We start from the raw sequence: 134,406 nt of genomic DNA on the forward strand, positions 1-134,406 counted from the left end.
AACATCTTTCCAATTTTTTATCAATGTTTCATAGTTGACCTCCTTCAGTAAATTATTTCTGAGTATTATATTCTTTTTGATGAGACCATTTTCTTAATTTCACTTCCTGTTAGTTAGTTGTTAGTGTATAGAAACACTACTGATTTTTTATATTGATTTTGTATTCTGAAACTTTACTGAATTCATTTATTAGTTCTAACAGTTTTTTGGTGGAGTCCTTGGGTTTTCTATATGTAATATTATGTCATCCACGAATTGAGACAATTTTACTTCTTGCCTTTTTATTTTGCTGCCTTTAATTTCTTTTTTCTTGCCTAATTGCTCTGGCTAGGACTTCCAGTACTATGTTAAATAAAAGTGGTAAGAATGGGCATCTTTGTTTTGCTCCTGATCTTAGAAGACAAACTTTTAGCTCTTCACTATAGAGTACTGTTAGCTGTGGGTTTGTCATGCTGATGAAATTTTTTATCATAAAATGATGCTGAATTTTGTCAAATGCTTTTTTGCATCTATTTAGCTGATATGATTTTTATCCTTCATTTTGCTAATATGGTGTATCACATTTATTGATTTGTATATGTTGAACCATCCTTACATCCTAGTAATAAATCCCACTCAATCAAGTTGTATGTACTATTGAATTTGGTTTGCTAATATTTTATTGAGAATTTTTGCCTCTATGTTCATCAGAGATATTAGCCTATAATCTTTTCTGGTAGTGTCTTTTTTTGCTTTGGTATCAGGGTAATTCTGGTTTCATAAAAGAAGTTTGGAAGTATTCCCTCCTCTTCAGTCTTAGAAGAGTTGAAGAAGGATTGGTATTAATTTTCTTTCAATGTCTGGTTGAATTCACTAGTGAAATCATTTCATCATGGGCTTTTCTTTGTTGAGAGGTTTTTTGATTACTGATTCAATTTCCTTACTAATGATTTGTCTGTTCAGATTTCTCTTCTTTGTGCTTCAATATTGATAGGTCGTATGCTTCTAATTACTTGCCCACTTCTTGTAGGTTATTTGTTTTGTTAGATTATAATTGTTCACATTAGTTTCTTATGACCCTTAGTAACTGTTATCAGTTTTAATATCTCATCTTTCATTTCTGATTTTGAGCCTGTTCTTTTTTTCTTAGTCTAACTAAAGGTTTGTCGATATTTTATCTTTCAAAAAACCATCTCATAATTTCTTTGATATTTTCCACTGTCTTCTTGTTTCTCTTTCATTTATTTCTGCTCCAATTATTTCCTTCCTTCTATTAATTCTGGACTCTGTTCTTTTTCTTGAGATGTAAAGTTACATTGTTTATTTAAAATCTTTCTTTTTTCCTTGGGGCACCTGGCTGGTTCAGTCAGTAGACTATCTGACTATTGATTTCTGGATCATGAGTTCAAGCTCCACATTGGGCATGAAGCCTCCTAAAAAAAAAAAAATCTTTTTTTTCTTAATGTAGGCATTTATCATTGTAAACTTCCCCCTTAGAACTGCTTTTGCTGTACCCCATAATTTTGATATGCTGTGTTTCCATTTTCATTTGTTTCATGATTTATTAATTTCCTTTTTAATCGCTTCTTTTACCCACTGATTGTTCAGGAGTATGTTATTAAATTTCCACACATTTGCAAATTTTTTACTTTTCCTCTTGTTATTATTTCCTCTTGATAACTAGTTTCATACCAGCATAGTCAGAAAAGATATTTGGTCCTCTTATATTTGCTAAGGCTTCTTGGAGAATGTTCTATGTACACTTCAGAATAATGTGTATTCTGCTGTTGTATGGAATGTCCTGTGTATGTCTGCTAGGTCCATCTAGTCAAATATGGATTGAACGTTCCATGTGTGTCTATTTGGTCCAACTAATCAAATATGAGGTTTATCCCCGTGCTCCTTATTGATCTTCTGTCCAGATAGCCTATCAACCATTGAAAGCAAGAAAGTTAAGTCCCCTACTATTTTTTTCATCAATGAGAAATGTTACTGAGGGTGGGACTAAAGTTTACGGAAAGTAAACCATAAAAAGACAAATCCAAAAAGAACCTTAGAGAGTGTTTAGCCCATAGCCCTCATTTTACAGACAGGGAAACTAATGCTTAGAGAAAAAAAGAAATTTTTTTGGATCACCAAGTCAAATACAGCTTGGTTCAAATTCATGCAACATGTATTTATTCTATGCTCGCTCTATGTAAGGCAGATCCTATGCTCGGTATTGGAGGTACAATGCAAAACAAGGGAGACATAGACTCTGACTTCATTTTTTTTTTTAACTGAAATATAATTGGGGCACCTGGGTTGCTCAGTCAGTTGAGTATGTGACTCCTGATTTCAGCTCAGGTCATGATCTTGGGGTTATGAGATCGAGCCTTGCCTTGGTCTCCATGTTCAGTGGGGAGTCTGCTTCTTTCTCCTTCTCCCTCTGTCCCTCCCCCAATTCATACTCTCTAAATACTTATGTAAATCTTAAAAATAGATATATAAGAAGGCAAAAATATGTATATTTGATATACATTATATGTATTATTATATTTATATATTATATGTAAATATAATATATATCCCAAATTTAAATCCCCAAATTTAATATAATAAAATATATTATAATATATTAATATTATATTGCTATAGATAATATAAAAATAAATACACACATACATATTATTGACATATAACATTTTATGAGTTTCAGGTGACAACATGATGATTTGATGTATGTATATATTGCAAAATAATCACCACAATAAGTCTAGTTAACATCCATCACAGTACATAGTTACAATTTTCTCGTGATGAGAACTTTTAAGATACACTCTCTAAGACTTTTTTTTAAAAGATTTCATTTATTTACTTGACAGAGAGAGAGTGCACAAGCAAGGGGAGCAGCAGGCAGAGGGGAAAGGATAAGCAGGCTCCCTAGGGGAGCTCGATGTGGGGCTGGATCCCAGGACCCTGGGATCATGACTTAAGCCAAAGGTAATGCTTAACCAACTGAGCCACCCAGGCACCCCAACTCTCTAACACTTTAAAAGTTTCAAATACACAGAACAATATACAGCTTGTTAGTTTGGTGCATTCCACTTATTAATGTTTTGCTTCTATTAGCTTTATATCTGATGTCAAATCTAAAAAATTATTTTCCAAGACTACTGTTAAGTTGCTTACTGCTTATGTTTTCTTCTAGGAGTTTCATGGTTTCAGGTTTATAGTCAAGCCTGTAATCTATTTTGAGTTGATTTATGTGTGTGGTATAAGATAAGGGTCTATTTTCATTCTTTTGCATGTGGCGGTCCAGTCTCCCCAACAACATTTATAGAAGAAACTGTCCTATCCCCATTGTATTTTCTTGGTTCCTTTGTCATAAATTAGTTGCCCATCTATGTATAAATCCCCTACTATTATTGTATTGCTGTCTATTTCTCCTTTCAGATCTGTTAATATTTATCGGTGTTCTGATGTTGGGTGTATAAATATTTATAATTGTTATATCATTTTGATGAATTGATCCCTTTATTTTTACATAACGACCTTCTTTGTCTGTTGTTTAAGTTTCTGACTGAAATCTATTTTGTCATATAAGCATAGCAATCCATGCTTGCTTTTGGTTCCACTTACATGGAATATCTTGTTCCATCCCTTCACTTTCAGTCTATGTATGCCCTTAATACTGATGTAAGTTTCTTGTGGGCACATAGTTGGGTCTTGTTTGTTTTTCCATTTAGCCACTCTGTGTCTTCTCATTGATGAATTTAGTCCATCTACATTTAAAATAATTATTGATAAAAGTGGATTCCCTATTGCCATTTTGTTAATTGTTCCTGCTTGTCTTATACTTCCTTTGTTCCTTTCTTCTCTTGCTCCCTTCCTTTGTGGTTTGGTGATTTTCTGTAGTGCTATGCTTAGATTCCTTTATCTTTTGTGTATGTAACTACTATAGGTCTTTTGCTTTGTGGTTGCCACAAGACTCACATAAAACATTTTATAGTTACAGCAGTCTATATTAATTTGATAGCAACTAACTTAACTTCGAACACATACTAATCCTCTATATTTTTATTCTCTCTCCCACCAACATTGTTTTTGATGTCACAATTTACATCTTTTTACCTTATGTATCCAGTAACAGATTACTATAACTATAGTTATTTTTTTTTAAAGATGTTATTTATTTATTTTAGAGAGAGATCACAAGTAGGCAGAGAGCGGGGGGGGGGGGTAAGCAGGCTCCCCACTGAGCAGAGAGTCCGATGTGGGGCTCGATCCCTGAGATCATGACCCAAGCTGAAGGCAGAGGCTTAACCCCTTGAGCCACCCAGGCACCCTATAATTATAGTAATTTTTAATACTTTTGTCTTATAGCCTTCTTACTAGATTTAAAGGTGATTTACCTACCACCATTACCTTTGAGCACTCTGAATTTAAATATATATTTACCTCACAAATTTTATTATTTTGTATTTTTACTTTCATTTATTTCAAAGTGCTCCTTAATTTCCTATTTTATTTCATCATTGACCCATTAGTTATCTAGGAGTGTGTTATTTAGTTTACAAATATTTGGGGATTTTCCACACATCATTCTTTTACTGACTTCTATTTTAGTTCCACTGCGGTCAGAAAACATACTTTGCATAGTTCTAATCTGTTTAAATGTAAGACTTTTTTAAGTACCTAGAATATGGTCTAACTTAGTAAATGTTCCATTACACACTTGAAGAAATGTGCATTCAATTTATTTAGGCTGAGTGATCTATAAATATCAATTATACTAAATAAATAAACATAAATAAATATTGATTATATCAAGTGGTTTCACAGTGTTAAATCTGATTTCCTTTCTACTTATTCTATCAATTACTGAGAAATGGGTGTTGAAATTCCCAGATACAATTACTAAATATAATTTTGCATTTGTTCTCTTTTCCTTTCAGTACTATCAGCTTTTGTTTCATGTACTTTTTATTTATATGACTAGATGCATTAATATATAGATTAGGTTTCTTGATGAATTATTTTGAAATGATCCTTTTTATCCTCTGTAACATTCTCTGATCTATTTTTAAATAATCTCTACACCCAATGTGGGGCTCAAACTTAGAACCCCCAAGATCAAGAGTCACACACTCTACTGACTGAGCCAGCCAGGTGCCCTGTAAAATTCTCTGATCTAAAACCTATTTTGTCTGATATTAATATACCACCCCAGATGTCTTTTGATAATATTAGCAGGGTATATCTTTTTCTATCCATTAACTTTTAACGTACTTGGGTTTCTAGATCTAAAGTATGTTTACTGAGGACAATATAAAGTTGGGTTTTGCATTTTTATCCAACTTGACAGAACTCAACTTTTTTGTTTACTCTCTTAGAGATAACTATTTTTTGTTGATTGATATACACTGTCTTGAAACCCTTTGTTTTACACATTTTTGTCCTTGTTGTTTTTAAGGTGGTAGGGTAAACCTTATTTATATAACTTCCATCTTAGGTGGAAGCAGAAGTCTTAATGCTTCACTCTTAATGTTATAGCACCTGCAACCTTCTTCAAAGGAATATTCTTGGGTTACAAGAGCCACTTCTCGCAGAGAGGTGAAAGTACCTAGAAGTTTATAAATCCCTGGAGTACCCAGAAGCTGGTAACTTGTTCGGGGTATGAAAGCCTAGTTCCTCTGCTTTCAGGTGAGATAAACTCTTTCTTTGTGATTTACGCTCTGGAGCTCCCTGGGACTAGGCTGATGTTGAAATCATAGCCTGGCTTTTTGTATTCTCCTTTCTTGTCTTGCCTCCCTGACTACCTTACTGATTTCATACTATCACACATCTCTAATTAATCACTTGGACCTGAATCCACATCTCAGGGTTAGCCTTTGGAGAACACAACCTAAAATTAGCTTGTATTTTTTAAATTGCTTTTCTGTAAAATGTCTCCTTGATTGGTCTATTTTTCTTTTGCTCCGTTTTTTGAATTGTTCATTTTTTCAAAAGAAATTTAGAATAAAAGTGTGGAACTGAATAAATATTTAGAATATATCCAGGGCACCTGGGTGGCTCAGGTTAAGCGTGACTCAATCTCAGCTCAGGTCTTAGATCTCAGGGTTATGAGTTCAAGCCCTGTGCCTACTTAAAAAGGGGGCCCTGGTGGCTCAGTCAGCCTGATTCTTGATTTTGGCTCAGGTCATGATCTTAGGTTTGTGAAATCAAGCCCCAAGTCAGTTTCCATGCTCAGTGTGGAGTCCGCTTGAGATTCTCTCTCTCTCTTCCTCTCCTTCAATTCCTCCCTTCACTCTCGCATTTTCTCTCTCTCTCTCTCTCTCTCTCAAATAAATAAATAAATAAAATGTTTGGTTTTTTTTTTTTTTAAAGAATATATGCAATTAAACTCCCTCAGCTAATAAATGAAGTAACCCAGGTTCAGGATGGTAAATAACTAATTCATGTTTACATAAGAGTAACAGAGGCAAGCTCAAAATCAGGTTTCTTCATGTGGGCTTATACGGGTGAAACATGCTTTTAATTTTACAGTGATCAAATTTTACTAGCTATTGGATAGTATGTTGCAAACCCTTCCTTATGAATACTGCCAGATATAAATGTTTGTGCAAACTTTTTCTGCAGGTGCAAGTTTATACTTGTACAGTTTGATCACCTTCCTCATTTTATGGTCTTTGAACATTAACCCTTGGTTAATGGTGAAGCAAGTGAACACGTGCATTTTTTAAAAATGTTTTCAATTTAAATGTTATACCCAAAACCAGTCATACTCACATCTCCTTCCCTCCTATCCTCTCCCTCACTCTCTCCTCCCTTCCTAATCTTCCCTTCTTTTCCTTAGTCATAGCACTTCAGATTTGAAGTAAAAATCACAGAGTCTTCAATACTTTACTGGCACATAGCAATCTACATGATACTGTGGTTTTGGGACTGATATCTCCATTTCCATGCTTCTGGATTCTGTGATCTCATCTTTCTTAATTTTCTCTTATTTGTAGCACATCAATAGCTTCTTAATTTTCGTTTCTAGTAGATTTCCTCAACTTCATCTTCTAATGCCTATAGACTATTTCTACTATCATATTTTTACTTTCCAACATCTCCTTTTTTATTCTAGATAGCCTTCTGTCCTTGTTTTAAGTCATCAGTATCTTATTTCTTTGAAGATAGTAATATAGTAGTTTCTAAAAAATTATCATTCTGCTCCCAACATTGACTGTTTTCTGTAAATTCATTTTATCTATTGGTTTCTTTTTATCTCTTTCATGCTACATGCTCTCTGTATCTTAAAATGAGGAACAAAAATGCTGATTTACAACTCTGTGTGCCTAGATAGTATTTATTAATTTATATCAGGGTGATGTTGACTATTTGTCTTAACATTAGGGTAGGGTTTCTCATTGTTGGCACTACTGACATTTGGGATCAGATCATTATTTTGGGGGAAAGGGCAAGGAAGGATGTAATGCAGTGCATTGTTAAGATATTTAGTAGCATCCATGGCCCCTACTCACTAGATGCCAGTAGCACACCTCTTCCCCACTTCCCCCAGTTGTGGGGTTTTTTTTTTTTTTTATTATTTTATTAATTTGACAGAGAGAAATCACAACCAGGCAGAGAGGCAGGCAGAGAGAGAGGAGGAAGCAGGTTCCCTGCAGAGCAGAGAGCCCGATGCGGGGCTCGATCCCAGGACCCTGGGATCATGACCTGAGCCAAAGGCAGAGGCTTTAACCCACTGAGCCACCCAGGTGCCCCCCCCCCCCAGTTGTTTATAATAAAAAGTTCTCTAGACATTGCCAAATGTCCTCTGGGGGCACAATCATCCCTGGTTAATAACTACTACATTATGGTAATGAGAGGTTTGAGAGTTTCTTGTGATAAACTCTCCAGTTTTCTGCTTCCTGAGTGAGAAGTACAACCCTGGTTGCTAGCATTCAGAAGCTTACCAGAAGACTGGACCTACATATCTCACCACTCAATACAGAGACCTTGACTTAATCTCTGCCGTAGGCAGAATAATGGTCTCTCAAAGATGTCCACATCCTTAACTCGGGAACTTGTAAATATTTTATGTTATGTGGCAGAATTAAATTTGCAGATGAAATTAAAGTTGATAATCAGTTGACCTTAAAATGAGAAGCTCACCCATTTGGGTGGATAACATGGTTGGATTTAAAGGTGGAAGGCCAAAGAGTCAATGTCAGAAAGATGTAGCATGAGTGACTGACCATTGCTGGCTTTAAAGATGGAAGGGGGCCATAAGCAAAGAAATGCAAACAGCCTCTAGAAGCTGGAAAAGACAAGAAAACAAATTCTCTCCTAGCTTTCAAAAAGGAGACTGACACCCTGACTTCAGCCCATTGAGACCCATTTTGGACTTCCAACCTCCAGAACTATAAGATAATAAATTTGTGCCCATTTAAACCACTTAATTTGTGGTAATTTTTTATAGTAGCCATAGGAAATGAACACAATCACATTGCTTTCAGTTTGGTACTTTATCATCACTCTCCCCTCTGCTTAATATCCTCAAGACCAGAACCAACTTGGGACAATCTCTCTCATGATAAATCAATAACTCCCACTGATCTTCTCTTAAGGTGAAGAACAGGCAGTTTCCAGGCATCTGGATTAGGAAAGGGACTTAGGGAGCAAACCGCTCCTTAAGCAGATTTTTAACCAATCCTTCCATTTCAAGCCCTCACCCCCCACCAAGTGCCCAAGAATATTTAGAGGTATCTTGTGCCTTTAATCCCCAACATTACTTAGAATTCTGTAGCAGAGATAAAGTTGCTTTTATTATTACAAATACATTCCTCTTTCTCTGTTCCACTAAATCAATCACCACTCATCTCATTCCTTCTTCCAAAATTTATGGACATCTCTTTTCTGCTATGTTTCTCATTCTTTTTGATCCTTAAGAGCTCATGCTATTGGTTCTTTACTGCCATTTGAGTAGGACTTTCAAAAAATAATGGAAATAGGGCGCCTGGGTTAAGCATCTGCCTGAGGCTCTGGTCATGATTCTAGGAACCTGGGATCTAGTCCCATATCAGGCTCCCTGCTCAGCAGGAAGCCTGGTTCTCCCTTTCCCTCTGCCTGCCGCTCCCCCTGCTTGTGCGTGCTCTCTTTCTCTCTCTCTGTGTCAAATAAATAAAATCTTTAAAATATAATAATAATAGAGGAGAGCCTGGGTGGCTCAGTGGGTTACGCCTCTGCCTTTGGCTCAGGTCTTGATCTTGGGGTCCTGGAATCGAGCCCTGTATTGGGCTGTATGCTCAGCATGGAGCCTGTTTCCCTCTCCCCCTCTGCCTGCCTGTCTAACTACTTGTGGTCTCTCTCTTTCTCTGTCAAATAAATAAATAAAATCTTTTAAAAAAATAATAGAAATAAACATTCACATGTTTAACTACCATATTTAACAAGTTTTACTTTTAGCTGACATTTTATGGGGCCTTTACTGATTTGGGATAATACCTCACATGAATTACAGTAGTTGAAGCTTTCAATAACTCTAGAGGGTAGGTACTATTATTTTCATTCACATTTTATAAGTAAAACAGATGTTTAATTCACGTGACAAAACTAATTTAATGGAACAAAACTGGGATGGAAACCAACCAAGTCTTTCCGACTCCCAAAGTCCATTTTCCTAACCAATTAAGCAATCCTGTTAATTTATACACATTTCACTCTAGAGCATGGGTCAGCAAACTATAGCCTACTCATCAAATCCAGCCTATCACCTGTTTTTATAAAGTTTTATTGGAATATAGCCACACCCATTATTTGACTATGGTTTATGTCTGCATTTGTGTTATAATGTCAGAGGTGAATAGTTGAAACAGAGACAATCTGTCCCACGATCCCTAGATATTTATTCTTTGATCATTTGTGGAAAAACTTGCTGAAAATAACCTTATTACAAGTTTTGAGGTCATGGTGTCCTCCGGTACTTTTAAAGCTTTTATTACTGTATCAAATCAAAAACATTCTTTTTATTGTTCCCTCAACCTTCTGTTATCCTGCAGATAGCAATCTTTGGTCATGGTTAAAAAAGAAAGTCTCTAAACCAATCTCCTTTGTGAAGTCTTTCCCATACTCAATCATACTTGCTCCCTTTTCTGTGCTCCTACCTCAATTATTATAATTATAGTACTTAATGCAGTTTCATTCACATAATAGTTACCAGTTGTGATTCCTTAGGATCTAGCAAGTGCTGGGCCTGAGTAGATATTTACTTAATAAGCATTTACTAAATGCTTTCTAAGTGTCAGTGTTCTAGACACTGGTGATATAAAAGTAAATATGGCAACTTTTAATATAGAAGAGAGACTGAGAGGGGTGCCTGGGTGGCTCAGTGGATTAAGCCGCTGCCTTCGGCTCAGGTCATGATCTCAGGGTCTGGATAGAGCCCAGCATCATCGGGCTTTCTGCTCAGTGGGGAGCCTGCTTCCCTTCCTCTTTCTCTGCCTGCCTCTCTGCCTACTTGTGATCTCTGTCTGTCAAATAAATAAATAAAATCTTAAAAAAAAAAAAAGAAAAAGAGAGACTGAGCATGGATTCTGGGCCCATGGTCCCTGTAACAGTGGCAGCAGATCACCAGAGTGCTGAGGTACATTCAGGCCTATGGAATCAGAATCTCCAGAGGTAAGGCCCAGTGATCTGTTCATAATCAGCACCTCAGTTGATACTTAAGTAGGAAAGTTTGAGAATCACTGCATCAGTAGATAAGAAAGGCTGTTTCTAAATGAGCAAATATTATGAGAAGAACAAGTCTCAGTTGATCCCTCTTAATACAACCAATTTCTGTCAAAATATGATTATCTGTTGTTTATTTCTTCCTTCCAAAAGATTACTAGGCATACTTAACTGAGAACTTGGACCTTGCTCCCCTCTCTTACTAAACTTCTCTGTTATACATTGTAACCCTATACCTGGCACAGTTCCTGGCACATAGTAGGTATCAATGATGTGTTCAACTGTTGAACATCCAAAGTTAAACCCTTCAAGGTATCCTAGCCTGAAGAAGTAGAAGTTTTTCCAGCTTTAGACTGAAATGATATGAGGATCATTTGAGTACAAGGAAGATAACATACCCAGGCAAACATCTGATCAACCTATACCTTGTTTTCCTCCCTCTAGAAATTCTTCCTTCTAGTTCTCAGGGCCACTACCTTTGTGGGGAATATGAACCTCCCTCTCAAGGCTAAGCTAGACCAAGCAGACCAAGCGGACTAGTGGAAGAGGTCAGGCGTTATGGATTCTTCTTCATTGTAGATAATCTCTTTCTAGAGGCTTTAATCTGCAGAAAGCCCTAGAGTACATTTTAAAAAGGATTACCTACCTCTGAGGCTGATAGATACTCAAGTATCTCCAATGAGAGGTTTATAACAATGGACTTTTGCTATGCCTGACATAGATCTATCCCTCCCACTAGAACTCTGAATTATTTTGCTAGAGGCTACAACATTCTGAGTAGTTTGTCCGGAGTTGATGGGAGGTGGGGATAACTCACCCATACAAGCTTAGCAGAGCTGAGCCGCTGCAGCTTGTTGGGCTAGCCTTTGATGCAGACTGGTTGGACAGGTTCTGGGTCTACAGAAGAACCGGTTTGACTGGCCTGTTATGCCAACATATTCTGGTTTGATTCCATGTTCCACAGACGGTAGAAACCTGCCCAGCCAGTTAAATGAAAGGCATATTAGGTTATCCATTGCACACTGTATATAGCTTAGATGCAGCAGGACTCTTCCACATAGCAGTAGTGCCTAGCAAACTCTAGCGTGGCCCAGAGAGGCGGCTTCCTCTGATTTACGGTTAAAGTTCGTAGCTTCAGAAGTCAGACGTGAAACACCTTACACTTTTGACCCAGAGCAGAGAGTTTCTAAATAAATTGAAAGGTAAGTTAACATGTTTTTTAAATTCCTCAATTTTCTATGCACTTTTTGAAGGTTAAATTAAGAAATGTTTAAACAGATATCTATTTTTAATATGATAATACCTGGATTATACCTTTTCTGTAAAGTTGGTTAGATATTGTTTCATGATACATGTAAGTTCATTGATTTGTTTAGATAAAGATTATTTGATATATAATACACTAGACTTTTGCTACACTTTTCTGTAAGTTGGGCATGGCTATAGTCATGAAGAAAGCTGGGTTGAATAATTTTGCTAAATATATTCACCTATTAATGATTCATCTTAAGCCATCTACTTCTTTGATAATATACTATTATGTTTTATAGCCTGTTGCTATATGGTAACAATTTTATATTGTAAATCTAATTGTGAATATGATAATAATTGCCTTTTTAAGGCATAAAAAAAGAGTGTTGGCCTGCCTGGTGATCCTAAGTACATTACAGGAACAATTCACAGTAAGAATTGGGGAGTGTGAAAAACAAAGATTGTGGAATCTGGTAACTGATTAACTATTGGAGCTCAAAAGTACTCGCTGAGCTGAATAGAAAGGAATGAAGACAGGTTTTGTCATGCCTATTAGGTCTGAAAAACTTTTTAAGTTAAAGAATATTTGGATCTTCCCTTTATATTATATTTTTAAATAATTATTTTACCCCTCTCTTCCACTGATGCAATTAATTTATTTTTAAGTAGTTTGTGTCATTTAAAATCAAAGTTACCAATCCCTTTATATTTATTTTGGTTACCAAACTCCCCTCTTCGTTATTAATATTGGATTGAATTAAATGCACATATCTTCCGGGCATCAATTAACATAGCAGCTGACATATGAATTTATCTGGGAATTAAAATAACTTTTTAAAACAGAATCATACTGAATACTTTCCTGTCAAGAGCTATTTGTAGGTCATTTTAATATGACTTTGTTTTAAACTGAGCAAGACTAATGCATCTTTCTCATTGTCCCTAGGGTCCTCACTTTGTCATGATGTTCAAACTCAAAGGCTCTAAGAGTTTCTTTAGGATGTTATTAAAGAATTTTTTTTTTTTTAAGTGAGAAATAATGTTCAGATGAGATATCCTTCTGCAGGGAAGGTTTGGATACTTTTCAGTCCCACTCAAAGGCAATTCTGCACAAAACTTCTGAAAATTCAGCTAAACTTCTAAAAAGCTAGGTAATGTTGAATCTGCATAAGGAATATGCTGATTCAGCAAACTGAAAGCAATTTTATTCAGCATAAACTGTATTCTGACTATTTTAGGGAGGAATCTGGATCAAAATTTTCCATTGGTTGAATGCTTCTCTTTTCAATTAGTTTTTGGGCAAGATACAGATATATGTCATTAGAGTATACTTTGTGTTTCTGGTAAGTATGTTATACATATTAATTTAAAAAATTTTAAACTATAGTGTGTTTAAAATACAGAGTTTACTGTTTAAAGATAAATTTAAGTGAGGATTCCAATTTATTTAGTGAGCATCTTTTATATTTATGGTTTTGAGGAAAGCCATTTAGAAACTAGATATATATTTCATATAAAATCTGTGGGTAAAATTTCAAGCCTAAGTGCACTCCGGAGAAGGATTCTACAGCTTTCATAAAATAGAATTTTCAGTTTCAAATATATGAAAGTCCTATTAAATACAACCTTTGTGTATTTCCTGTAAATTGACCCCTTTAAAATACTGATGCATTGTGATGTTTTGTTAAGATTAAGGATATGTGGATTTATAAATCAAATTAGGAAGCTGTAAGTGTATGTGTGTATATTTTATATAGCCCTACATTATCTCAGGGTCTGGGTCAAAAAGTTTTCTACTCATCTAAAAATCTCTTTATTCTTTAAATGAAGTCACAGATGCATTCCTTTGTCCTTATTCCTAGCCACTCAGTTTCACACAATGACTCTTTTTGTCAACAACGCTAGCTTTCTTTTTTTTTTTTTAATTTTCATTTTATTTTTTTCAGTGTAACAGTATTCATTCTTTTTGCACAACACCCAGTGCTCCATGCAAAACGTGCCCTCCCCATTACCCACCACCTGTTCCCCCAACCTCCCACCCCTGACCCTTCAAAACCCTCAGGTTGCCCCAACCTCCCACCCCTGACCCTTCAAAACCCTCAGGTTGTTTTTCAGAGTACATAGTCTCTTATGGTTCGCCTCCCCTCCCTCAACGCTAGCTTTCTTAACAACTGCTTAACCTCTTTCCTTCCTGAATTCTTCGTATGTTTCCTACAAAAAGCACTTAGAATCATGAAATTTTTAAGCTTGAAGAACTCTTAAAGAATAATTCATGCAGAAGCACCTAGGTGGCTTAGTCAGTTAAGCATCTGACGCTTGATCTCAGCTCAGGTCTTGATCTTAGGGCCATGAGTTCAAGCCCTACATTGGGCTCCTCACTGGGTCAGGAACTTACTTGAAAATAAATAAGTAAATAATGCATCCAAGTCCTCATTTTTCAGTTGAATAAAAAACCCCAAATGTAGTTAAATCACTACTCTTCACTCTAAAGGTGGAGCTGGGACCAGAAGACCCCAGTTTTCAGAATACCAGCCCAAACTAATATTTTTCACTATCCTACACTGAGTCATCTGAATATTACATGAAATCTAATCTACATTTTCTAAAAGAATTGTAAAAAGGTAAAATAATGGTATGTTATGAGTCTCTGCTGACTCATAAACAATAAAAATGCTTGTTTTCTTAGTACATATCCTTAGGATATAGTTTAGGATTTGCCTAAGAAGTTAGTACTTCTAAAATTTGGTTAGAAGAGCTCAGTCGGTAAGTGTCTGCCCTTCAGCTCAGGTCATGCTCTCAGGGTCCTGGGACTGAGCCCCACACTGGGCTCTCTGCTCAATGGCAAGTCTGCTCCCTCTGTGATCTCTCTGGCTCTCACTCCCTCTCAAATAAATACATAAAACCCAAAAAATAAAATAAAATTTGGTTAGAATTGGCAAGAAAGTTTCAACAAGGTTATAAAGACCAGAATTGCAAATTCAAAACCCATTTTAGAGGTAATAGAACATGCTTTTTAAGGGGTAAGATTCTTAATACAGTGCTTTGCACACAAGTTCTCGAAAAATGTTTTAAATGTTTTTAACTTAAGAAATTCCAATGAAATGGGGCCACAGAAACCTTGAGAACCAAAGGCTCAAAAATTCCACTTCTGATTCCTAGAACTAAAGTTAATTCTCCTAATCCCTTATTTTTTCACAGGTAAATTTCTACCTGGAGGATGCTTAACTTTGGTAAATTCAGTTCAGCCCAAATGGACTCTAAAAAATAATCACTTCATTTGTTTCTCATTTTTAAAATCAAGAGAAGGGGCGCCTGGGTGGCTCAGTGGGTTAAGCCTCTGCCTTCGGCTCAGGTCATGATCCCAGGGTTCTGGGATCGAGCCCCGCATCGGGCTCTCTGTTCGGCAGGGAGCCTGCCTCTCTGCCTGCTTGTGATCTCTCTGTCAAATAAATGAATAAAATCTTTAAAAAAAAAAAAAATCAAGAGAAAAGGAAGTACACTGGAAAACATGAGCTTTTGAGTCAGACTAAGATGAATTTGAATACTGGCTGTTACAAACTAGCTTACCCTTGGGAATTAACTCTGAATTCTCTTTCCTCTGTCTGTAAGTTAAGGAAGCTAATACCATTCTCTCAGTTGTTGTTGGTAGGATTAAATGAGATACTGTGCCTAAAACACCTAGCATAGCCACTAGAACATGGTAGGTGCAACAAATGTCAATATCCTTCCCATCTCTTTAAAAGAACATATAATAAATTTCAGCAAATGGCTTAAGTGAGAGAAGTCAAAACTTAGCTTGGAATACATATTTTATTTTTGTCAGAAAAATAACAACTAAATTAGCAAACTCAGAGGTCTCAAGGAGGAAAGCCTTCTCCCGCACTATGGTGCTTCTAGCCAGACTCAGAATCAAACTGACATAAGACAGATTAACAGGGGAAAATCAAACTTAATAGTTGTTTGGGGAATCCACATGGACATGAAATTCCAAAGACAATGAGACAACATGAAACTTATATGAGCAAGGAGAGGGGTAGAGTCTGATGATAGAAAGATGAGGAAGACCATTCCCAAGAAGGTGAAAGGAGGTGTTTGGAAAAATAAAGGTTGTCTTATTATGCAGATAGGCTCCTTAGATAAAGGAGAATCTCTCTTTTTTCTTTTTTTTTTAAGTGGGCTCCTCACCTAATGTGTGGTTTGAACTCACAACCCTGAGATCAAGAGTTGCATGATCTATTGACTGTGCCAGCCAAGAACCCCTAAAATTTCAAATTTTAATCATCTATACCAAAGGAAGGAACTATAGCAGGGATAGTACAAATTATACCTTACTTGTGCCTCACATCTAGGTTTTTCAAAGACAGTTCATATCTATTTGTATCTATTATTTTATATGACATCAGATTAGTTGGCCAAAGATTTCTATATGCTCTAAGGCTTGTGTTCTTTCTAGTATTAATTGAGCTATTTCTTCAGGGCTCTAGAATATGTGTGTTCCTCCAAAAGATTCTCTTCCAAATTAAATTTATTGTAGCATTAAATTATATTTTATTCTCTTGATAATAAATAATGATAGGGAGATTGAGTCCAAAATGTTTGGTATAAGAAGTAGGATGGACTAGGATTTAACATTTCCTAAAAGTAATACTAAGTAAGGGATAAATTAAGAGATGAAACCAATGAGCAAAGTTCACACATGAGATATTATGAAATGTTATATCGTAGGTCAAAAAGGAGTTCAGAATAGCTTGACAAAACATTCTAAGAACTTGCCTAACTAAAGTTGGGTCAAGGGGGTACCTGGTTGGCTCAGCTGGAAGATCATGTAACTCTTGATCTTGGGGTCATGAGTTCAAGCCCCACGCTGAGTGTAGAGATTACTAAAAAAAACCAAAAACACTTAAAAATAAATAAACAAAGTTGGGTTGATGACACATCTCCCAGGGTGTAAATAAAAAGCAGGAAATAGATTATGAATTGATGTTAGAACCAACAAATAGATCCGCTTACAACACAAACTGATCTTAGTGAGCTCTTGCAATCAACTTTAATTTCCTGAGAAATTAAATTTTTAAAAAAAGATTTATTTATTTATTTGAAAGAAAGAAGGTACACATGCACAGGCATGAGCAGTGGGAAGAGGCAGAAGGAAAGAATGCCAAGCAGACTCCCTGCTGAGCACAGAGCCTAACAGAGGGGCTGGATCTCATGACCCTGAGATCTGGACCCCAAGATCACCACCAGAGACAAAACCAAGAGTCAGACACTTAGTGACTACGCCAGCCAGAAGCCCCAAATTGTTTTTCTCTTAAAGTAAAAAGCTTGTATGTATATGGTATACCTAAAGACAAAAATACCACTTCAACAATGTAGCCCAGTAATTATATAACATTCTTATTAAAACTATTTTATTAGATACATAAACAATTTAGTTTTATTTGACTACTCATTAAATTAGTATTCAATTTGCCTATTTATTTTCATGCTTTTTGAATGGATATTACCATAAACAATTGAAAAGAAGACAGGGAGTAACATAAATTTAAATTTAAAATATATTTTTGAAATATTTCTTTAAGGGGCGCCTGGTTGACTCAGTCAGTAGAGAATGCAACTCTTAATCTTGGGGTCGTGAGTTTAAGCCCCACATTGGGCATAGAGCCTGCTTTAAAAAAAAGATAATTATTTTAAATATCTGCATAAAATAGCTAATTTGGATAAATAGGCACTAACAATCAAACTTGCTATGGATCAAAGACTAACTAGGAAATAGAAAATGTTATAGCTCATTCTTTTTTTTTTTTTTTTTTTTTTAAAGATTTTATTTATTTATTTGACAGAGAGAGATCACAAGTAGGCAGAGAGGCAGGAGGAAGCAGGCTCCCTGTGGAGCAGAGAGCCCGATGCGGGGCTCGATCCCAGGACCCTGAGATCATGACCCGAGCCGACCCGAGCCGAAGGCAGCGGCTTAATCCACTGAGCCACCCAGGCGCCCCTGTTATAGCTCATTCTTAAAGACATACAGACTTAAAAGTAATCAGAAAACTATTGCCTTAGAAGTTATATATTACTGACAAAGTGAAAATATAACTTGCATGGCAAATTTTTAGTTTCAAAGTTCTATTTTAAGTCTATTCCCTATTGCCTATCACAAGTACAGTTAACTTAGATTAGGAATGAGAAACACTTTCCTCCAACATGAAAACATTTTAAATCTAAAGAATTTCTAAATGAATCTTGAAACATTAAGAAATACAGTATCAGTAACTTTACACAGCTTGCAGTACAACATATACTGACATGGAACAATATTATAGAACTCTGTGATGTAGATGTCCATAAAAAAAAATCTACATTTAATATATACAGGTCTAAATTTGGAGGGCAAGGTCTCCTAACTGAAAGTAGATGGTAAAATCAGTCACATCTCTAAAAACATAAATATTGTAACCAATTTTCAATAATACAATAATTACTGAATGGTAAATACCATCTACATAGCATTTTAGTGAGCTGTTAAATTCTGTTCTAGTCAGTTTCCCAGCAATTAACAAAATTTAAAACAAACATATGTTGCTCAGGAATAAGTATACTATTTTTTTTTAAATTTTATTTATTTATATGACAGAAAGATCACAAGTAGGCAGAGAGGCAGGCAGAGGGAGAGGGGGAAGCAGGCTCCCTGCTGAGCAGAGACCCCGATGTGGGGCTCGATCCCAGGACCTTGGGATCATGACCTGAGCCAAAGGCAGAGGCTTTAACCCACTGAGCCACCCAGGTGCCCAAGTATACTATTTTTTAACTATAATATCGAACTAGCCACTAGGACCTGGATACAGGCCATTCAGCAAGAAAACTGTTCAGTCCAATCCAGCATGATAATATCAGTCTGTTCTTATACAGCTTTGCTTGTTAAGATGTGACTGTTTACATCTTTGAGATGAATGGCATGTTGTTCTAGTTCCATCAATAAATGTAAATTAAACACATCTAGCATAAATTAAATTCTCAGCATTCATTGGTACCATAACAAACCACACGTTTATACTAATGTAATGTAATTACTAATGTAAGCCAAGTAAGTACTACCAAATCAAATTTCTACAGAAGAGCACAGTGACTCTGAAATTAAAATTGGGTTATCTTTTTAATCTCACTTCCCAGTCTGCGGTTTATTAGCTCCATTTATTAGAACATGTGATTAATGGTATCCTGATACTAATTCAGTCCCTGTGGAGTAAATTGGCTTTCATTTATTGCATAGTCACAGATTATCCTCAGTGGTATTATCACTGTAATAACTTATCAATGCTTCTCAAAGTGTAGTCTGTGGACCATCTGACTCACTTGGAGGATGATTATTAAAAATACAGATTCCTAAAATCTATTCTAGACATATCCCATTAGAATCTCTGGTGGGTGGATCCTATGAATCTACATATTTACATATTTTCCAGATTATTCTAATGTCCAGTAAAGTTTTAAAAGTGGCAAGAAAAGATTCTCCCAGGACCCTTAGGAGCCATGAAGCTGCCTTAGGCTTGCCTGCCAAAAGATGAGAAAGAGGTAGTTAAGAGTTGCCTCATAGGTTGCTAATTTCCTCACATTTTCAGGGAGTGCGTCTGATTCTAAAGGCCTCAGAGAAGCCCCAGGTGAAGGGCTCTCAGGTTTCACCTTCATGAATCTGGTTGCCATTGAAATGGTTAAAGCAAGCGGGGTCCAAAAGGTGTCCAGTACCTCACTATTATAGGACAAACAGGATCACACTGCTTTTTCCTTAATTGACCAACATAATTTTAACTAATACACTATGAAACTAAAATGGATTTTCCGAGAAATGAGTAAAGCAATTTCAGAGGCAAGTGAGGAACTTTAGCCTATTTTTGTCTGATGTATTTGATCCATTCCCACAAAACCTGAGATGCACTGAAACTTGATCTTTTGTGAGAAAGGCATTTTCTAATAAACTACATTTCATTTCCTGAATTTGGCTGCCAATTTTTAAAGGGCCAGACAGCACCAAATGAACAATTAGTATGTACTCTGTAAATAGTTTTATGTCCAGTATTGATCTACATTAGTCTACATTGCTAAAATTATAGTAAAAATAGATTGACTACACTGGACCCTCAAGTAACACTTCTCATCACAGCGAAATACAGAATTTTGAATAGTAGAAGTTTGTGTTGGACTATGTCCAAGTGGGTCTGGTTACAAGAACTAATTCATTATAACCTTTATGTGATCTTGGAGCATGGCTCTGAAGAATACATTAGAGAAAGGCTCTAGTCAAGTAGATTAAAAACAAAACTGAAATAGCCAGTTATGTGCTTTACTTAAGTAAATATCATATTTGTTGCATAATAAAAACTTAGTTTAGAGAAAATGAGGAAGAAATAGGTATAAATAAAAAAGAAATCTAATTAAAAGTATATCTTCCATTTAACTTGAATTATGTTAAAATCAAATATCTGAGTTTTTAAAAACAACCCTCTTTTAGGGGCACCTGGGTGGCTCAGTGGGTTAAGCCTCTGCCTTCAGCTCAGGTCATGATCTCAGGGTCCTGGGATCGAGCCCCACATTGGGCTCTCTGCTCAGCGGGGAGCCTGCTTCCTCCTCTCTCTGCCTGCCTCCCTGCCTACTCTGTCAAATAAATAAATAAAATCTTAAAAAAAAAAAAAAAGTGCTTTCTACTGTAAAAGTTCACTTTAAAAAAAACAAAACCCTCTTTTAGAGTGGTTAAATCAGCTAATGAATTCATAAGGGTGAAATAGATAAACTGGATTGAAAAGGGCATAGAATAAAAAAAGGCGAGGACACATACTGTTGAACAAAGGCCATTAAGAAGAGATATTATTTTCAGAAAGAGTTATCAAATATACTCAGATCTTTACTAAATTAGCTCAGATCACAATCAACTTAATGCCAACACCCCCTTTCTTGCACCTGAAACAGAGTAGATCATAAATCTGTTAGGTAAATAATTTCTTACAACCACAAATTTATAAAATACATGAAGGAATTAGTTTCCCCTTTCTATACAGTTTTGCAGTTGGGCTAGATGATTTTTAAAGTCCCTTGGAATATAACAGAAATGACACCAATATAATAATTCTACCTGACTTATTTAAACTTAATTACATGAATCAAATAAGATATCTAAAAGCATTTACATTATAAATTAATCCCTTCTACAATTATAAATGTCTCAATTTCCATAACAATTCAACAATTTCACCATGATTACTTCAGCAATTGAAGAGATCTCTCTGATCAGCTGTACTTCTTAAATCTATTAACCACAATTTCTTACACTATTTAGATACATCTATAATTATTCAATCCCATCAACAATCTTGTATGTAAAATACCCAAAGTATGTATTACCTTCTTATTACTGATAAACTGAGGCAAAAAGAAATTAAATTACTTATTCAGTAGGATTATTATTAAGAATTAGAATTCATTCAGCAAATTAGGTGGAGATGTTGATTTCTCACTGTCAACCTCTACAAATACATTATATACTTACAGTTTCCAGAACTCACAATGATTCCCCATAGCAGAACCTTTGCACATGCCTTCTGCCTTGAAAGCCATCTACCACTCTGCTCCCAATAGGCAAGTTGCTTCAAACTTGTATGACATCTTCCTTAAAAAATTTCACATATAGGGGTGTCTGGGTGGCTCAGTCAGTTAAGCATCTGTCTTTGGCTCAGGTCATGATCTCAGGGTCCTGGGATCGAGCCCCACATCCGGCTCCCTGCTCACACTTCTCCTTTGCGCCTCCCCCTGCTCATGCTCTCTCTATCCAATAAATAAATAAAATATTTTAAAAAATAGAAATTTCATATATATTCTTTTATAATAATCCCTTTGGACACAGTAAGTATAAGTATACTCATTTTTCGGTTGGGGAAATAAGATTTGTCTAGGAAACATGCAAATTAACAGAGATAGAGCTAGAGTTTAAATCTTAAATCCTGGGTCCTGACTCCAGCTCAGGACTTGCACAAAACTATAGGCCGGGAATATGTCTGTATGCCATCATCAATGAGGAACATAGTTTTTTGGAGCACTCCCTGCTCTGGTCCCTTCTGAGATAAAAACATGATTCAAGACCCCTCCATCACTTTAATTTTAAACTTCCAACATGGAAGAAACTAAAACTTAGGGCTGGAAAAGCTACTGCAAACACTTTTAATAACTCCATTAAGCCAATTTATGGCGTACCTCGGTGGCTCAGTGGGTTAAGCCTCTGCTTTCAATTCAGGTCATGATCTCAGGGTCCCTGGATTGAGCCCGTGTCAGGCTCTCTGCTCAGTGGGAAGCCTGCTTCTCCCTCTCTCTTTGCCTGCCTCTCTGCCTACTTGTGATCTCTCTGTCAAATGAATAAATAAAATCTTAAAAAAAAAAGTCAATTTATATTCATCTCTCAAATGTCCACCATTATAAGACACATAAAAGAATGCATATGCCATAATTTCCACTAAGTATAATTATTAATGCAGAAAGTCTACAAAATGAACTGAAATTCATCCATATAATAGGTGCCTCACTTCAACCCTGAATGAGACAGCCCAATTTATTTTCCTTTTCTAAATTATGAGACAAATTACTATCAAATTTTAAAGTCCTTTTAGTGACCTCATATATAAGTTTCTGAAATAAATAGAAAGATGTACCAAGACTGCAAATGAGCCTGTAGGTAATACTCTTTTTGAGGGTTGCCTGGGTGGCTTAGTGGGTTAAGTCTCTGCCTTCAACTCAGGTCATGATCTCAGGGTCCTGGGATCAAGCCCCACATGGAGCTCTCTGCTCCGCAGGGAACCTGCTTCCCCCTCCCTGTCTGCCTGCCTCTCTGCCTACTTGTGATCTCTCTCTCTGTCAAATAAATAAATAAATCTTTAAAAAATAATTTTTTGATAGGTATAATTATTGATCAAAATTCAGAAACTTTATTTGGTTATTTTCTCAAAAATAGTTTTTAAGTTAAAAAAATAGAAAAGCACAGAATAAGCTTTATGTAGATTTTATTATTCAAAAATAATATGGTATATTGAAAAGAGCATAGATACAGGATTAATGGCCAGAAAACTGGGTTTGGTGTTTTGGGTCAACTTACCTACTAGTTTGTACATACAGTGTTAGTCAAACCACCTAATTTCTCAACCTCTGTGAAAAGATAAAAACTGTAACTGTTCTACCTTTATGACACAGTTATTTTTTAGGTTCGAAGAGAAGATACATAGGATAAGTACTTTGTATCTTACTATAGCTAATTGTTTTGAATCCATTTTCTATCAGTATTAAACCACTTCTCAACTCATAGGGAATTTCACAGTAGTATTGATTAAGTCAAAAATTACAATCCTTTTATGGCTTATATTATCTATACCAAAATATTCTTTAAAAACAATTTAGATTGGTTTGTACATAGTTGTGAAGGAAATACTCTTTGACTACAAAGAGTCATATAAATCTTCCCTTTTTTATTAGTTTATATTTCAAATACCTTAAAGCTTCTGAACATATGATTTATAACCCAAACCAGGATATTTTTTAGAGTAAACAGGAGCCCTATTAATAATTAAACCAGAATAATAGATATTAACCAGACCTATTGCTAGTAAGCCAGGGGTATGGTCACTTTATTATTTTTTTTTTTAAGATTTCATTTATTTACTTGACAGAGAGTGAGAGATCACAAGTAGCCTGAGAGGCTGGAAGAGAGAGAGGGGGAAGCAGGCTCCCTGCTGAGCAGAGAGCCTGATGCAGGGCTCCATCTCAGGACCCTGGGATCACGACCTGAGCCGAAGGGAGAGGCTTAACCCACTGAGCCACCCAGGCCCTCCAAGTCACTTTAAAGAAGCATATTAGAGGGGCGCCTGGGTGGCTCAGTCGTTAAGCGTCTGCCTTTGGCTTGGGTCATGATCCTAGCATCGAAGCCTGCTTCTCCTTCTCCCACTCCCCTTGCTTGTGTTCCCTCTCTCGCTGTTATCTCTCTGTCAAATAAATAAATAAAATCTTTAAAAATATGTATTAGGTTTGTCTTAGTATCCCAAATAACCCACATAAATAGTTATTAAGTGTGTGAGGTAAATTAAACATAATTTAATTTCTAATACTTCTGACTATAACTTAAGAAAAATTGATAAAGTATTGGCCAAAACTGAAGGTCTTCTCTAAACTAAATTTTGAATGTAAAACATTTTTGGAAAGGTAACTATCAAAGCTTCCTTAAACCTAGATTGACATATGGATTAGGAAAAGCAAAAAGCTGATATTTTAAACAAAGTCTATTTTTCTCCAACATAGTTAGAATAGAGAAAAATTGAGAAACAAAGTCTGCCAGTGTGTTTGAAAACATACCTGTAATTTGTGAGGCATGAGCATATTAAAGATCACAACTATTTGTCAGGACTGAATAAATTGATGGAAAAAACAGCATATAAGATGCAAATCATTTTTTTAAAAAGTGGACAAAGCAATAAATATTAAATGTGTTTGCTCTTGTGAACCTACTAAGGAATGCTTTAATTAATAGAGCCCAACTGTCAGTGATTTATTCCTATAGTTAATCCTTCATAATACTTCCCATTTACATTACTGTATATAAATATTGTTCCCACAGCTTCCATCATGGTAGCATATGTATACAGAATGCAAGTATAGTACTAGATTTACTGGATAAAAAGGGAAATATTAGTTTTTTACATGATTCTCAAAATAAAATCCACTTTTCTATTCTACAGTCTTAGTGATCACTCTTAAATTCTTTTATCATCACCACAGCAGTTAAGCTCTAAAGTTCTTATAAGCCAGTGTTAGGATATAAGACATAAGGGCTAACTAACAAAATTCCTGGGCTTCATAGACCTATATGCATAGGTATGAAATATTACCAAGGAGCCACTATATTATAAAATCATTGACCTGGAAGAAGAGAAGTCCTTTTCCATTCACAAAAAGTCATCTGCTGTAACAGATCATTAGCATTCTTGATCAGCCTGCCATCAGTTTAAACCTAGGCACCTAACCAAGCATAGAGCGTATCATGTAGTATATAGAAATCTTTATTAAGTATAAAGAGATAGTTCCTAAATTGGACAAATTATATATCTAATAAAACTATGCCCATGACTGATGCGAAATGAAGTAGCTAAGTGAATGATATTTAAAAACACAAACAAAAAAATTACTTTGTTTATAAAGAGAAATGAAGAAGGTATACGGAGCCATAGTAAAAATCAAAACAAACCTTCTGATATCTAAGTTGGAAGTTGGCCAGACTACATGAGGCTAATTTTTCTAATTGGAAAGCAATGTACAATCTTTAATGTTCATTGTAAGTGCCTTAATGACCATTTAAGACTGCCAGAATAAAAACTGTAATACTGACATCTTTTGTAGAATGTTAAATACATTTCTTAAAACAATTATAAAACTGCTCAACCCAACTGGAATCTTGCCACCATCAATTCAAATCATAAACAAAACATTTGGCACTTGGGGCAAGATCAACAACTGATATATACTCTTACTCCCAAACAACACTTAGTATTTATTGTAAATAACTTAAAAAACTAAATCAAGTGTTCAAGTTGACACAAATGCTGACAGTTAACATAATTTTCTTTTGTCTCAAAACTTCTTTTCCTTCTTATCTCTCAGTCTTTTGTCTTGTCCTTGAAGTAGTTCTAACTGTAGACAGCCCACCCCAGTTTACTAGTATTGTGTGCTCATATTACAGGACGGGTATTATGTACAGGATGGTTTTATGTAAATAATCATAATGAGTTTAATCACTCTTAAATTTTTTGCCTGGGGATACAGGCCCTCAACGCTGAGTGGGAGGAGAGGAATGGGATGATGTGGGGAGTGAGAAAGAGATGAGAAATGCCCAGCACAAACAGCAGAAATAGCCTCAGTCTAGGAATCGGTTTTCTGTGTCCTAGTCCTAGTTCCTGGTTCTTCAGCTAAACCATGTAACTTCACTTGTTCATTCAACATTCGTTTGTTCATTATATAAACTATGTTAGGTCTGTGCTGCCCAATATAGTAATCACTAGACACGTGTGGCTTTGAGCACTTGAAACGCAGCTAATCCAAATTGAGTTGTGCTGTACTCATGAATAATTTTTTATATTGATCACATTTGGGCAATGGAGAGTCACTAAGTGTTTTAAGCAAGGAAATAATGGTTTAGATTTCTAGCAGCTGTGTGGAGACCTCGTTAAGGCAAGGAAGCCTGGAAGCAAGGAGGCTATAGTCTATGTAAGAAATATCAGGGCTGCGGCGCCTGGGTGGCTCAGTGGGTTAAGCCGCTGCCTTCGGCTCAGGTCAGGATCTCAGGGTCCTGGGACTGAGTCCCACATCGGGCTCTCTGCTCAGCGGGGAACCTGCTTTCCTCTCTCTCTGCCTGATTCTCTGCTTACTTGTAATCTCTGTCTGTGAAGTAAATAAAAATAAAATCTTTAAAAAAACAAAAAGAAATATCAGGGCTGGGGTGCTTGGGTGGCTCAGTGGGTTAAGCCTCCGCCTTCGGCTCAGGTCATGATCTCGGGGTCCTGGGATCGAGCCCTGCATTGGGCTTTCTGCTCCGCAGAGAGCCTGCTTCCCCACCCCCTGCCTACTGCTCTGCCTACTTGTGATCCCTCTCTCTCTCTCTCTCTCTCGCTCTCTCTGTTAAAGATATAAATAAAATCTTAAAAAAAAAACAAAAAGCAAAGAAATATCAGGGCCAAAACAAGGGCATAAGGGAATGGAAAGGAAAGCACTAATTCAAAACTATTATTCAGGAGATAACCCCAATATAGAGATTTACTTGTCCTGACTCCATGGAAAAGGGTTTGATTTTATTCTAAGGTGATGGGAAGCCCCTGGGATGTTTTTGGGAGGGCAACATCTTGCTCTGACTTCGCTTTTTGTTTGTTTGTTTGTTTGTTTTAAGATTTTATTTGAGAGAGAGAGAGAGAGAGAAAGCGCGCGACGCGCGGGCGCAAGCCAAGTGAGACGCGGGTGGAGAAGCATACTCCCCACTGAGCAGGAAGCCCCACACAGCTCCATCCCAGGACCCTGAGATCATGACCTGAGCCACCTAGGTGCCCCTGACTTTAGGGGGTTTTGTTTTGTTAAAGATTTTATTTATTTCTTTGACAGAGAGAGACAGAGCAAGTGAGGGAACACAAGCAGGAGGAGTCTGAGAGGGAGAAGCAAGCTTCCCGCTGAGCAAGAAGCCCAATTGCCAGGCTCCATCCCAGGACTCTGGTATCATGACCTGAGCCAAAGGCAGACACTTCACAACTAAGCCACCCAGTCTCCCCTATTTTAAGAATTAATTGATGCCCTGCATGAGATTTGAAACCACATAATTTTAGTGATATCAGTCTAACCTGCTATGTGATTTTCCCTCCGCAACCCTTAGCTACCCAACTGTAGAGTTAAGCAGATTGTACAATCAACAAAAAGTTTCAGTTTTAAAATGATGTTAGTTAGATGATTTTAAAATTCCAAAATTCTACAGTTCTAAGAATCCTAGAGCTATTACAGCAACCACACAATTTTTCTTACTGTGGTTAAATGTACAAATGTACATAATATAAAATTCACCATTTTAATTATTTCACCACACAATTTTTAAGCCAAGCACCCTAACCAGGGGACTCTATTGAGTTACAGGTATGATAGGACATTAAAATTCCAGCCCTCAAGGCGGCATTGCTGATGGGGTGTGGTGGGGGGTGAGGAGGTAGAGTTCCAACTTCTGCTGTCTCTGGATGGAAGAAGCCTTATCTTTTTACTACAATATGTAATACAAATATTCATTTTCCAAGTATTGGAAAAGTTTGGGAACACTGTTCAAAGCCATGAAGTTTTCTCACATATCTTTAGGACCTTATAATTTAATCTACCATGTGGGCCTTAAAGCTCCCATTGGGAGAGAATATCTATGAGTATGCCCACCATTTCTACTGCCAAAATGACCATCATAAAATCTCACATGGAGAATCTAAGAATTTTGAATGGATTCAAAGATTTTTCTCCACTTACATAAAAAATAGTAATCCCTTTACGAATGTTCAGTTTATTCATTTATCCACATAGTACTCACTTTATGGGAGGCACTGAGTTAGTTTGTGGCGGTAAAATGGTGAACAACAACAAAACAAACAAAAAAGGTCAACAAGACATGGTTTTGACCTCAAAAAAGTTAGTCTGTGAGGAGAGAGAATTAATTAAATAATTAAAACCAGTAAGTACAAGATTGGAAGGTATATAATGCTATAAGAGGATTTAATAGAAAAGACTATTAAAACAAGATAAAAAGATAGTAAGTAGCTAGGCAAAGGGCAGGGGTAGGTTTGGTTCATAATTCCAAACAGAAGCAAAGGCATGGAAAGACCTAGTGGACACTACAAAGTCAGTGAGGCCTGGAGACACAGTAAAGGCTGTTCAAAGGGACTATCTTAAGAGTAACAATAAGCCACTGAAGGATATAAGCAGGCATTATTAGATTTATTTTTCAGAAAGTTCACAGTAGCTATAGTCTAAAGAAGTCTCAAAGTTAGTAAAATTTAAGGTGGGAGGAGGAAAAAATACTAATTTCCATTTTTTCTCAACCTTTTAAAAAATGTCTTTGTAGGTCGTGCATTAGCTCAGAAGTCCTAATAAGGGGTAGCTTTTTTCTGAGCCCCTTCTGTGTATCTAAACAGTGTACTAAGCAGTTTACATGTACTAACTCATTTACTCTTCATAACCCTATGTGGTTGGTACTATTATCCTCATTTTACAGGTAAGAAAAAGAGACAGAGAGGTTAAGAAATCAGTCTAAGGTCATTTGATAAGGAAGTATTAGAGCAGGATTCAAAACCAGAAAGTCGGTCTCCAGAGCCTGACTTAACCATTAGGTACACACCGTTTTTCAACAATACATGTATACAATTTATTTTCTCCTTTTTTTTTTTTTTAAGTAAGCTCTATGCCCAGCATGGAGCTTGAACTCACAACCTCAAGATCAAGAATTGCTTACTGTACCAATTGAGCCAATCAGGCACCCTTATTTTTTTTTTAATGCATACAATTTAAATTTTAAATATATGCATGATTTGAGAATACTCAAATATTTTCTGAACACCAGTGATGAGAAAGGTTTAGGTAGGGTTTTTGGTTGGGTGGATATAGGAAATAGGCTACCAGAGTAGATAAGAGAAAGTGGTATTTCGGAATATGGTGGTGGTGAAGGAAAGAAGGGGATTAATGTGGAATCTATCTGGTAAGTAAAACTGAAAGGACTTGGTGATAGATTGGATATGGTAAGAATTAAAGGGGAAAAAGGTGTCAAGGCTGATTCTTCGGATCCTGACTTGTATAAATGCATTGGACAGTGGAGCCTTAGCAGAGGCCAGAGGAACAGGTTAGGTTTTCTGTTCTCAGTGTTTCTTTGGACAAGTACACTGCTATTTCAATATACTGTTAAATGACAAACTAATTACAAGTTCTTTCCACTTATAACAAAACTTTGTTTCCCTTTTACATATTCATACAAGCAATTATGCCTGTGTTATAATAGAAATAACAATCAATTTTTTTACCCATTTTCTTTAAAAGTATAATGAATGAAGTCATAAAATTTGGAAGCGAATGACAGTAACTATAACAGTGTAATGAAGATTCAGCAACCCTCTCCCCTAAAGAAACCAATGTTCCTATAACATTGTTAGAATGGTACAGAAACATTCCGTTGGGTGCAGTTCCAAGGAGTAGTAGGCTCTGATGTTCATCCCTTAACACTGGGACTGAGTGGAAAAATTATCTTCACAGTTTGCACTTATGATTTCCTAAATACCACTTAACTTTTAAAAGTTCATAGTACTCTCCTGTCTTTTTACAAGAATTACAGAAAAGTACTCAACTGGTTTAAAAGATTCTGTGGTTTTAGCTTATTCTGTTTATTTTTAACTTCATTTGTAGAACTGCTAATGCTAAAACGCTTCTTTTAGAAATCAAAACAAGAAAACATACTAACGTTGTGAACGTTACAAACAGCCACGGGAAGGATTTATTTTTTAAAACTTTAAATTACCTAATGGGTTGTTGTTCCAACAAAAACGCTGGTCATTCTGATTCCGTCTCATTTCAGGGTGTCTTCAGGAACTTTCCACTTAACCTCAGCAAAATACGCATCGTTTTGCTACACGGCCTCACCACCCCATGCTGTCCGGCGGGTCACATCACTAAACTGCAGGTAATAGCTACCAGGCAGAAACTACGTTAGCTTGATCCGTGTCCATTCCCCCATCAGTTAGTTTTAACTTCCAATGCGGTACTGGCCGCTCATACACGCTTTCCTGAAATGTGCTAAAGTCAGACACACCAAGGGCTTGAAGTTCCCCAGACAGAAAAGTTTGCGCTTTCTCCAGGGCATCTCAACAAAAATGCTGTGGCGGCCGCGAGCTCCTGGAGCCGCTCCCGATCGTGCCGAGGCTGGCGCTCCACTCTCCAGTCACGGCCCTCGGATTGGGGGCCACGCCAGCCACCACGCTCCTCCGCTACAGGAGCGCCGGGGAACCGCCTCTCTTCGCGGCGGGAGGAGGGGCATGACGTGGCGGGAACTCCCGCGTGACGTCGAGCGCGCTCCAAGGGGGGCGGGTCTGGGCGCCTCCCAACCCGGCCGGTGGCCCTCGGGCCCTCCCCCAACCCCAGAAAGCGCGGGCAGCCCTCAAGGGCCGGCTTTCCCGGAGGGGGGTTGGCAGTCTTCCCCTCAGACTGAGGGGAAGAAAAACAAGCCGCTGCCCCTTCACAGCCCCGACGCTGTGCCTGCTTCCGTGCTGCGGTTTTCGAGAATCTCTGAGGCAATCTTGGAAGCCGTGAGTAGAGAGGAAACTCCTTTCCCCAATCCTGAGCGGGGGTCGTAGCGGCTACTTCCGGTCTCGAGCTGCCGGCCGAACTTAGGCGTTTGGCCCCCAAGTTGTGGTAAGCCCTCAGGGAACACACTAGGGCCCGGCTAAACTCGGTTGGAGGTGAGTCGGAGGGAGGCGAGCTTGCGCTCCCTGGGCTTCTTCCGTCTCCCGCGCGGGCTGAGGACTCACCTACCGGGGCCGAGTTCGCCCCGCGCATGCGCTGGGGGGCGCGGTGCGCGCTTTCCGCTCCCTTAGCGCCTCGGGCTTTTGGAACCTTTGGGTGACCGTGGCGCGCGGGAGGGGCTGGTGACTACGGGTCCTAGGACGGGATCCTCTCGACCTCTGTCTGATTGGCTTGTAAGAGGACCAGCCCAAGCCCCTATTCGGTTATCTCGGGCACCTGTGTGAGAATATGTGTGGTGGGTGGAAAGAAGTATTTTAAGGAGCACGTTCCCTGTAGTGGTCTGCACTGCTGCAGGATACACAGAAATGTATTAAAGTATGACAGACCTTTGAGCCCGGGATGCACCTGGAGACACAAGTGCATGTTTCTGCGAAATTTAGGTACATCATCCTGCATCGATAACGGTTCAAGCCAAAAGAGAGATTCTGACAAAAGTGCTGGGCGTGCAGCATAGGTTGGAGAGGATTTTGAGAGCCAGAATTTGCAAGTTCAGTGTTACGTTGGTAAATTGTTTTTATGTGGGAAAAATTTTTTTTCTTAAGATTTTATTTACTTATTTGACAGAGACCCAGCGAGAGAAGGAACACAAGCAGGGGGAGTGGGTGAGGGAGAAGCAGGCTCCTCCAAGGGCAGGAAGCCCGACATGGGGCTCGATTCCAGGACCCTGGGATCATAACCTGAGTTGAAGGCAGGCGCTTAACGACTGAGCCACCCAGATGCCCCTGAAGATATATTTTAAAATGCTTGTTTTACACGGTTGATTTTAAGCAGTTTAATACAATGCAATTTTAAATTCTTCATTAAAGTAATTAAAACTTTGTTTTAAACTATTACTTAATGGAAGTAAATATTTTTCTTGGGCTATTTTGTGGTTAATTAGCATCCCTGGCGCCCCTCCCCTCACCTCCTTACCTTTGCCCTCCATAGCGTGGGACCTAATTGTATGAACTTGGGCGAGTCATTTAATCTCTTAAACCTGTTTCTCTAAAAGGAAATTAATAACAGTAACTGTTCTATAGAGTTCTCCAGATGAAGTTTTTAAAAATGGCTATGAAACAGCACGGTATCTGTTATATAGTAAACAACAAATGGTGACTTTTGTTGACAATAGGCTTATTATCTTTTAGGGTTAAGAAATAGTAGAAGTCCGGCCTCTTTGGAAATAAAGCTGTATTAATTCATGCACCCAACCCCTCTTTTAAAAACCTTATTATGGAAATAATAAATGTACACAAGAAAGAGACTAGAATTACGAACTCTGTCACAGACTCATCCATTATCCTCTTCCAGTAATTGTCAAAGCAACCCTTCTTGTTTCATCTCTTTACCCAACATTTTTTGTTTGTTTTACCTGGAATATTTGAAGGCAAATACAGAACAGGTGAATTTACCTGTAAACATATCAGTATGTATCTCTTTAAGAGCTAAGGATTTTTTTTAATATGAGCACATTTTAATACTCAAGACAATTAAAAATCATTCTCTTAACATTATCTAAAATCTAGTACATGTTCAGTTTTCACTGATTGTCTCAAAAAAAACCTAAATAACAATTTTTAAAAAGCTTCATAAAAGTATATTTTTACAGTATTTCTCTAGTGCTTTTCAAAGTGACTTCAGTCATAATCTTGCTCCTTTAGAAATGTCATTGCTGGGGCAACTGGGTGGCATAGTTGGTTAAGCATAGGACTCTTGATTTCAGAGTTGTGAGTTCAAGCCCCACATTAAGCACGGAGCCTGCTTTTTAAAAAAAAAAAAAAAAGGCATTGCTTATTTTAGCCTCATTATCAGAGACCTTGAGAAATGGTTTTAAGAGACACTTACATCAATTTGGGTACATTAAATGGTAAGGCATTGGCTAAAGAGCCATATGTGAGATATAGTAGACTTGTTAATCATTTGACTTTTAAGTAGTAGCTAGTTAATGGTTTCACCTTAAGGACGCATATTAAAAAATTTATGAATCCACTTGAACTTCTTAGTATCCTGTTGCTTCCTTTGGGGGCTACCCAAGTAATAATCATTTCACCTCTACTCTCAGAGGGGCACAAAATGGCCTTACACTTTTTGCCTTGTTACTAGACATTTCTGTATTCATAGATCTTTGCTGTGCCTATTGCTCACGTATTTCTTTTGTTATGAGAAAGGTATTCAAATCTTCAATCACCTTTCTTGCTCTAAGATTTGTGCTTCTACGAATATTTAAGTCTAAGTCAAGAGTATTTCAGAATGTTTTCCAGTTTTTGTTGCACTCCATATCAAAAGTTCAACAAAGGAATAAATTATTTTAGAATGGTGAATCAATGAATACTGAGTGTGAATGACTGCAAACTTCTCAATAGCAGAATCATCTCAAGTAAGTTCTTTCTAGGAAGAATAAGAGGAAATTTGCCTGAAAATTTAGCTTAACTAAGGACCAAATAACTGAAATCAGGGTTCTCACCATAATCATCTTCACTTCCCATCCCCCAAATTCTCAACGTGGTTGGTTGTAGGTAAATAAGTAAAACTTGAGAAGAGCTGACTGACTTCAAATTACATACATATAAATGCAAAATTCATTTATGTTGCAATCTATCGTTTCAGGTATTTCAACTGTCAAAGACAACTTCATACCTATATAATGTAACAGAAAAAGGTCAGAAAACATTAGGCGAATAGAAGTGTGGTGCATATTAAGCAAGATGAACATCTCTGGAAGCAATTGTGGAAGCCCTAGTTCTGTAGATATATCTAATGACTTTAAGGAACTTTGGACAAAACTAAAAGAGTATCATGATAAAGAAGTACAAGGTAAAATCTTTTTTTCAAATACTTATAGCAGTATTCTATTGAGATTAATAGTGATAACTAACTGTGACAGTTCAGAGATCTCATTTTTAAAGGACCTTTATTGTAATTTTTTGAGATTAGTTATGGCTAAATTGTTGCTTTATAACTAAGACAACTACTATAGGATGTAGTACCTGCACAATATATAGTTATTTACTTATGGTAATATGTGTGGTGTCATGGAAAGGGCATAGAGATTGTTGATTGAAGACCTGGATTTGAATTCTAAATTCATTTACCTATTTGCTGTATGATCTCAGCCAAGTTATGTAACCTCTAAACTTAATTTTTTTCTGTAAGATTATTTCCAAGATTCTTTATAGACTTTGAAATACTACTTAAGTTCTTCTTCAAGCCTTTGGGAATCTTTGCTACCAAGCACTGAGATAAAAAAGTGAATGGTAGTTTGCCTTCAAAGAGCCTGTAGTCTAATAGAGGAGTCATGTAAACAGGTAATTACAGTATAATGACATAAGAGCAAAAGTGTTTATATGAAGTGCAATGAGTATACGGAGGATTCAGCTATTATGGTTGGAATAAGTATATAAATATGATTTGTGATTGTGTTAAAATGTACTCCATGTAAAAGAATTTTCTATTAAAAGGTAAACTCAAGGTTTGATACTAATATCTTTCTAGTTCTGCGACTTTAACATAAAACATTTTCCCCATGTAGGGGAAATGCTTAGTTTTACATTTGTTTCTTGCTGCAACTATAGGTTTAATACTACAGTGCTTTACAGCTTTCACATTACACTGGGGTGCCATTAAAACACGATCCACCTAAATCTATAGTATGTGGGTCTGTATTGGAACTTTCCTGTGGTAAATGTTGTTTCTGGCAGAACCTCATCATAATGGACTCATCATGAATTAATGGACCCCAGAAGTATTCTTGCATGCCGCAGTGTACTCAGGAGACACTTATTCAAGGGATGCACTTACCATATGCCACAATTTGTGAATAAGAATGAGTCATATATAGTTATAGTTCTTTTTTTTTTTTTAAGATTTTATTTATTTATTTGACAGCAGAGATCACAAGTAGGCAGAGAGGAGGAAGCAGGCTCCCCGCGAACCAGAGAGCCTGATGGGGGGCTCGATCCCAGGACCCTGGGATCATGACCTGAGCTGAAGGCAGAGGCTTTAACCCACTGAGCCACCCAGGTGCCCCTATAGTTAGAGTTCTAAGAAATTTTGTAGTGTACCATGTTATCTGGGAACATACAAGAAGAATGGGGGTGCATGTGAGATTTATTGTCAGACTGGACTTTACAACTTAATTAAGTCTGATTAGCCAGACAAAGAAGATGGTAGGAGGAAAGGAGGGAATGTTTTAAGGAAAGAGAACAGCATGTGGAAAAGTTTGGCAGTTAACAGCCTGATTTTATCTTTTTTTTTTTTTTTTAAGATTTTATTTGTTTATTTGAGAGTGAGAGAGAATGAGAGAGAGAACATGAGAAGGGGGAGGGTCAGGGGAAGGAGCAGACTCCCCACGGAGCAGGGAGCCCCGTGCAGGACTCATCCTAGGATTCCACGATCATGACCTGAGCCATGACCTGAGCCGAAGGCAGTTACTTAACCAGCTGAGCCACCCAGGCTCCTAACAGCCTGATTTTAATCAAGGAACTGTAGACAGGTTGGTATAGCTCACAGATGGAATGAGGCAGGAGGTGGGATTTTATTGGGCAGGTGGATAGGAGTTGATGCTAGAAAGGGAGATAGGCTCAGATTATGTAAAACATTACTATGCTGAAGAGATTGTTATCATGCATTGTCTTTAGGATTTAGTCTAAATTTTCATCTTAAGTGTCTCCTCCTCTTGCTTGGGAGTAGTGCCATGTTCAGAAAGAAGTCATGTGATGTACTTATTAAGTCTATGAGTTCTGGATGAGGGCTGCTCTCTGAGATGCCATTTGAAAGCCATCTCACCACTCAAAGGTGGTGAGCTTGTGCAAGTTATTTAACTTTATAGTGCATCAGATTCCTTATCTATAAAATAAAGATACTATTAATAGCTACTTAATACTGCATTAAATAGTTTCATACATGTAAAGCATTTGGGAGAGTTTCCGGCACACAGTAAGCAATATATGTGTTAGCGATCATGTGTTAGATATTAGAATGCTATCCTTCTGAAGCAGCACCATTATATTATCAATGCCTGCTGTGGACCATCCCAGCTAGTAACAGTAAGATACTATAAAACAGTTGTAACAGAGGTTTCACATACTGATTCCATTTATTTTCCTCTTTATGATTTTTTAAACTGTTAATTTCTGGAAACAAACAAAAAGGATAGCCAAAGTAAACATGAGGAAATGTAAATGCTTAAGAGATCTTAGAAAATTCTTATCTTCTATCTCTTTTTGGCAAGGGGGAGAATGGGGACACTTAAGAAAAAATTGTTAAGAAATATACATAATTTTTCATCTTAACCATTTTCAGGTGTACAGTTCATTGGTATTACATACATTCATAATGTTATGCAACCATCGCCACATCCATTTCCAGAGCTCTTCATCTTGTAAAATTGAAATTTTATACCTATGAAACAATAACTCCCCATTTACCTGCCTCCAGCACTGGCAACCATGATTCCAGTTTCTATCTCTGATTTTGACTACTCTAAGTACCTCATAAAAGTGGAATCATGCAGGGGCGCCTGGGTGGCTCAGTGGGGTGAAGCCTCTGCCTTCGGCTTGGGTCATGATCCTGGGGTCCTGGGATCGAGCCCCGCGTCGGGCTCTCTGCTCCATGGGGAGCCTTCTTCCTTCTCTCTCTCTGCCTGCCTCTCTGCCTAGTTGTGATTTCTCTCTGTCAAATAAATAAAATCTTAAAAAAAAAAAGTGGAATCATACAATATTTGTCTTTTTGTGACTGGCTCATTTCACTTAGCATAATTTCTTCAAGATTCATCCATATTGTAGCATCAGGATTTTTTTTCTTTTTTAAGACTAAATAATATTCTATTATATATACCACATTTTGCTTATCAATCCATTATTGGACATTAGAGTTGGTTCCATCTTTTGGCTGTGAATAAATAATTCCATCTTTTTGGCTGTGACTGATATTGCTCTGAACATGGATGTACAAGTAGTCTCTTCAAAACCCTGCTTTCAACTCTTTTGGGTATCTACCTAGAAGTGGTAATTATATCTTTAATTTTACATTACCATACTCGGGCGCCTGAGTGGCTCTGTCAGTTAAGTATCTTCCTTCGGCTCAGGTCATGATCCCAGGGTCCTGGGATGGATCCCCAAGTAGGACTCCCTGCTCAGTGGGGAGTCTGCTTCTCCCTCTACCCTCACCCCCTGCCTGAGATCTCTGTCTCTCTCACTGTCTCTCTCAAAAAAAATAAAATCTTTTTAAAAATAAAAGTAAATAAATTACCATACTCTTTTCCATACCAGAATTTTACATTACCACTAGTAATGCATGAGGATTACAATTTCTCCACATTCTCACCAATACTTGTTATTTTCTGTTTATCTCTCTCCTTTTTTTGGGGGGGGGGTGGATAGAAGTAGCTATCCTAGTGGATGTAACGTGATTAGTGATGTTCAACATTTTTTTCATGTGCTTATTGGCCATTTGTGTAACATTGGAAAGATCTGTCTATTCAAGTCCTTTGCCTATGTTTTAATCCGTTTTGGTTTTTGTTATTGAGTTGTAGAAGTTCTTTATATAGTTGGGATAGTAATCTTTTTTTTCAAGATGTATTTATTTGAGAGAAAGAGAATGTGCCAGGGGAGGGACAGAGGGAAAGGAAGAGAGAAAATCTCAAGCACCCTCCCCATTAAGTACAGAACAAGTTGCAGGGCTCAGTCTCAGGACCTTGAGATTATGACCTGAGCCAAAATAGGAGTTGGGACGCTTAAGCAACTGGCCCACCCTGGTGCCCCTGGATATTAACTGTTATCAGATATATAATTTGCAGCTATTTTCTCCCATTCTGTGGGTTGCTTTTTCACTCTGTTAAATGTGTGTCCCTTAATGCACAGAACTTTTAAATTTTGATATAGTCCAATTTGTCTATTTTTTTCTTTTGTTGTGTGTACTTTTGGTGTCTTGTCCAAGACGTTGGATCCAAGATATTGGATCCAAGACATCCAAAATCATTGCCAAATCCCATTTTATTTAGCCTTTACCCTGTTTTCTTCTAAGCATTGTATAGTTTTACCTCTTATATTTAAATCTTTCATCCATTTTCAGTTATATTTTGTATACGATGTAAGGGTGAAACTTCATTCTTCTATATGTGGATATCCAGTATTCCCAACACCATTTGTTGGAAAGACAGTTTCCCCTTAAATGGTCTTGGCACCATTGTCAAAAACCGTTTGATCATATTGGGCTCTCTGTTTTATTCCATTGGCCTCTACATCTGTCTTTATGTCAGTATTACACTGTTTTGAATACTGGAACTTTTAGTAAGTTTTGAAATCAGGAAGTATGTGATCTCCAGTTTTGTTCTTTTTCAAGATTGTTTCGGCTGTTTGGAGTCCCTTGAAATTCCATATGGATTTGGGATGGATTTTTCTATTTCTGCAAAAATTCTTATTGGGATTTTGATAGGGATTAAACTGAATCTGTAGATCTTTTTAAGTAGTCTTTTTAACATCTTAACAGTATTATGTTTTCTAGTCTATGAACATGCTGTGTTTTTCAATTTATTTATGTCTTCTAATTTCTTTAACTAATATTTTGTAGTATTCTGTGTATAAATCTTTCATCCCCTTAGTAAAGTCTGTTTCTGAGTATTTTATTCTTTCTGATGCTGCTATAAATGGAATTGTTTTCTTCATTTTCTTCTTTTAAAGTTTGTTTGTTTGGGTTTTTTATTTTTTTATTTTTGTTCTTTTGGTTTATTTTTTAAGTAATCTCTACACCCAACCTGGGGCTCAAACTAACGAACCTAATGACATCAAGTGTCGCATGCTCTTCCAACTGACCCAGCCAGGCACCCCTCATTTCCTTTTCTTTGTTTGTTGTTAGCTTACAAAAACACTACTGATTTCTGCATATTGATTTTGTTTCTTGCAACTTTGCCTAAAGTATTATAGTTTTTTAATTTTTATTTACTTATTATTTTATCTATTTGGCAGAGAGAGTGGGAGAAAGCACAAGCAGGGGGAGCGGAAGGCAGAGGGAGAAGCGGACTCTGCTGAGCAGGGAGCCCGACATGGGGCTTGATCCTACGAGCCTGGGATCATGACCTGAACCAAAGCCAGCCGCTTAACCGACTGAGCCACCCAGGCACCCTAATTATAGTTTGGGTTTTTTTGTTGTTTTTTTTTTTAATTTCCTAGCTGAAGTAAACAGTAGAAGTTCTTTAATTTTTTTTTTTTTTTTTTTTTTTTATGAGAGGTTGGATTTCAAGTACCTCTATCATCCATGTATCCCTTACTGCTCCATTGGGCTCATTCTTTGATAGATTATTCTGTTACATTAAAGCCTGCTCTCGGCATATAGGATTGCTGATGCAGTTAGGGAATAATTTCATTAGAAATCCAGGCATCAATTTACTTATTGTTTTATCTATTTTTTTTTAAGCTTAAGCTTTTCCTAAAAACACCGAAACAGAGAGTAAAAAAGTTAGCCCCCTAACACAAACTGGTAACTACTTTTATAATCTTTTTTTTTTAAGATTTTATTTTTTTGAGTGAACACAAGGGGGAGGGAGGAGACAGGAGAAGGAGAAGCAGACTTCCCGCTGAGCAGGGAGTCCACCGAGAAGCTTGATCCCAGGACCCTGGGATCATGACCCGAGCCAAAGGGAGACACTTAACTGGCTGAGCCACAGAGGCACCTCCTTATAATCTTTTGTGTTTGTGTTCTCTTAAGTTCTTTTCTAATTTAAAATTTAAGTCTTTTGTTCTTTTCTTCTGTTTTGTATAGGAAATATTACATATATACAAAAGTAAAGAAAATTATGTAATGAACTCCCATATACTCATCACTCAGCTTGAATTATCAGTAAATGGCCAGTCTTATTTTACCTGTATTCCAGGTCCTTCTTATTCCTCTTTCAGTTATTTTGGAGTCTCTGACATAATTCATTTATTATTACTTTAGTATGTATTTTCAGTAGGCTTTAACCAAATAAATCCATTACCACACTAACACAAGCAGGGGGACCGGAAGGCAGAGGGAGAAGCAGACTCCGGTGAGGAGGGAGCCCATTGCGGGACTTTGTTCACGCTAACAAGACAAATTATTAACATCTAATACCTATTAGATGATAGAATTCAAATTTCCACAATTCTCTGAAATGTCTTTATAGTTAGTTGTTTGCTCAAGTCTTTATGTTAGACATCTCTGTTATATTTGATTACTATATATGTTAATTTTTAATAAAATTTTAGTTTGTTTCTCTTATGAGATTAAACATCTTTATGTTTAAGGGTAATTTATATTTCTTTTTTATGAACTGTTACATACTTTATTGCATGTATTTTCTAAGATTGTTGTCCTTTCTCCTCTCAATTTCTGTGAGCTGTTTGTTGACTAAGGCAGATTAATTCACTTCAAGTATTTGAAAAACTGGAAATTCAAATTTGTTTTTAATAATAAAGATCTAATTTTAAAGTGACCTATGCTCATGGTCCTATGTCCAAGGATAAATATGAATATTTTACATTAATTCTGCTCTTCATTTGACTATACTGTTTTCCCCAAAAAAATCTAGTGTAAGACATTGAGGAATAATTCTGAGTTTGTTTAATATAGACTGCCATTCATTCAGTGAGAAGTAATTGGATTATATGCTAGGAATGATAGCAGTTGCTGAGGATACAACAGTCAAGAAGACACAGTGGGTGTGGGGAGCTTTGTATTTTTTTTTAAATTTTATTTATTTATTTGACAGAGATCAGAAATAGGCAGAGAGGCAGGCAGAGAGAGAGGAGGGGGGGAAGCAGGCTCGCTGCTGAGCAGAGAGCCCCATGTGGGGCTAAATCCTAGGACCCTGGGATCATGACCTGAGCTGAAGGCAGAGGTTTTAACCTACTGAGCCATCCAGGCGCCTCCATTTATGTTTTTAGGAAAATATTTATACAATGTCATTATATAATGAAATGATAGCAAAAATAAGCTAGATATTGGTAACACTAATAGGAACAATGTAATCTGCTATAGGCACTACTTTTAAAACTGGGAAGGAAGAAACAAAGTCTCCCAATTTCTGTTGAAAAACAGGAATATCCTCTTTTTGGTTTATCATACAGTGACTATATAAGGTTTGCCAATAAGAACATGGGGTTATCACTAAGAATAGCTTCAAGTTTATTCTAGGAATGTCACTGCTGCATGTTATAAAATTTATTCTTTGTGACCCGGAAGTGAAGCTAATACAATATTTTGAAATATTTTAAATAGGACCAGAGATAACTTGAGTTGCTAGGTAGGGACAGAGAGTTGGTATTTTTGAAGGAGAGTTAGCATTCTGCCATCTTCAAGCAGAAGGTTTAAGTTCTTTATCCTTCAAATAATTACTTTCTGTTGTTTTATAAGTGGTTTGAAGAAGATCATTAAGTTTTTATTAGGCAGAGTCCCTATCTTACTCATCTTTACATTCCTGTAGGTAAAAGTGCTTGGTACATGGTAAAAAATTAATAAATGGTATCCTAATGAATTCCATAGTTTATAGCTTGGTCAATGGAATATTTTCTTGAACATCAGTATTTTAAATCCCGTAATATATGAAAATATTTTATATCTGTTTATAATCCTGAAATACTTTACTACCTATATACTTTAAAATTTCTCTGTTCAGGTAATACCGTAGAAAGTTGGGAAAGGAAAAATAAATCACCATTCTACAAGAACAACATCTGTGCTTTTTTGTTCATTCTTTCCTAGCTTTAAAAAAAATGTGTGTAGCTTATTGTATTGTGATCAACGTACATAGTGTTTTATATCTGGCTTATTTTTGTTATTTCATTATTTAAACTCTACTTGCTTTTTGTTGTGCAGAACTTCAGAATTTTTATATATGCCCATTTATATATCCACATTTAAAATTGGGCTAGTTTTATTTGTAGGCTTTTGATTTAACCAAGGATTAAATATTTGGCAGTGTTCTTCTTCATGTTCCTCAGTATTTCAAGGTCTTCAGGAGACCCCTATTTAATGATGAGGAAGAGTCAAGATAAATAAGACACTTTTTAATCAGAAACAGCATGCCATATTCATCAGATTATAGAACATGTAAAACTTACAAATATTACTTGGCGGGTAATTCTTTAAAATTGTGTACTCATAGCTATGCTTTAATACTCATCGCACTCTCAGAAGAGGGAGTTAGTTTGTATACAGTGAAAATGTTAAGAGAGAAATACAGCAGTTTTTACTATACTTAGCTAACATCTGTGTTCTTTATGAATGGTAGGTATTAGATAATATATGTGAACTGATGAAGATAATTTCTGGTACATTTTAATACTGGATTGATCAAGGTACTTTTTCCATTTCAAATTCATTTATGGATTCTTAAAGGTATAAATGAAGGCATAAATAAATTAAAAAATTAATATGTTATTTTAAAATGTTTGGATTCAGACAAGGCAAATTTGCTGAAAGCAGACTTTTTAAAGCACAGTTCTTTGTCAATGTATTCCACATAGTTCCATATAAAATTAGATCTTCCAACTGTGTGATAACATCAAAGACATGCCTGAAGGGTACTAAATTTTTTTTTAAAGTGGGAGATCCACTTGGAGAAACCAGTATAAGAGGCTATTTGAAAGACATCAAACATGGACTTGTCTGGACTTTGCTGGTTTTGAAGTATATATAGGAATCAAAATTGACTCATTACTTTTAAACCTTTGTGTCAGTTTAAAAAAAGAGAGAAAAGAAATGTTCTGAATGGTGATACTTGAAATATAAAATTTTTACTTAGATATCTAAAGAAGTCTACCCACCCATAGAAACTTAATGCATCTGAATACCCCCACTGTATTGAGATTTTTTTTTGCTTCATTTGACCAAAACATAATAAAATGATAGCTAAAACATGCCATATACAAGACAATTTGTACACTGATCACAAGAATATATTAAGCTGCATGTATTTCTTTTAAAACGGCATGAATAAAGTCTTTCAACTTCTATTGAATAGCAATATTCAAATGAGACCTTTTTGTTGGAAAATTCTGGAGACATTTGTGACTGAGTTATTATATCTTTTATCTTTAGTACCCTTTCATGACTGTTCACTCTAGTGTCTTACATTCCTTTTGTGACAAATGCTGCTAGACCTCAGAATGCAAATGGTCTCTTATTCATGCCATGTTCTACCATCAGCATCTCATCTAATGATGTTTTGGTAAATTGTGATGATCAGTTTCTTAAAAAAGTAGGCATATTTTCAGGACAAAATTAGAAACCCTTTGAAGAAATAGGAAAATATAGGGGCGCCTGACTGACTCAGTCAGAAGAGCATGCACCTCTTGATCTCGTGAGTTTGAGCCCCATGTTCTGTGTAGAGAATACTAAAAAAAAATAAGGTAGTAAACTAAAAAAAAAAAAAAAAGGAAGAAGAAATAGGAAACTATAGAGGTTCTAGTACAATAGGATAAATACTTCTTGATTAAGTTTTGGACTATTTCATTTATTTCCTCAGATGTCTCATCAAAAATTCCTAAGGTAACATTCATACTAAGACCATCTAAATTAACATTGAAAGGAATTGCATGCAGTTTTGGTCCGTAACATCAGTGTCATTCTCATTGTTAAGAATACTATCAGCAACTCTCACATCTATTATTTTTCCATTAGTATTAACATGTATAAGTTTAGTGGAGTGCACAAAAAGTAATTTATCCATTTTGAGATAATTAAATCTTTATTTAAAGGATTGATTATTTATTTATTTGGCAGAGAGAGAGAGTGTTTAAGCAGGGGGAGCAGCAGGCAGAGGGAGAAGCAGGCTCCCTGCTGAGCAAGAACCCCCCCCCCCCCACCACTCTCCCCATGCAGGGCTGGATCCCAGGATGCCAGATCTTTTTTTTTTTTTTCAAGATTTTTAATTTTTTTTTTATTTTTTAAAGATTTTATTTATTTATTTGGCAGAGAGAGAGATCACAAGTAGGCAGAGAGAAAGGGGGAAGCAGGCTCCCTGCTGAGCAGAGAGCCCGATCCGGGACTCAATTCCAGGACCCTGAGATCATGACCTGAACCAAAGGCAGAGGCTTAACCCACTGAGCCACCCAGGTGCCCCTTCAGATTTTTTTAAAAATTTATTTATGACAGAGAGAGAGAGTGAGAGAAAGAACACAAGCACAAGGGAGCTGGAGAGGGAGAAGCAGGCTCCTCACTGTGCAGGGAGCCAATATGGGGCTCGATCTCAGGACGCTGGGATCATGACCTGAGCCGAAGGCAGACGTTTAATGTCTGAGCCACCCAGGCGCCCCAAGGACCCGGGATCTTGACCTGAGCTGAAGGCAGATGCTTACCGCCTGAGCCACCCAGTCATCCTTGAGATAATTAAATCCTAAGAGCAAACTAAGCATCTTATAAAATCAAGAGTTTTCACTTTGGTATTGAAATAATTTATTAGGTCCTTGCGGAAATACTAGTGATTATGTATTTTGGTAGAAATTAAATTACTTGAGCTATGCACATAAAGCCACTATTTGTCAAGTAAGTTGTTATTAGGCTTATTCAAAACCATAGTAACCTGTTTTAAAGTGATAGTATGTATACTATATATGGGTTGTTCTGCATAGAGAACTAAAATAAGTAAAAAAAAAATTAACAGTGATTTTTTTTGTTTAAAATTCTTGCCTCATTTCTAAATTCTTACTTAAATTTGTTTCATATGTTAGAACTACACATATAGGCTCTTAATTGTTTCATTTCCTCCAGTATTCATGTGTTCACCAGTGTAGGGTTAATTTGCAGTTCAAGTGCTTAGTCTTGTGAATGCTGTTTCCTCAGTAGGTATCTCAGGTTGCCAGTGTTACAATCCCAAATACTTTACTGAACAGACTACCTGTTCATACAGGAGCTGCATTGTTGTATAGCCTCATTCCTTCCGATGGGTGTGGAGCAGGATTAAAGCACACTTTATAGGGGTTCTAATTGTAGATGCCTAATTGACTTGATGAATAGCAAATGCTAAAATTTAAACACACACACATACACATACAACATAAACCTGTTTCAGGGCTGATCTGCATGACAGAACAAATGCCTCACAGGTGTTGAATGCTAACAAGATAAAAGAGTACTCTTTCCATATTTCTCAAGAATTTTCTTTTGATGTTTATATGGATTTTCTATCTCATTGTTCCTTTTCCTTAAAATGGTCATGGCAAGAATCCATTTCATGTTTGGCTGCACTGAATTTTAGAAGTCAGCTAAAATTAAAAATAAGAAAATCTATCAATAAGTAAATTTTCACACAGTTTGGGAAGGAAAGAGAGTGAAAAACTGCTGATTTTAGTCTTTAGCCTGGTCAGGTCATAAGTTCTTTTTTTAATTCTTCAGGAATGATTTGATGCTTTACTAAGTACCTTTAAGTTCTCAGGAGTTTGTCATTACCTGAATTTGACAGACGGAAAAGATTTTTTTTTTAAAAAGATACCAGTTTTAATTCTTGACATTAAAAGAAATATTTTCCTTTATTATGTTTTGTATTTTAACAGTTTTACAATTCTTAGGGAAGATCTTTTTCCATAATTTTTTTTAGCTTTTTAGTTGGAGCTTATTTTAGGTTTATATGAACTCATAGGAAATAATACAAAGAACTGTCCTATACTCTTTACCCAGTTTCCCACAATGGTAGCATATTTTATAGCTGAAGTACCATAGCACAACCAAGAAATGGACATTGGTACAATTTATCAACCTTATTCAGATTCCTCTAATTCTATATGCACTTACTTGTATATGTGTACACGGTATTTTGTTGTTTTTTTTTTAATATTTTATTTATTTGACAGAGAGAAATCACAACTAGGCAGAGAGGCAGGCAGAGAGAGAGGAGGAAGCAGGCTCCCTGCAGAGCAGAGAGCCCGATGTGGGGCTCCATCCCAGGACCCTGGGATCATGACCTAAGCCAAAGGCAGAGGCTTAACCCACTGAGCCACCCAGGTGCCCTACATGGTGTTTTCTATGCAGTTCACGTAGATTCCTGTGACTACCACCAAAGATCCCTCACAACAGTTTCTTAAGTTCCTGACCCCATTTCTCCCACCCCAACCCCTCCAATTTATGGCTACCCATAATCTATTCTTTATAACTTTTTCCTTTCAGGAATGTTATGTAAGTAGAATCACTTTGGACGTACTCTTTGATATTAGCTTTTTTTCAGCCAACGTAATTTCTTTGGAAACCATCCAAGTTGTTGCATGTATCAATAGTTCATTCCTTTTTATCGATGAATAGTGCATGTGCTATGAGTATGCACCAGTTTTTTTTTTTTCTTTTTAACAGTTCACTTGTTGAAGGATATTTGGGTTGTTTCTAGTTTTTGGCTATTATAAATAAAGCTGCTGTGAACATTTGATTATAACTTTTTTTTACTATAACTTTTTTCATAATACTTGTTTATTCAAATTTTAGGCTGTGAAAATAGGGGTAAAATTGTATCATATCAGTTGGACATTTCCTAGAGGTGAAACTTGAGAAATAGGGCCAAAGTCTAACACAAAAAAATTGTCCGGGCCTTCATTTTTCTATAATATCTAGATTTCGTAGCAGCATATCATTACTATTTGGTGTAATAAGAAGAGGTGACTTTCCCTTCAGTATTTATATGACTTTTAGACTCATCCCTAGTCAGCACCATGGAGGGGGATTGGTGGGAGAAATGTATAAGTTTTTGAAAACTCTTATTTGTCTAAATTATGTTGTTCAAAAGCTTGTCCTAAATTAAACAGATAATAAAAGTCCTGTTCTTGAAAATGACAAATTTATTAATGTTACTACATATATTACATGGAAAGCTTTTTGAAATGTATGGCTTATTAGAATCCATAAACTACCAAAGGCAAATACTAAACCTTTGATTTTTTCAAAAATTAGTCAATTAATACCTATTTATTGGGGACTAACTCTACCCCAAATAAAAGAAATTCTTGAGTAGATATAGAACTTAAAAACTCGCTAAGCAGTATTTTTAAAAGTAAATAAAACATCCACAATTGGGAAAATTGTAGAATAGTAAAAAAGATGGATAAAGGAATCAGAAAAAGTAATACAGAAACTTTTTCCTCCCCTTGTGATAATCATATTGCAGAAAATAGAGGTCATAGAGAAAATAGAAAACCAAATAGTTTAGTGTTGCTAAATCGACATTCTTTTTACTTAATGATCTTAGTAACTGTATTATTTTAAAAAACAAGTGTTATATTTTCCTTAAACATATGCCTATTTTAAGCAGTTTATATTGCTATAAATTGCTCAGTATTCTTTGTGACTATGAGTTTCCCTATGGTTTGAATCCAAGAAATAAGATCTCAATGAAAGAGTCCTATTACATATTTCTAAATTGCTTTCCATAAGAATTGTATCAATTTGTAACATTTCCAGCAAAGTATAGGAATATAGTTTTATAATACTTTTTTAATCAACATACTGGGTATTACAATCTTCATAATTTTTTTTAAAGATTTTATTTATTTATTTGACAGAGAGAAAGATCACAAGTAGGCAGAGAGGCAGGCAGAGAGAGAGGGAGGAAGGGAAGCAGGCTCCCTGTTGAGCAGAGATCCCAATGAGGGGCTCGATCCCAGGACTTTGAGACCATGACCTGAGCTGAAGGCAGAGGCTTTAACCCACTGAGCCACCCAGGCGCCCCACAATCTTCATGATTTTGCTAAGTAATTGTTTTGTTTTGAATTTATAGTTAGTTGCTAGTGATGCTGAATAGATTTTCATATTTGTTTAATGACTGTTTTTCTCCTTTTGTTAATTATTGTTTCTAAAAATTAAAAATGTTTACCCTATTTTGTCCATATCCTTCCTTGCAGTTTAAGTGCCCTTCAGCCTTTCTTCATTAGAACTACATGAATCCCAAAGGCAGTGGTCTTCTCTTATGTTCCGTGTCAGACTCAATTAGAATTAAAAATACATATAACAGCTATCTTGCATGTCCTTTGTTAAGTACTTTAGCATTAGCAATTTTGCTCTTCGTCCAAGACTTCCTGCCATAATCTATTTTAATCCCAGAAGACTTGAGCCTACATAAGCACGGTTGCTGTTAGCAAATGCATAGGCTGTGTCAGAACATAGATCTCCATTTATAGTGAACCTCTAATTATATGCTTGCCCCTGCTGTTATAAAGGAAGTAACTCACTTTAGGTGGAGGAAATTTTATTCTACTTAGCTGTCACAGACTAAAAGTAGTAATGTTGCTGATATACTTTTGTGACCTCAGGGTACAAGTAAGGGAAATACACTCTCCAAACTAGTGGGACCTGACTCATTATTCAGAGCCCAGAGTCGAGTGACTTAATAGTGTAGCATTAGACTCATAAACTCAGATCAACTGCTTTAGAGATGGTAAATGTAAAAGTAAAATACTGTGGTTTTTTTTCTTTTTTAGGTTTGCAAGTAAAAGTAAACAAACTCAAAAAGGAACGAATTTTGTAAGTATTAGTGTATAACAATGATTTCCTATGTTAAAGTAATTGATACTGATGTCCTTTTTGGCCTCAATGTCTTATTTATAAGAAATTAGCTTTACAGCGTGGACCTTAGATAGTTGACAACAAGTTTTTCAGAATTCTAAGGTAAAAAGACTAACTTAATTTGGAGTATATCCTTAGTTAATATTTGCTTCATTTATATTTTAATATAATTTTTATATGTGCACACATATAAATGGGTGTGTGTATAAATATATATATATATATATAAATTTTTTCCATAAGGTATTTATTAAGATGAGACCTGGTCTGTATAATCATTTTGATCTGTCAGTAGCATTCTTTTCTCAACTGTGATTAACACCTAGAATTTAAGATACTACAAGAGGGAAGCAGAATATTCTGGGATTTCTGAACTGTATAAGAAATGGGTACAAATGAGACCCTTTTATTTAATCAGTTTGAAATTACCAGAGGTTCCCCTGAATTGTTTTAGTTATTAAGCCTAGAATCAGATCTGAATTTCTAAGTCAGAAGCAGTTTTTATTCATGGTTCCCTAGAGCTTCTACATTCAGTAATCTGAAACAGATGGCATCATAGAATATTATTGCTCATAACAAAAATTGGTATCATTGTGACTAATACAGCATTTGCTCTGTGGTATATGCATACCAATGGGCCTCAGTTACTTCATATTCCTAGAGCTCCCAAGGCTCTAACCAAAAGCTGGAGTTAACAACCACCCATCAAAACACACCCAGTTGTTTTTTTCCATTATAATCTGAAAATGAAATTTGGGAAGTTTTCTTTCACACCTAGAAAATCGTGTACGGGAAATGACTTAGATTCAGAAATATAAAATCATAAATTTTTAAAACGGGGTTTTTTGAAGAGTGATTTTATGATGCTATTTAATTAGCAATATTTTTAAATGCTTTGTATTATTGAGAGTATACATATTCCTGCCTTATGGTTGTCATTTTAAATATCTTAACCCAGAATAATCCCTTTCTCTGTTTCTTATGTTTAGTTCCCACAACTGAGAGATGTTTCTTGACTTACAGAGGAAATTAAGCCTTTCCTGAATAGTAAACTTAGGGTGTGTATCTTATTAGTTAGGATTTTGCAAAGTTCTCCAGGTATCTCCCCGTGAGATACTTACTAATTACAAAGGGCAAAATTATAATATTATAGCAGAGAAACCAGGCAGAATTCATCTCAGTTAAACTATCAAAGTTAACTAGAAATCATATATGTCAGTCTTATTTACCTCCTGATTTGATGCACTAAGAAAAGCACAACATTACTCCTGTTGTACTCTTACCAAAAATGCATAGCCCATATTTTGTCATGGGGAAATATGGAAAAACCCAAGTTGAAGGACAAAATAACTGGCCTTTACTTTTCAAGATGTCAGGATTCTGAAAGACAAAGAAAGATGGACAGACTATCACAGATGGAAGGAGAATAACATTAAATGCAATGTGGGGTCCTGGATTAGATCCTGGAACAGAAAAATGACATTAGAGGGACAATTGGAAAAATTTGAGTGAAGTCTGTAGAATAGTTAATAGTATTCTATCGATGTTAATTTCTTGATCTTCATAGTTGTATTATGGCTATGCAAGATGTAAAATTTTAAGAAGTGGAGTGATATACAGATACTCTATTCTATGTTTATAACTTGTTTATAGTAAGTCTGAAATTATTTTAAGATGAAACATTAAAAAAATTGAAAAAAAAATTAACATTCATCCCGAGTCTAGAGAAATCAACTTCTCTTCAAGCAACTGTTGGATATTCAAGAAATTCAGTATTCTTTAGCAAGGAATGAGAAGGAAATGGCTGTTAGATAGGCAATCAAAAACGTCACTAGTAGGGGCGCCTGGGTGGCTCAGTGGGTTAAAGCCTCTGCCTTCTGCTCAGGTCATGATCCCAGGGTCCTGGGATCGAGCCCCACGTCGGGCTTTCTGCTCAGCAGGGAGCCTGCTTCCCTTCCTCTCTCTGCCTGCCTCTCTATCTACTTATGATCTCTGTCTGTCAAATAAATAAATAAAATCTTAAAAAAAAAAAAAAGTCACTAGTTAGACTAATCCTACTCCTCCAGAGCTGCCTGCGCACCTCTTGAGGCATGATTTCCTTTTATGGCACAAATTACCTTTTGTTTCTGTGAGCAATACGGATTTCAAAAACTCTGCAGCTTTTTAGCGTATTTTAATTAGTAACAGTTTATGTATGTTAGAATTATCTACATAGTTGCAGAAGAAAACTCTGTATGTAAGTTCTTCCCATGATAAGAGTTATGCCAAAAATACATTGAAACTGTGTCAGTTAATTGAGGAAAACAGGATTATTTTCTTGATTAATAAGTAAAATTTCTCTTTTTTAATTCACTTGAAATCAAAAAGGTGAAACATTATTGTTTTACTTAGGAATAAATATACTTCTTTTCTTTTCTTTCCTTTTTTTAAGATTTTATTTATTTATTTGACAGACAGAGATTACAAATAGACAGAGAGGCAGGCAGAGAGAGGAAGGGAAGCAGGCTCCCTGCTAAGCAGAGAGCCCAATGTGGGGCTGGATTCCAGGACCCTGGGATCCTGACCTGAGCCGAAGGCAGAGGCTTTAACCCACTGAGCCACCCAGGCGCCCCAGTACACTTCTTTTCAGTGATGAAAATATTTTTAATCATTTGAGATTAAAAATTATGAAGTGTACTTATTCTGTCGTTTTCATCTCCATTTTTATTTATAGCCCAACTAATGTTGGTTGCTACAAACGTTGCTAATCACAAATAAGTACCATACCAAACTTATTCCCTCTGGCTCTTTTTTTTTTTTTTTTTTTTTTTTTTTTTTTTGAGAGAGAGTGCAGGCAGTGCACGAGCAGGGAGTGGGGCAGAGGGAGAGAGAGCATCTTAAGCAGGTTCTACCTCAGAGTGGAGCCCATCTCTGAGCTCCATCTCACCACCCTGAGATCAAGACCTAGCCGAAATTGAGTGAGATGCTTAACTGACTGAGCCACCCAGGCGCCCCACTTCTGCTTTTCTACTATGAAACATGTAATGTTTCATAGTTGATTAGTAGTTAGACAATGAGTTCTTTATATTGTGCCTTGGTTCCTTGTTGATTAATGATCTTCTTTATGCTGGATTAACAACCATTGATTAGAATGACATCCTTTAATCACAATGTTGGTCACTTTTAAGAAGCAGTACTGAGGGACGCCTGGGTGGCTCATTCAGTTAAGCATCTGCCTTCAGCTCAGGTCATGAGCTCAGGGTCCTGGGATTGAGTCAGGCATTGAAGCCCTGTGTCAGGCTCTCTGCTCAGTGGGGAGCCTGCTACTCCTTTTCCCTCTGGTGCCCGCCCTGCTTGTGCTCTCTCTCTCTGTCAAATAAATAAACAAAATCTTAAAAAATCTTTAACAAAAAATAAGAAGCAGTACTGAAACAAGTTTGCTATTTGACTGCATGTTTCAAACTTCATTCACTACATGTTTTTAAAGGAACTTAAATTTTATTAAAATGGAGTCTTCATGTAGGTCTAGTGATTCTATTTTCTACAATATTACTATTTTAAATGATAGATTTATAACTACAAAGTAATATTTCCTCTTAGCTTGAATCAGAATATTTCCCTGAAGTTGAGTCATGACACATAATTAGAAACAATCTAGATTTGCTTATCACAAATATACTTTTTTATTACAGACATTTTACACAGAATATATTTCATTATACCTATAACCAACCTATAATACAGTTTACCAATTGGTAACCTATATTACCAATCACTACATGAGAAACTTATTAAATTTGTAAATGACTGCCAAATTTTACTTTCTCGAAGATCATCTATAACACTTGTGATTTTTTTTAAGATTTTATTTATTTATTTATTTATTTATTTATTTATTTGAGAGAGATAATGAGCAGGGGGAGAGGCAGAGGGAGAGGGAGAAGCAGACTCCCCTCTGAGCAGGGAACCCAATGTGGAACTAGATCCCAGGATCCCGCTATCATGACCTGAGCCAAAGACAGATGCTTAACTGAGCTACCCATGTGCCCCACGCTTTTGAATTTTAGAGTGGAAACCCAGCTGGTTTTTCAGTAGCTGATAATAATGCCTTACTTCACTTGTAGTTTACAGAGTCATTTGATCCTCTTAGCAGCCTTATATATATTGTAATTGCTTTGTACCTATGTACATCAGGTAGCTTGGGGTTGTAGATTTTGGAATCATAGGTAAGTAACTGAATTCCCTTTACTTTTATTGTGTATATTACCATAATCCCTCTCTGTCAGTATGTTTTATAGTATACAGTTTGGTGTAAGAATGATCAGGATGTCTTGTTTCCATGTTGTTAGAATAGCTGTATTTATAAGATAAGGATTTCCTATCCTTAGAAGAGGAATTAATAACTATACCATATTTTGTCCATCACTTAGTTATTTCAGACCCGTGTTTAGATGATAGTTGTCTCTACACATGTTAATGCTTTTCTCTTACACAAATTCATTTATAAAATTAAACATGTAAAAGCATTAACAAGTGAATATTATGAGATTGTTTAGAAAAGTTATACTTAAGCTGTGTCTGATTGTTTTTACCTGCTTGTGAACATGGACTACATCTGTTTTTGCCAATGTGTATCCGTTATTACCAACAGATGGACTGTCTTAATGGCCAGTCAGTGAATCTGATCATCCTATTTTTTTGCCATTCTTTTTTTTTTTTTTAATTTTTATTTATTTAACAGACAGAGATCACAAGTAGGCAGAGCAGCAGGCAGAGAGAGGGGGAAGCAGGCTCCCCGCTGAGCAGAGAGCCTGATGCGGGGCTCGATCCCAGAACCTGGGATTATGACCTGAGCCGAAGGCAGAGGCTTAACCCACTGAGCCACCCAGGTGCCCCTGTTTGCCATTCTTTAAAGAAAACTAGTAACTACTTAAATTTCCTCTGAGGAAATATAAAGATAACATTTACCATATTCAGCCATCCAGCTTTATAATAGTCAAGATAATTCCCTTTTTAGCTGCCAAGAAATTTAAAAATTCTAAAGTATAAACTACCCACCTACAAATAAACCCTTCTAAATTTTTTTTTTTAAGATTTTATTTATTTGAGAGGGAGCCTGAGTAGGGGAAAGGGACAGAGGCAGAGGGAGAAACAGGCCCAGTCTGACCAAGGGCTCAATCCGAGGACCCTGGGATTATGACTTGAGCTAAAGGTAGACGCTTAATCAACTGAACCACTTATGTGCCCCTGAAATTATTTTGAAATGAAGAAATTTTAAAGATTACAAAGAAAAAAAATCCTGTAGTTGTGCAGGGCTATTTTCATACTTTTAATACCTTATAACAAAGTTTATGGAGCATATAACCTGAACACATATAATTTTCTTCATTCATAGTACTACCTATGTCTCTTACTACAGTGCTTCTCTACCCCTCCAGTATATCACATTGATTTTAAAGTAATGAGAAGACTGGCATATGCAGTATGTGGGCATGGTATCTATCATTTTATAGTTACATTTTCATATACAAGGTTTATCCACTTTTACATGCCATTTATTATTTACATGCCATTTATTTAAAATGTGCATTTTAAATGCACTTAAATTAAGTGCAATTAAAATGTGCCTGGGTGGCTCAGTCAGTTGGATGTCTGCCTTTGGCTCTGGTCATGATCCCGGAGTCCTGGAATCGAGCCCTGTGTCTGGCTCCCCACTTGATGGAGAGCCTGTTTCTCCCTCTGTCCCCCAGCCCATTCATTGCTCTCTCTCTCTCAAATAAATAAATAAAACTTTTAAAAAAATAAATAAAATGTTAATTTACCTCTGAAAGACAGAAGGCTACCTACTAGGAAAATGATACTGAGACTCCAGTAAAATGCTGCCTGTGGGGTCACCTGGATGGCTCAGTCATTAAGAGTGTGCCTTGGACTCAGGTCATGATCCCAGGGTCCTGGGATTGACCCATATATTGGGCTTCCTGCTCAGCCCCTCTCCCCGTCCTTGTGTTCCCTCTCTTGCTGTCTCTCAGTCAAATAAATAAATAAAATCTTTTAAAAAAAAAAAAAACTGCTTATGGGATAGATACATCGAGATTATCTTAATTAGGTAAGGGAGATTAGTTATTTATTTTTGTTTTGTTTTTTAAAGATTTTATTTATTAGAGAGAATGAGCTGGGGGGTGGGAGGAGGGGAAAAGCAGACTCCCCACTGAGTAAGGAGCCTGATTCAGGGCTCCATCCCAGGACCCTGGGATCATGACCTGAGCCCAAGGCAGATGTTTAACTGACTAAGCCACCCAGGCACCTGAGGTTGGTTATTTGTATAGTAGTAACCAGCTTCCTTTGGTTGAGGTCCAAGGTAGACCTATCTTACAATATATTTCACTCTTAAATTTTTTGAAAGTGCATGACTGGTTTTTCTACCATTTAGAATTCATCAATTTGCTTTCTTAAGGGATTTGTTAAGTTATTCATGTAATTAGTAGAATCCTGTTATGTTTACCACTGAGTTGACATGAATTTTTTTTTTAATTTTTTAATTTTTTATTAACATATAATGTATTTTTAGCCCCAGGGGTACAGGTCTGTGAATCGCCAGGTTTACACACTTCACAGCACTCACCATAGCACATACCCTCCCCAATGTCCATAACCCAACCACCCCCTCCCCCCAGGACATGAATATTTTTTTTTAAGATTTTTTTAAATTTATTTGGCAGAGAGAGAGACAGCGAGAGGGGGAGTACAAGCAGGGGGAGTGGGAGAGGGAGAACAGGCCTCCCGCTGAGCAGGGAGTCCGATGTGGGGCTGGATCCCAGGATCCTGGGATCATGACCTGAGCTGAAGGCAGACACTTAAGGACTGAGCCACCCAGGTGTCCCGAATATTTTTTTAATTGAGGTTAGTTTTAATTTAAACTTAGGCCATAAGTCTATTTGGTTTTAAAACAGATGCTATTATGTTCTGAATCATTCTAAATAGACAGAAATAGAATATGTATATGTAGGAAAATCAAATATCACATTACTATTACAAAGTTTTCTCTTTTGTTCATAATTTAAAAAAAAAATCTTGCTATGACCTTTTCATTCCTTTAGGGGAAAAGAGTGTAATTCTTCAGCATATGATCTGGAATGTAATATTTGATTGCTATATTTTTATGATACAGGTTATTTAGATTAAATAATAAATTCAAATGGGTGCTGGCAGCTAACAATCTGTTAACTTAGAAAATGTGTTCACTTTTCCCCCAAATTTAGATAAATTCTTAGTTTGGTTATATTTGTTTGCAAAGTAGGATCAGTGAAATCTTGGTACTACCTCTGAATTAAATACATTTTCTAGAAGTATTAATAAACAATTTTTTAAAAAGATTTTATTTATTTATTTGACAGAGAGAGAGAGAGATCACAAGTAGGCAGAGAGGCAGGCAGAGAGAGAGGGGGAAGCAGGCTTCTCGCTGAGCAGAGAGTCCAGTGCGGGGCTCGATCCCAGAACCCTAAGACCATGACCTGAGCCGAAGGCACTTAACCCACTGAGCCACCGAGGCGTCCCAAAAATCTTTTTTTTTTTTTTTTATTTATTATTTATTTGACAGACAAAAATCACAAGTAGGCAGAGAAGCAGGCAGAGAGAGAGGGGGGAAGCAGGCTCCCCGCCAAGCAGAGAGCCCGATGTGGGGCTCGATCCCAGGACCCTGAGACCATGACCTGAGCTGAAGGCAGAGGCTTTAACCACTGAGCCACCCAGGCGCCCCCAAAAATCTTTTGTTAATTGAGTGGGAAACAGCCAAATTAATGAGCTTCAGCTATCACTATATTATATCCAAAATTTCAGATGTCTGCATAACACTACCAGAACTATATGCAGTAGACTGTTACTCTTTCTCTTTGATGTATTGATTTTTCCTTTTTCATTTAATATGAATTATTCAACCAGAATATATAAAGTACCCTCTATATTGGGTATCTGACATTTTTACTTAGTTATTTGACTCTGTTTTGCTGCCAGTTATATTACATTCTAGCCATTTTGATACAGTCATTTTGACATCTACTTGTTGTAGTGGACTGGTTGTCATCTGATATTTTAGACCCTTGAGGGGACTGGGGAAGAAGTTTCAATCACAGTATTATCTTTTTCATCTTTAAGACCATAGAGAAAACCCCAGCCAAATTTCTAATGGGGTTTCTTGGAATTAAATTATATGCATACTTTATATAATAATGTGATTTAAAAAAGAATATGGAGAGGTAGAATATGACATTACCTTTGAAAATAATCAGGTAATCTACTAGAAGAACATTTTAGATGTCTTTGTTTTTTCTTGACTATGAAATCACTATGATAAGTACTTAAATAGAATTTACTGAGTGCTTGTACTGTTCTGCATGCTATGCATACATTAGTGTTTAGTCCTTTCAAATGCCTTATTAGATAAATGCTAATGTATCCACATTTTTTGAGGCACAAAGAGTTTCAATAACTTGCACTGGGTCACACAGCTGACAACTGAGAGCTGAGATGCAAAACTAGGTGTTAGGATATACGGTTCATGTGCTTCCACTCCACTATTAGGTCTGGCTAAAAAGTAATACCAAATAAGTTTAGGCAATACAGACATTAATAAGAAAGTATGTATCTCCCATAATTGGAATAGAGATGAGTGGAGATATCTGTTACTTACATTAACAAATGTAGACAAAATAATAAACAGTGTATACTTTAATAGCATTTTTGACAACATTGAGTCAATGATGGCATCAGAATCCACTCCTTCCTCTGTGTTCCAGCATTGTATAATGAATGCCCGGTACTTAGAATAATACCTTCACAGTACCGAAAAATACTGCAGAACAAATTCTAGTATAATTTGAACTATGATTACCAAGATATTTAAACTTTACCTTTGAAGTTATTTATTTTAGTACAAGAAATACATGTTATGGGTGAGACCATACTTTGGGGTTCTTACAGTAGAATTCTCCTTTTATGATAATTATCCTATTACGACTTTTCTATAAACTTATTTCTTGACTTTTAGAGACGCACAGAGACTAGAGGAATTCTTCACCAAAAATCAACAGCTGAGAGAGCAACAGAAAGTCCTCCATGAAACCATTAAGGTTTTAGAAGATCGGTGAGTCTGGTTCTTGGGTGTTCTCGAGTAGGAGGTGATTCCCCCTGCATAGAACATTGGTTTTGACTTCTAAACAGTTCTGGGACTAAAAGTGCCCTTTCCCAACCTGATGTCAACTTTGAATAAATACTGTATGAAATTAAGGATATATACTTACAAGTTTGTTTTTATTAATTACAGCAATCTCATCGATTTACCCTTTAAATAATATTTCTTTATCTGGTGTTTGATATAGAACAAGCTTAAGAGTAGCTCTAAGTAATTAGAATTAATGTTCTAATTCATTTGATGGCTTAATTCCATTTTTACATCGAAGTAGGTGGAAACTGCTTCACAATTGTATTTGTCTTCATATTTCCCTTTCCCCCTGCATATTTCTCTATTTGCAGGCAGTCTAGGGATTCTTCTTTCTGAGTATTTCTACAATAATGCCTATCACTTACTTTACTTCCAGATACATACTTTACTTTTCACTCCTATGAGATTAACACCCTAGATTTAGAAAAGACTTCCAGGATTTGCTATATTCCTCCATCTGAACTGTAAGTGCTATTTAAGACCTTGAACTACCTATAACAAATAACAGTTGATAATTTTATTTTGTTATTATTTTGTATATGTTACAGAAGGGCTGGTGGTTTGAGTTTGCCACTGTACCTTTAGTAGTGGAATAATCTACTCCACGCCTGAGCAGACTACAGTTGTACACTTGTCTTCTACAACTGCTGTCCCAGAGGGTGCACATTTAATGCAGTAGGCAGCCTGTTGTGGAATAAAGCTGCATAGGCTTCGGAGTCATAGCTGTGAATTTGAATTTCAAGTTTATACTGTGCCCTTGATTCAGATTCATAAATATTTGAGTCTTTACTATGATCTAGGTGTTGCTCTTAGGTGCTAGGGATAATACTGTCCATGGTATGTCATGGAGCTAATATTTAATTTTCAGAGGTTTGGAGTGAGTCATACAAATAAGGTGATTTCAGACTGTAAGTGCTATGAAGAAATAAAATGGAATGATATAAGTAAGTGATCATAGACATTGATTTGGAAGTGAAGGGATGGCCTTTCAGAGGAGGTGCCATTTGAACTGAGACCTGAATGATTCAGGTAAGAGCTAGTCACTTGAAGAACTGGAGATAAAAAGAGAACAGACAAATGCAAAAGTTTTAGGGAGAAAAAAATTTTGAAACATTTGATGTATAGGAAGTCCAGGGGTCTCTGGGTGGCTCCTTTGTTAAGCAGCTGCCTTTGGCTCAGGTCATGATCCCTGGATCCTGGGATCAAGCCCCGCATCAGGCTCCCCGCTCATCAGGAAGCCTGCTTCTCTCTCCCACTCACCCTGCTTGTATTCCCTCTCTTACTGTTTCTTTCTCTGTTAAATCAATAAATAAAGTCTTAAAAAAAAAAAAAGAATAGGAAGTCCACTGTGGTTCTTAATTAATAGGAGGGTGAATAGGAGGATCCACTTAATTAATAGGAGGGTGAATGATAGGAGATAAGATTGGAAAGGGGAGTAACTAGATTATGTAGGATCATGGGCAAAAAGTTTGGATTTGAATTGCAATAGGAAGCAATTGGAGGGTTTAAGTAGGGAAATTACAAAGGGATATGAGCAGATATTGACAGCATTTATTATATCCACATGTAGATTTCAAGTAGACGGTTGTATATGTGAGTCTGAAACTAACTAGAGAAATTCGGGCTAGAGAAAAGAATTTGAAGGTCATCCTCTGCATATAAATGGGATTTAAAACCTAGAGACTGGATAAGAGATCTAAGGACATCTTAAAGGGTATTGGAAGAAAATTGGAAGAGGTGTTAGTGCTGAATCCTTGGACATACTAATTAAGCTTCACTGAAGAATAAGGGCCCAGCCAACGAAAAAAAATTGTGAAACAAAAATTATCAAAGTGGAAGAAAAGCCAAGAATATATGACATGACACTTAACCATACCTTCTCAGGGCTACTTGGATGATTAAATAAGATTAATACAATTAAAAGTACATATAGCGAATTTTAGAAACTTACGGTATCCCTCCTAATTGGTGACTGTGGTTCCAGCCAGTTAGCACTCCAGTCTGTACTGTGTGTCATAGCCAAACCCAGTCTCTCTCCAGCTGAGGTATCAGGAAGCTAGTCCAGGATCAAAAACGAAATCATCAGGAGCACCTGGGTGGCTCAGTCATTGAGCGTCTGCCTTTGGCTCAGGTCATGATCCCAGGGCTGGGATCGAACCCCTTGCATGGGGTGGGTGGGGGGGGTCCCTGCTCAGCGGGATACCTGCTTCTCCCTCTCCCACTCACTCCCCCTACTTGTGTTCCCTCTTCCACTCGCTGTGTCTCTCTGTCAAATAAGTAAAAATCTTAAAAAAAAAAAAAATCACCAGCTATTCTTCTTTTAGTGTAGTAGTGTGTAGTGAGGCATATCCTTGTTTTCTCTGGATATGTAGTGGAACATTGGGGAGGAATGGTGGAGAGGACATCTTTCTCAGGCTTTAACTCTCCAGCGATTGATATGTATTGGGGGCTCACTTTGTATCCAGACATCTAACACCTGATCTTCACACTAATGCTGTAAGGTAGATAGTAAAACCATTTTATGTGTGAGGAAATTGAGCTGACAAAGATTTAAGAAACCATCCCTAGATCACAGCTTCTGGATAATTAGGTTAAATTTGACCTTACAAACCCACCAGTTTCTGTTTTCCTGAAGCCTTGTCTGTATGTTTTCTTAATTTTGTAAATATTATGTAAAGACTGATCATATCAAAGTATTTGTACTTGACCTAAAGTTACTGAAACAGATACTCTGAAATATTAATTCCCCAGCATTGTCCACTTTCTAGTCTGACTTTTTTGGATTTATTTTTTTCTTTTTAATTTATCTTTTAAATTGCTACTAATTCTGTTGTCTTTAAATGTCTAAATAGATAACATTTGGTAAAGTTCTGCCTTACTTAAAATTTCATTTTAGTTTTATTTTGTATGAGAATGATACCTAGATCAAGTTTTTTTTTTTGTTTTTGTTTTTTTTTATTTGACAGACAAATCACAAGTAGGCAGAGAGGCAGGCGGGGGGGGGGGGGGGGGGGTGGAGCAGGCTCCCTGCCCAGCAGAGAGCCGGATGTGGGGCTCGATCCCAGAACCCTGGGATCATGACCTGAGCCGGAGGCAGAGACTTTAAACCACTGAGCCACCCAGGAGCCCCTCTAGATCAAGTTTTTAAAAAACTATAAAAGTAAATGTTTTGCTAAGACCTTTAAAAAAAGCAAAATGTGTTTTGTTAAAATTTCTAAACAGTAATTCTGAAACTTGCTGCTTACTCTTCATAGGATGAAACAAATTTTATTTATATGCTGATATAAAAACATTGTGAGATGTATAGATGAGAGGAATTACTCAGTAAAGGTAAACTAGATAATAAAAAGTTATAATCTTATGTGGCTGCTTTATGTTCTACTACTGCTATTATAACAGACTTTCCTTAGAGAAAACAAAGTATTTCACTAAATCTAAGAAATAGTTACTGTGTGGAGTAGATAGAATGCATTAAAAAAAAAAATCTGAACAAAGCAGTTAAGCCATGATTGTCTAATAGATTTCAGTATTTTTATAAAAGCATTTTTGGCAGTCATAGGAAACTTGTATTTCATCTGTCATTGAAAGGGAAAATTTGTACTCATAATCAGAGGACTTAGGGTTGTGCAACTATTTTTCAAATACTAGACTAAATGTCCTTTTTTTGTCTTACTCATAGGTATAAATTTAAATATATTCTTCAGGAGACCTTCTCTGACTTTCTAGACTGGGTTTAGTTCTGCTGGGTACTTTCATAGTACCCCGTATTTCCACTGTCATGATTCTTTGCCATAATTAACTTTTTTATTGCCTCTCTTTTTCTAATACAATATAAACTCTTTAAAAGAAAAGACAGGGCACTGTTGTATTTTAGCACGTACAGTACTCTTTGTACATGTTTTGAAAATTTATTCATTTTGAAAATGAATAAATTTGAGGAAATCTTGTTGGGGTATAAGCAAACAATTGAGCATACTTGTTAATCTGCTGAGTTTTCCAATTGCAAAATGAAAGGTTTTACTTCTTCATCGCTATGAACAAACTGAAGTATGACTCACGATATTTGTTGCTTTCTGATCTTACAAGTAGAATTACTCTTCTTTCCCTGTTACCTATATACAGCGACTGAAATTGCATTCATTCTCCTGTGAAATTGAGGCTGTTTCTTTCTCTGATAGCATCAATGGAAAATAGGCAAGAGGAAAGCGGTGGAACCTTGCTGATGGAAATAGGAGCTAGCATATTTTCTCACATCCATTTAAATTTAAACTAGGATCTGGAAGAAATCAAGAGTTGACACTTTTCCACAGATATTGTTAGCAAGAATGGCAGTTAATTGGAGAAAACTAGAAGTAATAAAGAAGCTAGGGAATGTTGTTTCATTTTATAGCTGTCTATATCAGTGGGATTTTTGAACTTGAAAACTAGGGATTCCAAGGGATTCTTTTTGATGATACATCATGACATTTTAATGTATTAGATTTGATTTCTTAGAAACAATAGTGTTCAATTTTTACTGACTAACTAGTAGAATGACATTTAAATAATTCATGAGAATTGTTCAGTGCCATTTACCTCTTTCAGTGTTTTTCAGTGACTTTTCTTTTTCTGTGCTTTATTTTACTTTTTATTTATTTTTTAAGTAAGCTTTACACCCAACATGGGGCTTGAACTCACTACACTGAGATCAAGAGTCACATGCTGTACTGACTGAGCCAGCCAGCCACCCCTTCAATGACTTTTCAATGTCATGTTCTCTTCGGCCCTTATGGCTTAGTAATTCTGTGTATAAATTATTTACCACAGGTAGGTCAGCTATTTCAATGTTTATTACATGGACCCTAAGCTATTAATTAGAGCAATGTTTAAAAGAGAAATGTAAATATGAAATGTCAGGTACTTTAAGCAAATAGTTAAAATTGAGTTGCCTTTTAGAACAGTCTAATAGTGTTTTGGTTTTGGAATGGTTTACAGAGACTTATTTCTTTGGAATTTTAAAGGCATAAATAGACTTTACTGTTAGTTTTAGAAATGCTTGAGAATCTGAAAACACAAGTATTATAGCAGAAAGACAAGAAAGTGTATATCCTTTTTAGTACCTTAGTACTCAAAAAGATGTCATACGAAGTATTTGAGAATATAATACTGTTAAATTTAAATGCTGTGATGAGGGGCGCCTGGGTGGCTCAGTGGGTTAAAGCCTCTGCCTTCTGCTCAGGTCATGATCCTGGAGTCCTGGGATCGAGCCCCACATCGAGCCCCACATCGAGCCCCACATCGAGCTCTCTGCTCCGCGGGGAGCCTGCTTCCTCCTCTCTCTCTGCCTGCCTCTCTGCCTAGTTGTGATTTCTCTCTGTCAAATAAATAAAATATATTTAAAAAAAAAATAAATGCTGTGATGAAAGGAATATGCTATCTAGCTTATTTTATGTTCCCCCTTTTGAATTTTTATTCAAGTATGCATGTATATTATAAAGATACATAGTTTCTATAAAAAAGGTTTTTTGGGGTGCCTGTGTGGCTCAGTGGGTTGAGGCCTCTGCCTTCGGCTCAGGTCATGATCCCAGGGTCCTGGGATTGAGTCCCGCATTGGGCTCTCTGCTCGGCAGGGAGCCTGCTTCTCCATCTCTCTCTGCCTGCCTTTCTGCCTACTTGTGATCTCTGCCTGTCAAATGAATAAATAAAATCTTTAAAAAAAAAAAAAAAAAAAGGTTTTTGTACCTGTCTTTCCCACCCCTGTCAGTCACAGTTCTTAGTTTTCCAAAGTTCTAAATGATGTATTTGCTTTTTTTTTTTTAAGATTTTATTTATTTGAGAGAGAGAAGGAACGCACGAATAGGGGGAGAGGTAGAGGGAGAAGGACAAGCAGACTCCCCACCGAGCAGGGAACCTGTTGCAGGCTCCATCCCAAGACCCCCAGGATCTTGACCTGAGCCAAACTGAGATGCTTAAATGACTGAGTCACCCATGCTCCCCATCAATGATGTATTTTTACTTTAACACTTGATTTATCAATTTGAGACAATATCTGTTTACTTCTTACTATGAAAATGAGAATACTTTTTAATCTCTCGTGTATTTTTGAACAGTTACTATTTTAGTTCTTCTATGTTACCTTTGAACCTTAATACATACATTTATGTAAAAGTATGTCTTTACGAGGAATATATTTTAGGAAAATGTCTGAACAGTCTCCCTGAACTCACCACTGTATTTGCAGGAAGGTATTGATACTTCAACCTTTCCCTGTGTCATTCTTCTTCTCTTCTACTTTCCACCCTGTGTTAACCTGAATCTTTACATGTAAATAATATTGACAATCTTCTTGACAATGGTTACATTGTTTTCCGTTACCAGATCTCAATCTTTTGTATTTGGGTTATAAGTTAATTATAGAAGCTGAAAAATAGTAAATAGTGTTTATTTATTGACTCTGTAAATATTCTCTGCTGAGCCAGGATAACATTTTCTTTACAGATCCGATGTCATGATCTCTGTGCCACTCAAGAAGAATTTCTAATGTCCAGGCCACATAGTTACTTTTCTAGTCTGTTTCAAATCAGCCACTCAAATTAACCCCTCAAATCAGCCCATAATGTGCTATGACAAGGGCATATTTGTATGAGCTTGCTGTGCTTGTCCTAGAAGTTATAACTACTTTTTTTCATGTTAAGATAAGAAACATGTTTTCCTTACTAAGTCATTAGTATTGTGTAGTGTGTTAGTTATTCTATTTATTGATTATAATCCTTTTTGTTTTCTTTAAGGCAAACTTCATGGGCTAAAAAATTTTCTGTACTAATTTGGACCATTTACTTTCTAGGTTATTCTACAACTGCCGTTCTGGGATTTCTCTTCACTGGAAACCTACATTAATTCCATTATTTCCTTCAACTCATGTTAGTTAACAGATAATTATGGGGTACCAGCTTTGTGCCAGACACTATTTTAGACCTTGAATATATACCAGTGAAAGGGTTGATAAAATATGGGCCTTTTTTTTTTCCTTTTATTGGTTTTTCGTGCTCATTTTCTTTTCTTTTTTTTTTTTTTTTAAAGGGTGCTTCCAATTACATGGGGCTCACCTGACCAATCTTAGGATAATCTTTTTTCTTTTTTTTTAAGATTTTATTTATTTGACAGAGATCACAAGTAGGCAGAGAGGCAGGCAGAGAGAGAGGAAGGGAAGCAGGCTCCCCACTGAGTGGAGAGCCCGATGCGGGGCTCGATCCCAGGACTCTGGAATCATGACCTGAGCTGAAGGCAGAGGCTTTAACCCACTGAGCCACCCAGGTGCCCCTCGTGCTCATTTTCTTATAGCTCACCCTCAAATAACTGTGGAAAAGTACGCAGGAAGTAAATTTTCAGAGTCCTTGCTTGTCTAAAAATGTTCTTTTCTATTGATGATATTTTGAATAGATTTAAAATTCTAGGTTCAAAATAGATTTCCTCCAGACTAAAGACATTTTCTCATTATCTCTTAGCATCCAGTGTTAATAAAACTGGTATCATTCTAATGTTACTCCTTTATAGATAATAGATTTTTTTTTTTCTTTCCTGGAATTTAAGACCTTCTTATCATTCTAAAATTATGTGAGGGAAGGGTATGTGTATTTCCTTCAATGTGTTGGACACAGCCTGTTAACCTGAAGGCTGGTGTCTCTTAAGGTCTGGCAATTTTTTTCTGTTATTTCCCCTCTCCATTTTTATGTTTTCTCCTTCTGGAGCAGTTCTCAGTCATAAACCGATTCTTTATAATCTTTTCTCTGATTTCTGTTACTTACTTTTTTCCCCGTGTTCTAGAAGATTTCTTTTCTATTTTATTTTCCCAACCCTACTATTAAGATTATTTTGATAATCACATATTTAGTCTTCAAGAACTTTGTATTGTTTATTAACCATTGATTTATATGTGCATGTATGCTGTGGCCTATTTTTATACTTTCCCTTGTGATTCCTCTTTAATTCATTGTTTATTTAGGAGTACATTGTTTAAGATTCATAGATTTGTGGATTTTCCCAATTTTCTTCTGTTGGTGATTTCTAATTTAATTCCATTGTGATAGAAGAGCATGCTTTGTATGATTTCAGTGCTTTTACACTTACTGAGACTTGTTTTGTGACCTAGGAAATGGTCCTGGCAAATGTTCTAAATGTGCATTCAGCAGCTGTTGGTGGCATGTTCTGTAGATGTCAGTGGTTGTTGGTTTTTTTTAGGTCTGCTAGATCTATGCTGATTTCCCATCTCACTTGATCTATCCATTATTGAGAGTGGAAATCCCCAACTGTTACTGTTGAATTTGTTTTTTCCTTTTTTCCTTCAAATTCTTGGATTTTGCTCTGTGTATGTTTTGGGGCTCTAGTGTTAGATGCCTATAGTTATCATTGTTCTATTTTTATAATGAATTGATGCTTTTATTATAAAATTCACTGTGCTGGTAACACATTCTATCTTACAGTCTGTTTTGTCTGATATTAATTAAGGTAGATGCTCCAGCTTTCTTTTGGTTTTGTTTGCATGGTATATATTTTTTCCATCCTTTTTCCTTGAGCGTATTTGTGTCTTGGAATCTAAAGTATGTCTGTTGTAGGGACACTTGGGTGGCTCAATCGTTAACCAACTCTTGATTTGGGCTCAAGTCATGATCTCAGGGTGGTGAGAACAAGCCCCAAATGGGGCTCTGCTCTCATAGGGGAGTTTGCTAGAGAGTCTCTCTTTCCCTCTCCCTCTCCCTCTGCCCACCCCCCCAGCCCCCAATTGAGGATGCACACGCCATTTAGCTCTAAAATAAGTAAATAAATCTTTTTTTAAAAAAGCATGTGTCTACTGTAGATAGCATAAAGTTGATTCATTTTTTTGTTCTATCTGACAGTTTCTGCCTTTTGATTGGAGTGTTTTATCAATTAATAATGTAATTATTGATATGGTTGGATTTATGCCATTTTGCTTTCTATATGTCTCATGTATTTTTGGTTCCTCCTTTTCTGCCCACCCCTGCCCCCACCCCAAAACTCACTTTTTGTAGAACTCTTATTATTATTATGGTAAACATTCTAGGATAATGCTCTGGCTTTTTTTTTTTTAATATTTTATTTATTTATTTGACAGAGAGAGAAATCACAAGTAGGCAGAGCAGCAGGCAGAAAGGTGGGGTGGGGGGTGGGGAGGAAGCAGACTTCCTGCTGAGCAGAGAGCCTGATGTGGGGCTCAATCCCAGGACCCTTAGATCATGACCTGAGCCAAAGGCAGAGGCTTAACCCACTGAGCCATCCCAGTGCCCCAATGCTCTGGTTTTCTTATCTTTTTCTATTTTCTCTTTGCTTTTTGGGGAGATTTTCTCAACTTTATTTTCTCACCTTCTGTTGAGTTTGGGTTTTTTCCTGCTGCTATATTTTTAATTTCTAGGATTTTTTGTTTTTGTTCCCAGGATATTTCCTTTTATGGCAGTCCAGTTTTCAGGTCATAGTTTGGTATCTTCTTCATTTCTCCTGAGAATATTCTTTACAGTTTGACAATGGTGGTATGTTTTTTTTTTTTTCTTCTCTCTATGTAGCTTTAATTTTTAAAGATTTATTTATTTAGGAGAGAGAGAGAAAGCACACACAAGTGCGAGTTGGGGGAGGGGGGAGAGACAGAGAGGGAATCTCCAGCAGACTCCCTGCTGAGCCAGAGCAGGATGCAGCACTTAGTGCAGGAGTCAGTCTCACAACCCTGAGACCACAGCCTGAGCCTACATCAAGAATCAGACTCATAACCAACTGAGCCACCCAAGTACCCCTCTTTTTTTTTTTTTTAGTGTCTTATTTTAGTCTCTCTCTTTTTTTTTTTTTTTTGTTTTAAGATTTTATTTATTTATTTGACAGAGAGAGATCACAAATAGGCAGAGAGGCAGTCAGAGAGAGAGAGGAGGAAGTAGGCTCCCTGCCAAGCAGAGAGCCCAATGCGGGACTCGATCCTAGGACCCTGAGATCATGACCTGAGCAGAAGGTAGAGGCTTAACCCACTGAGCCACCCAGGTGCCCCATGTTTTAGTCTCTTACTTTATCTCAGCTGTCTGTTGATCTTCATTATCTATTCATATTTAAGAGAGGTAGATGAAAGTTGGAAGCTCTGAGTGGAATTGTGGGCTATGACCTTCCTTGCAGGGTGATCTGCCTTGTGTGTTTCACTGATAATTCTCTAATGTCAGTATCTTTAGATCTGATTTCCTAGAGGACACTCCTTTATTCTGCTTCCTGGAATGTGTAATAGGGTTGGCTACCAAAGTTCTGGAGGCAAATAGATGATGCGGGCCTAGGCTAGGGCCTGAGAATTTGGCATACATAGACATTCATTTCATTATTGTACTCCTACCCTTACCTGTACCTCATATCTCCCAAACCAGTGTCTGTTTTAGACCCTCTAGAGACTAAACTTCCAGTATTCTGCTGGGAATGGAAGAGGTGATCACTTGAGTGCTCAGAATATAAGAGAAAATATGTTGGTATGATGATTTCTTGAAATACTTTAAATCACTCAAGCTCAGTACCAATTTTTTAACCTTCTGCAAATACTGCTGTATATATCAGTTGTATATATGAGTTCTAAGTCAGTGCTGTCTGATAGAGTTTTCTGTGATAATGGAAATATTTTATATCTGCACTGCCTAAAACGGTTACATCTAGACATGTGGCTTTTGAGTACTTGAGCATAACTGAGTTCGATTTCAATTTTAATTTATTTAAATTGAAATAGCCATATATGGCTGTGGCTACCATATTGGACAACACAATTCTAGACTTTTCCCATCATTGGCTTAGGATTCCGCATTCTCAGGGAGTATCAGTTTTGTCCACCCACTGCCTAGCTTTAAGGTTTTTGTTTGTTTTCTCTCCCATTAGGCCTGTCCTGGTGGGTTTGTGTTTTTAAAAATATACATGTATCTTTGCTATAGTTTTGTAGGATCTTGGGAAGGAGCAAAAGTTGTTGGAAATGTTAACTCTGTCAGCTTTACTTAGATGTTTGTCATATAAAATGGTTTCAAAGATCTTGACTGTCCTAATTCCTGTCTTTGGAACATACTCTAATTAAACTGTGATGTCCAATTCTTTATTTCTTCATTCTAGGCATTCTGATTTTATTATTGCATCCTATCTGTGATCTCTAATCTTTATTTTTTACATCCATATCAACATTGTTGATATGAGTTTTACTTTCATGTAAAATTCCCTAGGTTCTTTTTGTTTGTTTTGGTTGTACAGTTGTAGTTTTTTACCTCCTTAGCTTATAAAATTCATGGCTTATACTACCATGCTATTACTTCCAGACACTTAAATGCTTAGTATCTTACTGACAGGTTATCAAGTTAAAGTTATTACTTCAGATTATATATTTCCCAAATTCCTAATGTGGGGTATATGTCTCCTTTTTTTTTTTTTAAGATTTTATTTATTTATTTGACAGAGAGAGATCACAAGAAGATAGGGAGGCAGGCAGAGAGAGAGAGAGAGGGAAGCAGGCTCCCTGCCAAGCAGAGAGCCCGATGCGAGACTTGATCCCAGGACCCTGAGATCATGACCTGAGCGGAAGGCAGCGGCTTAACCCACTGAGCCACCCAGGCGCCCTATATGTCTCCTTTTTAACTATATTTTTTCCTGATTAGCAAATAATAAAATTAGAGAAATTTTGAAAAAGAGAAAAACGCTAAGAAAAAAAAATCTCCTAAAATACTGGTACCTATAACATAACTGTTATCAACATTTTGAGGTACACCTTTCTCTTTACCACTCCCCAGCCCCTATGTGCAATATATGTATTGCCCTCTTCCTTCAGCACTCACAAATAATCAGTGAAAGCTATTTTTAAAGCTTTCTTTGCATAATAGTACATTTGAGAATTTTTCTAACATTGGGTTTTTGTTTTTTTTTTAAGAGTTTATTTACTTATCATCTGACACAGAGAGAGAGACCACAAGTAGGCAGAGAGGCAGGCAGAGAGAGAGGGGAAGCAGGCTCCCCACCAAGCAGAGAGCCCAACTCGGGGCTTGATGCCAGGATCCTGATATCATGACCTGGGCTGAAGGCAGAAGCTTAACCCACTGAGCCACCCAGGTGCCCCTAACATTGGGGTTTTTTTAATGATGAAAGGAACAAAATATAAAGTTGTTGTTTTCTTTTTTTTTACTTTGTATTCTTGGACCTTTAGTATTCATTCAGCTAAAAAAGTTGAACATTCATTATGTGTTTGCTAACAGTATAATACATCATTAAACTAGTTAATTTTCTCTGTATTTACCAAGTCAGTTCTTTAGAGCTTCAAAAAGCATGAAAATCTTGGCTTTCAAATATAATGAAGTATCTTTTAGTAGTTCAAAAAAAATTGAATTTCTGCTTTATGGAGGTATAATAGACAAATAAAATTGTAAAATAAAGTGTACATCATAATTATTTGGTAAACATAGCCATAGTGAAGGAATTTCCACTAATTAACACAACCATGATCTCATAAACTTAATTTCTGGTGAGAACATTTAAGTTCTATTCTAAAAATATTTTGTTTTTGTTTCCTAGGTTAAGAGCAGGATTATGTGATCGCTGTGCAGTAACTGAAGAGCACATGCGGAAAAAACAGCAAGAGTTTGAAAATATCCGGCAGCAGAATCTTAAACTTATCACAGAACTTAGTGAGTTTCCTTTTCTTCACTAATTATTTAAAGTATAATGTACTGTTGTTAAAACCTGTTATTAAAATGGTTGTGATCAAATGGATTGTTCATATACATTTTTCCTCATGTGGGCAAAAGTTCAAATGTCCTTTATTCCCTTTCTGTAGATTTAACTTCATACTTATTTTAGTAAGAAATAGGGTACAAAAAGGTTGGCTTAATACTATCCACATTGGCCCTCAAGTTCCACTAGTTATAAACCAAGAAGGAAATTTCCTTCCACTATGTCTGTACTTGCTTCTTTAGTGTTATCTTTATTTCATATCATTTAACTAGTATTTAGTAAAGTTAAACACAAAAAATACAATTTAGTATTCTACAAAAGTATATATTTTCTTTGGTTTTCATGACATACTATTACAAATAGTATCGTTTTCGGTTGAGTCTCCTTACACATTTAATGTAGGGTTTCCTTACATTCTTAGCCTTCTCTTAACCTTTTCTTCTGATACCTCTCTTAACCTTATTCTCTATTAACACTTCATACACTCTCTTAGTGACCTTTACCTTGATTCTCTATAAACAACTGACAACCAACACATCTAAGATTTAATTAATTTATCTTCTTTTCCCAACTAAGTCCATCTTCTGACTATTTTTTTGCTATTATATTGGCTATCCTCTGGTTACTCAAGCAAGAATAAATGAGTATCTATAACCTCATTGTTTCAAAAGAGAAAGAATATAGTTTTATTTTGTTCCTGGGGATAATTACTATTAACAGTCTGATAATGTATCTTTCTGGATCCAGGTTTATCTTTCTGTTGGTCTCTTTCCTTTGTTTTATCCCTTCCTTCTCTCTCTTCTCTTTTTTTTTTTTTTTTAGATTTTTATTTTTAACTAATTTCTATACCTAACAGGGGGCTTGAACTCACAGCCCTGAGATCGAGTCACATGCTCCACTGACTGAGCCAATCAGGTGCCCCCCTCTTCTCTTCTCTTAAATTTTAATGAGATCATACCATACTTCTTGTTCTGACATGTGTTAATTCATTTTAGGCTATGACTTAGAAGTCTTTACATGTTAATTTAAGTCTGTAGTTTCTGTGGTGTGTATGTGTGAATGGGTACATATGTTTATTTAAGAATATAAGAATAGGGGCGCCTGGGTGGCTCAGTGGGTTAAAGCCTCTGCCTTCGGCTCAGGTCATGATCCCAGGGTCCTGGGATCAAGTCCCGCATCAGGCTCTCTGCTCAGAGGGAGCCTGCTTCTCTGTCTCTCTCTGCCTGCCTCTCTGCCTACTTGTGATCTCTGTATGTCAAATAAATAAATAAAATCTTTAAAAAAAAAAAAAAAGAATATAAGAATACTATCAGTGAGTAGAAAACTATTATCTCTGTTTAACATAGTTGAGATCTACAATTATATTATTGTTAGTATAGCAATAATCTCCAGTAATGTCTGCATACCTAATAATCAAATTACCAACAAATTTGACTATCTGAAAAATAGCCAAACTCTTCAAAGGACTAAAGACATTGTTCTTTTTCATGGCTGCATTATATTCTATAGTGTAGATGTCATTTGTCGATTCCACTGTTGATGGACAGCTTGGTTTTTGGTGGGGGGAAGTGTTTGAAAACATGCATTTCCCTGCATCTTCTTCAGCTTTGAGCAAAAATGTAGTAATTAATAATACCCTATCTTATGGGTAAAGAATGATACCTTTTTTAAGTTAGCATTCTCCTTATAACTATTCAGGTTAAGTTATTTTTTTACATGATATTCAGTTTTCATTTCTTCTTGGTGAATAGCTTGAATATCCTTTGCCTAATTTTCAGATAGACAAAATACCTCATGAATTCACTTTTAAAATGCAAATTCAAGACTGTAGATCTGTTGTTAACCTTTTCTCTAATAGCATCTCTATCTCTTCCCACACAGAGAAGCCTGGTTCTCAAAGACACAGGGATGATAGAATGAAAATACCCCCAGCTATTCATTTTTTAAATCTCATAAGCACAGTAGTCTCAGAATTGCACCATTAGTAATACTATCTGTATGATTATGGTAAAGTTTAAGAAAACTAATTTTACCTTAAAATGAGCAAAAGAAAAATTGCCGAGGTCAAATCCCAAGTTATCATAAGAATAAAAAAACACCAAGGCCTTCATATATATGATTTTTTTCATGTTTCTATTCATTGCTATTTGGTTTTCTTCCTCCCTTTTCTTTCTTTTATGTTTTTACTTTCCCAGTTTTGAATTTTGAGGATGTCTGTCTTCTTATTTTATTTGTATCTGATACTTTACTTTTTGTTTTTTAATTCTTTATATCTTTTTGATCAACCTTGAAAACAAATTTTTTTAAGTAGACTCTAAGCCAACACAGAGCTCAAACTCACAACTACAAGATCAAGAGTCACAGGCTCTTCCAACTGAGCCAGCCTGGTGCCCTACAACTGTGAAATTTTACCATGCATTCCTAAATATAAAGTTAGTATCTTGACCACCTTCGAATAATACACAGACCTTAAAACACCTGAACTCTGTTTACATGCTATTTATGCCTAGCATTTCATTTCCTTTTTCTTAGCGTTCTAAGTTAGAAGCTTCTCTAAAAATGACTTGACTTTACTAAGACAGTTTTTTAAAAGATTTGCCTACATGTTTTATCGGTTTCTTTGCTTATTACTACTTTTGCACCTCAGTTTCCTTCTAGGATTATTATCCTTTCTGAGATACATACTTTAATAGGTATTTGTTTCAGGGGTGCCTGGGTGGCTCAGTTGGTTAAGCCACTGCCTTCAGCGTATGTCATGATCCCAGACTCCTAGGATCGAGTCCCTCATCCGGCTCCTGGCTCTGCAGGGAATCTGCTTCTCCCTCTGACCTTCTCCCCTCTCTTGCTCTCTCTCACTCTCTAATAGAAATAAATAAAATCTTTAAAAAAAAAAAAAAAAGGTATTTGTTGGTTCTAAACTTAGTTTTTATCCAGAGATGTTTTTATTTTACTTTTACTTTTGTAAGGCTATTTCAGGGTAACAATCATTTTTCTCTGAATGCTGCTAAGATATTTTTTCTTGTTTTGGTGCTCTATAATTTTAATTCAGTTTTAACCAAGGTTTTTTTGTTTGTTTGTTTTTTTAAATATTTATTTCACAGAGAAATCACAACTAGGCAGGGAGACCGATGTGGGCCTCGATCCCAGGACCGTGGGATCACGACCCAAGCCAAAGGTAGAGGCCTTAATCCACTGAGCCACCCAGGTGCTCCCCCCAAGTTTTTTTTTTTTTTATTCTGTTTAGTATATATTACAAAATCTATGAAACCACATCTTTAATCATATCTGGAAATCTGTCAGCTACTGACTTTTCAAATACTGTGTTTTCTCCATTCTCTGTTTTTGGATTCTGGATGAGACCTCATCATTCTGTCCTTCATATCACTTGATATCCCTTTCCTGTTTTCATCCTCTTGTTTCTCTTTGCAGTGTTCTGAGTGATTTCTTCAACTGTCTTTTTTTTTTTTTTTAAAGATTTTATTTATTTGTTTGACAGAGAGAAAGATCACAAGTAAGCAGAGAGGCAGGCAGAGAGAGAGGGGGAAGCAGACTCCCCACCCAGTAGAGAGCCCGATGCGGGGCTCAATCCCAGGACCCTGAGATCATGACCTGAGCCGAATGCAGATGCTTAACCCACTGAGCCACCTAGGCGCCCTTCAACTGTCTTGTTCAATATATTAAGTATTTTAATAGTTTTCTTGTGCTGAGTTATTTTATTTTAGTAACCAAATTTTTCATTCCTTAAAATTCTATTTGGTTCTTTTTCAAGTCTGCGTAGTCATCTTTTTCTTCTTCTTCTTCACTTTTTTTTTTTTTTTAAATAAGCTGTATGCCCAGCATGGAGCTTGAACTCATGATCCCAAGATTAAGAGTCACATGCTCTATTGACTGAGCAGCCAGGCACCCCCTTCTTTATTTCTTTTTAATGAAAATTAAAATGCATTTTAAATGCAAATTAAAAATTTCATTTTTAATGAAAATTAAAATGCATTTTAAAATGCAGAAAGGTAAGGAGAATAATAAAGAACCCTCATACACAATGCATTTATCATTTTAAAATATGGAATAGTTCCCTTTCCTATTTTTTTTTCTTTCATGACATTGGCCTTTTTTTTTTTTTTCCATTTTATTTATTTTTTCAGCGTAACAGTATTCATTCTTTTTGCACAACACCCAGTGCTCCATGCAAAACGTGCCCTCCCCATTACCCACCACCTGTTCCCCCAACCTCCCACCCCTGACCCTTCAAAACCCTCAGGTTGTTTTTCAGAGTCCATAGTCTCTTATGGTTCGCCTCCCCTCCCCAATGTCCATAGCCCCCTCCCCCTCTCCCAATCCCACCTCCCCCCCCCCTTTTTTTTTTAAAGATTTTTTATTTATTTGAGAGAGAGAGAACACACGTGAAAGAGACAACATGAGCGGGCTGGGGAGCCGGGGAAACAGAAGAAAACGGGAAAGCAGACACCCCACTGAGAAGGAAGCCCAACATAGGGCTCAATCCCAGGACCCGGGGATTGTGACCGAAACCGAAGGCAGACGCTAACCAACTGAGCACCCAGGCACCCTCATAACATTGGCTTCTTGAAGTAGGGTCATTTTCCTAAAATTTTGCCACCTTCTGGATTTTTTTTTTTTAACATTTTATCTTGTTTCTTTATTTCCTATTGAATAAATACTGGATGTGAAGGCTTGATTAGGTCTAGATTAAACATTTTTTTGACAACAGTACTTCATAGCTAAAGCTGGCTACTTCATATTGTATCATATCAGGAGACAGATATTTTCAGGTTATTCCACCCTTAGGAATTCTAAGATTGATCACTGGTTAAGGTGATAGCCATTTTCTTTATTAGAATAGAGTTACATTTTCTCCACCAAGTAATCTAAGTGGGGAGATGGATGTGTGATACTATGAAATCTTGCAAAAATTATAATTCTCTCTCAGTCTTTCTGTAATCATTTTCACATCTACTGGTGAGCCTTGCCTGTATTGATTATTTAGAGATTATAAAATGCTAAATTTTCATTTCTGTTCTTTCTACATTTATTAGCAGTGTTCTTTGGAAAATAGGATTTTTACCCTTATAAATTGGGACTGTTGGCTACCTTGGAATATAGTTCCTAGTAGAAAAGCATGGTACATCTTCATTTTCTCCCTTTAATTGCTAGTTTTCAGAGTAGAGTCTTCTGTAATAGTTACCTGCAGTGGTGACAAATAGGTTATGTGGGTGTGTGATGTTTCACTTTGTTTTTGATGAAAGTGGGGCTTTCTCTTTTTTGAGTATAATAAACCCATAGGATTTTATATATTGAATGTGTGTCACTCAGTTATGATCATTATTATTGATGCTCAGATTATTTCAACCTTGTCTGCCTACCCACTTTTTTGTAATCACTTCTAGTGTGTTCATTTTGGACATTCCATCTTTTAAATCTTTAACCATTTCAATACTATATAAGCTATTTCTATTATCTGAAATACTTGGGAATCCATACCGGAGTTATCTTCTGCTGACTCTAGTGGTAAGGATAAGGTTTACTTTGGATCCATTCCAGGAGTTTGGGCTTAAACTGGATATCTCGGGTTCAGTCCCTATACCAAGGCTGTGATACCGGCATCTGCTTACCTACACTGCTCCGGTTTTAGCTCACAGTTTTATTTTGTTTTGTTGATGATTGTGGTGGTGGTGTGGGAGTCCCTTGCATTTCTCTTCCTGTGAGCTCAGCAGTTTAGTAAAAATTATGTTTTTCTGTAGGTTCTAGTTGTTGTGTTTTTTTTTTTTTTAATTTTTTTTTTTTTTTTAATTTGACAGAGAGAGATCACAAGTAGACAGAGAGGCAGGCAGAGAGAGAGGGAGGGAAGCAGGCTCACTGCCGAGCAGAGAGCCCGATGCGGGACTTGATCCCAGGACCCTGAGATCATGACCTGAGCCGAAGGCAGCGGCTTAACCCACTGAGCCACCCAGGCGCCCCGGTTCTAGTTGTTTTATAGTAAGATCACTGTTGGAATATCTAATTCAGGGGCACCTGGGTGGCTCAGTGGATTAAAGCCTCTGCCTTCCGCTCAGGTCATGATCCCAGGGTCCTGGGATCCAGCCCGGAATCAGGCTCTCTGCTTGGCATGGAGCCTGCTTCCCCACCCCACCTCACCCCTCTGCCTGCCTCTCTGCTTGTCATCTCTGTCTGTCAAATAAATAAATAAAATCTTAAAAAAAAAAGAATATCTAGTTCATTCATCAATCCTCAAGTGTTTACTTGCCCAAGAAGGTTTTTTTTTCTGCTTTTTTTTTTTTTTTAAGTGTCCCTTTCCATTCTCTCTGTTTCTTCTTCTGGAACACAGATTACTAAGATGCCAGGTCCTCCCATTCTGTCTTACCTTTCTTTACACTTTGTAACTTTAGCCTCTAATGCTGAATTTGGGGAGTCCCTTAGGTAGATATTCTGTATTCATTCACATTTAGTCTGTTTTCATCCCATTTATTATGCTTTTAATGATTATGACCTTTGTTTCTTTCATGGCCACCTGTTGCTTGTTTTTAATGAACCTATCAGCCTTTGAAATCTGAAGATGTCATCAGATATCTTTTGTTTCCTGTATTAAAATTACTTATCCAGAGGCTAAATTTTTTTCCACTGGTTTTTAATTCCTTTTCTTTTTTAAAGATTTATTTATTTTACAGAGAGGGAAAGAGAGAGCTGGGGGAGGGAAGAGGTAGAGGGAAAGGGAAAGAGAATATCTTAAGCAGACTCTGTGCTGAGTGTAGAGCCCCACACAGGGCTCAATCCCATGACCCTGAGATCATGAGCTGAACAAGAGTCAGACACTCAACTGACTGAGCCACCCAGGAGTCCCCAGTTTTTAAGTTCTTTTTTTAAAAAATACTGTGTTTTTAAGTTTTTTATGTGTTTTTTGACCCTTAATTTTTTATAATTATAGATGTCTCTAAATTAATGCTTTTGTTAAATGTAGACTTAACTTCTTTAGCTCAAGGAAGAATGCCTACTTTGCTAACAGTGAATGCAGGTTCTGATTTACAGGAGCCCTACTTCAATGACAGAAGGTAGGAAAAAGGGAAACTTGACCGGAGAGATTTTCTGTAGGGTATATGGATAGTTTGTCTTCTAGGCACTTCTGGGAGTGCCTTCTGTAGTGATTACTGTAAGTTACTGCCCTGATCTCCTTGTCTCAGTATTTATTAATGGACTCTCCCATGTTAATACTTCTGGAAATCTGTTCTCATGACTTTAGCTTAAGGGCAACTGTTTGCTCATTCAGCAACTTTTGGAATTCTGCCTATACTGGAATTAATGTGATGTTCTGCTGAAAAGGCTCACTTTTTTAAAGGCCTTTTCTTTGGTTAGATTTTACCATCCATCAGTCTGAGTCTATCTATTTTTAAAAGTTAGTGAATTTTTCTTAGTTCTGATCTGCTGGTGGCAACCATTCAGGCTTGTCAGTATTGCAGTTGACTTAATTGTTAGAGTTGCTTTGTCATTTCATTGGTATTTGGAGAGGGAGAGTCAGGTAAAACCATCTTTATTAGAAATTTAAGGTCATCTTTAATTTCTCTCACCTAAGAGAGGATGAATTGCCAAATAATTACTGATTCTGCGTCTGTAATAGCTCTTCTGCCTATGCTCAATTCCTATTTCTGTACCTTCCACATTAGTCCAAATACTCATTTCATATTTTAAGGATCACCTGACTGGTCAGTGCTTTTTTTTTCTCACCTTGGTGTAGGCTGTACATACTAACAAACCAATCTTCCCATCATTCAGCTGTGAAAAATAACACCTGGTAATCTTTTAAAATGAAGTTCAGATTACTTAACCTGATTTTGAAGGTTTCCTACTATTTATTATACCCAAACTTTCTTTCTAACTTTGCTTCATTAATTCTCTGCATAGATCTCTGTCCATGGGTGCCTGGGTGGCTCAGTCACTTAAGCGTCCCTTTCTTGGTTTTGGCTTAGGTTATGATCTCAGGGTCGTGAGGTGGAGCCCCATGTCAGGCTCCATGCTCAGCAGGAAATCTACTTGAGATTCTCTCCCTCTGCCCCTTCCCCCACTCAAGATCTCTCTCTTTCAAATAAATCAATCTTAAAAAAAAAAAACAAACCAGAAAACTCTGGTTCAGTTGTCCTGTCTTTGATGAATCCTTTCCTCATCTTCTCAAGAACCCAAAGTAACCTGTTTCTCCTTGAAATTTCCTTTAGTTCTGTACCTCTATAATGTCCTTCTTGCTTTCAACAGTATAAAATACATTTAAGTAATATCTAGTCCCTCATTAGGCTGTACTTTTCTCTAGACACTGTCCATAACTTAATTTTTTTTAAGATCCTCCATAGGAGGTAGTTTAGTAGCCTCACATATTATATATAGCCAAAAAAGCTTTATTTACTCAATGAAAGAAAATATGTTTAGATTTATAAACCACTAAATTATTAACAAATGTTTAGAATATGATTAACTTTATTTCTAGAGATTAGTCATATTTACTGTGAGCTCTTGGATATTCCTCCTAGCGAAGTACATGCTTAGCTAGTGACATCATTCAAAAGTATATATATATAAAATATACTATATATATATACACATATATATATATAAAGTATATATTATATACCATAATAATTTTGTGCTGACTGAAGTAGAAATTTGGCCCAAAATTGGGTTTCTGCTTTCTAAATTAAATAAACACAGACAGGAAAATTTAGTCAAGGTAGATTCAAACAAATACTATTTCAGTGGATATATTTAAATTACTGATGCTGTAATTATGGAACAGGGTATGATTAAGGAAGAGAATTTGACTTAAATGTGCTAATGTTATAAAAATTATACTGCTCTTTGGTGTTATTTTACTTTTAATATCAGATTTATTTCAAGATAAAGGTCTTTTACTAAAATGGTATTTGGAATTAGTAGGACTGAGTAACAGATGGAATGCTCTCTTGACTTCAGTAGAAATAATTAAACTGTACTCCCCAGTACATGAGGTACTTTTTCTTTTTTGCCCACAAGCATAAAATAAAATTATCAGTTAATCAGTTACATAGAACTGGCACAATATGAGATGTAGTGATCCCTACCAAGTAACACATTAGTCTTGCACAGTAGCATAAACTCTGACTAACATTATGGCTTAGAATTAGAAATCCTAATTTCTCCATAATTATTGATATTATTGAAAAAGCCTAACATGCATGTGCTTGTTTTTCATTTATACTTAAGTGAATGAAAAGAATACTCTCCAGGAAGAAAATAAAAAGCTTTCTGAGCAGCTGCAACAGAAAATTGAGTAAGTAGCTTTCCTTAATTGCAACAGAAAATTGAATATTTTCCCTCAAATTTTCTTCCTTTATTACACTTAGCTATACAAACTGAAGATATTAAGAGTTGCAGGTTTCATTTTTAAAAATTGTACAGTTTTATGCAATAACATAAAGAAAATCACTCTTTTGGGAGTACACATGAAGAGTGTATATGTATCTATTACGTTAATGTGTACATAAGAAAATATTTTAATGTAAAACATTTTAATTTTTATAATTATTTATTTGAAATATTTGTTTGTTTGTTTTTTTAAGATTTGTTTATTTATTTGAGAGAAAGAGAGGGAGAGAGCATGAGCCAGGGTAAGGGGCAGTTTCCAGGAAGCTCAAAGTGGGGCCCAGTCTCACAACTCTGAGACCATGACCTGAGCCAAAACCAAGAGTCATACACTCAACTGAGTCACCCAGATGCCCCTGAAATACTTATATTTTAATTATTTATTTATTTTTAAGATTTTATTTATTTATTTGACAGAGAGGGAACACAAGCGGGGGGAGTGGGAGAGGGAGAAGCAGGCTTCCTGCCAAGCAGGGAGCCCAGTGCGGGGCTCAATCCCAGGATCCTGGGATCATGACCTGAGCTGAAGGCAAGCACTTAATGACTGAGCCACCCAGGGCACCCCAATACTTATATTTTAAATAAATATTTGAGTTCTCAGCCCTGACCCAAAAGCTTCTAAAAGCAGTCTGAATAACTTTTTCCTCTTACACACTTTGCAGACCTGGAGAGCTTCTTCCTTTTTCTGTTCCTCTCCCCACATTTCTCACACAGAATAAAAATAGTAACTTGTATTCTATGTACTTTACTCTTCTTTGTGCATTATGTTTATTATTTCTAATCCTCACTATGATTCTACAAGGTAGTTTTTATTATCTCTGCTTTTGTAGACAAGGAAACCAAAGTTCACAGAAGTCGAATAACTTGCCATTGTCTCACAGTTTGTAGGGTAAATAAGTCTATCATTCCCCCCTATCTTTTGACTTAAACACCTCTGTTTTTTCCATTATTCAACAGTATCTCAGAAAAAGAATCTATTTTTCTGGATATGGTCTGTCACAGAGCTGAGATATGGCCAGTTCTTAGTTCCCATTTATATAAAACTTATGAAATGTTTTTAAGGATTAGGATTCAGGATAGTCCCTGTGGTTTTATAGGGCTCTTAAAGATTCTATTGCATTTGAGCAGAAATCTACAAAATCTTTGGTAAACTATGCGGATGTGACACATTATATGGCTTTAGAATGGTTACTGTCTTATGTATAAACGTATCTTAGAGGTGGAATTAACATCCTTATCAGTATATGCTTTTAAGTAGTGGATATTCAATAGTATTTTGATAATCCTCCCATTTTATCAGTCCACTAGATATTAGTAAAGGGAATTTTGAAGGGGAATGACAGGTGAAGAAAGAAGGCTATGGGATCAGACTGAGATTATCAAACATGCATGTATGAAAATGTCAACACTTTACAGTTTTATTCCTACTGCACATTGAGGTAAGCTAGAACATACTTCCACTATCTCTTATATATGATTCTAAAACCCAAAAGTTTTTTGTTTTTTTTAATGGTATTCACAACCTAACCTCACCCCAACTCACACCCCAACTATTTATATAGTCCTTATCAATCCCAACTCACATGAGGATTCCTGTGCTTTGCCGTAAAAATGGCAATGTCCCTGACTACAGGATGATACCTCAGGCTCCCCTGGAGGGGTTGTGTAATAAACTGTATGTGCTCCATATTACCCATCATGTTAAAAAAAAATCTGGATTCCATATCACATCTGGTTCCAAAGATTGCAGATAAGTGATTGTTGGCCTACGTTAATTAATGGTTTGTGAAGTGATTTACATGTAGCTTATGGCATTCTGAACACCTCAGCCTTGATATTTATGAATACCAAAGATAAGATAATGAACATGTAGAGGTTAATATGGGATTAGAAACGTGAACGCTTCCAAAACCAAGGCACATAAAGTGAATTGAAACTAGACAGTATCATTTTCTTGGTGAAATATAAATTCAAATTCACTCAGAATTGGTTTACTTTTAGTGTTCTGAAAGTCACAAGTTTTTCTATTAAAGCTCACTGATATTTTAGAAAAGAAATAAAAGCTAAAGTTTGAAATTACGGTAAAGAGTAACCATATGGATGAGCTTCAAAGTATGCATCTTTTATTTCAGACATGTCTGAATCAGAACAGTGTAGGGGCTTATCTAGTGTGCCTTTAAGTTCTCTTCTGAAGTTTAAGGTAGTTGTTATTCTCATAAGCCAACCTCTTTTGTAGCTTGCTCTCCTTAAACAAATATACTTTCACTTGGCAGTTTAAAAAAATGGCAAATAGTATCTTTTCTTTGACTCCCTAAACCACTGTAACATTATGCTGATAGTGCCTGAAATTCCTCTGAAAGTTCATTTAGAAAAAACATTTGACTTACACCTCTGCTTGTTAAATCCAGTAATTCTGACCTAAGCTGGTTTTAATGTTACAGGTAACTTATATGGTAGGACAGTTATTTAGTGACACTGTAGTAAGAAATTATTCAGAAAAAATCTGCTGTCTTAAAGTTTTAAAAAATGTACGTGTGTATGCATATACATATATTCAACTCTGCCAGTCACAGAAAGCAATAAATAAGCTAAGTGTTGAGGTCATGGCTCTCTGTGTTTTAGGAAATGGATATACTGAATCAGTGAAGGTCAAAGCAGTTTAGACATTCAAGACTGTAATATTCATTTCATTTTCACTTTTTTCCAAATTGAATTCCTTATATAATTTCCTTAACAAATAGCCATTGTTTGAACACTTCTACTGTAAGTTTAATCTCTCAAGCCTGTTTAATTCTAGTGAGATATTAATAGAAAGTTCTTTCCAAGTTTGTGTAGAATTCAGTCCACTTACAGGTTACTTGTTGATTCTGGTTTTGCTTTCTGCGAGCATCTGAAACAAGTTTTACCCCCTCTTCTACTTTTTGCATTTTTTTTTAAGATTTTATTTTTTTATTTATTTGACAGACAGAGATCACAAGTAGACAGAGAGGCAGGCAGAGAGAGAGAGAGAGGAGGGGAAGCAGGCTCCCCGCCAAGCAGAGAGCCCGACGAGGGGCTCGATCCCAGGACCCCGGGATCATGAGCTGAAGGCAAAGGCTTTAACCCACAGAGCCACCCAGGCGCCCCTACTTTTTGCATTCTTGAAGACAACTGTCAGGGCCCTCCTGAGTCTTACTCTTCCATAAGGTAAATATCCTCTGTTCTTAAACTGTTCCTCAGGAGGCATTACTTCAAGACTTCAAAGACCATTTCTCTTTAATGTTTTAATTTGTCATTATCCTAATTAAGAACTCAGTATTCAAGGGGCACCTGGGTAACTCAGTCGGTCAAGTGTCCCACTCTTGATTGTGGCTCAGGTCATGATCTCAGGGTCCAGAGATCGAGGTCCATGTTGGACTCTATGCTCAGAGTCTGCTTGAGATTCTCCCTCCCTCTCCTCCTCCTCACCATGCACGTGCATCCATTCTCTCTCTTTAAAAAAGAAAAATAAATAAAAGTACTCCATATTCTAGGTGTGGTCTGACTAATAGGGCAGTCTTGCTCTCTCCATTTTTTATATCTTTCTACTTACATTAATGGGGTCACAGCACATAAATATTACTGGTTGATTCTTACTGATCTTACTGTGACTAGAACCTTGAAGCCAGAGTCTTTCCTATCCTCTACTTGTAGATATATTGTTTTAAATAAAAATACAGGACTTAAGAGTCATGGCTTTGGGGCGCCTGGGTGGCTCAGTGGGTTAAAGCCTCTGCCTTTGGCTCAGGTCATGATCCCAGGATCCTGGGATCGAGCCCTGGCATCAGGCTCTCTGCTCAGCAGGAGCCTGCTTCCTCCTCTCTCTCTCTGCCTGCCTCTCTGCCTACTTGTGATCTCTGTCTGTCAAATAAATAAATAAAAATCTTAAAAAAAAAAAAAAAAGTCATAGCTTCATAGTAGATTGTCAAAGAAACCTTATACCATTTAGCTGCTGCTTCATTTTAAAAGAAGAGCACTACTGGGGTGCCTGGGTGGCTCAGTTGTTAAGCGTCTGCCTTCGGCTCAGGTCATGATCCCCAGGGTCCTGGGACCAAGCCCCACATCAGGCTCCCTACTCTGCGGGAAGCCTGCTTCTCCCTCTGCCACTCACCGTGCTTGTGTTCCCTCTCTTGCTGTGTCTCTCTCTGTCAAATAAATAAAATCTTTTAAAAAATAAATAAATAAAAGAAGAGCACTATTGATTAAATACTATTTCCTGGGCATTGGATTTCATCTTTACATATATTACTTTTCACAGCTTTCCTGCAAAAAGAAAGTGGGAAATTACAGTACCGTACTTTATAGACACGGTAGCCAAGGTTCAAAAGGGTTAACTGACTTATCCACCATGACTGATAAGTGTCAGACCTAGCACTTGAATCCAGGTCTACCTCACTTCAGAGTTTGTATACCCTTTCTGTAATTTCGTGCTAAAGCATCCTCAGAAGGTTATCTGCCTGTGTAGGTGGCAGAGCCTGGATTCTCTCTCTTCTGACTCAGTTCATTGAGGCTTATAATCTCACATTTAACCTGTTCTATTTTATTTTGTTAGATTTGGCCCATTATTCCAACCTCTGGGGAAGGTCTTTCATATGTTGCTTTTTTTCTTGCCATATATTAAGTTAGCTTTTATTCTCAGCTTTATATCTTCGACAAATTTGATGAATATTCCATTAGGGCCCTTCATCAAAATCATTAAAAAAATGTTGAGAAAATCTGCCTGAGGATGGAACCCAGAGGCATACTACTACATATTTCCTTCACTATCATTCTTCAGGAGATGATATCAAGAGAATCATTGTCACATGCCTTCCTGTGAGAGCTTCATATACAATAAAGCATTCCTCAGAATTAAAATTAGTCTTACTTGAATTGTGAATATTGTAAGTGCATACTGGTTCTAAGAGATCAGGGTAGCAGACTCACTAGTTTGTGTTTTAGGGGTTTTTTCCCTTTTTTGAAAATCAGAATGTTTAAGTAAATTTGATGGTTATAACTGCTTCATTAAGTTTAAATCATGTTTTAACTAAGTTCTTTAGAGGAGAAAAGCTGAATGTTAAAAAAAACTTTTTTGTAGACTCTTTACAGATCCAGACCCTGAATCTTTATAGGTCTTGAGAAAAAAACAATTTAAGTTGTTTTGAAAGGAATTTAAGGGAAGGCCAACAAATAAAACACACAATCAAAAAAATTTTACTCTTGTGCTATTAGAAAAGTGAAAGAAAGTAGACCAGTGTGCATAATAACTAAAGCTATAGCATGAACTTCTGACATTTCTCAAAAATTAGTGAGATTAATGCTTTAAAGAAGAGACTTGGTTAATACATGGAAGTTGTTTTGGCTTTTCAAATTTCCCTTTTATGACAAAAGAAGACAAAACTAGTGCTAAATATTTACTTGTACTGACTTAGACGCCTCTAATTAGATCTAGGGTTTTTAGGTTTTGTTTTTATTTTCCTTCTGCCAGGAAATCAATTTCTTGTGACTCATTCATGTTCCAGGTTGAATTTTCATGACTAATAGGCAGATAGCCTGTGACATGATTGGTTAAGGCAAGGTCAGATAGATTTTACACTCCATTAATTTATAAGGCTTTCTCATATGACCTTAACTTACTCTGTTTTTCCACAATAAGACAGTTAAAAAGTAGATATTAGCTCTAAAGACTTTCCTCAGTATAGAATATAGGATTATAGGGTACTGATATTATCCAGGAAATTATAGGATACTGATATTATCCAGGAAATTAAGATATAAATCTGTATTAGGAAAAATTAATATTGTATTTTTTTTAAATCTCTGTTGGTCATAGTTTATAAAATTCTCATTGCTTCTTTTTTTGGAAATAGTATTACAAATTGATAATCAGTATAATAGATAGACTGGTTTTATCACATAAAGCCTTGAATGCCTGACAGACTGGTAAAATTGACCAGTAGTTATTAAAAAAAAAAAAAGAATTGACCAATAAGATCAGTAATCATTTCACATGGGAAAGTCAATTGAGTTCAAGTTAATTAACTATTTACTCGATAACCACAATTCGGTCCAAACCCAGTCTTTAGGTGTCATTGGTCTTGAATTGAGTTGGGCAAAAATACATGCCTGGATCAGCACAAATTTATTTTTCTAATAGAATCTGGGGATTTCTCATATTCATTCATTTAACAAATATTTATTGAGTATGTACCAAGTGCCCACTATTGTAGACACTTGATGCATCAGTGAGCCAAAGATTCTTTATCCTCTTAGAGCTTACATTCTGGCAGGTGAACAATAGACAAATTAATTATATCTAAGTTTGAAAGCCATAAATACTGTGGATAAAGTAAACAGAGCAAAATAACAAGGAACAGGAGTACCAAAAGTGTGGGAACAAGGTTACAATTATATTTTTTATTTTTTTAAAGATTTTGTTTATTTTAGAGAGCTTGAGCAGGGAGTGGGGAGAGGGAGAGAATCTCAAGCTCTGCTGAGTGCAGAGCCGATGCAGGGCTCAGTCTCACGACCCTGAGATCATAACCTGAACCAAAACCAAGAGTCCAGCGCTCAACCAACTAAGCCACCCAAGCACTCCAAGAGGTTACAATTTTAAAGAGCATGTTCGAAGTAGCCACTGATGGGAAAGTAAAACTTCAGCAAGGACTTGAAGGAAATGAGATAGCTAAGTGTTATCTGGGGATGAGCATTCCAAGCAAATGGGAGAGCTAGAACAAGGAACCTAAAGTGCATAGGTTGAGAAACCAAGGGTGACTGGAGTAGAATATAATTTTAAAAAAAGATCAGAGGTAATAGGGGGAGGGGAAAAATTAGATCATCTAAAAGACTTTGGCTTGTGTTTCAAGTGAAATGGGGAGATATGGCAGGTTTTAATCGGAAGAGTGATACTCTATGACTGAAGTTTTAGTAGGGCTTTTATGACTGATGTGTTGAGAATAGATTGTAAGGGGGCCGGGGTAGAAGCAGTGGTGGAAACTCAAAGTGTGAATCCTACTTGTAGTCAGTTATTAGTCTCATGGTCTATACTAAGGATAACACATTGAATGCTTCTCAGTATTGTCCTGGGATCTAGCTGCCGGGACTTAGATATTGCTTCTGTTACTAATTTTTTAATAAGTGACTTAACTTCCGTATCTTCCATTTTCTCATTTATAAAATGCGAGTGGTATTTATGGCACCTACAGTTGTGATAATTAAACCAATGCATGTAGCACTTCTGCCTCATGCCTGGCAATATAAACCTCCAACAGATGTTGGTAGTTACCACTGTTAGTATTATTCATCACCCTGTGTTTGTCACTTACCAAATCATGTTGATTCTACTACTACAGTATTTGACATTGGCCCCTTCCTCTCCATAGCTATTTTCAACATTTTTTTTACAGATATTTATTTATTTGTTTGACAGAGAGAGCACAGTAGGGGGAGCAGCAGGCAGAGGGAGAGGGAGAAGCAGGCTTCTCACTGAGCAGGGAGCCAGATGCAGGACTCTATCCCAGGATCCTGGGATCATGACCGGAGCCGAAGGCAGCCCCTAACTAACTGAGCCACCCAGGCGCCCCTATTTTCAGCGTTCTAATTCAGACCCACAGAAACTCTTGCCTGGACCATGACAGCCACTGCTGAATTGATTCCTTGCCTCCATTCTTTCTGTCTCTGTCCATGTTGCAGTCTTGCTGCTCAATTGTCACATTATTTCATGCTCCAAAACCTTAATTAACTCTTCTCCTCTTGCTTTATAAGTTATGCACAAATTTAATCAAGGCTCTTGCTCATGTAGTTCTAGCTTGCCCTTCTCTAATGCCAGGTGCAGAGTATCAAATGCCTTCACTCAAATGTGTGGCTCCTCTGCCCATTTTCTCTCCCATTTGAAGTTCTTTTCATTTCACCCCGAGGTACCCCCAACTACACTTTGTACTTCACTGCTTACAGTAGTGTTCCCCACTTGGCACTCTAAACATTTGAATACTTCTCTAATCCTTGTATTTAGATTTGGAGTATTAAATGCAAGTAATTACATCTCTTACAGCTTCATACCTGTGCTCTTTTATAAGTCCATGCTAAAAGAGATGTTTTAATAAATATGTGTTGCCTTAATTTTCTTGCATTTGTCATTATTTTCCTCTAGAAATGATCAACAGCACCAAGCGGCTGATCTTGACTCTGAGGAAAATGTTATTCCAGATTCACCAATAACAGCTTTTTCGTTTTCGGGTGTTAATCGGCTCCGAAGAAAGGAGAACCTCCATGTCCGATACATAGAACAAACACATGCTATACTAGAGCAGTCCGTGTGTGCAAACGGTAAGGGTTTTTGAGTTTTATAGTGTATACAAGAGTGTTCTGCTATGGTGAGTTTTTCTGTTCTTCCACCTAGGGGAAGGAAGATAGCCGCTGTTGCGGAACTTACATCGCAACTGTACGTCACAACATTTTCCGCCTATGTTATGTATAGGCATGCATTGCTTCTCTGAATATGTAAACCCCCAGCATCTTATAAATGTAGTGTATAGGTTTTTCTCTTTATTTAAAAAAATATTCCTGTGTCTATATCTGAGTGGGATTAGAAGAAAAAAGGGAAAGGAACTTAATGTTAATTTTCACGTACTGTGTGCCAGGTATATGCTGAGTGATTCAAGTGAGTTATTACTATATTTTAATCCTTCTGACAAGCTTGGAAGGTAGCTGTCAGTATTTTCATTTTGTAATGAAGAAAGGTTTGCTCTTCAGAGGGATTAGGTAACTGATTCTGGGTCACTTGTCAAGTAAGTAGATGAGTCAGAATTCAAATACAGATCACCCTGGAGCTAAACTTTTGTACTTTCCATGTCTTACCCATAGCTCCTCCTACCAGTAGCTTTAACTGGCTGTTTTTGTTATAATGTGAAGCAATTGATGGTAACCAAGAAATGGCTTTATAAAGTATCTACTTTGTGGCTTAATCAGTGACGTATTTCTAACTCCAGGCCCATTTACCACCTCTGCTAAATACTTTGGAACTGCCTTTGCATATAGCCCTGAAATTTATCATGTGATATGATACAATGATTATTTCTTTTAATATTGATAAGAAGCAAAGACTTTCATTTTACCTAAATTGTAACAAAGAAGGCATTTGGAGGGAAGGAGTGTACATATTTCTAGAGATAATTTCATAATACAAATAAGCTAAGAGTAGCTATGCCTTTAAAATAATAAGTCGATCTTATTCTTTGATATTGGAAAAGTGTTACCATTTCTTTTTTCCATTTTATATGAGCTTGCATCACCATCTAGTGGAAAACAAAAGAACTGTTACAAATCTTACATTTAATTAGGAACTAAATAAAGTAAAATGTAAGGTCTTGAACGTTCTTAAATGAACGTTCTTTGGCCTTTTAGTCTGCTATCTGACAGAATCACTACAGATAAGCCTCTACATATTAGATCATGTTTAAATCCATCTGTAAGAATACCTAAAAAACAAATTACAGCAGTTTTCTTTATTAGGAAATTCTTTTTTTCTATCTTGTATAATGCTTTGGGTTTATTTCTTCATCATATGAAAATAACCTGTAACTATTTTAAAACTTAATTTGTCTGTTTTAATCTTGCTCTGATCCCTTTTTACTTGTAATCTAAAATTTTGGTTATAAAATATAAGATCGTTTTTGAGCCATGCAAATTGTTCGAAAACTTGTTTACTTGGTCTTCTTCTCTTATTATTACCCTACCTTATTTTAAAGTTTATAGGGCATTATATTATTTTCTAGTTATAGTTAATAAAAGTCTCTTTCCCTTTACTTTGTCTTTCTTTTGGTTTTCATTAAATTAAATCCTTAAACATTGGAATGGTTTCTAATAAAGCATGTTTTGGGATTTCCTTCCAATAAATAAAAACTCTAAAAACAAAGATTGTTGAGATATATGAGGCAGTACTCATTTTAAATGAGCCTACTGATTTGCAGCAAATATATAAGGAAAAGATGTATTAAAATATTAGAACTCTAGGATGGTTAGGTCAGAAGAAGCTTATCTATTCTAGTCCTTTTCTCCCACAGTCCTAACTTCTTTGTTTCTTAGTGAAACTAAAAGAAAGAACTCTTTTATAGGAATATGAAATTTTTTTTCAGTAAAATCATACTTCTAATGCACTTAAAGACAAGATTGTTTTGGCTTACAATATATTTTGGTATTTTGTATCATAATTGTTCATTTATATGTAATCTTTTTTCTCCCTTTAGAACTGAGAAAAGTTCCAAAGTCTTCAGCTCATCCACAACATAAACCTAATGAAAGTGAAATTCTAGTGGCTGACACTTGTGATCAGAGTCAGTCCCCGGTGACCAGTAAGCAACATACTGAGATTTACTTTATAAGTTTAAAGTTTGTGATTACTGGTGGGCAAGAGTGGCCAACAGTCTGAATTAGACAGTATTTTCCATATGATTTTGCTTGTATTATTGGTTGAATAGTGTCTTTTTCATATTGGAAAGTCATGTTATCCTATTATTAATTCATAGTAATAGCCCATCCATATTAATACAGACCGCTAATAATTTTAAGTAAACAGACTTTTCTGTGCTTTATTCATTCATCCAACAAATACTTGAGTGCCTACTGTATACCAGGCACTGAACAAAACGAAGCCCTAAACCTCATAGAGCATACAATCTAGTTGAGGGAGAAAGAAAATAAATACATAATAGGTAGAAGCATGTGTTCTAAAGAATAAAGCTGGGTAAGAAGAGATATTAGGGGGCTCCTGGGTGGCTCATTCAGTTAAGCATCTGCTTTAGGCTCAGGTCATGACCCTCGGGTCCTAGAATCGTGTCCTGCATCGGACTCCCTGCTCAGCAGGAAGTCTGCTTCTCCTCTACTTTTACCCCCCTGCTCGTGATCTCTCTCTCACTCTCTCTCTTGCAAATAAATAAATAAAATATTTAAAAATATATTAGGAAGCCTCACTTTAGAAAGTGATACTTGAGGAGAGAAGTAAGGAAGCAAGGGAGTCATGTGGATTTGGGGGAATGGACACCCCAGTTAGAGAAGTCAAAGCACAAAGGCCTTGGGATCAGGGTGTCATTTGGTTCTTTATGAGGAACATTAAGGAAGCCTCTGTGTCTGGGGCCAAGTGAGTAAGGGGGAGATTGGTCTGGGCAACTCTATTCTTTAGAACTGCTGTTTACTAAGAAGAAAGAGACCAGGAGCATCAGGTTTATAAAATGGGGGTGGGGATGGGGTGGTTAGAAATCAGAAGTTTGTTTTTTGAGAATATTCTGAGATGCTACATAGACATTCAAGTAAGATTTGGGATAAGTAATTGGATATGAGTTTAGAAAGGTCTAAGAGATAGGAATGAAAATTGTTAGCGTGTAGGTGGTATTAAAGTCAGAAAACTAGATGAGATTACCAAGCAAGTGAATGTAGATAGAGAAGAGAGGAAGTTAAAGTACTTAGCTCTGGGGTGCTTCATTATATAAAGTAGTGATTCTCAGCTATTTTTCTTACCACCACCCTAGCCTTTTTAGACACTTTTTCCCCTAACCACTTTTCCACGGAAATTCAGTACTACTGATCTACAGTACGAGTGTGTGTATGTAAGTGCTTTATGCATAAAAAGATTCCTTTGCTTTCAGAACCATTTTCACCTCCTTAAAGGCAATATTACAGCGATCTAGATGGTGATTTAGACGTTGTGAAAATGAGGAGAAACTAACAAAGTAAGTAGCCAGAGAGGGAGCTGCCAGTGAGATAGAACTGAGGTAGGGGCTCCTAGGTGGCTCAGTTGGTTAAGCATCCAACTCTTGATTTCTGCTCGGGTCATGATCTGTGGTCTTGGGATCAAGCCCCGCATCAGACTCTGTGCTCAGCAAGGAGTCTCCTTCTCTCCCTCTCCCTCTGCTCTCTCTCTCTCAAATAAATAAATACATATTCTTTTAAAAAAGAATTGAGGTAAAGTAGTGTCTTTTAAGCCATGTGGAGAGAGAAAGAGGTGGCCAGCTGTGGCAGACAATGCTAATATGTCAGGGAAGATGAAGACTGAAAATTGACCATTGGATGTGGTCTCATGCAGATCATGGAGTATTAAAACTTGTAACACAAATTGTTAAAATGTAATGGTATTCAGCTAGACTGTTGCATGTCAAAAGAAGCTTGCAGAGTAAGCAGAGAGAATACTTGCAAACTGTTCCTTCGAGGTGCTTTATGGTAAAGGGGAAAGGAGAATGGGACAGTAGCTAGAAAATGGGTCAAGTGAGGACGTTAAAAGATGGGATATTATAGCATATGCAGCATATTTTATTTATTTATTTGAGAGAGAGGAGGCAAGCTGCGGGGTGGGGGAAGGAGCAGAGGGAAAGGGACAAGCAGACTCCACTCAGCAAGGGGCCAGACACCCAGCTCGATTGGAGGACTTTGAGAATACGACCTGAGCCAAAAACGAAGAGGTGGATGGTCAACCAACTGAGCCACCCAGGCGCCCCTGTGCAGCATATTTTTATGTTGATAGAATGGTCAAGTACAGAGAGAGAGATGAATAATTCTAAGGAAAGAGGGAACAGTTGCTACACCCGTGAAAAGGTGAGAGGAGATGAGATCCAGAGCTCAGTTGAAAGGGTTGGTCAAGGTTAATCACATTCACTTAATGTGAGTACAAAACTTATTCTCTAAAAGCTAACAAGTCATTTCATATTACTGTGTATGTGTGTGTGTATACATGTGTATAGACAGACTGTCTGGCAAAGGGTGCTGGGGACATAACACTGAGTGTGGCAGATCCTTACTTGTCTACACTCTGGAGCCCATTCTCATCTGCTGCTGCCAGGACTTTGCTCCCTCAGTTGTCCTCTTTTCTTATATCTCCAGCTTCTTTTCAGGTTTTTTCTTTTCAATATATGCATATGTTACCTTCCATCTTTTAAAAATAACCCCTTTTAATTGTCTCTGTCCTTAGCTACAGCTTCTCTTCCAAGCTGAAAAAGTGATCTGTGCTCAGTAGCTCTTCTGTATTATCTCCCATTTATTCCAGTTGAATCCAGTGCGGGAAGGATTCCATTCTTCACCTCTCCACACCCCTGAGAGAGAGAGCGAGAGAGATCCCTCACTGGCCTCTCTGGGCTTATGTCCTGCTATAGTTATATCTTCTTCATTTTGATTTCCAGCAATTAAAACACCTGAAGTTCTCTAAACATGCAGTTTTATTTCACATGTCTGAACCCTTTCACATTAACTTATAGTCCTTCCCTCTGTGCCTGGGCCCAGGCGACCTCTCCAGATCCTCTTGCTAAGGTGACCAAGGGGTCACCTTAGGCATCACTTGTTATAACTCTCCCTGATAACCTAAGACAGATTTAGGAGTCCTTCCTCTATGTTTAAGTCACTTGTTTTGTACCTTTAGTTTTTATCACATTTTATTGCAATTCTTTTCACCTTTCTGTTTCACCTTTATCAGTCCTTAAACTCCTTGAGGACAAGAACCTTCTTTCTTCCTATCTAGTGCCTAGCACAATGCCTATAACATAGTATGTGTCCCATCAATACCTGTTGATTTGTTGAAACTCTGTACACATAAACCTTTGTAAAATACTTGAACACAGATGATTTCTGTAAATATGTGTTAGCTTAAATCTTAAATTACGCAGTGCTGAAAATCTCTCCCACAAAGTATGTTTTCATGAAAGGTACTACAAATACAGTTTTATATTCATGCTATATCTCAGACCGCAAGAAATCCAGCACAATTATATATGAATTTTGGGTTTTTTTTCAGTGGCAATAAGAAAAATAATCTGCCCATTGCATTCTATTCATTTAGGAAAAATAGAAAATCTTAGCTAAAAAAAACTTGACAAATGTAAATGCTAGGTGCCTGCAATTTAATTTATTATTATAATAGATATTTTGGACTTCTTTGCACAGAATTTTAAAATTGTCCAGTGCCATCTATAGAGTGGTTCTTTCAGCGTCTTTTTTTCCTTTTTTGTATTTTTCAGTATATCTCATTTCTACAATTGTGTAATTGCGGGGTTTGTTTTTTTCTTAGAAACACGTGGAACAAGCAATTGTCCTACTGATAAGTCATCTTTTAACTTAGCTACAGTTGTTGCTGAAACACTTGGATTTAGTGTTCAAGAAGAATCTGTAAGTAATTGTTTAGTTTGGTGATACTATGAATTAACTGGTGTCCTTTGAGGTCGATTTTTAGAGAATTGAGCAAGAGAAAAGTTATTTTATCCAAGGATCATGGGATAAAGGCCTAGAACAAAATTGATATGGTTAGAAAGACCCATTTATATTATCTGCTCCAGCGTCTGAAAAACCTGGAGTCTCTAGAATTCTTTATATCATAGGTTGTGGGTTGAGTAAAAATTTAGGGAAAGTGGTGATGGCTTGGAGGGTTTGGCCAATCCTTCCTTGCTTCCTCTATCCTCCCTACTCCTACCTTGTTTTGTCTCAATGAAGACTTAAACCTTAAGGTTGGTGTCAGAATTTATTAGAACTTTTCAATATCCTTTAAACTGGGGTTTGTTTGGGAAAACAGGCTGAGTTCTTGGAACTGCTATAGATGCTTTAGCTTTTTGTCTTTATATGTGCAATCTGATTCTTAGGGATTGAGTTAGAAATTGATCCCATGAATTTCTTTTCATTGTTTTAGTACTTCCTTACTTACATCAGGCACATTCACTTTTTTTCCTTAAGTGATCCCTAAAAACAGAAAACTTAACTCTTCAATTTTAAGTTTTATTTTGATACAACTTTAAAATACTATTCCTTTGCTTTAGTCAGCAAATGTATATTTGCTCTTACAAAATTGTCTTACTGTTAAATTTTTTAAAATTTCATTACGTTTGGATCTTGTTCTTGCTCTTTCTAGTTTTAAACCCCTCTTCCAGTGGTAATGGGTAGTTTTTAACCTTTGAACTTTAAATGTGTCTTAATGGTTTCTAATTCCCTCCTACCCATAAATCTGACAAGGAAGTAGTTTAAACACCAGATATATTAAGGAGCTGATCCCTAAAGACATGGTGCTCCAGGTGTGATCCATAGGCCAACAGCATCTTCATTACCTTAAAGTTCTGTTAGCGACAGAGAATATCAGACCCCACGCCAGACCTACAGCAAGAGAACTTGTGTTTTCACAAGGTCCTCAGTTGACTTGAATGCATGTAAAAGTTTGAGAAGCACCGCTCTCTAAAAGATTCTTTTAAATTTGTTTACTCTCAACATAAATAATTATCTTTATTCCTTTTGCCTCGTCTTAATGTGTTTTGGAATTGGAGTTGATGGAGTGTTACATACCAGTAATAGAATGTACTTACTTCAAATAGTAAAATATTGATGGCTTTCTCTCTTTAAACTTAAAAGTAATTCCGATTTTTTTTTATTGTGGTGAAAAGCACATAACATAAAATTAACCATTTTAAAGTCTACAGTTCAGTGACATTTAATATATTCACAGTATTCTGCAGCTACCCCATCTCTGGTTCCAAAGCATTCTCATCACCCCAGAATAATACTTGTACCTGTTAAACATTCGATCCTCATTCCTCACTACCCACAGCCCCTGGCAATCACCAGTCTGCTTTTTATCCTTAAGGGTCTGCCTATTCTGGCTAATTCATATAAATGGATTCCTACATTATGTGGTTTTTGAGTCTGGCTTCTTCCACTTAGTCTCTTTTGGGGTTTCATCAACATTTCATTCCTCTTTAAGAATGAATAATCTTCCATTGTATTTATGTATTTATATTTTGCTATTGAAGGAATCTCAGGGTCCCATGAGCCCTCTTGGTGATGAACTCTATCAATGTCTAGAAGATCACAAGAAACAACCTTTTGAGGAATCTATAAGAAACAATGAAGATAGTTTAAGGTAATTTGGGGCACTTTGGTTAAAAAAATTTACAGACTGTTGGTGAGATCTCATTACAGTGAGTTCTGTGTAATCAAACTGTTTCTGTCAGCATATAGTTTGTCATTCCGGTTGTATTTACTTATTATTTATTTTTAAGCAGGCTCCATGCCCAACAGAGGCTTAAACTCAGGACCCTGAGATCAGGAGTTGTGTGCTTTACTGACTGAGCCAACAAGGAACCTCTATTAATTTTTATTTTAAAAAATATTTTCCCCATGAGTTACCAGGGTGACAAAATCAGTTAAGTGTCCAATCTTGTTCAGCTCCTGTCATGATCTCAGTCAGGGTCATGGGATTGAGCCCCAAGTTGGGCTCCATGCTCAGAGAGGAGTCTGCTGGAGATTCTCCCAAATAATTAATTTAAAAATACATCTTTCCCCCACTTTATGATGAATTGAGGGCCTTTTGCATTACTATAGAGAGATGGATATTATTTTTTAGGTTCTTTCTGTACTTCTGTGAAGCATTAAGAGTTTCCAGCCTTGTTCCTCTGCCTCTTTCAAGACCCAGTCATCCCTTCTGTGTTTGTATTTCCAAAAGCTAGATCTTGTATAAAATGCTCCTATAAGCTTCGATGAATTTTCAAGATTGTGTTGTATCTCATTTACGAATTTCAGAACATCCACTAATAATATCTATATTTGTGTATTATTTTGCTTTTTAAAAGTGCTTTTGGTTTTAGATGCATCTATCATATTTGTCACCAAAGTAATTCATTAAAGTAGGTTTTATTGCTCCTATTTTTTAGTCAACAGAAACGCAGCTCCACAGAGATTAAATGCCTGATTTAACATCACATGGCTGTTAATGACTAGAGCCAGAGTTCTTACCCATTCCACATCTTCAGACTTAACCTTAATACTCCTTCTGCTATCACAGATGTCTGCTCTGCTACAGGCAGACTGGCTCCTAAGTTATGTTCAATTCTGTAGGAGAAGGAGTTTGTTTCTTAAAGTCACTTATGACAAGATTTCATATTAAAGAATTTGGGTCTCCAGTAGAATTTAATAAAATACAATTTTCTTATATAGTGAAGTTTTCTGAATTACTTAGGAAAAATATTTATGGATAGGAATATCAAGGTATTGAGATAGATTTACTGTATCATTTTGCTCTGTTTTTTGTCAGCCAAATGAAAAAAGCTGACAGCGCTACCCTATTTCAAATGTTGGTTAATCATCTGAGTCTAATACCGTACTGAGTCTAAGACCCTTACTATTAACAATTCTATATTAGTGTAAGTTTTCTCAGATGCTTGTCTTGAAATTCTTATCCTGTTTCTTTAGTAGGAAAAAAAAGTTTTATCACTCCTTATTTTTTTTAGATTTTCAGATTCTAAGTCAAAGACTCCTCCTCAAGAAGAATTGACTACTCGGGTATCTTCTCCTGTATTTGGAGCTACTTCTAATACGAAACGTAGTTTAGGTTTGAATACAAGTTTTTCCCCTTCTCTCTTAGAGACTGGGAAAAAAAACCTTCTGAAAACAGCCCCCATCAACAACACTTCTACTTCTAAATCAGAGAAAACTAGATCAAAATCAGAAGATGGTGTCCTTTTCACACATCATAATCTTGGGTCTGAAGGGAACAAGATCATTAGCCAGTCATCTTCCAGTAAGCAGATGCTTATCAATAAAAATATAAGTGAATCCAAAAATGAACAGGATGGTTTTGATCATATTAAAGATGCTGTCACTGATAAAGACAAACTTGTGATACCCCTGAAATCACTGGGAGGCAGAACATCCAAAAGGAAGAAAATTGAGGAAGAAAGTGAAGATGAAGTAAGCAGCCCCCAAGCCTCTTTTGATAAAGAAAACGCCTTTCCCTTGCTACTGGATAGTCATTCTTCCATGAATGGAGACTATATGATGGATAAACCTCTAGATCTGTCTGATCGATGTTCGGCTATTCAGCATCAAGAGAAAAGCCAAGGAAGTGAGACTTCTAAAATCAGATTTAGGCAAGTGACTCTCTATGAGGCCTTGAAGCCCGTTCCAAAGGGCTCTTCCTCAAGCCGCAAAGCCTTGAGCGGGAGCTGTGTGTTAACCAGAGATGCCCCAGAGGAATCCTGTTTACAGGAGTGCATCCTCCACTCCTTGGGTAAATCATCTCCAGATAATAAAACACCATTACAAATCAAGGAAGAAAATCCCGTCTTTAAAATCCCTCTACGTCCCCATGAAAGTTTGGAGACCGAGAATCTTTTTGATGATGTGAAGGTTTGTGTTAAATGTTCAAGTATTTTTATTAAAATGGTTGTTCATGATTTCATCTAGATGCTAATAATTCTTTCTATTTAAGGGAGCAGATTCTCATGAGCCAGTAAAAATAGCCAGGTCAGCCCATGGAGCATGTGAACTTACATCCGTTCTTCAGTTAAATCCATGTAGAGTTGCTAAAACAAAGTCTGTACAAAACAGTAAAGGTATGTTTTCTATAAATAGCATTTCCAAAAAAGAAAATATTATTTCTACTCTTTTTTAGTGATCTTGAGTGTTAAATAATATATGTTCTTTGGATATATTGAATTGTTTTAGGAAAAACATTTCTTCCTGTGTATTTCTGTGTTTACAGAATGATTCTCCCTGGTTTCCTTTTACATGTGATTTTCCTGCTCTCATGCTTTTTGAAAAAATGAACTAAGGTCTTTAATACCTATTTTTATAGATGATTTTGTGGACTTACCTATTTTATGTAATTTCTTATTTTCTTCACAAAAGCTTTACAAATTTTAAACTATGTGGAATTTTAAAATACATAAAGTAAAATTTTCATCATCTAAACGTTTTTCCTCACCCCACAGGTAGCCTCTCCTTTTTTCTTTGCATTTACATGTATATGTGTAAACATATATATGTACATATATATATACACACACACATATATATATACACACACACGTTTTATGTGGCTTTTTAAACTTCTTACTTGAAAACCTTTTTTTACTCTTAATAGGTATGTTAATCTTTTCATAATTTTGCTGTGTTTAAAATGAGTCTTTTTGGTTTTCGGCCATGAAATATTTCTGTACTTCCTATGTAGTAGTTTTGCTTTTATTCTTCATTCAAAATTTTTCCTTTATTCAGGGTTTATTTTCCCTTTTTCCTGAAGCACATTCTTTAGTTGTTCTTCTAGCAATAGTTTCAGTCTCTGTATGGAAACACTTTTTTCACTCTCATTTCTGATTTTTTTTTTTTTTTTACGTTTTTGATTTTGGGTTTTTTTTCTCATGGTTGCTCTAGGGATTATAAACTTCACTTAACCTTCCACAATCTACTTAAAGTGACTGTGCTTTATGTAGTTGTCATTCATGTCCACATACATTGAAAACTAACAGTGTTACAATTTTTTTTTAAGATTTTATTTACTTATTTGACAGACAGAGAGATCACAAGCAGGCAGGGGGTGGGGGGAAGCAGGCTCCCTACTGAGCAGAGAGCCCCATGCAGGGCTTGATCCCAGGACCCTGAGATCATGACCTGAGCCAAAGGCAGAGGCTTTAACCCACAGAGACACCCAGGTGCCCCCAAACAGTGTTACAATTTTAACTTTTTAAAACTATTTTTGGTATAAAAATCACTCATTATAGTGTACAAGTCGATATTGTATACTTGCAGAGTTGTGCAAGCGTCACTGTAGTCTAAGTTTAGAACATTGTTATCACCTCAAAAAGAACAGTGCCCATTAAGTTAATGTCTAAAATATGTGAAGAACTTACACAACTCAATACCAAAAACAAAAATAATTCAATTTAATAATGGTCAGAGGACCTGAACAGACATTTTTCAAAGAAGGCATACTATTGCCAAGACATATGAAAAGATGTTCCACATCACTAATCATCAGGGAAATACAAATTAAAACCACAATGAGATATCACACCTGTCAGAATGGCTGAAAGCAAAAACATAAGAAATAACAAATGTTGACAAAGATGTAGAGAAAAAGGAAGCCTCGTGCACCATTGTTGGGAATGCAAATTGGCATAGCTACTGTTAAAACAGTATAGAGGTTCCTCAAAAAATTGAAAATAAAATTGCCATGTGATCCAATAATCCACTACTGGGTATTTACCCAAAGGAAATGAAAATACTAATTCTAAAAGATATATGGACCCCTGTGTTTATAGCAGCATTATTTACAATAGCCAAGATATGAAAGCAACCCAAGTGTCCATAGACAAATGAAAGGATTTAGAAGAGATGTGGTTATATATATACAGTGGAATATTACTCAGCCATAAAAAAAGAAAGAAATCTCACCATTTTGTAACAACATGGGTGGACCTAGAGGGTATAATGCTAAGTGAAATAAGTTAGAGAAAGACAGATACCATATGATTTTACTTACATGTGGAATTTAAGAAACAAATAAACAGAAGAGGCAAAACCAAAACAGACTCTTAAATATAGAGAACAAACAGATAATTGCCAAAGGGGAGGTGAGGGGGTGGGAATGAGTGAAATAGATAAATGGTTATGCTAAGCGAAATAAGTCAATTAGAGAAAGACAATTATCATATAATCTAACTGATATGAGGAATTTGAGAAACAAGACAGAGGATCATAGGAGAAGGGAGGGAAAAATGAAGCAAGATGAAACCAGAGAGGGAGATAAACCATAAGAGACTCTTAATCTCTTGATTAAGATGAAACAAACTGAGGGTTGCTGGAGGGGAGGGGTTTGGGAGAGATGGGGTGGCTGGGTGATGGACATTGGGGAGGGTGTGTGCTATAATGAGCGCTGTGAATTGTGTAAGACTGATGATTCACAGACCTGTACCCCTGAAACAAATAGTATATTATATGTTAATTAAGTAAATAAATAAATATAAGAAATAGATAAAGGGGGTTAAGAGTACACTTTCTTGATTAGCACTGAGAAGTGTATAGAAATGTTGAATCATACTGTATATCTGAAACTAATGTAACACTGTATGTTAATTATACTTGTGTAAAAATATTTTTTCTAAGAACAGTTCCCATTAGCAGTCATTCTGCATTCCTCTCCCCACTTCTCCAATCCTAGGCAGCCACTGATCTATCCCCTATCCCTATTGATTTTCCTGTTCTGGTGTTTTCATATAAATGGAATCATACAATATATGACCTTTTGTGACTTCTTTTACTTTTAGTTTTTTCACCACTGTAAATCATGCTTGCTATAAACATTGATGTACAATTTTATGTAGATATATATTTTCACTTCTCTTGAGTTACAAATAGGAGTAGAATTGTTGGACCATATGCTAACTCTCTAACCTTTTGAGGACTTTGTGTTTTCCAAAGTGTCAATGTCATTTCACATTCTCCCCCGCAGCACATGATGTTCCCATTTCTCTACATTCTCATCAATACTTGTTATTATCTGTCTTTTTGATTCTAGCCATCCTACTGGGTGTGAAGTGTTATCTCATTGTGGTTTTGATTTGCCTTTCCCTGATGGCTGATGCTGTTGAACATCTCATCATGTGCTTATTGGCCAGTTCCTTTCTTTGAAGGACTGTCTATTCAGATTCTTTGCTCATTTTCAATTGGAGTATTTGTCTAATTATTGAGTTGTGAGAGTTCTTTATATGTCCTAGATACAACCCTGTTAGCAGCTGTATGATTTGCAAATCTTTTTTCCTATTCTGTGGAGCCCATAATGTTTTAAAGGAATAAGAATGTTTAAAATCCATTTTTAATTGTATTTTTTCCTCCTTATTGAAGATGTATCCTTTGAAAATATCCAGTGGAGCATTGATCCAGGAGCAGACCTTTCTCAATATAAAATGGATATTACTGTAATAGATACAAAGGTAAGTTAGAAAGTAAAACCAAGCTCCATGTGGTTATTCTAATAAGTTGGTAGTCACCCTCCTCCCCTAACTCATTCTGTGACCTTAAGATAATCAAATACCTCTTAAAACCTGACTTATTTATTCAGAAAAAAAAAAAAAGAAAAATGCTTATTCTTCTAACTTCATGATATTTTTGAAAGGGTAGTAATACCTTCTGACTTGAAAGGCCTTTGCTGGGACACCTGGGGGGCTCAGTCAGTTAAGCATCTGACTCTTGATTTCAGCTCAGGTCATGATGTCAGGGTCATGTGATCAAGCCCCATGTTGGGCTCTGCACTGGGCATGGAGCCTACTTAAGATTCTCCCTCTCACTTTACCCCTGCCCCTCCTCTCTCTTTCCCTCTCTAAAAAAAAATTAAGTTTTTTAAAAAAGGACTTTGCTGGAAAATATTATTATGGTTTTAAAATAATGAAAAATTCAAGTTATATATTTTAATAATTTATATATATCGATAGATATTTCTTAAAGATTTTATTTATTTATTTGAGAGAGAAAGAGCAAGCACAACCAGGGGGTTGGGCAAAGGGACAAGCAGACTTCTCGTTGAGCAAGGACCCCAACACAGGGTTCGATCCCAGGACTCTGGTATCAGAACTTGAGCTGAAGGCACACTTAATTGAATAAGCCACACCGGTGCCCCTCAGTAATTTTATATTTTAGCAAAGTAATTCATTATATGATCTGATTAACTTAATGTCACCATCAAGAAAAAAATTTATTTTCCTAGTTGGCTATTTTTTAAATACTGTATATTTTTTAAAAAATTAAAATTCCAGGGCACCTGGGTGGCTCAGTCAGTTAAATATCCAACTCTAGATTCTGGCTCTGGTCATGATCTCAGGGTTGTGAGATCAAGGCCTACGTTCAGCGTGGAGCCTGCTTAAGATTCTCTGTCTCCCTCTCCCTCTCCCCCTCCCTACCTCTTAAAAAATAATAATTAAAATTCCTAGTGGAAATAACTCTTTTGGATTATATTTGGGTTCTATATAGTTTGAGAAGTTTTCTTTCAGTTGGGAGGATATTAATGAAGTATTTAACTTGCTACAGTATAAAATTTATTCTTTGTGTGTATACTTCATTACCATGAGGCCAACTGGAGAAGAAAGGGAGGAGAAGCCCAGGGAATCCAGTGGTGCACAACTCTCCCTTCCTTGGCAGTAGTCCTTCTTTTCATGGGTTTGTGAGAGGATGCTTGTATGTTGAAGCTAAAATGTTTTACAGACATAAAACCTTAATATATATTCCTAAGGTAAAAATAAATATAACTTAATGTTACTGAAGTGTACACTTAAAATATGGTAAAAATGGTAAATGTCATGCTATGTATATTTTACCAGAATTTTTCAAAAGTAATATATAAGGCCATGCGGGATAACTGTTAAATTTTTTGAATTTTTAAATATTTAGGATGGCAGTCAGTCAAGATTAGCAGGAGGAGAGACAGTGGACATGGACTGCACATTGGTTAGTGAAACTGTGCTTTTAAAAATGAAGAATCAGGAACAGAAGGAAGAGAAAAGCCCAAGTAAGATTTTTTTTTTTTAATTTAATAAAAATGTGGAGGGACGTTTATCGTCGTACCATTGCACTGATGACCACAAGTGACCACTTCACCATAAACCAGGGTTTTATTTCGTCTCTTGAGAAGTGAACTCATTTTAGTGTAGTATGAATTATACATGAGCTAATATGAAAAGATTTTTATGTATGTAATGACAACAAAAAGTAGCTTTCTTTGCACATGAATAAAGTACAGTTAAAGCCCTATGTAAAATCTTTGTAAATACAGTAACTATGCTTGGGGGTTTACTGTTGCCTTGTGTACATCCTAGGCAAGTGTATTGTGTGGCAGTTACTACAAGTTTCACATTGGTCTGTATAGAAAGCAAAAAGCTTGCTTGTTGCCTTAAGCCAGTGCTCTTTTACATAGACGGAGAAAGAAAAATGAATGATAGCTTGGAAGATATGTTCGATCGGACAACACATGAAGAATATGAATCCTGTTTGGCAGACAGCTTTCCCCAGGTGGCAGATGAAAAAGAGGGATTGTCAACTCCCACAAAGAAACCAAACAGTAAGGCTATTTTCTTTTTAATTATGGCTTCTCGGTTACACTTCCATCAGTAAAGTAAGTCAAGGAGCTAGTTAACAAAGACTTGATGAGGTGTATATTAATAACTAAAATTTCATATTTCTTACATAAATTTCTTTTAGATAGTGAAATAATTTCAGACCAATAAAAGAATTACAAGAAAATAGCTCAGAGAGGAAAAAAAATTAGTCCCTTTCATTAAGCTTCCCCTTATGTTACTATATGACCATAAAATATTCATCAAAACTAAGAAATTAATCTTGATTGAATACACAGATTTCTTTGTAACTTGTGCATAAAGTTCATAAAAAAGTTTGAGAAGGTTCTTTGTTTAGTAATTATCATTGCAATAGAGTTGGAAGGAAAGTGTTTTGCAAAAAATTCAGACTAATTTTCTGTTAGAATGCTTTACCTTCTCAGACAAAATAATGTAACTCTATGTATCAGTCTTTTTAAAATTCTTTTCAGGGTGCCTCGGTGGCTCAGACAGTTAAGTGTGCCTTTGGCTTGGGTCAGGATTCCAGGGTCCTGGGACTGAGCCCCACTTGGACTCTCTGCTCCGTGGGGAGCCTGTTTCTCCCTCTCCCTCTGCCCCCCACTCAGCTCTCTCTCTCTCTCAAATAAAGAAATAAAATCTTTCTTAAAAGATAATAAAATTACTTTCAATTAGAAGCAGTAGTTTATAGTGCAGGGTGGGAATGAAAAGAATAAGTGAAACTCTTAACTGAATAATCTGAATTGAAAGTTAAAATTCTTGCTAAATGTCTCATTTTCTTTTTGTGAGTAAAAAAGTAATTCAGTGCAAAGGTTATATATGAACACACCTGCTATGGAGTAGTCCATCTTGATTATGTTTTCCTTGTACTTCCCATTAGGTTTTAAAAAAAAAAACACAGCCCTTATTAGCTCAAAGTAAAAGAGACTCTAACCAAAGGTACAGAACAGCATGGTTGCTTAGTCCATAACAAAAACTTGATCCAAGCCAACTTTTGTGATAAAAGTTTACAACTGTTCAGTTCACCTTTTTCCCCCCAAGAAGAGCCTTTTGCTAATTGTTTTCACTTAAGGGGGGGGAGGTATTTTTTTTTTACAAGATACAATTATTAATTTCTGTCCTTTTTTTTTAAAGTTACATCTCACATTGACCATCCCAAAATTTCTTCTTACTTATCTATTGTGGCAGTTCCACACTGTTCTTTTGATCTCTGGAAAGTTCTGCTTCCTCGAGTATTCCAAGACTGTTTTCTTCCTCACATATACTTTTCTCTCATGCTTCTATTAACTACCTCTGCATCTCTAATTTGTCTTCTCTGATGAATCCCAGTCCTGCATTTCTTACAGGAAATATAATATAAATGCAAATGCTACTTTTGTGTCTTTCAACAACTTAAACTTAACATATCCAAACCAGGTTCCCTTTATTTCTTACCAAATGACCTTCCAAGCTTTTTCATTTTTCTCAGCCACCTAGGCATATAGTTTAGGATTTTATTGTTCATTTATTTCATGTTCTTGACCCTCATTTCACAAAGTTCTACCTAGTCTTTCCTCATAGGAAAGAACAAATTTCAGGGAGGATATCAAAACTTGGTTCTAGACATGTTAATACTTACTAGACATTCAAGTGGAAATGTTAGTAGATAATTGATATATGTTGAGTTTAGACAAGACATCCAGAATAAAGAAATAATTTAGGGGGCAGGAGGTCAACAGCAAGTACATGATGGTACTTAGGGCCGTGAAACTGAGTGAGATCACCCAAGTATAGAGAAGAGAAGCATTTCAAGATCTGACCTCTCGGGTATGGCAACTTTGAAAGGTTGGAGAAAGAGGAACCAGCAAAGGAAATTGAAAAGGAGCTGGAGCCAGGGAAGTAGGAGGGAAAAAAGAGTTGTGCTGTTGTGGACGCCAAGTAAAGATGTTTCTATATATTCATTATTCCTAGCTTTGTCCTCTCTCTTCCGAGCCCCGGACTTGAATCTGGCTACCTATTGGACATCTCTTGAGCACCTTGAACTTAATACATTCAAATCAGAAATCTTTATTTTCTTACCCAAATTTGATCCTGCCCTTCTGGTCTCATTAAACCTCAGTAACTATTCTCCCAGTTACTAAAGGTAGAAATTTGAGAGTCATATTTGACTTCTTTACCTTTTCATGTCCAGTCTGATACCCTGGCAGTACCATCTCCAAACTATGTTTCATATCACTTCTCTCCATCTCTATAGCCACTGCCCTAGTCTAAGCCACTTTTCTCTCCACCGTTCTACTGCAGGCCTCCTGACTGGTCTTTTATGACACTTGTTCCTCCGCTCCAGTCCATTCTCTACAGAGACTCAAAACTCATTTATTTTAAATGTAAACTAGATTGTATTATCTTCTTATTTAAAAACCCTCAATGAGAAGGTATTTGAATGGCCAGTAAGCACATGTAAATATGCTCAACATTATTGGACAAGAGGAACCGAGATAACCACTTCACACCCACTGAAATAGTTAAAAAGATTGGCACTATCGAGCATTAGCAAGAGTGAAGAGCAGCTGGAACTCTCATACTTTGCTGTTAGGGATATAAAATTGTACTGTGGAAAGGAGTTCAGCAAGGTTTTTCACAGTTTTATTGATATTTGTCAGGTTTTTTAAAGTTATGTATACACCCAGCGTAGTGCCCAGCAATCCACTCCTAGGTATATAAAGAAAAGAAAAGAAAACATGTTCACAAAGCATTGTGTTCAAGAATGTTCATAGCATTGCTATTCATAGTAGCTTAATACTAAAACAACCCAAATGTCCATCAACAGCTGACTAAATATGAATTGTAGTAAACTCATATAATGGAATACCACTTGTCAACAAAAAGGACAGTACTAGACTCAGCAATGAATCTCTAAAAGTCTGTTGCGCTAGAAAGATCCAAAAGATGGAAAAGAATACATATTGTGTAATTCCATTAATACAAAGTTCTAAAACAGGCATAACTAAGCTGTGGTGGCAGAAATCATCCCTCCATAGAGAGAGGGGAGAGACATCAGAGAACAGTCATCTGTTTGAGAAGCAGAGGAATAGGAGTAAACGTCTAGGGGCAATGGAAGTTCTCTCTCTTGATTTGGATGGTAGTTGCACAGGAGTAAACATTTGTCAAAATTAATCAGAGTATACTTAAAATCAGTGTGTTTCTTATATAAATTATCCCTCAGTGAAGTAGTCTTTTCAGAAGTCTTCAGTGGCTTGCTTTTGCATTCAGACTCCTTTCAGCCTCCAGGGCCCATCATGATCTGGTGCTTGCCCACATCTCGGATCTCATCTTTCCTAACACCTTTCTTCACTCAGTCTCAACCACACTGGCCTTCTCTTGGTTCTTATAACATACCAAACTTTTTCCCATTTCAGGACCTTCACCTAGAACATTCTCCATTTCTGCTTCTTGTGGCTGACTTCTTTTTATTCATCAGTTACCACCTTTCATCTCCTTCTTCAGAAAAGCCTTAGCTGTCGACTTACTTAATGTCTGTTTCACTCACTGTGGTATAGACTCCATGAGGATAGGAGACCTGGTTTCTCTTCTTGGACACTGCATGTCCAGAACTTAGCACCATGCATGATTAATTTTTTTTTAAGATTTCGTTTATTTATTTGACAGAGAGAGAGAGATCACAAGTAGATAGAGACAGGCAGAGGGAGAGGGGAAAGCAGGCTCCCCGCTGAGCAGAGAGCCCAATGCGGGGCTCCATCCCAGGATCATGACCTGAGCTGAAGGCAGAGGCTTAATCCACTGAGTCACCCAGGCACCCCATGCATGATTAATTTCGATTATTTGAATACACAATAGCAGCTGCCTGTTTGGGTCTAGACAGCTCGGGATTTGGGTCCATAAGCTTTTGTTCTTATTTTGTCACCAATTTTCTGGTAAAATTCTTTAACCTCTATTTCCTAGTTAACCTACTTCAAAGACACATTATAAACATCAGCAGGACTGGGATGCCTGACTGGCTGAGTTCGTGGAGCATGTGACTCTTTTTTTTTTTTTTTTTAAGATTTTATTTATTTATTTGACAGAGAGAGATCACAAGTAGGCAGAGAGGCAGACAGAGAGAGAGGGGAGAAGCAGGCTCCTTGCTGAGCAGAGAGCCCGATGCGGGGCTCGATCCCAGGACCCTGAGATCATGACCTGAGCCGAAGGCAGAGGCTTAACCCACTGAGCCACCCAGGTGCCCCAGCATGTGACTCTTGATCTCAGGGTTGTGAGTTTGAGCCCTACGCTGGGCATAGAGCTTACTTTAAAAAAATCAGCAGGACTAGTAAGTGAAACATATTAAAAGCTGCTTATTGTTGTTTGGTGCCAAATGATAATGGGCATCAGAGTAATTCTTTTGAAGTCTAAAATAATTTTATATATAATCTACACATACATACATATGCTTTGTATATATGGTTTTTAAATCTAAAATAGTTTTATAGGTAAGATTTTTATCTCTAGTAATTCTGAGGTAAACAAGATAATCAGCACCCATCTCATTGTGCAGATGAAAAAGAAAGAGAAAATTAGTTACAGAAAACTTAAACAAGTTGCCCAGGAGCCTAGAGTATGAAATCTGAAAAGAATGGAAGTTCTGATATAGGTCATTCTTGTTCCAAAAAGCCTGTTTCTCAGTTCTGCATTCAGTTCGTGGTATGTGTGTTTTGTTTACAGTTCCTGGTGATAAACAAGATAAAGTCAAACAGAAAGCGTTTGTGGAGCCATATTTTAAAAATGATGATAGGTAAGTTGGACCTGATTAATACCAGCGATGTGATTGGAAGTACAACAGAACTAACTTTGTCAGGGTACCTCTGAACTGTTAAATTGCTACTTTGGTTAAAATGAAGTTTGTGTCATTACCTTATGATTTAACAACAGAGGGACTCAAGCATAAAAATGACAAATATTACAAATAAGGAAATTTATATCACCACTATTTTTTGACACTGGTAATAGTTTTCTCTCTTTTTTATAACAAATGTTTTTATTCTTGTTCTGTTTTAGTAGGGACTTTATATGAACTTTAGGAATTTGTTATATATTGTAACCATTATATAGTATCAGACATTAGGTGGCAAGCCTTAGGTTATGCTTGAGAATTTTTGTGCAAGGATTTTTTAAACTTTAAAAGAAAAACTGAGCATCTTATATTTTGAACGATAATGCTGCTTTGTGCCTTTTTTTTTTTAAGATTTTATTTATTTATTTGAGAGAGATCACAAGTAGGCAGAGAGGCAGGCAGAGAGAGAGGGGGATGCGGCTCCCCGCTGAATAGAGAGCCCAATGCGGGGCTCGATCCCAGGACCCTGGGATCATGACCTGAGCTGAAGGCAGAGGCTTTAACCTACTGAGCCACCCAGGTACCCCTGCTTTGTGCCTTTTATTCAAAGATGGCAATTCCTTTTTTTTTTTTTTTTTTTTTTTTACTTATTTGGGACAGAGAGCACAAGCTGAAGGAGGGGCAGAGGTAGAGGGAGAAGCAGCCTCCCTACTGAGTGGGAGAACCCAACATGGGGCTCCATCCCAGGACCCTGAGATCATGACCTGTGCTGAAGTCATATGCTTAACTGACTCAACCACCAGGCTTCCCCATAGATGGCAAATTCTATAACTTTTAATCATGTACTATTCATTCTAGAAGTGAATTTAGGCATAGTAATTCAATTCAAAAAAATTTTTTATGTCTTTTTTTTCTTCAAGTTATGATGCTAGCAAATTGAGTCACTCAATAAGCAAAGTTTATATTATACTTATTTCTGTTGAGAATTTTAGAGATCTGACAGGTCAAGACAAATTTTTTTTTTTTTTGTAATTTAATTTATTTATTTTTTCAGCGTAACAGTATTCATTGTTTTTGCACAACACCCAGTGCTCCATGCAAAACGTGCCCTCCCTATTACCCACCACCTGTTCCCCCAGACTCCCACCCCTGACCCTTCAAAACCCTCAGGTTGTTTTTCAGAGTCCATAGTCTCTTATGGTTCGCCTCCCCTTCCAATTTTTTTTTTTTATAAACATATAATGTATTTTTATCCCCAGGGGTACAGGTCTGTGAATCGCCAGGTTTACACACTTCACAGCACTCACGATAGCACATACCCTCCCCAATGTCCATAACCCCCTCCCCCTCTCCCAATCCGACCTCCCCCCAGCAGCCCCCAGTTTGTTTTGTGAGATTAAGAGTCATTTATGGTTTGTCTCCCTCCCAATCCCATCTTGTTTCATTTATTCTTCTCCTATCCCCCTAACCCCCCATGTTGCTTCTCCATGTCCTCATATCAGGGAGATCATATGATAGTTGTCTTTCTCTGATTGACTTATTTCACTAAGCATGATACCCTCTAGTTCCATCCACATCGTTGCAAATGGCAAGATTTCATTTCTTTTGATGGCTGCATAGTATTCCATTGTGTATATGTACCACATCTTTCAAGACAAATTTTTATTGATGCCTATAAGACTCTAATAGATAAGAGCTGTTGTCTTGTTGCTAAATGCTTAATTCCTTTATTTACTAGTTCTCCAAAGAAATACTACCCTAACAACCCAAATGTGGCAAGGGAATTTTTATTTGTGGGGTCATTATGAACTAATGGATTTAAATGTTTCATGTGTTTGAGTCTAACCACTAGGGTTGCTCATTGCCATAGTTAGTCATTGTTTCCAGATCTTTTAGGTGGAACAGTTGGGATTAAGGTTTTTGTTTCGTTTTTTTGTTTTGTTTTGTTTTTTGTTTTTTTTTTTAAAGATTTATTTATTTATTTGACAGAGAGAGATCACAAGTAGATAGAGAGGCAGGCAGAGAGAGAGAGAGGGAAGCAGGCTCCCTGCTGAGCAGAGAGCCCGACGCGGGACTCGATCCCAGGACCCTGAGATCATGACCCGAGCCGAAGGCAGCGGCCCAACCCACTGAGCCACCCAGGCGCCCCTTTGTTTCATTTTTTAAGATAACTATACTTTTTCACATTGATAGCACCAGTTCAAGTTCAGAACTTTTTATGTAATAACCTCTTCTGTCTCACATCTTACCTACTTCCCCCTAATGAGAAGCCCACTTCTCAGTGCTACAACATAATTTCTCATTTAACTTATTCTTTAATATATAGAGCAGTCTCAGAATAATATAAACTATCACCAATAATATGACTTATGAAAATGGTTTAAGATGTCTTTTTGGGCTTTTTGTTCTTAAGATATATTCTATTGGAACAACCATGTTATCTGCATCTTTTCATAAAATAAAAATTCTAAAAGTGAAAAGAAAAGGTATATTATGTATGTACAGTCCAGGCACTGTGTTTTAAAACCATTTGGAATAATTTTTGTGTAGATGTGTCACTATGACTCAGTCCCTGGGTTTGTTTTATTGTGCCTTTGAATTTTGTAGTTTCTTTTATCTTTAATTCTTTTTTTTAATTATCTAAAATATGTACGTGGTATCAGAAGTTACAAAACAGGGTATATTCCGATATAGCTGGTTTCTGTCATTGTCGCCTCTACCATATTAGCTCCCTACCCCTACAAGTGGTAACGATTTGTTTAAAAATAGGGTTGTTGATCCATTTTAGAAAATAAAAGCCAGTATCTATACAGAAATATATAGTCATTCTCTCTTCCTTTAAACAAATGGTAGAATGCAATGTATACTTTTTCTGTTTTGCTTTTGCTTTTTTCATTTAAATATATATCCTAGAAAATCACTCATAATAGCGTATAGTGGTATTCCGCATTTCTCTTTTTAGTGACACGGTACTTTATTGTTTGTACCATAGTCTATTCCTTAGTAATGGGTATTTGGAGTGTTTACAGTCATGCTAACACTGAACGCGGCAGTGAATAACATTGTACATTTTCTTCTTATATTGTTGTGTATCTTTGGGATAGAGTCCTTAAAGTAAGACTGCAGAGTAAGAACTGTCATTTCAAGCGTTTGATATTGAAAGTCCACTAACTTCTCAAAAATATAAAAATATGGAGGCACCTGGGTGGCTCAGCAGGTTAAAGCCTCTGCCTTTGGCTCAGGTCATGATCCCAGCGTCCTGGGATCGAGCCCCGCATCGGGCTCTCTGCTCGGCAGGGAGCCTGCTTCCTGCTCTCTCTCTGCCTGCCCCTCTGCCTACTTGTGATCTCTGTCTGTCAAATAAATAAATAAAATCTTAAAAAAATATATATATACATATATATGAGTAATTTTATATTATTCTGAAACCACTAGATAGCTGGAGACATAGGAGGTGGGTATAAGGCATGAGGATGGCAAAAATCTTAAAATTAGCACTGTTCTGTTCCCCACAGACAATACCAGCAAACCCTGGGAAGATGGGTTGTTTTGTGTGAGGGACAAGAAGCTTAGTAATCTCTCAGGGGATGCTTTAATGTCTAGTACAGATGCCAGTCATAGGAGATTCCCTGCAGCATTAGAACAACAGTAGCAGAATAAACGATGCTCAGAGGAGAGGGTACAGCCAAAATGTACCCTATATAAGCTTTTAAGAGTCCACAAACCATTTGAAAGAAAGCAATTTTTATGGCCTTTTAACTTACAGATTGCTCTAAAGTTGAGAGTTCTTGGGCTTAAGCCCTCACAGGACCTATAACCTCGTATACTTTGACATAGAGCAATTAAAGCTCCCCTTTGAGAGAAAGTGTTTGCCAGCTAGAGGGGCATGGGATCAGAATGCTTCAGAGGAGTAGTTGGGAGTAGTCCCAACAAGTTGTTTTGCAAATCGGTTTTTGTGAGTCGAGCTCTTGAAGCTCTCTGGGGATGTTTCTATTATAAACAGATATGTATACCATCACAAGTCTTCATTTACCTATTTTGTAAGTTTGGACTTTTCTATATTGAGCTTTAAAACTTAAAGCAGGATACAGTATATTAAAAACATCTAGGGGCACCTGGGTGGCTCAGTGGTTTAGGCCGCTGCCTTTGGCTCAAGTCATGATCTCAGGGTCCTGGGATCGAGTCCCACATCGGGCTCTCTGCTCCGTAGGGAACCTGCTTCCCTCTCACTCTCTCTCTGCCTGCCTCTCTGCCTGCTTGTGATCATTCTCTGTCAAATAAATAATTTTTAAAAAAAAATCTATACTTCTGCTTGCTTTTTCTTCCGAAAACCCTCTATACCTCATTAACCCATTCCTCAGTGGCTTTGACCCTCCTAGGTTCCCAGTAGTTCTCAGTAGGATCTGACCCATTTAAGGACAAGCGCAAATAATTGTTCCTAACATCTTGAAGAATCCGGGGGGCATGGATTCAGAAAAAGAAATTTTTAGAGTGTGCCTAGGTGGCTCAGTGGGTTAATAAGCCTTTGCCTTCGGCTCAGGTCATGATATAAGGGTCCTGGGATCGAGGCCCTCATCGGGCTCTCTGCTCATCAGAGAGCCTGCTTCCCCCTCTCTGCCTGCCATTCTGCCTGCTTGTGACCTCTCTCTTTCTCTGTCAAATAAATAAATAAAATCTTTAAAAAAGAAAAAAAAGAAATTTTTAGAGAAAATGACACATAATGTACACAGAGAAAAATCTCTTTTTTGGGGGTGGGGAGTGGATTAGCCCAGAAATACAAGTTCTTAAAAAAAACTGAGTTAAGAGACAGTTACTCTCTTTCTTGGTTATGTTATGGAACACCAATTCCTGGCTTTAATAATACAGTATTTCTTTCTAAATTAGGTTATTTTAGGGGCACCTGGGTGACTCCTCAGTTAAGCATCTGACTCTTGGGGCACCTGGGTGGCTCAGTCATTAAGCAACTGCCTTCTGCTCAGGTCATGGTCCCAGGGTCCTGGGATCGAGCCCCACATCAGGTTCCCTGCTCAGTGGGTAGCCTGCTTTTCCTTCTCCCTCTCTACCGGCTTGTGTTCCCTCTCTCACTGTGTCTCTCTGTCAAATAAATAAAATAAAATCTTTTTTTCTAATTAATTAATTATTTATTTTTAAAAAGCATCTGACTCTTGGCTTCACCTGAGATCATGATCTCAGAGTTGTAGATCAAGCACCATCAGGCTCCATGCTCAGCTCGGAGCCTGCTTGAGATTTTCTTTCTGCCTCTCCCCCAAGCCTCTCACTCTCTCTAAGTAAATACACAAAATATTTAAATAATAATAAATTAGGTTATTTTATATATTATATTCAGCCAATCAGAGGCAAAAATAGAAAGTAATAGTTATCTTTTCCAGTTAGAAAACAATATATGTAAAAATACCTGACATACAGTAAGCACCTAATAAGGATTTAATGAAGAATGCATGAAAAAATATGTTTTCTAACATACTTAGTAAACATTTCAAATTAAATCAATGAATGTTTGGGGATTATTTCTCCTCTGGGCCCTCACCTTCGTTAATTAAAAATCTAAACCAAAGGTCTTTGTAGTAACAAATGGATTAATTTTTAAATTTAATTCATTTTTCTTCCAGAGAGACTGGCTTACAAAATTTTCCTCATATTGAGGTAGTTCGGAAAAAAGAAGAGAGAAGAAAATTGCTTGGACACACATGTAAGGAATGTGAAATTGTAAGTACGAATGTGAATCCTGTCTGGTGGGTTTTTAAAAATACGGCTGTATAGATTAGCAATGCATGATTTAAAAGTCATAGAGCTATATTTTTATCCAGAAACCTCATCCAACCCAGGAATAGCAGGATGGGTAAGTAAAGAGCACACTGGCTGTGACTTGGGAGATCTAAATACTTAGAAATGAAAGCCCTCAATCTCTCAGATTTTCATTAAGTGAATCTGGAACCTAAGCCCTCGTTCTTTTTACCAACTTAAAAACATCTGTGCTATTTTTCTTTTCTGTGTTTATTTGTATTTGTTTGAATTTCTTTCCCCTGGTGTTATATTACAGCAGAGGCCCTTCCTTATTCATATACTATTTGGGGAAAATTCTGATATTTTAGTAGGAAGCTTAAACATTTATTACTTATCCCAGCATTCTCAGGAAATGAGATATACTCATAATTGGGTTTTTTTCCTAAATAACTGGGATAACCATAATCTCTTAACTTTCTCCCCAAACACTTTCCTAAACACAATGCAATGAGCAAGCTCTATGTCATCCTTAGAACACAATTACATTTTCCTTTTATACATTGGCTATCTTGGACTATTGAAGTAGAAGCAGTACTAACCAACCAATCACTAAATATCTCAGGCAGGCTCTGTATTTTCTTTCTTTCTTTCTTTCTTTTTTTCAGATTTTACTTATTTATCTGATAGAGATCACAATTAGGCAGAGAGGCAGGCAGAGAGAGGGGACGGGAACCAGGCTCCTCGCTGAGCAGAGAGCCCAAAGTGGGGCTTGATCCCAGGACCCTGGGATCATGACCTGAGCTGAAGGTAGAGGCTTTAACCCGCTGAGCCGCCCAGGCACCCCTGTGTTTTCTTGAAATATGTGTTTTTATTTCTAACCTTGCTTTCTGTTGGCTTTTAGACGCTTGCCTCTAGTGATTTAGTTCCCTTTTAAATTTTCCTTTCAACAGCTGTGGGCTAGAAAATTTGATAACCAAGCAGATTAAAGTTATTTATGGATAGCTTGTAGTGCAGGTAAGCATTTGGTGAGAAATAGGCTCTTAACTAACAGTGGGAGTGTAAATAGAGATCGCAATTTTGGAAAGCAGTTTGACAGTACAAGCAAAATCTGTATCATGAGTTTTCATAACACAAATTTGAACATATCATGATTTCCTAACTAAAGACCATGGTCAAGCCTCCAGGTTTTTTTTGTTTTGTTTTGTTTTAAGATTTTATTTACTTATTTGACAGAGAGAGATCACAAGTAGATAGAGAGGCAGGCAGAGAGAGAGAGAGGGAAGCAGGCTCCCTGCTGAGCAGAGAGCCCGATGCAGGACTCAATCCCAGGACCCCGAGATCATGACCTGAGCCAAAGGCAGCGGCCCAACCCACTGAGCCACCCAGGCGCCCAAGCCTCCAGTTTTGAGTTAAAACTATAATTCTTTACAATATGGAACTAACACTACCAGTTAGAAAAAAGTTTTTGTACTAGAAACACAGATTCCTTCCTTCTCTCAGGAATTATTTCCTATGCTATTATTCAGACTCTAAAAACCATTGTCTCAGGGCACCTGGGTGGCTCAGTCAATTAAACGTCTGCGTTCAAGCTCAGGTCATGATCCCAGGGTCCTGGGATTGAGCCTGAATCGAGCTTCCTGCTCAGTGGGGAGTCTGCTTCTCCCTATCACTCTCCCTCTGTGTTTCCCCTCCCCTCAAATAAATAAAATCTTCAAAACTAAATAAATAAAAAACATTGTCTCATACATTTTATTCCAATATTTTTGTTGTTTAAGATAGGGAATAAATCTGCTCCCTGTTAACTCTGTCATGACCAGGAGTGAAAGTGCTAGTCCTATGTTTTTAAAATACTATCTGTATGCTTACAGTTCTTAAATGTATCCCAATGTCTTCTACCTGTGGAATATGTCATACACATGTGGAAGTGTAATAATCATCTCACATTTCACCATATCCAAAAGCAAACAGTTACTACCACTGATTCCCAAACCTCACCTGAGTCTCCTCTATGCCCATTCTTCTGGCTGTTTAAACCAAAGTTCTTATAGTTATCTTCTCTTCTTTCATATCTCAGTAATGGATCTATCAGCAAATCCCACCAGTTCTATCTTCAAAGTTATCCCATTTCCATGCACTTGATATCACCACCACTAACCCCCTGGACCAAGGTTCCACTTCATCTTGTCTGGACTATTGAAATAATTGACTTCTAAGTGCTTTCCTTCTCTTGCTTTATTTTAATCAACTGTTTTTGGAAAGCAGTGTTAGATCCACAGCAAAACTGAGCAGAAAGTACAGAGAATTCCCATATACCTCTGTCCTCGTTTTTCTTTTCCTTTTTATACTTGTCTCTTCTCAGTGTATGTTCTTTCTTTTTTTTTTTTTTTTTTTTTTTATGTTCTTTAAAGCAAGATATTTCTGAGATGTTAATGGTTTTTATTGCCCCCAGTGGGGAAATTGGGATTAAAGGTCCTTCTGTCGGCAGTAAGTGCTTCAGTTCCTGGCCTCCCTGCCAGAGAGGATTGGGAATCTGGGATGCTGGGTATCAAGGGGCAGGACAGGGCCTGAGAGCAGCGGCACCGAATGGCTTGGCTAGGAAGGACATCTACCTGATTTCTGTCTTCACTGTGTGCTTTTAACACAATGATCTTTTGTTGTCTAATGATCTTTTTATTTTTTTCTTTTTTTTAAAGATTTTATTTATTTATTTGACAGATAGAGATCACAAGTAGGGAGAGAGGCAGGCATAGAGAGAGAGAGGAGGAAGCAGGCTTCCTGCCAAGCAGAGAGCCCGATGCGGGGCTCGATCCCAGGACCCTGGGATCATGACCTGAGCGAAAGGCAGAGGCTTTAACCCACTGAGCCACCCAGGCGCCCCGTCTAATGATCTTTTTAGAATAAAAATTAAATCATGTCATTTCTGTGCCCAAAACCCTTACATGTCTTCCCATTGTGCTCAGAAATAGAACCCAAAGTCCTTATCAAGGACGGCACCCCACTTCTCTCTGATTTTATCTTCTGCCACTCTCCCAGTTGCTCACTGTGTTATAGCTACACCAGCCCACTGTTGCTCTTGTATGTGTTGTAATTTGGTGGCAGTGTTTCTCTAAATTGTTTGATAATCACGATTCTCTAATTATGGTCATCCCATCCCATGTCCAGGCTAAGGTAACCAAGACTTGTACTCACAGCAATGAGAAAGATGAAAAAGATAACCCCCAAAAAAGTTGTTTCAGAGGTATTCAAAACACCTTTCCTTCAAACCTAAGTTTTAGCCCTTAGTCTGCCACTTTCAATAGAAGATGTTGTCAGTAAATTATCAATTTGATTTTCAGTTTCTCAGGTATGAGGTGGAATTAGCTGGATTGTGTGTGATCTTGTCATATGTTCTATTAAGCTTTATACTGCTGCTTTGTTTACTTAGGGCTAGAGCTTGAAGGACCTGTACATTTTTTACATACAAATTTTAACCTTGTTTTTATGAAGTTCAAGTTCTTTGGGTTGCGATTGCAAGAAATTATATGTCTTTGATCCTAATTGAAAAAAATATAGTTTAAAGGGGGAAGTCATGAAGGCTGCAACATTCAAAGCTAAACTTTCATTTGTAAAAAAAATTGGATAAGAAAATTACTTCAAAACACACATGTTATATCCAAATAACAACTGAAAAAAGTGCTGTTCAACGTACAGTTTTGTTGGGGCGCCTGGGTGGCTCCGTGGGTTAAGCCTCTGCCTTCGGCTCAGGTCATGATCTCAGGGTCCTGGGATCGAGCCCCACATCGGGCTCTCTGCTCAGCAGGGAACCTGCTTCCCCCTCTCTCTACCTGCCTCTCTGCCTACTTGTGATCTCTATCTGTCAAATAAATAAATAAAATAAAATCTTAAAAAAAAAAAAAGTACAGTTTTGTTACTGGTCTGACAGTTGAGTTTGCACAAGTACATAAATCAGCTTCGTCACTCAGCACGCTGTAAAGCTAAGCTGGCATTTTGTGGGGGGGGCGTTGGTGGGTTTTGGGAGGTTTTTTTGATTTTTGTTTTATTGTAAGACTTTATTGATGAGAAAAGCAGCATATTGGTTTACATTGTGATGATACAAGCTCCAAGCTCCTTTTCTCATTTGTGGAGCAAACATTTTACCGACCAGCACTAGTTACTGGTAGTATTAATTACTAATATTATCTTCAGTGAGTATTGTTTTCCTTAATGTGCTGAATACTTTAACCGCTTTCTTTAGTAGCTTCTAGTTTATTATCAATAAGCCTAACAGTCCCTTTATTATTTCTAAGTGAAAAACTTAGCAGTTTTTATTATTAGTATTATGCAGATATTCCAGCAGAAGAAAGAGAAAAGAAATTGGCTTCCTGCTCAAGACATCGGTTCCGCTACATTCCACCCAACACACCAGAGAATTTCTGGGAAGTTGGTTTTCCTTCCACTCAGACGTGTATGGAAAGAGGTGAGAGTACAGATTATAACATTTGTAATTACTTTTTTAAAAATACTGTATATACCCAACTCTAACCATTAGACTTTTCCCCCATGATTCCTCTTACCTTCTGCTCAAGGGCTAGTTCTTTGACATAAAAACAAATTCCTAAAGATAAAAGGCTCATCTTTAACTCTGAGTCATGCCATTGAAATCAGAGATTGTGTATAATCACTTTAATATGATTGTGTATCCATTATCCTTGTTTATCATTCAAATTTCAGAAAGTTAATTTATCTTATCCTATAATCAAAATGACCTTTTAGTAAAATAATAACATTACAAAAGTTGGGGCAAAGTTATATTGTTAAAAAGAGAGCATCTTTTTAAAGCAACTAGTCTGAATTTTAGATTTTAAAACCTCACTTACCCAGAATGCTGGGTATTTATAAACCACATCTGAGTAAAAAGAACCTCTTTTTAGAGGACTATTCCAACTAGCTCGTTCAAATATGGCACTGACATTTAATATGATTTGAGAATGTATACAGCTTTGAAGCTGAGGATATCAAGTAGTAAGATAGTTTTTCCAAAAGGTGCAAAGTCTCTTGTAACTATTCCCATATTTTCACTTTTCCCATTAACAAGCCGAATTACATTCCCTTTGACATGATGATGCTGCCTGGTCATCGAATAGAATCAAACAATCCAGATAGAGCCTGTGTTTGTACACCTACCATGGCCTTAAGGGGATATGACAGAGTGCAGACCACGTGATTCAAGATCCCTGAGGAGAATCAGATGGTTGAAAAGTATAGGGGCACATCTTTTAAAGAAGTAGCTGCCACAGAAAGTCTTTGATAAGCACCTGGAATTCCAACAGTGAAGTTCTTGTTTAGCTGTTTGTCTCCATTTGCAACCTGTAGGGGGCAGACTAGGAAAGGACTCAAGAGCTCTGGTTGCAGAGGTGAGACAGATCTTGGGCAAAGTCCCAGCTCTTCCACTTCCATAGCTTTGTGAACTTGAGCAAGTTCTTTTAACCTCTTGGGTCTCCGTCACCTCATCTGTGATGGAGATACAGTTGAAGCTACTTCAAAGGAATGCGAGCATTAGCTGAGATAATGTATACAACACATTTGATAAATGTTTGCTATTATTGTTAGTATAAACGAGGAAACTGATGGTAAGTAGTGAAATCATTAACATTGCACAGCTAATAATCAGAGGATTGTGTAAACTGGAGTGCATTAAATAAGACAGATGTTATCTGGTATATACTGAAAGAAATACATTTTGCAAATACAATCTTCTAAATTTGTCATTTGTTTTTAAGGTTACATTAAGGAAGATCATGATCCTTGTCCTCGTCCCAAAAGACGGCAGCCTTACAATGCAATGTTTTCTCCAAAAAGCAAAGAGCAGAAGACATAAATGTTGAAGCAAAAGCACAATAGGGGACAGTTTGTTTCTTTTTAGTTATTTATAGTTAAAGTTGGTATTAAACATTGATTTTTTTTTTGATCTTCTGTAAACTGACTTATAAATCATTTTTCTATTGAAAGTGTTTTTAAATGGCATTTACCTACCACACAACTATTTAAAATGTGGATACACTTATATTGTATTGTCTTGTTTTTGCGCCTTTAAAACAATAAGGTGCTTTCATTTTGCACTCTAACTTAAGAGTTGTTTATTTACTTTATTTGGTAATACGTAATTACAATTTTGAAAATATGATAGTTGTAGTCTGTGATTTGTTGCCTTTCCTATCTTTTTACTCAGCCTCCCCTTGGGTATTTACCTTCAGCAGTGGCTTTGTGGTTTTCATTCTCTTGATCAGTTGCGCTTCTAGGGGTTATTCCAGTGTCAGATATTTATATCTTTTTTAAAAAGGCTAAATTTTAATAGTCCTTTAAACTTTCCAGCTTCTTTCTTTTGTTTACTTGAAATGTGTTACTATCCTGCAGTGCATTACTTTGGAGGCTTAACCACAACCACACATAACTATGTTACAAATTAACATAGTTCTGATCATAATATTCCAGGTCTTCACATAGCTCTTTTCCTTATTCTTTGCTGGTGCAGTTTTCAAGCTGAATTTGTCAAGTTTTCCTCTGTTCATATGTTCAAGTTCAGGAGTATTGTTTCTCTGGAATGACTGACATTATTAACTTCCAATTTGGCAACAAAATAGATTTCTCTATTCAGCAAATTTCTGTTCCTCTAGGACCTAATATCTGAGTCATAAAGATGGCAGACCACATCTGTGTCCCCATTTCCGGTGGCATTTTGTTTATCGGTGCCTTTTTTGAGTATTTCTTTAATCCATATCTTGACAGTACTGCTTAAGCAGGAGAACATGAAACACTGAATGGAATGCTTCACTGAAATCTAACTGTTTACATAAAGCCCCTCTCAGAGTCCTAAAAATCTCTGCTTAGTCTCATCTTCATTGATCAAGGTTCTTATATGAATAAATGACATCAGTTTGTGTTCTCAGAGAGGATCGCAAAAGAAATCACATATAATGAGTATCTACTATAAGTCAGACCCCTTATGAGCATGCATGGCTGGGCTCTGAATGTGTTCTGAATTTTTTTACAACCCTATCATAGCGTCTATTCAGCACTTTTCTTCACTTCCCAAATTGTTTATCCTATTTTGATTTTTGTTCCCTGTTGGCAGTCAACCAACCTCTCCAGAATAATAGCAACCATTCAGTGGTAACTTGCTATATGCCAGGAACTGTTATACTCTTCACATAGATTTTTCTCTTTTAATCCTTGAATAATCTTGTGAATTCATTTGTCAGCTTAACATTTAAGCTGCAAAAAAATGGATCCAAAAAACAGATTAAACAACAAATGACTGGTTTTATTTTTCTCACTTTAGAAAGTCTGGAGGTGGGACGCCTGGGTGGCTCAGTTGGTTAAGCAGCTGCCTTTGGCTCAGGTCATGATCCCAGTGTCCTGGGATCGAGTCCCACATCGGGCTCCTTGCTCGTCGGGGAGCCTGCTTCTCCCTCTGCCTCTGCCTGCCCTTCTGTCTGCCTGTGCTCACTCTTTCCCTCTCTCTGACAAATAAATAAAATCTTAAAAAAAAAAAAAAAAAAGTCTGGAGTTCAGCAGTTCAAGGCCCGTCAGTGCAACCCCATGACACCCTCATAGACCCAGATTCCTCCAACTCTCTGCTCTTTCATACTTTGCATGTGGCCTTCATCCTTGTCGCTATCAAGCAGTTATGCCACCTCCATCATCATGTCCATGTTCTAGACAGAAGGAAGGGAAAAGAAAAATACATGTCATTTGCTTCTGTCCCTTTTAAAGTTTTCCACTTTAAATAAATAAACTTGGGGATGGGGGACTTGGCGCCAGCCTGGCTCAATTAGAAGAACATGCAACTCTTGATCTCAGGGTAGTGAGTTCAAGCCCCACATTGGGTGTAGAGAATTATCACTTAAATAAATAAACTTGAAAGGTTTTCTAGAAAGGGACAGCTGGGTGGCTCAGTTGGTTAAGCATCTGCCTTCACTTCAGGGCATAATCCCAGGGTTCTGGGATCAAGTCCTGCTTTGGGCTCCTTGCTCAGTGAGGACTCTGCTTCTCTCTCTGCCTGCTGTTCCCCCTGTTTGTGCTACCTCTGTCAAATAAAATCCTTAAAAAAAAAAAAAAGTTTCCCAGAAGGCCCCACCCAATAACTTTCCCTATTTCTCAAGGGCCAGAATTAATCTCTTGGCTACCTCTGATAACTAAGAGTTGAAATTAGAGCCGAGGATTGCCTAGTTACAGAACCAGAGCTTATATCTGCTGTAGTATGGCCAAAAATCTGAGAGACACCTGGATTTGAACAGGGCACCACAGGATGGGCAGTTAGAGCTCTATACCTCCAGTGGATTTTCCTTTTTAAAAGGAAGCCTAAGGGGTGCCTTGTTGGCCAAGTGAGTTGAGTGACCGACTTGGTTTCTGCTCACGTACTGATCTCAGGGTCCTGGGATCGAGCTCTGTGTGAGCGTGGAGTCTGCTTGAAAGACTCTTTCTCTGACCCTCCCCACTACGTTTGCTCCCACACTTTCTCAAAGAAAAATATATCTCTCTCTTTAAAAAAACATATATAGAAAAGAGTAACAGGCACCCTAAACAGACAGGAAGCAAGCGATTGTCCTGGTAGCTTGACAGTAATCCAACCACTTGTAACTAGCATTTTTCATTTTCTCTAAAGGTCAACCTGTGAGGTTAGGTAAACTGAGGTCCCTCTTCCTTTTTGTTTTTTCCTCCCCTTTTATCTGTTATTGACCAGCTCTACCTTTTTTTTTTTTTTAAGATTATTTATTTGTTAACTTACAGAACAAATAGAACACGAGTGGGGTGGGGAGAGGGAGAAGCAAGCTCCCCTCTGAGCTCGATTTCAGGACCCTGCGATCATGACCTGAGCCAAGGGCAGACACTTAACTGACTGAACCACCCAGGTTCCCCTTATTACTTCATTTAAAGGTAGAACTGGTCAAGGGGACCTGAGTGGCTCAGTTGGCTAAATATTGGATCCTAATATCAGGGTCCTGGGATCTAGCCCTGCATGGGGCTCCCTGCTCAGCGAGGGGCCTGCTTTTCCTTCTGCCTGCCACTCCCCCTGGTTGTGCTTTCTAGTGCTCACTCTCTAAACAAGTAAAATATTTTTAAAATATAAATAAAAAATAAATGAAGTAAAAAAAACACTTTTTTAAGAACACAAGTTAGAAGGATGCATTTAAATGCAAAACTATTTCATGACACATATTACATTCTCAAACTTAAAAAGATAATGTAGGGGCGCCTGGCTGGCTTGGTCAGTGGACCATACAACTCTTGATCTTGGGGTGGTGAATTTGAGCCCTATGTAGGGTGTAGAGGTTACTTAAAAATAATTTTTAAAATCTTTTTTTTTTAAATGTGCATAAAAGGCTTTATTTATAAAGCATTAGACGTATTAGATATTTAATACGTCAATCCTATTTATATGTAGTTTATATATTTTCAGGTTGCCCATGAGCTTTTTTTTTTTTTAAGATTTGTATATTTATTTGAGAGAGGGGAGGGGGAGGGTCAAGGCTGGTAGGAGAATCTCAAGCAGACTCTCTGAGATCATGACCTGAGCCAAAAATCAAGAGTCGGAGGCTTGATGGACTAAACCACCCAGGCACTCCTGCCTATAATCTTCTTAAATTTTTTTTAAGTAATCTCCGCAGCCAACATGGGGCTTGAACTCACAAACGAGATCAAGAATCACACTTTCCACTGACTAAGCCAGCCAGGTGCCCCAAAGACCTCTGATTTTAAGCTTTGGAAACATGTAAAACTTATAGGCTAGCACTTAACATATAAGTAACAGCTTTCCTGCCCTTGATAAGCAAGCATCCTGATGAAAGCACGTGAAACCAAAGGTTATCAGAGGCTGTAGTCTCAGTGAGTTAATCATGGCTACCTAAATGTAGTAAGATGTCTTGAGAAAAGCACAAAATGAAGGAGATTATTCTCCAACACCTTTCATGTAGTGAAAAATTTCCCGAAGTCCAACTAGAAAGGCTGGTTTTGTAGGCTCAGTGTATTAGTAACACATGATAAACTGCGTCTAGCATATGTGTTTAAAAATGCATAGAGGGTGCCCGGCTGGCTTAGTCTGTAGAGCATGCAAGTTTTGACCTTGGGGTCATGAGTTCAAGCCTCACTTTGGAGGTAGTGTTTACTTAAAATTTTTTTTTAATAAAAATGTATAGAGCCCATTCTTGGGCCCTCTAAAAGAAATAACTGAAAAACTTTCCTCAGATTGTCTTCACTTCTTAATTCAGTTAGGAATAGTTTTACATAAACCAAATAGCACTTATAAATTTATTTAACAAACATTTATCTTTACCAGGCATAATACTAAATGATGTATCAGAATTAGGAAAATTTTACAAATTTCTTCCAAAGTTGCAAGGTTTTAAAGAAACCTACCCCTAAAAATCTCATTTTGTTAATCTTGACATATTAACATAACAGTGTGGGATTTAATTTTTTAAAAATACCACTTCAGAAATGAGCATTTGAAATACATCTCAAGTTTTACCATCCTGCCGTCTGTTCTCAGCAAGCCTGGCAGTTTAAGAAACAGCTCAAAATCTTTCTCTTTGCTGAGGTGATGCTGTCAGAATGGTTGCTTACAGAACTCCAATGTGCTCACACCTGAGCGCACTGAAACAATTTATAAAACAGTTGTCTGCTGTCAGACCAGCAGAGGCCAGAAGAGAGCTGTTTTTAGAGACTACTGCCTGGAAAGGAGGGGATGACTAGGAAGGACTATGATAAAAGAAAGTATCTAGGATGAATAGGATATGAATTGGGAACCTTTGATATAGTAAGGAAGGCTCAGTGGGCAAAAATGAGCTTTCAACATAGCTATTGTTGGAATAAAACAAATGGCAGAGGCAGTAGTTCATGGTCTTAAAAATACCAAGTCTTGTGTATTTACCACATACAAGGAGATAATGTGAAATCTTTTATTACCCCGTGGGAGACCAGATATAAACATAGAAAGATGCCTGAGAGGTTGAAGAACCTTAGAATGAGTGCCACGAAACAAACACACAAACAGTAAGGATGATTAGAATTCGAACTGTGGGGGCGCCTGGGTGGCTCAGTGGGTTAAAGCCTCTGCCTTCAGCTCAGGTCATGGTCCCAGGGTCCTGGGATCGAGCCCCGCATCAGGCTCTCTGCTTGGCAGGGAGCCTGCTTCCTCCTCTCTCTCTGCCTGCCTCTCTGCCTAGTTGTGATTTCTCTCTGTCAAAGAAATTAAAAAAAAAAAAAAAAATTAAAAAAAAAAAAATTCGAACTGTGCCTTAGGATAAATTAACCTAGAGAAGCAGAAAGGAAAAGATAATGTACTCTAAGTTGGGAAATTCACCTGAATGTGTAAATGTTAACATACCAAATCAGGAGGGGCCCTAGAGAGAATTTAGTTGAATCCCCTCCCTTTATAATAAGGAAACAGAAGCCCAAAGAGAATTAGTGACTTGGCAAGATTCCAGTGGGGTAGAACTAGAATGTAGCCTGGGTTCTGTGCGGTGTTCTTTCCCCTTCCTCAGTGCTGGAGGCATACTTCCTAGACTTGTGTCACGGCTGGAGAGCAGAGCTAGGGGATATTAATAAGAGAGGCAGTATACTCTGGCTTAAAGGCAAGACTAAAGAGTTTGGACTTAAGTCTATAGTCCTGTGGTTTTCAAACCATTACCAACATCCCTTTATTAAGATTGAGTCGGGATGCCTGGGTGGCACAGCCGGTTAAGTGTCTGCCTCCAGCTCAGGTCACGATCCCAGGGTCCTAGGATCAAACCCTGCATCAGCATTGGGCTCCTTGCTCCGTGGAGAGCCAGATTCTCCCCCCTGCTTGTGCGCTCTCTCTCCTTTCTCTCTGACAAATAAATAAAATCTTTTCTAAAAATTTAAGATTAAATTAAATCTTGGGGCACCTGGGTGGCTCAGTGGGTTAAAGCCTCTGCCTTCGGCTCAGGTCATGATCCCAGGACCCTGGGATCGAGCCCCACATGGGGCTCTCTGCTCAGCAGGGAGCCTGCTTCCTCCTCTCTCTCTCTGCCTGCCTCTCCGCCTACTTGTAATTTCTGTCTTTCAAATAAAATTTAAAAAAAAAAAGATTAAATCTTATACAGAACCCCAATAAACAACGATATTTTAAAGTCATGTTTATTTCAAGCATTCAAATTTAATAAGCCTTTGCTCATAAATCCAGTCAGCAAGACTGACTAAATACAAAATTATGTCGTGATTATGGATGGCAGGGAACATCAGCCTCACTACCCATGACGTCCCAGTCAAATGTTTACTGTACTCCAAACCAGTTCCATCAGACTATCTGGGGGTAAAGTCCAGGCATCAGTAGTGGATGTCCTTTAGTAAGGCCTAAAAGCTCCTTAGGTGATTCTAGTGTGCAGCCAAATTTAAGAACCACTGGCTTAGTTCACTGTTCGAGGTTAGTTTGATATTATTCAAACTTTAGTACAGATCAGAATCACCTGAAAGGCTCTTACGCCGCAAATATCTGCCCCACCTCAGAGAAGGGAGGGGCCCAAAATTGAGTTTGTTTACATGCTCCCAGGTGAGGCTAAAGCCGCTGGTACAAGGACCACAAGAACCTAATCATAAAAGTCACCCAGATGCTTGGTAAATGGAGATTCTTAGGTTCTTCCTGTCGGGATTTTGATTCAGGTATAGCCTGAGGATTTATAAGCTTCAAAAGTTCCAGAGGCACCGAGGTGGTTCAGTCGGTTTCCATTCGGGTCATGGCTCAGTCATGATCTTGGGATTGTAAGATCCAGCCCTGTGTTGGGCTTGGAGCTTTGAGAGGAGCGTGCTGGAGAGTCTCTCCCTCTGCCCTTCCCCCCACTCGCACAGGTGTCTTGTGTGTGTGCTCTCTAAAATAAACAAATAAAATCTTATTAAGAAAAAGTTCCATTAGGATGAGACAAATCTTAAGAAATTTTGCTTAGAACAACAGGGAAAATTAAGCAGTAAAATTTTAAGCTTCCAGTGTCCCCTTGACTAAAAATACTTTGAACTGGGTAGTAATGCATTAATTCTGGTAGAATTATCAGGTTAGCAATATAGGTAAGATAATTTGGGGGGGGCAGGGGTAGTCAGGTATCGAGTCAAGTGTACAGGAAAAAAATTCAGTAATCTTATAATATTCTAAGCGCAAAGAGCAGCTAGACTAGGATGAAGGCAGCAGAAATGGGGGGGGGGGGGTGCAGTTAAGAAACCACCTCATGGTTGTTACAGACCAGAGCTGTGGCAGCTGCGGACACCTGATAAAGGTGAATGTGATACCTATCACCAACTCCGTGGTTATAAGGGACATTACAAAGTAAGAATCCATTAGATGAAATCTCCCACTGGAAATGAAAAGAGACCCTTGTTCCACGTGATATTTATAATTGTAAAATTAAAAAAAAAAAAACAGGGATGAATTAATCTGTAATTCTCAAATGAACTTCTTTTTTACACATTAAAGAATTTGGGACACCTGGGTGGCCCAGACCTGCCTTTGGCTCAGGTCATGACCCAAGGGTCCTGAGATGTAGCCCAGAGCTGGGCTCCCTGCTCAGCGGGGAAGCTTGCTTCTCCTTCTCCCACTCTCCCTTGTGCTTGTATTCTCTCTCTCTCTCTCTCTCTCGCTGTCAAATAAATTTTAAAAATCTTAAAAAAAAAAATTCATCAACAATGACATAGATATTTAATCCCCCCAAAATAATTCATTAAATCATAGCTTAAAAAACAACCCACAAAATATAGGAATACTTTATAAGGCTGTAGCAGTTGGGTTGGAACATTCTTGCTGATACATTTCCCTAATACGTGCTACTCTCCACTCAAGGTCAGGAGTACACATTATCATCCGGTTGGAAATTTGTCAGAGATCTCCCTTTTTGTCTTTCCTTTTATCCTTTATTCGTTTATTTACTTATAGAATCATTCATTCGTATTTATAGACTCTGGGCCCTTTTCAGCGTCCATTAACATTTCCACCAAAGGCTGGCAGGACTAATAAAAGGTGAAACTCAGACCAATCTTAGACCATCGATCTATTTTGACAAGATATTTGGCAAGAAAAGTTGCCCTCAAAATACGAAGGATGCTTTGGATTTCCAGTGATCTAGGAGGTGGCCGAAAAACTTAAGTCGATAATTCTTGGATAACAAAGGTATGGACAAGCTAGAGGAGGTCTCTAAATTTAACTTAGAGAAAATTATTCAGGTTTCCAGGTAGGATCCATTCAATAAAAATCATTCTTTAAATGCAGTAGAGATCTGCTGAAGCAACACCAGATAGAGATTCTAAGTTTTGAGGGAGAGGAGAACCTTGAAGAGGGGAGCAGAACTGTGCTGACAGTGTTTCCGTGGGATGAGGGACGGGAGGCTGAGCAGCCCAGGCTTCACCTATCTGAGGTTTCTACTGTGAAGCCGAGAACTGCTGGGATTCATGACTGGACATGGAAGCTCGGGCCTCATTACAACTCAAGATGTTTGTCAAATGTTGAAGTCCTACAGGATGGGAGGCTAAAAAGCTGTAAAGCTCTTCTAGGAAAAATGATTAAAATGGTGTGTTTTATTTATATTTTACCACAATGAAAAAATTTTAAAAACAGTTTTGAACAGACTCTCTGTGCTAAGGAAGCAATAAAGTCTTAGTTGAAAGACCTGGAACTAAGACTTCAGAATGGGCTAGGCGGGCTTTGTCTCACCAGCACTGCAACCCCACCTGCCCTCTGCTTAGTCCCTGTTTGCCGGAGGGGCTCCGTCCCCACCCTGCTGGCAGAGGAGAAGTGTGAGTCCTCTTCTGGAGGAAGATTACCTCGTATCTGGAGCTCCACAGTATTTAGCAACCAACAGAAAAAATTCTAGGTGGGTACCTGCCTAGCTCAGTCAGGAGAGCATGCAATTCTCTATCTCAGAGTCCTAAGTTCAAGCCCCATATTGGGCCTGGAACCTACCAAAAAAAAAAAAAAAAAAAAAAAAAAAATCTAGTCAAACCAAAAGACTGGACCCTATAACCAAAACTCAGGGGGAGAAGACAGACTCACAGGTGATCCGAGACTAGAGTTAGCAGACAAAGAATTGAAGATCACTGATTAATATGCTTAAGGAAAGAGGAAATTTTGAGAAAATCACTTTTTAAAAATAGAGAATTTCACCAGAAAATTTAAAATCTGCTTTAAAAATCTAAAGGAAATTCTAGAGCTGAAACATACTACCCGAAACTAAGAACTCAATTCATGGTTTTAGATACAACAGAAGACAAAAATCAGTAAATTGGAATATAGGTTAGTAGAAAATATCCAAACGGAAGCAAGACAGGAGCACCTGGCTGGCTTGGTTGGTGAAATGTACAACTCTTGACCTCAGGGCTGTAAGTCCCATGGTGGGTGTAGAGATTTTAAAAGTAAAATCTTTAGGGGACGCCTGCATGGCTCAGTGGGTTAAGCACCTGCCTTGGGCTCAGGTCGTGATCCCAGGGTCCTGTGCTCCAGTCCTATGTCCGGCTCCCTGCTCAGTGGGGGGCCTGCTTCTTCCTTTGCCTACTGCTCCCTTCTTCATACATTCTCTCTCTCTCACTCTGACAAATAAATAAATAAAATCTTTAAAATAAAGTCTTAAAAAACGTATCACAGGGTAAAATAAGTGAATGCTAGAAATAATCTAATGCAACTTCTTATCATAAATAAATTGGGAATACATGATTAGTTGTCTTTCTTTTCTACAAATGAAGAGATAAATTTGAAATTTGGAGTTTTAGATGACAGCTGCAATGTCATGCCAACTTTACATAGTATAAAAGTGATTTTTGTATTTTGACGGCTCAGGGTCAAGATTATCTTGATCCGCACAGTTGGGTCAAGTAAGCTGTTGGAAAACAGCCTTGCTTGCTGTGTTTCAACATGTGTGGTACAGGTGTGATGTGTAGTATCTTAGCTGGGCAGTATTCTGTGAGCAGACATAACCAGCCCTATTTTTTTAAAGTCTTGTATAAACTTTCTAACTGATTCCATATTTTTTAAAGAACCTATAATATATTCACAGAGATAGTGGGGAAAGCTTTATTCTGAGTTGTCACAAAATTTGAGTTCATCTAGCAGCGCAAGTTAACTCCATGCTATTTAATTTATTAAAATTTTACATACATAACAGGTTTTCATGGCATTTTTTTAATTACAGGCTTTTAATAATTTTTTTAGAGACATTATTTATATATTTGACAGGAGAGATAGTGAGAGAGACAGCATAAGCAGGGAGAGCAGCAGGCAGAGGGAGAGGGAGAAGCCGGCACCTAGCTGAGCAGGGAGCCCAGTGTGGGACTCGATTCCAGGCACCCTTAAATGTGTTCTTTAAAAATAAAAACACAAACAGTCAGGATCCTAAAATACCTGTATTCTTTTTGAAAAACATTTTAATAACAGTTTAAAAAATACTAATTAATTAAGGGTGCCTGGCTGGCTCAGTCTGGAGAGTGCGTGACTCTTGCTCTCAGGGTTGTGAGTTCAAGTCCTGCGTTGGGCACGGAGTCTACATAAATAAATAAATTAATTAATTAATTAAAAAAATATTAGGGGCACCTGGCTGGCTCAGTCGGTGGAACATGCGACTCTTGATCTCAGAGTTGTAAGTTCAAGCCCTGTGTTGGATGTAGATTACTTAAAAATAAAATCTTTCCAAAAATAAATAAAATATTAATCTAATTAATTAGAAAAGAATATCTGAAAGCAGAAATTCACACTGAAGAACTTACTACCAAAACGGTGAGGAAAATCACAGTGTATCACCTCTTCTACTCCGAAGTCTGGGGTTCATTTCAGATCTTGTGTGTACCCGGAAGAGACATTCACTCATTCTTTCATTTTCTCATCCATTTAACAAATATTTAGTAAGGGTCTAGGTCCTTGTCATTATTGCAGGGGCTGATGATTCAGCAGAGAGCAAGAAAGAACAAATCCCACTCTCTCCGAATTACATTCTAACAGGCGGCAGAGACTATCTTGATAGGAGCCGTCAGGAAAGGCCTCAGGAAGGAGATCAGAATGAAGTGAGGAGGGGAGCCATATCTGAGGGAGTTTTCCAACCAGAAAAGCGGCATAAAGGCTTGAGGGTAGGAGCGTGTAGCAGGCAGAGTCCTCTTTATCTGGAGCAGAGCAGATATCTGGGAGTATCTGGGGGGAAATATGGTCACAAAGGAAGGCAAGGACAAGATAACGTACTGCTTTGTGCTCAGAAAGGACTAGACTTTGAGTCTTCAGTGAGATGAGGAAGGACTAGGGGCGGGGATGTGATTGGACGCGACCTGTTTAAAAGGATTATTCAAGCGGATGCGGGGAGAGGATGAAATAATGGGGGGAGGGGCAAGAGTGGGAGTGGGAGGTCTTAGATTACTGTAGCTTGTGGTGAGACACGGTGGTTTTAGAGGCTTAGCAGGGGAGCTGAGCATCCGGAGGTGTCACTAGGTCACTGAAAAGGTGGAAGGGAAACACAGAGTCCAGGGTGGCTCCGGAGTTTCTAATTTACACAGCTAGGTGGAACTGGACACCAGCGGGTTCGGGACGGCATGACAGGAACATGTCTTGCACAGGTTCACATGGAGATGTGCATCAGGCTTCCAAACAGAGGCACGGGGTAGCCAACTGGATATCTGGCTTTGAAGTTCAGGGAAGAGGCGAAGGTGGGAGACGCCAGTTTGGGAGTCATCTACCTCCTGGGGCTACTGAAAGCAATCGGCCTGCAGGAGGTCACCAGGGTTTGGTTGAAGGTAGAAAAGAGAAGGCGCTGGGAAGCTTGAGTTTGATTAGGGACGTGTCAAACCGTGCCCACGGAAGAGTCTGGGTAGGGAGCATTACCTGCAGATGCTTCTTCTGGTAACAGAGACACTAGATTACAGGGCCTGATGGCAGGAATCCTGATGGTCCCTTAGGGCAGGTGGATAATTGGTTGTAAGTATAGCCTACTTCTTGTCCCTACCTGTCAGGAAGTTTATATTGGGGGGGGCGGGGGGGCGGGGCGCTGTGGGATGTTGGAAGTAGAGTGTGCCTACCTGGGGTGGACTGAACTTCCCCACCAGGAGGCCAGAAAGCCTCACCAGTCCAAGGGTCAGGGTCACTCTCCTATAGGTTGAAGTCTGGCCTTTCTAGATCACCATAGGCTGCACCAGAACGTGATGGACAGCAGGGAGCCAGTACGTCAGCTACCACTTCTGTGCCTGTGAGTTCCCTGCTAGACGCACCTGCGAAAGACCTGTCTGTGTGCAGTGGGGTCAGACGCCCTCGTCTGGGTGGCTTGTGGTAAGCTGCAGTCAAATACCGCTGAGCTGGTAGCCCTTCTTTCTCCATGACATCAGTGTGCGAGTCTGTCTTTATTCTGATCTAGTATGTGCTGACATTATTGTTGGAATCTCCAGGACCAATGGCATTTCCTTTCTTTCTGAGTTATACACTGTCATTTTTTTAAAAAGATTTTATTTATTTAGTTGAGAGAGAGAGAAAGTGAGAGAGGGAACACAAGGAAGGGAAGCAGGAGAGGGAGAAGCAGGCTTCCCTTCGAGCAGAGAGCCCAATGTGAGGCTTGATCCCAGGCCCCTGGGATCGTGACCTGAGCTGAAGGCAGATGCTTAACGACTGAGCCACCCAAACGCCTCTACACTGTCTTTTTTTTTTAAGATTTTATTTATTTATTTATTTATTTGACTGAGAGAGAGAGAGATCACAAGTAGGCAGAGCAGCAGGCAGAGAGAGAGGAAAGCAGGCTCCCCGATGAGCAGAGAGTCTGATGTGGGACTGTATCCCAGGACTCTGAGATCACCACCCAAGCTGAAGGCAGACGCTTAACTGACTGAGCCACCCAGGTGCCCCTGTCATTTTTTTAAAGTGAATTTAACTCCACACATTTTATTTCACAATATTAATTGACCACTACTTATTTGCTCACAGTGAGTCCAGCAGACAATAGAGGTAGACATAGAATAGTCTTCCCAGGCCCAGATGAAAACTGAAAGACCACATCAATACTTCTAGAACATTCTAGAACACCCACAGAGGTATTTTCCAGAATGTGAGCAACGTGGATTAGTATTCCAGGACTTGAAAGAGAAGTCAGTCTACTGACTGCCTCTACGGATGCAGCACACAGATGGCCCATAACTCAGCTGGTGGGTATGCATGTTGGGTACAAGGCACCCGCTTGGCAGTACCACCTGTCCTCCCAGCTTACTCCCTGGACACCCAGTTTGTTCCACACAAGTTAACCCGACACAGCTGCTGAATTATCCAAAAATGTTTCCTGGCACACCCCTTCTTTACTTGGCATAGAAAACTCGTGAGCACCTCCTTAATCATGCAGGAGAACCGTGCAGTGGGGAGGCATGGTGAGACTCTTGGTTTCAGCTCAGCTCATGATCTCATGGGCCATGGGATTGAGCCCCACGTTGGGCCTCTGCTCAGTGGGAAGTCTACCTTAGAGTCTCTCCCCCACCCTGGCTCACACACATATAGTGTATGTGTACAGTTTCTCTCTCTCTCTCTCAATACATAAATCTTTTTGAAAAAGACTGTCTTTGCTGAACCAGTAAAGAAAAACTATTAATTTTGTTAAATTTCAACTTTTTTTTTTTTAGATTTATTTATTTGAGAGTAGGGGTGGAGGGACTGGGGACAGGGGGTAGGTAGAGAGAAAGGGAGATAGAGAGTCACAAGCAGACTCCATGCTGAGTGTGGAGCCCAACACAGGCTCGATCTTGCAAACCTGAGGTCATGACCTAGGTTGAAACCAAGAGTCCACTACTTAACCAACTGTGCCACCCAGGTATCCCTAAATTTCAATATCTTTTTTTTTTTTTTTTAAGATTTTACTTGTCTGACAGAGAGCGAGTGAGACAGCACAAGTAGGAGTGGCAGAGGGAGAGGGAGGAGCAGGCTCCCCACAGAACAGGGAGGCCAAGCCGGGCTCAGTCCCAGGACCCTAGAATAAAGGCAGACACTTAACCAACTAAGCCACCCAGGCACCCCTGGACCTATGGATTTTAGTGCAAATTTTCACTGATATGGTTTCAGATTCTACATGGCAACTGACCTTTAAGAAACTACCACTTGCTGAACAGGTTTGATAGGGAATCAAAGACTCATACCCAGAATTATCTGAAAAAGCTATAAAAAGACTGTGTGATACCTGATTTTCTTCCTGTAACTCAACCAAAACAACAATTACAAACAAAATGAATGCAGAAACAAACACGAG

General features: G+C 37.3%; 1 protein-coding gene across 13 annotated transcripts; it reads left to right on the forward strand.

The window, feature by feature from the left end:
• The first annotated feature begins 11,715 nt into the window (after positions 1-11,715).
• On the forward strand, positions 11,716-121,446 carry RBBP8 (RB binding protein 8, endonuclease). Of its 13 annotated transcripts, XM_046025617.1 has the most exons (21): positions 11,716-11,879; positions 30,071-30,175; positions 31,395-31,508; positions 33,601-33,807; positions 48,408-48,450; positions 57,515-57,610; positions 70,238-70,350; positions 79,631-79,697; positions 87,936-88,111; positions 90,031-90,135; positions 93,831-93,928; positions 95,551-95,660; positions 97,027-97,924; positions 98,007-98,130; positions 101,417-101,505; positions 102,956-103,073; positions 103,479-103,622; positions 108,331-108,400; positions 114,070-114,166; positions 118,499-118,640; positions 119,944-121,445. In XM_046025617.1, the coding sequence occupies exons 4-21, from the start codon at positions 33,699-33,701 to the stop codon at positions 120,039-120,041; spliced, it is 2,697 nt and encodes an 898-aa protein (XP_045881573.1). In that variant the 5' UTR covers positions 11,716-11,879; positions 30,071-30,175; positions 31,395-31,508; positions 33,601-33,698; the 3' UTR covers positions 120,042-121,445. The 13 variants fall into 13 exon arrangements, with proteins under 13 accessions (XP_045881573.1, XP_045881571.1, XP_045881570.1 ...); XM_046025615.1 differs by lacking the exon at positions 31,395-31,508; XM_046025614.1 differs by lacking the exons at positions 11,716-11,879; positions 30,071-30,175 and adding an exon at positions 30,600-30,950.
• Positions 121,447-134,406: the final 12,960 nt, after the last annotated feature.

Source organism: Meles meles, chromosome 12 (genome assembly GCF_922984935.1).
Source record: "Meles meles chromosome 12, mMelMel3.1 paternal haplotype, whole genome shotgun sequence".
NCBI classification, from domain to species: domain Eukaryota; kingdom Metazoa; phylum Chordata; class Mammalia; order Carnivora; family Mustelidae; genus Meles; species Meles meles.

Excerpts from the sequence above, each read along its gene's own strand:
- RBBP8 (XM_046025617.1), top strand. The coding sequence starts at position 33,699 with ATGAACATCTCTGGAAGCAATTGTGGAAGCCCTAGTTCTGTAGATATA. Across the intron at positions 95,661-97,026 it reads AACAATGAAGATAGTTTAAG|ATTTTCAGATTCTAAGTCAA; the intron begins GTAATTTGGGGC and ends TATTTTTTTTAG. Across the intron at positions 103,074-103,478 it reads GAAGGAAGAGAAAAGCCCAA|ACGGAGAAAGAAAAATGAAT; the intron begins GTAAGATTTTTT and ends TCTTTTACATAG.